The sequence below is a fragment of the Rhinolophus ferrumequinum genome, chromosome 23, assembly GCF_004115265.2.
Source record: "Rhinolophus ferrumequinum isolate MPI-CBG mRhiFer1 chromosome 23, mRhiFer1_v1.p, whole genome shotgun sequence".
Classification (NCBI taxonomy): Eukaryota; Metazoa; Chordata; class Mammalia; order Chiroptera; family Rhinolophidae; genus Rhinolophus; species Rhinolophus ferrumequinum.
This window is the reverse complement of record NC_046306.1, coordinates 18,665,937-18,791,985: the sequence shown is the minus strand read 5'-3', so window position 1 is coordinate 18,791,985 and position 126,049 is coordinate 18,665,937. Positions and strand designations below refer to the sequence as shown.

General features: G+C 42.1%; 3 protein-coding genes across 5 annotated transcripts; 1 reads left to right on the top strand and 2 right to left on the bottom strand.

Annotated features, from left to right (window-relative positions):
* Positions 1 to 7,792: 7,792 nt before the first annotated feature.
* Positions 7,793 to 56,710, bottom strand: MROH8 (maestro heat like repeat family member 8). Its single transcript, XM_033094924.1, has 24 exons — positions 56,355 to 56,710; positions 52,888 to 53,009; positions 50,640 to 50,791; positions 48,287 to 48,409; positions 41,031 to 41,110; positions 40,169 to 40,313; positions 39,175 to 39,270; positions 37,461 to 37,565; positions 33,717 to 33,852; positions 31,419 to 31,534; positions 30,311 to 30,463; positions 28,338 to 28,498; positions 24,847 to 24,982; positions 22,280 to 22,470; positions 20,882 to 21,019; positions 20,485 to 20,599; positions 20,015 to 20,155; positions 18,575 to 18,739; positions 16,850 to 17,005; positions 14,534 to 14,656; positions 13,004 to 13,103; positions 12,685 to 12,750; positions 9,991 to 10,163; positions 7,793 to 7,917 (listed from the first exon to the last, which is right to left on the bottom strand). The coding sequence occupies exons 1-23, from the start codon at positions 56,639 to 56,641 to the stop codon at positions 10,015 to 10,017; spliced, it is 3,156 nt and encodes a 1,051-aa protein (XP_032950815.1). The 5' UTR covers positions 56,642 to 56,710; the 3' UTR covers positions 7,793 to 7,917; positions 9,991 to 10,014.
* RPN2 (ribophorin II) lies at positions 56,178 to 111,713 on the top strand. 2 transcript variants are annotated; one of them, XM_033094922.1, is made up of 18 exons: positions 56,178 to 56,501; positions 59,985 to 60,178; positions 71,741 to 71,836; positions 72,380 to 72,555; positions 76,951 to 77,026; positions 78,041 to 78,175; positions 80,211 to 80,387; positions 81,813 to 81,931; positions 83,653 to 83,758; positions 94,373 to 94,464; positions 96,090 to 96,204; positions 99,251 to 99,445; positions 101,085 to 101,171; positions 103,174 to 103,269; positions 104,640 to 104,715; positions 106,857 to 106,986; positions 108,748 to 108,795; positions 111,402 to 111,713. In XM_033094922.1, the coding sequence occupies exons 1-18, from the start codon at positions 56,489 to 56,491 to the stop codon at positions 111,412 to 111,414; spliced, it is 1,944 nt and encodes a 647-aa protein (XP_032950813.1). In that variant the 5' UTR covers positions 56,178 to 56,488; the 3' UTR covers positions 111,415 to 111,713. The 2 variants fall into 2 exon arrangements, with proteins under 2 accessions (XP_032950813.1, XP_032950814.1); XM_033094923.1 differs by lacking the exon at positions 108,748 to 108,795 and having other exon boundaries at positions 56,205 to 56,501.
* Positions 111,714 to 118,697: 6,984 nt separating this feature from the next.
* GHRH (growth hormone releasing hormone) lies at positions 118,698 to 123,552 on the bottom strand. 2 transcript variants are annotated; one of them, XM_033095423.1, is made up of 4 exons: positions 123,473 to 123,552; positions 123,078 to 123,182; positions 121,538 to 121,657; positions 118,698 to 118,781 (listed from the first exon to the last, which is right to left on the bottom strand). In XM_033095423.1, the coding sequence occupies exons 1-4, from the start codon at positions 123,550 to 123,552 to the stop codon at positions 118,766 to 118,768; spliced, it is 321 nt and encodes a 106-aa protein (XP_032951314.1). In that variant the 3' UTR covers positions 118,698 to 118,765. The 2 variants fall into 2 exon arrangements, with proteins under 2 accessions (XP_032951314.1, XP_032951315.1); XM_033095424.1 differs by having other exon boundaries at positions 118,766 to 118,787; positions 121,541 to 121,657.
* Between the last annotated feature and the right edge of the window lie 2,497 nt (positions 123,553 to 126,049).

Here is a 126,049-nt window from a genome sequence, read left to right as displayed (position 1 = left end):
GACTAAGAGAAATGCAGTAAGGGGGACCTTTCTCAGCTCCCTGGGCCCTGGGAACCGTCCTGGTAAAGACAGTCTTTCCAGTATTAGGAATGGCCTGAGCATAAGCCTGAAGGCGTGGAACTGGTCTTGAAGCTTACCCTCTGCTCCACCAAAACCCCCTCTTCATGAAGAGCCCGAGTGATCTTTTTAAAGGTAAATCAGAGCACGTTAGTCCTTCACTCAAAATTCTTCAATAGGTTTGTCTTGCCTTTAAAATATCCAGGCTCCTTTGTATGGCCACAAGGCCCCATGTGATTTGGCCTCATTCATGTTCTCCGCTCCCTTCCCAGGTATGTAATAAGGTCCAACCTCACTGCTTTGTTTTGGAACCTTGAAAATGCCAAGCTACCAAGCTAAGTTCTTACGTTAAGGCCTTTGTCACACACTGATCAAACAGCCCCAGATACTCTACACCAGATCTTTGCTTGTCTGGCTTCTCCTCATTCAAGTTCAACTATTAATTGTGGCCTTCTCAGGCCATCTCTGAGCACCGTACCTAAAATAGCTGACCCTATCTCCAACCCCATTTGTCTTCATTGTACCTTATCACTATCTGAAATTATCTTGTGTATTCACTGGCTCTTCCTACTCAAATGTGAGTTGCATGAGAGCAGGGGCCTTCCTTTCATATTCACTATATTCCGAAGTTTAGACTAGCGCCTGGCTGGTAGTTGGTACTCAATACTTAGCATGTTGTATTTGAGAAATTACAAAGAGCCCATTGTTGCTTGGATGAGGGAAGAGGTCACCAGAGATGGAAATGGGACAGGGCAAGGTAGGTTGCAAAGCCCCTCATATGCTCCACTAAAAGCCTGGACATTATCAGTGAAGGTTTTAATGAAAGGTGATGATGAATGGTCGGTGTTTTGGACAGGTTCCTCTGGCTGCGGTGTGACACATGGATTGGGTGGGGTAGAGACTAGAGGTATGGAGATGGCAGAGGACTGGTCCAGTATACGCAGGAGCCAACCTGGAGACAGGTCTCTGGCCTAGAACTGAAGGGGGGCACTGCTGAAGAGGAAGGAGCCCCTGTAACACGTTTCCATCTGGGCCAAGAGGGTGAAAGGTGATGCTGTGAACTATAATGAGAGTGTAAGCAGAGGGATCAGACCAATTCTAGAACTGCTGTGTTTATGCTGCGTGCGGGAAGTTTAAGGAGAGACTGTTGGACTCTGGAAGGTGGCCCTTTGGGACTAGGGAACCAGCTGCAAGCTGGGTCTCCAATGAGTAAAAACTCAAACTCCCCCCAAAAACTCAAACTCAAACCCAACCACCCATGTGGCACGTCCAACTCTGCTCCCTTCTAGAAGCTACTGCAGTTGACTGTAGGACCATCTCATATTCTCTTGTCACATAGTGTCTGTAACAGACTCTCCTATGAGTTTTTGCTTAGAGGATTGGTTATGGGCAGTTGTAGGGAGGTCTATCTCCAGTGCCCAGGGGTCTGTAACGGGTTATCAATCCTCCTAACTTCCTTTCCGATCAGCAAAGAGATGTCAGGATTAGTGCAGGTGAGATGGATGCAAGTCCTCCTGCAGTGGTTCATTTGTTTCCTAATAAACCTACTGTACTTATTTAAGAAAGCATTCCAGGAGTGGGGACACAGACTAGACAGGGAGATTTTGGGAATATTCAGGCAGTACATGAAGCGAAGGGAGCAGGTTCGTATGAGGGAGTGTGATGGCATGAGAAAAGACTTAAGGGTGGAATTCAGAGATGGGCAGAATTTGGGGAGAAAATTTAAAAAAACCTGGCCAGAGAGGTATAAAAACAAGAGCAGTATTTCAGAGGTCAGGAAATAAGTCCAACATTGCAGAGAATTCACATAGGATGAGGAATTCAAAGACCTCATATATTATCATTCATATATTTTTAGTGACCTTTGCCAGAGCAGTTTTCTTTAGCCCACTGGGGCTGGAAGCCGTATTACTATCGCCAAGAGGCTAAGGGGAGGAAGGTCAGAAAGTTGAAGCAGGAAGTAAAAACTTCTCTTTAAGAAGTTTGGTGGAGGAGAGGCAAAGGGAAGGGTATTTTCTAGGATGGGGAAACACAAAAAAATGAGTCTTCCGTATGCAATCCTGGCTTTCACAGCGGGTCGTGGACAAGATCACAAGAGTTAAGAAGCCTCAGGTTTTTTTGCCTTTGCCATAACTAATCAATCTCTCTCTCTCTCTTTTTTTTTTTTTTCCAGATTTGAACTGCAGAGGGTGATTCTGGCCTTGAAAAGAAACCAATACAAAAGGAAATAGCTGTCAGGGATTATAAACCAACAAAACCAGGGACTCATCGCCCCATTTTTCATCTCTCTAAAGAGATGGTTTGGATTTCAGTGAGTTGCTGTATATGTATTATAGCCCATTTCTTCTCTGCTATTAGATTTCATCCTCCTGATTCTTTTCCCAGTTCACGCATACTAACTCCTAAAAAACATTTCTTCATTCCACAAATGTTTATTGAGTGCCTCCTGTGTGCAAGATACTGATTCTTCCTTTGCTGTTACTTTCAGATCATCCAGATACAAACTGAGGGGCATGGCTGGCTTGAAAATGATCCAAGAACAAAAGAAACAAACACCTCTCAAAGGTCATCCACCAAACAAACAAAAACTGAGAAACATTAAACATTATTCTTTTTTCTTCTCTTCCGGGCTGAATCTGGACTCTCAACTTGGACTTTGAATAAGTCATATCCTGTCTATGTAAAGTCTTGCATTTTCATCTCCCATCTCTTGATTCACCTGACCTGTTACCCTTTACATCCAATCACTTGCTTCTGTGGTTTTTTCCTTTTGCCATGTCGTCATTCTCAGACTGTCCTGAATTGAATTATTAGAAAGTATAGGCCTTGGAAGTGAAGCCAAAATAAAAGGAAAATACTCCTGAGTTCCCTTATTTCCTTTAAAGCAGAATTAAACAGTACTGGCTTCCTGCCCCCGCCCCCCTTTGGATGCTACCTGAACAATGTCATTAGTTTTCAATAAACAGTACTGCTACACTCACCAAAAAAAAAAAAAAAAACCCAGCCCATGCTGTCCTCTGTGTTATCACTGACACCCCGTTCCTTCATCCTCTACACTAAATCTTGTGGATTCCTCCTCCACCAGGTTTCTAGCTGTCTCAACATTTTATGTTTTCTCTTCCAACCCATTTTATATTTAGTTACTACTCTAGTTTTTCTCAAGCAGCATTTCTAGCATGTCACTTTCTCAAGACTCTTCAGGGGTTCATTATTACCAGTGCAATCAAATTTAGGCAGCTTAGCATTGAGGACACATCTGTCAGAGCCAGCCTCACTTGCATGCTTTCTTGTTTTCCTTTGGCCCTACCTTTTTTATCAGGGTTCACGTTGGTTTTTTTTTTCTTCTTAACATCCAGTGGCATGCCCATTTAGCACTAAGCTGAGCTTTTTTGACTAGAAAATGAAGTATGGGTAGTGAAATAGATTTTACTCTGCCTTCATGTCTGATCTAGATACATCACGAAGGTTGTTTCTATTTTGATCTCATTGTGTGATCCCTTCTATGATTAACCTCCCTATTGTGGTTTACTATTTCAGAGTTCCCCAGGGCCTGTATCCAGAACCTGATTAAGACTTTTTGAGACTCCAAGACTAAAAAGATTATACTGTACACTCTCCCAAATGTAATGCAAAATATAAACAATTCTCAACAAAATAAGTGTAAGAAAGTCCTCAAAATTTTCTCGACATGGCTATTTCATTTTGACATTCGTTCAAAAAGTTTTTTTGCCCCCCAGCTTTGCTATGCCCCTTAAATAGGTACTCGATCAGTACATGCCCCTCTTAGGAAAAAACCCTAACCATCTAACTGTCAAAAAGAAGCAGTTGATAGGGGTGGAGGTGGGGCAAGTCCTGACATCATTCTTACTGTCCTTGATGCTCAAAGGAAAAACTAAAGTAGGGGTCCAATGAAAAGGTTGGTCCCTATGGGGAAAGTAGTGCCAGCCCTCCTCCCAAAGACAAGTGATTTTTATACCTCCTTTCGACTTTGGATAAAGAACTGAAAACCCCAATTTAAACTTAAAAATTTTAATTCTAGGGCTTTTATCCACCAACATCTATACCCAAGTCACTCAACTCGGTCATATTTCAGAAGAGCATTTTCTTTTAGGTTTTCCTCCAACATACTCTCCTGGCACAGACTTCATTCTCCCTAGAACCAACATTTAGGATCACTTTTGTTTCCTGAATCCATATGTTAACTTGGGCTAATCCTACTCCTCTGCAATCCCAGAGAAGCTGGAAAACAACACTATTTAGTGAAAACCCACCCTAGGTATTAGCCCTTTAAGCAGAGGTCATGGTGGAAAAATCAAACCATACGAGAGGTACGTATATAACAGACACCCAAAGATAGCAAACCATCTTGCTGAGATTATCCCTGTTGCTTTTTCCCTCATTTCAATGTCCTTATTCAATTTAGAGAAAATGATGTTTTCCTTTTCTTCTTTGAAACAGCTCAGGCTATGGGGCTACTGAAGAAAGTACAGAGGTTGGAATCAAGAGACGTAAAAGTCCTACCACTGCTATGTACTGATTTCGTGCTTTCTGGCAACTCTGAGCCTGTTTATCTTAGCTGTAAAATGGCGATAACAATATCTAAATTATACAATGAACGCAAGGTACATTCCAACCAACTCCAATCTACTTTATTTCCACACCTTGAAGTGTGTCACCTCAATCAATGTAATTGATTCTTGAATGAATTTAAATTGAGTAGCTGAGATTAGGAATGGGTCCACTTAGAGCAAACAGACTAAAGATTTTATATATATATATATATATAATATATAAAATATATAAAGATTATTTATATATATATATAAAATATCTGTATAAAATATCTCTGGGAAGGATACATAAAAAACCAGGAATTGCAGTTGCCTACAAGAGAAGAGGAATTCAGTAGTGGTGAGGTAAGCATAGGAAAATTACTTTTTACTGTGTATCTTTTTGCATCCTTTGAACCATGTACTTATGCTAAAAATTAACAATAAAATATGCTATAAAATAAAGGAAATAGGTCATCACATTTATATGCTATGATACTTAAGATACTTTTTTTTTACTACCTGTTATTTGTAAGCTCAATTAAAAACTGCACCTAAGAATATCTAAGCATTTTATCATTTAAGAAACTTTTTCTCTGTATATTTAGTTTGAAAAAATAAGACACGGTGAAAAATCATGAATTAAATTGCACATACAATTGCAACGTTATTACTAAGGTCCTAAAGTTTGAAATGCAACAGACAAAAACCCAGGCCTTTAGACCATTTCAGATGTTAACTTAGTTTGCAACTAAAGTAACAGACCAAAGTCTAATTTCCTCAATATATAAAAAGCTCCTATGAATCAACATGAAAAGGGGGAAAGGATTTGAATACAGTCTTAGGAAAAGAAATATAGATGGCATTTAGACATGAAAAGATGCTCAACCTTTCTAATAAAAAAATGAAAATTTAAACCACTGAAAACCGTTTTTTTAACCTACGCAACTGGCAAAAATCCAAAAGTTTGAAAATGCTTCAGTGACTCCCCATTTCTTTGAGAGTTAAGCCAAACTCTTTGTCATGGCCTGCAAGTCACTGAGGATCTGGATCTGGTCCCCTATATAACTTCATTTCCCTCTGCCTTCATTTGCTCCTCTCCTTCCTCACCCCAGCCTGCCTGGTCATACTTGTGGTTCCTTGATAACTAGGCAACACTATGCCTTAGGACTTTTTTTTTTTTTTTAATATTTTATTGGGGAAGGGGAACAGGACCTTATTGGGGAATAGTGTGTACTTCCAGGCCTTTTTTCCAAATCACGTTGTTGTCCTTTCAATCTTAGTTGTGAAAGGTGCAGCTCAGCTCCAGGTCCAGTTGCCGTTGCTAGTTGCAGGGGGCGCTGCCCACCATCCCTTGCGGGACTCGAGGAATTGAACTGGCAACCTTGTGGTTGAGAGGACGTACTCCAGCCATCCATGAGCTCAGCGGCAGCTCAGTTCAAGGTGCCATGTTCAATCTTAGTTGCAGGCGGCGGAGCCCACCATCCCTTGAACAGGCAACCTTGTGGTTGAGAGCCCACTCGCCCATGTGGGAATGGGACCGGCAGCCTTCGGAGTTAGGAGCATGGAGCTCCAACCACCTGAGCCACTGGGCCGGCCCGCCTTAGGTCTTTCGAGATGGCTATTTCCTATACCCAGAATGTTCTCTCCCTAGATCTGCATAGCTAATTCCCTCACTTCTGGCAAGTCTTTGCTCAAATATCACCTTCTTAAGGAAACCTACTGCTAACTATTCTATTTAAAATTGCACCGTCTTCTACCCTAGTCACTACACTCCTGATTCCTCATACTGGGATCTTTTTTCCAGAGCATATTCCAGCTTCTAACACACTATTTTATGTTTACTTATATATTATACATTATATTATTTCTCTCCCTCTGTTGGACTATACACCCCACCAAAGTATGGATTTTGTTGTTTTATTCCTAGATGTTTCCTAATTACCTAGAAAAGTGGCAGGCTAGGAGGTCAGGGATTTCCTTACACGGAAATGTAGAATCCATCACTTTGTGTTCTCCATAACAGAAGGCAGCTGTGAATTATCCTTTCTAATCCCTTTCCTCTGCTGTGTTCTGAAAAGGGTTAAGAAGAGGTAGGGGAAGCAGCTGCTTTTTTCTTTTTATTGGGGAGTATTGGGGGACAGTGTGTTTCTCCAGGGCCCATCAGCTCCAAGTAGTTGTCCTTCAATCTAGTTGTGGAGGGCGCAGCTCAGATCCAATTCCAGTCGCCATTTTCAATCTTTAGTTGCAGGGGGCACAGCCCACCATCCCATGCAGGAATTGAACCGGCAAGCTTGTTGAGAGCCCTCGCTCTAACCAGTTGAGCCATCTGGCCGCCCCAAGCAGCTGCTTTTATGATATGGTTTTGGGGATGACAGGAAAATCTCTATTCCCCACCAACACTTCCAACCCCATCTCCCAATACCTCCTTTCTCCATCCTGCTCAGTAATGCCTAAAATTTCTCAATTAGAGGTTCATACCTTTGGCTTAAAAATTCTACTTTGTTAAAAAGCAAAAATCTCAAAAGAGTATTTGAGATTTTGCTCCCCAGCTTATGTTGTCAATTTTGGCTCAAATAAACTCATAAAAATTCAAAACAAAACAAAACAAAACAAAAATCTCTGGAAGAGTTAACTTTATTAAGTCTAGCATTATTAATCACTTACACTAACAGTGAGTTCACCAGATCCTTTCCTGAGAGGGAGAGCTAGAAAAAGGAGCATGAAGCCTAGAATCTGGGAGAAGGAAGGAGGTCCCCCTGGAACTGGCAGAGAGATTTCACCTATTTTACAATTGTACCTAGTGTACTTTTACTTGCCAGGGCTGATGCCTGAGAGATTCTCCCCTTCCCCAATGCCATCTTTTACATACATGATGGTATAATCTTTCAATAAGAGAAAAAAAAACATTTCTTATAAGATAGGTTTCTCAGTATAAGGAGGGAAAGCAATACTCAAATTTTAAAATGCCAAAAGCTAAAAAAAGACACAGCTGGGCCAGTAATAGATAATAAATAATACATTTTAATAATATATAAGGAAAATAAAGCCAAAATAATACTCAGTTATATCAAACTTTTCTTTCAACACATTATAACAAAATTAAATGTCCAGAAACTTTTGTGAATTTTTGAAATTCCATAAAAACATAAACCTATCTCTGAAGAGAGCTTTCTATAAAAATAATGGAGTTATTTGGAATAAATAGACTTGTTAATATAATCACTATTAAGTACTTCTTCAGCCCTTCCCAAACTGCTGAGGTAGTTCAGTAAAGAGCAGTCTTCTGTCTCTTAATGGATGCTTCTCTCTGTGAATTTTAACATAAAACATAAATAAGATAAAATAAGCATTGTGCTTGCTACTCCCTGTTGGTGGTATTTCTCAAAAAATAAAAGTCTGCCTCGAGGGAAAGGGACTCTAGCATGAATAGGAGTAAAGAGAAAGGATTCATTCATTCAACATTTTATATGTCACTAGAGATTTCAACTGCATCCTAAACCTGGAGGCCTGTTTTCTTCCGTGAGACAGGGATAGTTCATGAAATCAAACCAAGGACTCAAAAAATATTCCTCAAGAAAAACCACCACTTTTTGCTGCGACTCCACTCTCCACAGTGAAGGATGTGCATTGTAATCCCATTAAAAAATAAAGTGAGGTACACTAACTTTTAGGTAAGAAGTGCTCAAACTTTGTATTCATTATTTGAGGTTCAATAACATAACATTTGTTTGAATAGAAGAGTTTGGGGCATGAGTTCAGCAATGCGATTAATAGTAGAATAAATCTGCCTTTTCCACATTACAGGGAAAAGACCAGATTGGAGGAGCAGAGGAGACTGGCCATGTGTGCTTTGGAGCCAGACAAGAGTTTGGCATTTACTGGTTGTGTGACCTCAGGCAAGTCCCTTTCAGGTTCTGTTCCTCATCTGCAAAATGCAGATAAAATACATGGAGCAGTTATGAGGATTGAAAGAGTTAATCATGTAATATCCCTAGAGTCTGGCTCATTGTAAGCATTTGACAAGTGTTAGTCATTTTTATTGGCTAACCCACAAAATGGACAGTGGAGTTGCACGCAGTGGAGTAGAGCTGGACGCACGCTGGGAGACCACAGAGAAAGCAGCGAGGGATGCATGTGACTGAAATATGCAAGCTTAGCATCCACTGGTCACCCTCAAGGTGTACTCTTGGTTCTGCTCGAGGGTGACGATGGAGTCCATCAGGCATCCGGGGCCTACATTTTAGCTCAAACTCCTTATTTAGTTCCAAATACGAAGAGCTCTCTTGGGCAGGGTTCCTCTTGAAGCCACATTTGGCATGCTGTCATATCCCTTAAAACATCCAACTCACCATGAATCATGGAGAAATTTGTTCCTAATAATGTCTTGGCAGAAAGGATGGGGGGACGGGGTGACAAGGATTTACAACAAAAACTTCATGCAGTTCCCACTGGATGTGTCTATCTTTCATATGCCAGTTGCCTCATCTTTCTCCTTTCCCATGCCACCTTCAAGAGGTCTCTCCATTGCCCTGAATAGTTCAGCTCTGGCTCTCTGTTCCTCAACCAAACAAGAGCCTGGGAATTAGACCAATAGTGACCATTTTTAATTAATCTAGCATGCTTCTTGGGGGGTTTTCTACCCTTTTATATGCAGCTTATCAAAGTATTCACCCAGTACAAATTAATCTCTTTTTCAGAAAATTTCTGCTTGTAAGAAAATGCTCTCCAAAAAAGCTTAAAGCAGACAATGGGGGTACTCAACAAATAATAGTTCCCATCCTAGAGCCATTTAAGGAGCAGTTGTAGGAGGGAAGAAGAGGAAATCTCCATATTTTGGGATAGACTTAGCACTACACCACTTCATGGCTACATATTTATAAGTCAAAATATATGTTTTTTTCTTGCTGGAAGGTTTTTAAGGGAAAGGGAAAGAGAGAAAGGTGAAAGGCCGTAAGAAATTTTATAAAAATATATCAATATCAAATTATAAGAACTCGTTGTTACTTTATTATTAAGATCATTGACAAGTAGACTGGGCCTTGAAAAAAGAGCCAACAACACAAACACTGCAACATTAACATTTATTAGCAGTTAAAATCTCTTTTGAAGCTGTCCCAGACATGTTGATCAAACTAGAACTTTATGGGTGTCTGGCATGCCTCAAATACTCAGAAATAGATTTTCACTATTTCTGCCAATTTGAAACAAGAGCTGCTCTCCCCTACATATTCTAATTCCTTAAAGAGTTTGACAGCAAAAAAATAGGTTCTGAGATAACTGAATGGGTGGAGGTAGCTTCATGCTGGCATTGCTTTAAGTCTTAAAAAAAGAAAAAGAAGCACTAGTTGCCTCTCTGGTTTCTGAAAGGATTAGTTTTTACCTGATGTTGCTTGCCTTGCATTTTCTAGGTAGGAAGACAACGCAAGAGCTTCCTCCACCCGCAAACGGTCTGCCCAGGATCTGGGTCAGCCTCCACCTTCTGGACTCGGAACAGAGCCTGGGAGGCGATGATGCGCAGAGAGGGCTCAGGGTCATTCAGCAGATCTCTCAGATCTATGTAAGTGGCAAGAAAACCCAGGTTGGAGGTAAAGATCAATAGAAATGATCACTGGTCCCGACACCAAACAGCCACCATGCTTAACAGCAGCCGAGATGAAGGACTTTTTCCAAGCCTCTGTCTGAAAGTTTGTACATTTGTAGGTCAGTTCCAATTTTGACTTACAAAACTCATTTCTGAGTTGCCGAATGTTTTATTCCTTTATAGTAATCATACTGCCAAGTAGTCTACATAAAGTCAAATTATCTGGACCTGCTAAGTTTTGTCTAATACTGTCAATTTCTAAGTTCCTGTGTTGGTCCAAGAGGTTACTCTTAAATCATTACTCCCCTTTTTCCTACAATATTTTTCATGGCTACATATGATTCTACAATATGTATATGCTATAATTCACTCAACCAATTTCCTTGTTTCTAATCTTAGATGTTGCCCCATTTTTGCTATTTTAAGTAACACTGAAATGAACATTCCTGTAATGGTTTCTGCTTATTTTCATAAGTTAAATTCCTAGAAGTGGGATTTATAAGTCAAAATATATGTTTATTTAAAGGGTTTTGATACATATTGCCAAACTTTTCTATAAAAAAGTTGTGTCAATTTATGCTCGTACCTGCACAGTGTATGATAATGTCAGTTTTCTCTTAACACATCAATGTTGAGTATTAATTAGTAATCTTTGCCATTTGGACTGGAAAACACATACTAATATCTCACCACTGTTTTGCAAACTTTTGATTACTAGTAATACTGAATATTTTTCATATATTTATTGGCCAATTTGTCTCTTATGAATTGCTTGTTCATATTGTTTCCCACTTTTCTTTTGAGAAAGTACCGATTTTTTTAAAGAATATTAACCCTTTATCATGTTACAAATATATCCCCCCTATATTATTGTTTATTTTTCAGTTTTGTGTTTTTTTTCCCAAAGTTGGTTTTTAAAATTTTTACACAGACAAATCTATCATTCTTTTACTTTATGGATCTGTATTTGTATCATATTAGAAAAGGCTCTCTTCTTAATTTCTAATTCTCCAAGGTCTCCAAAATGCTCAGGACCGCTTATTGTTTGGAGCTTTTCATTTCTTCAGTAGCATTTTAGCCTTTAAATTGATCGTGTTTATTTTCAAAATGGAATATTTTATTAGTTTTTAGTTTCTTCCAGTTCATGCATTAAGATCTGTCTACATGTTCTGCAGAGTACGAGGGAGCCGGCATCAATTTTGGAATCCAAAGGAATTGAAATTTACTGTCATGAAATTAATTTAAATTGATATTGTAAATTTTGTTATTTTTGTTTAAATTTGCTTCAAGTTGTGGTAAATGACAAAAACTTGTTCAAAAAAAGAGTGCTAGGGTGTTCTACCCTATTTCTAGAACAGATTATCCACTGTTAAGGAAGGGAGAGGGTGGAATTATTCCATCAGATTGAGGCACATGAGATTGCTCATGTTTGACTGTTTTTGCCCTAAAAAATGGCAGTTTTATATAGTTTATCCTAATATATATGTATATAATTTTTTTTTTTTTTTTTTTTTTGTAAGGAGGGCGCAGCTCACTGTGCCCCATGCGGAGACCGAATGGACAACCTTGGCGTTATTAGCACCATGCTCTAACCAACTGAGCTAACCGGCCGCCCCATATTGTTCATCCTAGTATATATGTATATAATTTATATACATATTCTAGATCTTCTATACAGATAACTTTAGAAAAGGAACTTTGTTTCCCCTGTATTTTGGATAAAAAATAATTTCCTTTTAATTGAATAGAATCAACCATAGGATAGAATCCTATCACATAGAATAAAATAATCTACATGACTTTGCCTATTTTTTTGCCACTGATAGCTGTGGGGAAGCAGGAAATCTTAGAGAAAAGCAGCATGATCTTTCTGAAGTAAGCTTTTGCTTCTGGCTATTTTACATATGTTTATTTTAAAACCAGTGAATTACTCAGGATTTTAATTTAGTTCTCAAAGTACATGCATGGCACTTTTTAATTGTAAGGCTACTTCTTAAGAGGGGATAAATAATTCTTTGAGTGCTAAATCCTCAAAGAAAATTTTCACTCACTGACAATTCAAAAAACCATTTGCATGATTGGTTGCCTATGTGACAAAACATCTTTACTATCAAGTCCTACCACCTTACAGGACAACCGTTTATAGAAAATAGTAGTGCAGTCATCTCTGGTACTTGTGAGGTGTCATCATAATTTACTGAGATAGTCTTTCTAGGTAATATCTTATTTCCTGACAAAGTTCAGGAATGGTCCCTGAGACAATTCATCAAAGGTGGTTTCCAGGCAAATAGGGTGATGTTCTTTCCTAAAGAGGGAATTGGACTAGATTGAGACCATCATTCAGCTGAAGTCTCCAAGGGCTTCCATTTACCACAAAAGTCAGGCTTTCTGTTTTCCCGAGTATCACCTCTGCCACAGAGCCTGCCCGCAGTCACTGCCTCTGATACCTTCCAAAATGTGGGGCACCCCAAACCCAAGTTTGTTACCACTTACCATCCTCTATCCAGTCAGTCCCCTTCATCTTGACCTCATTGTGATCCATGTACTTCGAAAAGAGCCCTAAATGCAGAATAAAGTCAGTGAGTCTGTGATCTGGCTTTGGCTCTGAGCAGCTGGCAAAACTGGCCTTGTGATAATTAGATTCGAAAAACCGGATTTACCAAGTGCCTGACAGTTACCTATGGATACCCTAGCCCCTTCCTCCAAGGAGATATTTTCAAGGTCATCGTCATAAAGAATGGGGATACTCAACAACACAATTTGGGAAAGTAGGATAAAAGTGTCTGTGGAAATGAAAGGATTTTCTTTGTACCTACAAACAAGACTGCTGCTCTTCTGATAGGAAGTTTTGCATTCTTGGAGAACATCAAGGTTTGGGCTAGGATGTTAACTTTCCCCTTGCATTTTTTTCCCTAAGTGGGGAAGAAAAGTCAGACTATAAAGGAATGAAGTAGCAGCACTATCTTTATCAACCTCACTGTAGTTTCCAGACTCAGGGACTCTGTCAGACATACGTATACAGTACAGTGCTTGAAACAATTACAGCTGCTCAATGAATATTATGCCACAATAATCCCCTAGACAAAGTTAAATTCTCTGACTACACCTTGCTCACACATACTCATGCTGCATTCTGTACCTGCAATGCCTCTGAATCTGTCTTCACTTCTCTATGTCTAACTCTTCCCTGTTCTGTAAGCTTCACCTTGAGCTCTGCCTCCCTACGAGCTCTTTCCTGACAGCTCTTGTCTTCCTGACCTAATCCTGCTCTGGGCATTTTGCAGGTACTCCCCTCTCGGCATGTATCACTTTCCACCTTGAGTTTCTATTTACTGTTCCACAGAGGTTTTATCTCCCTTACTAGTTTGCAAGGTCCCCTTAGGAAGTGTTCATCTTTGGCACGTTATTGAGTTCTCCATGGCCTATTGCACATTGGATGTGTTATGCTCATTGGATGAATGAATCCACCTCTCAGTGGATATCTTACAGGGATAGGCACCTCAGGTTTACGAGAACAGGAATTTGTTCTCATAGAATTTACGATTTAACATGGATAATCTGTAGTCTTATCCACCGAGAGCACTGAATTTCCTGCTCTGAATACTGTCATCAGTGCTTCAGTTATAGGTTTGGCTGCAGGTCAGAGAGGGAACCCCTGGTGGAAAGCCTGACACAAGGGTACTGTGGGGCTTCCTAGCCCTCTAAGTCTGATCAGAGGAGCCCATCCTGGGACCTGAACAGGCTACACAGAAGGAAGAGCCCCAGGCAGTGTGAGTCCTAGGGTCTTCACAGTAGGATTCCAGTGCTTCTAGAGTCAGTTGTTTAGAAAACAATGGATGGGCCTCCTGAGGCTGCCCTGGCCCAAGCCTGCCCCTAAGATTGGGCACAGTAGCCGGTGTCAAGTTTCTGAGGTGAAAGGATGCCAGCTGGGTCCTGGCAGAGCCAGTGGCGTGCTACCATCATGCTGCATGGCCTACAACAGCATGGCAGCCCTTGCTTGGGGCTCCCTGAACATGCTCTGATGGAGGGTAAAACAATCCACTAAATCCATGGGAAGCATTAGAGATCATTATAAAGGTAACACGTAACTCCCTTTTACTTCACTCCACAAGTGGTTACTTGTGTATGTACTATCAACTTGACCCTGTAGCCCGACCAAGGATAGTGGGGGTCCTAAGAGTTCACCAGGGTGGTAATAGAAAGTGTATTTGTGACTCAGTTGGGAGGGAACTATAGATTCACAGTACAAGACCGTTCCTCGATATCAACGACTGATTAAAAACTACATCTGAAAAAAAGTCAGCCTATTAAAGAGTTAACAAAGCCATTGTTTCTCACATACAAAGAATTTGCAGATTGTTCCAACTTCACTAGGTTGGATGTACCAGGGGCCTTTGCAGTACACTTCTTGGGGCAGCTTCCACTTCAGGAACTGGGCACAGATAGTTAGGACCCGCCTGCTCTCCTGTAAAAAGGATTATCAGAGATCAGTATTTTCAACCATTTTTTAGCTGAGGTAAACTTCCTTCATATAAAACTAATGCTAAAGTCCAATATGAAAAGCTAATAAACTCAGAATTATTCTGCTTGAAGTGAGGGGAAGAGTGGAAGGGAACCCGAGTTTGCCCTCTATCCACTTTCCCAGACAGTCCCTAAAGGGGACCCGTAAAACCTGTGGGGTCCTGGGGAGGATGTAGAAACCATGGGTCTAGGGCAAAAGTGAGAGCTCTCAGGTATAATACCCACACCACAGACTTGGGCAGGAGTTCCCACTACCCCACGATCTAGCCATAGGGCTCCTATGCCCACTTGTTTTTCCTCTGTCATATTTCTGTCACTCCACACAGGGAAGTATAGTTCCACTTCTCATAGTCCTTGTGGAATCTCTGGCTTGGAAGGATCTCTGGAGAGTATTGATCCTTTCCTAATCCAGATACTTGAGCAAAATTTAGCAAGTGGACCTCTTTTTCGTTATTTTTTAAGTGGGCCTCTTCTCTGTGCATTACTCTCAGAATGCCTCCCATGCACCATATAACAGCTCTGATGAGTCTCCAAGCAAGTATTTTGTCCCAGGTCCACTAGATATTTGGGACATTGAAATTCCTTCGGGCACTAATGAGAATACAAATTAGTTCAGCTACTTATTTTAGTAACTTGTAAATATCTAGAAAAGTTAAAGATATCAGATATTCCACATCTGAGTTTATGCCCTCAAGAAACTCTCACACATGTACACAAAGAAATTTGCACGAGAATGCTCATTGCAGCATTGTAATCATAAAAAACTGAAAACAATCTAAATGTCTAGGAATAGGAAAATGGGAATATTTTCCCATTTGTAGAAAGTTGTAGAATATTCACATGGTAGAATTCTATATAGCAGTAATAAATGAACTAGAGCCATAACACAAATTTTATAAACATAATGTTAAGCCAAAAAGTTGCTGACTTATGAATGATACAACATATAAAGTTATTTTTTTTAACATATTAAGGTTTTAAAACATGAAAAATATTACCACAGAAATGATAAAAACAGAATTCAAGATGATAGTTCTTAGGGGAATTAAACTGGGAATAGGTGCATGATTAATTCTTGTTTCATTTCTTAGAGTGGGTGGTAGATATGTGGGTGTTTATTGTGTTCTGTGTGTCAGTGATTCCTAACCTGTTTTACGTTAGATCTCTCCTCTCTGCTTAGGCAACCCTCTGGGGAGCCTGGAAGAGGTAGCTAGACGTTGTTCAACGTTCAAAGGAAAAAAGCCCAGAGCCTCCCCTGGTCTAGGTCTTGCCTGATTGCCATAGGCTGGTGGGGGCAGGGGTGAGTGGGTATCAATACCTCCACCTATCCGTACCATATGTGGTCAGGAAAGCTCTGCTCTAATACTGTTTTGCGGTCTGAAATATTTCATATTTATGGCTGGAAGGCCATAAAACTTCCCCTATAACAAGGTGCCAAGTATCCACTGTAATTAACCTTCAATCCTCTCTCTGAACCTGCTTTCATTTCGGTAAGAAGGAGCATAGATAGGTGAGAGCTTTAGCATTTTCCCAGACCCCTTGAAGCCTAAATCTACTTCCCTGGTTTGCTGTCACCACTGATCATAGTTAGCACCTTGGAATGGACAGGTTTGGAGGTGTGGGACAGGACTAAAGATGATGACATCCCACCCACAACTCTTAAGACAGAAACTCCTGGAAGATTCAGAAGAGATAAAGCCTTCTTCAAATTGTCAGAGAAGCTACTATTGCTAACTTAGCCTCAATACAAGTCTTTTTGTCTCAAGGCCACGAGACAGTCCGTGAATGAAAAAAGAAAGATAAAAGAATATTATCATTGTCATGAAAAGTAAGAGTTTGTTGAATTGGGTACTGAATCTAGGTTTCTGTGCTAGGCTGAATGTTGGGGTGGGGCTACAAAAAGGTGTAATACATTCGTTCTTACCCACAAAAGGCCACAATTTGCTATACAGAAAGAGTAAGAATTTTTCCCCATAATTCACTTTGGCAAAATAATTGAAAGCTAGCCTGTACCAGAGAAAATGAGGAATAAAGATGATGCCACAAAGTCCCTGCCCTCAAAGACAGGAACTCTTATTTGCAGATCTGGCTCTGGATTTGAAGTAAAATCCAGAAAGAAGTTGATAGTAGGCATTACCTCAGCTATTGCATAATTTTCATCCTGAGTATATAGAAGTAGTGGGACCAAGCTGCCCAGGACTTGGTTCTCTATACTCTTCTTATCTGTGTGTTTTACAGACTTTATGCAGGCTCCAAAGAGGGTCATGGAGAAATGATGAACATCAGGTCTCACCTATGAAGGGAATATTCAAAGGGAAGTAACTCACTGAAAAGTATTCATGCTTAACTTGTAAGAGCTTTAGATTGGTTGAAACGCCAGTCCTAACATGAGGCTATTTAGCTGTAGGTAGCTGAGGGCAAGAAACCAAATATATTTGGAGGTAGCAAGACGTGCTGCTTTGCACGAATTGTTGTCCTCTATCTCCCTACAGGTGTGAGAAAGGGGCACAGTCCCACCTATAGTCATCATACTGTATGCCTAATACTGGTATTAACCATTCACACAGCTGTTTTGCTGAAATTCAAAATCCCAGCCATGCATATTTGACTCTTCCAAGGATGTGGTTCATTGTGCTTCCAAGGATGTGGTTCCAACCTCTGTATGTCCCTATCCCAAATCGCAAAGATTTTTCTCTTTGAAAAATCTTTGTGATTTGGGATAGGGACATACAGAGGTCGGAAAATTAAGTTCGCAAACTCATCCTAGAAAAAGTGCTACATACCTCACTGCTGAATATCACTATGGTCACCTTCGAAGTACTCCCCTTGGGAAGCTATACCCCAACACCAGCACCTAGTGCACCCTTCAAAGCAATTTTGGAATTCTTTTTCTGGAATGGCCATCAGAGCTGTCATTGTATTACCCTTGATGTCCTGAATGTCATCAAAATGTCTTCCTTTCAATATTTCCTTTATCTTCAGGTAAAAAAAGTCATTGGGGTCAGGTCAGGTGAGTAGGGAGGGTGTTTCAATACAGTTATTTGTTTACTGGCTAAAAACTCCTTCACAGACAGCGCCGTGTGAGCTGGTACCTTGTCATGATGCAAGAGCCATGAATTGTTGGCAAAAAGTTCAGGTCGTCTAAATTTTTTATGCAGCCTTTTCAGCACTTCCAAATAGTAAACTTGGTTAACTGTTTGTCCAGTTGGTACAAATTCATAATGAATAATCCCTCTGATATCAAAAAAGGTTAGCCACATTGCTGCAACAAGTTCACGAACCTAATTGTCAGAATGCATATGTATAGTCCATCATCTCGATTTTCCTTGAAAGGACAGATGTCTTTTCTTATAAAACTCCATCCCCATCCTATGAAGCAGAGGACTATCTTGGCAAGTCTCTATGTCTCAGGTTTTTTGTTTTGTTTTTGTTTTTAAAATCTGAAAACACCACACTACCCCTTACTATCATCACGGTTACCTGAAAGGGTCTTAAGAGAGGAGATCTGAAAGTGGTCTGAACATAAAAAGTACTATATAAAATAGTGTATTTATTACTATCCCGACTTTTATCTGCTGTGATGCCAGTTACCCTCCCCTTAGGGAAGTCTCTCCTCTCACTGTCTATTTATTTATTTTTATTTTTTATTTATTTTTTATTTTTATTTTTTAAAATTTATCGGGGTAACAATTGTTAGTAAAATTACATAGATTTCAGGTGTACAATTCTGTATTACATCGTCTATAAATCCCATTGTGTGTTCACCACCCAGAGTCAGTTCTCCTTCCATCACCATATATTTGATCCCCCTTACCCTCATCTCCCACCCCCCACCCCCCTTACCCGCCTCTCACTGTCTTACATCACCAAATAAGGAGAACAGGGTCCTCATCATGGCAGCCAGGGTAGGGAAATCCATGGTCCTAACGAGCTGCAGGAGTATCTGGATGGCCAACAAAACGATCTTCTCGTCGGTTTCACATAAGAGATCTACGATGCACGGCAACAGGCTGTTGATGTCTTCCCTCTGTGTGCCCAAAGGAAAAGCATCACCATCTCTCCTGATAGCACTTCATCTGGTACCAAAGCAGGGCTCCCCACCTTACTCAGTACCTGGTGTTTGTTGAATTTTGGGTAGCACTGGCTAGTCAAGAACACAGAAGTGAAGAGGGTTTGATTGCCCTCTCTCAGTATTGGCAGGGCTGATATGTAGAGAGGGGAGCAGAGTGAGGTTGGGACCAGGTGAGCTTGGTGGATGTGGACTCTGTCTTAAGGTACAGAACTGTTATCTTAACAACGAGAGAGAGTGGAATGGCTAGCTCAGGTCTCAGCGAGTTTCCCAGCATGGAAGGTATTCAAACAGAGGCTTAAAGATTCCTCGCAAGAATTCAAGCAGAAATTGACTACAGACCCTTTAGGGTCCTTCCTATTGGGATTCTGCTCTTCTGAAGCTCCCAAAAGGAAGCAGTCTCAGGGTTTTAAAGTTTAAAACGTACATGTAAAAAAATACATAGAATAAGCCAACCAATATTCATGTATCTAATCACCCAGAATTTGTTTCAGATCTATACAGAGGATGCCAAAGAAAGGTATACACATTTTAAGAAAGAAAAAAACTATTAAAATTATGCTGATGGTAACCACTTTGAGCACCTCTTGTAATTGCTGAAGTCAAACGTGACTTGCATTCATCTTTTGTTATCAGTATATATTGAGTATTACAATTTTAATAGATTTTTCCTTTTCTTAAACTGTGTATACATTTTTTTGGCACCCTCTGTTTGTGTGTGTGTGTGTGTGTGTGTGAGTGTGTGTGTGTGTTGTGTAAATTTTTTTAAAAAATATAGAACTGAAGTGATAAAATTAAAGCCTCAGGGGTTAATCTCTTCTGACCTAGGTTTAGTTTCTAGCGAGGCCCGTGGAAAATGAGCTTTCAACATGAATGTCAGTGATTTTTGTCTTTAGATGATAAGGTAAGATGGTCTGAGGCATAAAAGGACACCCAAATGTTGCCGGGTTGTGATGATAATGAGGGTACCTCCTACACAAACTGCAGGTTTCAAATATTATGAATATCTGTGACTTGGACTTTTTATTTCTTTTAATTTCATTAAATGTTTACTAGTGTGTACTTGCATATTTCCTAGGTATACAATTCAAATGGTGCAAAGGGATGTATTCCCACCCACTCCTGCACCCATGCTACCCAATTTTCCTCCTCCGCTGTTACAGTTTCTTGAGTATCTCTCTGGGATATGTTTTATTTATGACTTAAGAATCAGTGTTCTGCGGACTCTCCTACCATCTCCCGGTGTCTGATGAGATAGCACAGTCCCTTTAGGGCAACAATTTTAAAGAGATTATTTCCATGTTGTAGCCAGTCTTTCAAGCGGGCAACAGAGTATATGCTGGGCAGTCTCCTAGACAATGGACTCTGGAGAAGCTGAAAAAACCCAGAAATCAGCCAAAGAAGTTACCTTTAAGCCGTTTTTCATGAGAGGAGCCACCTTCCCACCAAGTCCAAAATAACTATTTCCCTTTGAAATCTCTACTAGACAGCACATACAATACAAGGTGATCGCTTACACTGTAAGTACATATGGAACAATGAATACGTGGAAAGAAGAATTTCAATAGGCTTGAATCTGAAACTATTTCTATCACATGTCTGAAATGGATCCCAGCCTCTCGCTAAGTCGGACAGGGCCTAGGAAGGCAGGTACTGCTGCTTTGTAGGCTTCCTAAATCCAGCTTCCAAACAGTGAGTCTTACCTCCACAAAAAACGCTGCAGATGTGAGTTTATGTTTATCGTTCCCTCGGTTAAGAAGAGGGACTAACAAGTACATGACCTTATGTGCGAGGAGGTGATTTCTTTCCAGCAATGCACTGTAAAACAGAACACCGACAGAACAACTCTTAGAAATGCTCCTAAACAGACAGCATTTTCCCCAGGGCTGGGAGCCCTCTGATGTGTTTGCCCAGCTTCAGTTGCACAGGAAGGTATGGCAGGGCCAGGACCTCTGAAAAATCTGCCTAGTATTATGGGTCTTTGTCCACCTTGGGACAAGAAGGTTATCCAACCTTGGCTTCTGTGATAACTAAAAGGGAAAAAGACTACCTGAAAACAATGCTGAGTTAGAGCAGGTATGCATGACAAGGAAGCCTTACTTGGCAAGGAGAGATATTCCCTGAAGATGACAATCTTTTCCTGCCAGGAGGGTCCATCCTTTATGCTTTTCCATGATGTTGAATTCCTGCCAGCACTGTGTTCTGAGGAGGAGGGTCTTTGTAGCCTGTATAGCGAAGCTAAATCAAACAAAAACAGTACAAGTGAATAGAAGAGGTCCCTCCAACTTACCAGGACACAATTACCCTGCTCTCACTGAGAAGGGCCATGCATTGATAGCTGCTGGACTGTCATTCTCTTCTTTCTAGATTTCCCAAAAGACTTTGAATACTCTAATAACTTGAAAGGCTCCTCAGGGGTGGCTGGATGGCTCAGTTGGTTGGAGCGCGAGCTCTCAACAACAAGGTTGCCAGTTCAATTCCCACATGGGATGGTAGGCTGTGCCCCCTGCAACTAAAGATTGAAAACGGCAACTGGACTTGGAGCTGAGCTGTGCTCTCCACAGCTAGATTGAAGGACAACGACTGATGGGTCCTGGAAAAAAAACACTGTTCCCCAATAAAAATAAAAAAAATTCTTTAAAAAAAAAAGGCTCCTCAATAAATTATAGGCATAAAGAAATCTAACTAGGTTTTGTTTCCCTGGGATTTAGAAATAAATCTATGATAAAACAAATGACATGGGATACTAAAGCGATATCCACTGCTTTTTTAAAAAGCTTTATTTAGATACCACTTATACTCCATAAAATTTACCTCCATTGCTTTTAAAAACTATTTATTGAACTAGTATCCTGGACACAACATCAGAGTATCTTAAAGCTGGAAGGGTTCTGGGAAAGCACCACGCCTGACCTCATTTATAGATAAGGAAACTGAGGCACAGATAAACAGAAAGATTTGCCCAGGGTACACAGCTAGTTAAAGAATGAGAATTCGAACTCAGTTCTCCTGACTTTTAGGCAGGTGTTCTTAAATATTATACATTATAGCACTTCCTCTGAAAGAAATCCCTGTGCAACAGCAACACTAAGAAATTTCTACTGAGACCCTAACGGGGAACTAAAAATCTCTCTCTCTGGAATAAAGCAGACATGAGGAATTGTTCAATTGTGGATCAGTATGGTTTTTGGAGGCGAGTTTAAGGCTGTTTCATTTGTCTCTGTCTCTACTTGATTTATCTAGAAAGGGCAGGCATGGTGTCACACATTATTCTGCAGGGCACCTGGACCTAGATCGTCTAATTTACCTTGGCACCAATAAAACCAAGGACGACCAATGAGAGCCCAGAATAATTTCTGGGCATGCCATCTTGATGTCTCATGGGGTAGCAGACTGTGAGCCCCACCCACAGTTGGGATCACATCCTGGCCACCCTTGTGTCCACTACAGCTGGTACTGCCCAATGCTTATTGTTAGTGAAATCACAGCGGGCAGTACCACACAGGGGTGACCTCTGAAGACACTTCCTGTTCTGTGTACAGGCCACGTGGGATAGCGACATCAGACATGGTGAGGCCCACGCTGTGATGAACCTGGATGAGCAGGGTCATGAGAAGCTGAGGAAAGAGTCGGAACGTAGCTGCTCGGAGCCTGTTTCCCACAAACACCTCATAAAGGGCATCTGTTGCCTATGGGAGAAAAGACACACAGCAGAGCTGAACGCTAACCCTACTTCTTACTGTCGCTTTATTTCTTGTTGTACCAGAACATGCTTTCTGGTTCCATTATCCCACCGGCAGAACAGTAGGGGTACTCGGTGCAGGGACGTGAAAGTGAGGGGGAAATGGAGGAGGTGTGGAGTGATCATTAAAAGTTACCAAGGAGTGAGGGGGAGTCCTGAAATCCAGAAGGAAACTATAAAGGAAGCTATTATCATATTTGACCACGTACACATATAAAGCCAGGGCAAAAGTGATCATGAACAAAGTTAGATGACAGCCTGGAAAAGTATTTGCATCAATGCAATATTCTTACTATATAAGATGTTCTTACATATCAGTAAGAAAAAAAATGTAAAGGCTTGCCACTCAAAGGATGGGCCACACACCAGTAGCATGTGGGAGCTGGTTAGAAATGAAAAATTGCAAGCCCCACCCCAGACCTTCTGTATCAGAAGCTGGATTTCAGTTAGCTCCCCAGATGATTATGGTTTGCGTGCACATTAAAATTGAGATGCACTGGTGTATAGGACATGATCAGACAAATCACAAAAGAAGAAATGTAAGTGGCCAAGCTCACCAATAACGAAATTATAATTAAAACATGTTACTTTTTTACCTATCAGCTAGGCAACAATGAAAAGACCGGTAATGTGCAGTGTGGTGAGGTTGTGGGTAAATGGGCATTCTCATACATGACTGGTAGACGGGCACCTTCTGGGAACATTATCAAAAGTTTAAATAAGCCCAGCCTTTGACCTAGAAGTTCCCCTTTAATGGACTTTAGCCCAAGAAAATAATTGGGTATGAACAGTATTACAGAATTTATGTCTGCATGGTTGTTTGCTCCAGCATTGTTTCAATGGCAAAAGTCTGAAAACTGTCAAAATGTTCACTAATAGAAAACTTGATAATTAAATAAATGGTTCTGAACCATGTAAATATTACCTATTTTAACAAAGGTAATTAAAAATAAATAAATTACTATGCAGCCATGAAAAGGATAATAGAGAGCCCTATATATTGATATGGAAAATAGTTCGTATATTGTTAAATGAAAAACAGGTCATCAAACAGTATATGTAGTATGATCATACATATATATACAGAGGGTGCCAAAAATATATATACACATTTTAAGAAAGGAAAAAAATGGGGTGACCGGTTAGCTCAGTTGGTTAGAGCACGGTGCTAATAACACCAAGGTTGCCGGTTTGATCCCCACGTGGGCCACTGTGAGCTGTGCCCTCCACAACTAGATTGAAACAACTATTTGATTTGGAAAGGAAAAAACTGTATTAAAATCATGCTGATGGTACCTCTTGTAATTGCAGAAATCAAACGTGACTTGTATTCAACTTTTGTTGTTGGTATATATTGAGTATTACAATTTTAATACAGTTTTTTACTTTCTTAAAATGTGTATACATTTTTTTGGAACCCTCTGAATGTATTATGTGTACACACACACACACACACACACACACACACACGTATACACAATTTTATAGACCAACATAGTTAAATATATACCTTAATCTGCATAACTTTTAAAACTGCACCAAAATGACATTACAGGAATTTTAAAAAAGGCATAAACTCACAAGAACAGAGAGAAAAAGAGAGAAGACAATAGCAGACTAGAGATGTCAAAACAATTTTGGAAGCTAAAAAAAAAATAACAAGTATGATAACAGGCAGAGCAAGTTGACCCCATAAACTAGTAGGGAAGAACATAAAGTAAAAAGCGTATGTTGATGACGGGGGAAGTTGTGCAGTAGGGGACAGGGAATGTATAGGATCTCTGTACTTTTTGCTCAATTTTGCTGTGGACCTTAAACTGCTTTGAAAAAGTCTACTTAAAAGGGGAAAAAGTATACCAAATGCATACACAAGAAGTTCATATATTTATAAACAGTTCTAAAATGTTCACTTTTTGGGAGAGGGTATAGTCATTATTTAAATATTTATTATACTATCTGGTCCTTTACAGAGAAGGTTTGCCAACCTGTGCTTACGGAGGACCTTTGTTTTCTATTTTATACTCTTCTGTATTATTTGAAATTTTTTTTCACGAGTTTGCGTTACTTTTACCTATGATGATACATATTTTTTAAAGGATGAGGGAAGGAATGTTTAAAACATATTAAACTATACTGATTCTTTCATTTTCCCCAGCTCCATGTCAATCCCTTGGTGGAAACACTGCAGGTTTATATTTGGGTGACAGAAGCAAAGTATGAGAGGAACCAAAAGAAACACTCTCTAGATGGGATGTTTGGGCCAGTCATTTCAAGAGGGGAGCATGGCAGGCTGAAGTTAGAGGGACAGAGCTCGATGGCTTACAGCAACAGCCACATAGGCCATCTTCTCCTGGGTGGGCACGTTATGGCATTTCTGAAGCTTCCTCAGAAGCCTCCAGAGAATCCAGGTTGTGCTGGGCAGCTCCACCTCCAGAGTTCTCCAAAACTCAGCCAGATACCTAGAAATCCCGGAGTAAGAGGGTTCATCAGGAGAATGGATTATCCTAGGTCTACCATGACTACAACCCTCTTAGTCTGTTTGGAATCCAGTATATAAGAGGTTTTCCTGTTTAACTTCAGCGTAGCAAAAACTTACAACTATCTGCTTTCATAACAGCAACTCCCAAGGTTTTATAGACTCAAGTTCCCATTACTTCAACGTGAACTTCAAGACCACTCACAAACTGGTTCTAACTTACATTTTCAGTCTCACAACTTCCCTATCACAGACTCTGCTCTAGCTACCCCAGACCATTCACCTTTATCAAACAATGGACTTCGAAAACCCTGTATCTTTGCTTACATCAATTCCTTAAACTGGAAGGCCCTTGCCCAAATGCTTCTTTGCCCATCAAAATCCTTCCAGGTCCAGCTCCCATGTTATTTCTTCTGTGAAGCCTTTGCTGCTTCTTCACCATGTCACTCATGCGAGTTCCCATAACACTTTAGAAACTTCTTCTTTATAGAGGTTGTCTCAATCTTACACATGCTATTGTCAGTTTTCTGTATGTATGTCCATAGCTTCCCTCTGAAGGTAGGGGTTATGTCTAGCTTTTCTTCTATGAATCCCTCAGGGCCTAGCACAACGCCAGGCTCACGGAAGGCATTCAAAGACATACTCATCCAATCTAGTCTACGGTCTTTGAATTTTGGCTAAGGTCGAGCCCTGAAATAAAGCTTTGATCCTCCTTAGGAGATATCTCTTCTTCAAGAAAGACAGCATGTAATAACTTCTCTTCTACCATTGATTCAAAAGTGGGGCCTGAGAGTTATACAAACACTGTGGAGGAACATTAATGGGCGATGGGGGAGAGTGGGGCGAGATCGGGAGTTACTCACGCTTGTAATCCACTCTTTTATTTTCAGAACCTGCCTAGGTATCTTTGTGTGCTAGAGTCAGTGTTTATCTAATGTGTGGCCTTCCAAGTATGTGTGCATCAGAATCACTCTAAAAATTGAGAGGCTTAAAGGCTATTCCAGTATTTCACTCCTTACTCTGGCAATTCTAATCTGTGAATAAAAACAAAGTAAGTTTCTAGAGGACGCCTAAAGGAAAGGCCGGAAAGGCAAAGTGGAGTGCTGAAAAGACTCTTGCCTTGGGAAATAGATTCTAGAATATGAACATTCATTCCTGGGATGAAATCCCAATATTTATTTACCTTTGTGTTTCACTCTGTGTTCCTGAGGGAGTAAATGAAATACTTTGAGAAGCTATGTATTGTGAAAGAAGTGTTTCAAAATGCTTTTTAGTTATGCACATTTGTAAGTGGGCTGGTAGTGAATTTGAATTAGGAAAACACACACATCAGCCAATAAGCCTTCATAAATTTTAGCGTGGAAAAAATCATCTGGAGAGTGTGTTACAAATATGGAACAGGTCTCACTTTTAATGGTAACTGATTCTGTAGATGTGACATGGTTTTTGTTTGCCCCTCATTTGGGAATGGGCATTTATTAAGCTGGTTCATACCTTCCTGGAATTTATTTTTGCTATTCTTTGTCTAGCATGCCTCTTCCACTCCCTCATCCCACACTTTACTTGGCAAATTTACATTAAAAACTCAGCTTGGGGCAGCCCTACTTCCAGAAATCCTTCCCCAGTCCTTCATCTAATTAAGTCTCCTCCTAGGAGCTTCCACAGAACTCTCTTCCACAGAACAGCATGCTCTACTGTTCGTCTCTGTCTGCTACCAGACTGTATGCTGCCTGAGGGCAGGTCCATGCGACCTGTTCGTGATTTTCCCGGTGCCTAACGACACCTGTACATAGTAGATGCTTCGAACAGACTACTAAGAACAATCACCCAGATACGTATATACATAAATGAACAAACAAACTTCAAGTAAATGACCGAAACTACCGTGTTTCCCCCAAAATAAGACCTAGCCGGACAATCAGCTCTCACGCGTCTTTTGGAACAAAAATTAATATGACCCAGTATATATTATATTACATTATATTATACATTATATTACATAAGACCCAGTCTTATATTATAGTAGAATAGCACCGGGTCTTATACTAATTTTTGCTCCAAAAGAAGCATTAGAGCTGATGGTCTGGCTAGATCTTATTTTTGGGGAAACACGGTATGATCAGAATGAAGTTTCCTAGCTCATTTCCATTTCTAACAGATGCCATGTTCTCAGATGATCTAAAGCTGTAGTTCTCAAAGTCCTCCACGAGCTAGAACAAATACCAACAATAGAATAATGCTAAAATTACACTTAAGATAACTAGACATATTTAATATTTTGTACTGAATCATATATTTTATACAAGAATCTAGTGTCGCTAAGCTGAAGCAAGTAGTAAAGATTTTAAAGCAATGTATTCGAGAACTATACAAAAGAGAATATTTTTTCAAAAGATCTACGTTAGCTCATTTTTTAACTCTGGATGGATAAAAGTCCTCCTTTATTTGAGTTAGTGGTAGAATGTGTAAGTTCAGCTTATAGGAAACATCAGCACTACCCCAAGACATTATATGAGAACCATTCACTGAAAGTGGATTTCAAACAGTTTAAAGCTGAGAAATCTTTTCCTCAAATACAGTAATTACCCAGAATCACAATATATAAAGCGGAGAAAAGAGGTGCTTCTCTGGTTAAAGTGGGGGTGGGGGTGGGGGTCTGGAGCCCTCTCCTTAATGCCTCACTGCCTTGCCATGAGGCATAGCCTGGAACTTCCAGGGTGCCTCCAACTCTGAAAACCACTAATCTAAAAAATTTTTTTAAAGCATCTTGTTTGTTTCTCTCTTTGATTCTATTCCTCTTCTATGTATATATTTATTTTTTTGGCTAAATGTTTCTCAAGTACATTTCAGACATCATGTCATTCAGCCCTATATACACGTCAGTACCTATGCACTGAGAATAAGGACAATCTTCTGGATAACCATATTATTATTTCACACCTAAGAACATTAATTTAATAATCTAGCATAGAGTCTATATTTAAATTTTCTCAACATTTTCATTCAGAGCTTTTTTCATCCAGGATCCAATCAAAGTCACCTATTGCATTTCATTACCTCTTTTTATCTAGAACAGTGCCCTATTTTTTCTTCTTGTGACATTAACTTTTTTGAAGCATTCAGCCCAACTATTTTGTAAAATGTTCTTCATTCTGGGTTTGTTGAATTGTTTCCTTATGTTTCTGCATTATGTCTTGATTTGTATTGCACGCATCTGTCTATAGCTTATCTCCTCTATAAGAATATCATTAGATTTTTGACGGCAACCATGTTCCACAATACTCAGAGCTGTGTCACACACCCCAATTTAATCCAGAGGCTGTACCAGGTTCTGTTACCTGTCATATGGTACTGGATGACACAGAAGGTGGTTGATCACTATATCTGTGTACTTGGGCCTGGAGATAAACAAACTCGCGGTAGTTATGACTTGGTGGCGTACTCTAGGCTGGCTGATTAGAGAGAGCTGGGAACAGATAACTCCCATAATTTCTGGCACCTGAAGAGGGAAAAGAAATCACTAAGATCTTAATCATGTGGGACACCGATAGTTACTGAGGACACTGTGGTTATTTCTGAAGAGTTCTGGGGGTGACTTTTAAAACAGAATGTTTATTTAAAAAAAGGTTTATCATCAAAACTACTTAAACTATATCTGTATGTATGTATACGCAGATACAAGGATTTGGAAGAACATGTATACAAAGATGTTAATAAAGTGTCTTTGAGTGATGTGATAATTTTTTTCCTTATATATTTTTTCTAATTTTTCCTCAATGATTATGTATTGATTTTATAAGACAAACTAATAAAATCAGTGTTGCAAGGAAGCTGGGGGGGTTTTCACTCTAACTCTGAGAATGGCAGAGGAGTCATACCTGCTTTCCTCCTAGAGACATCTATCATGCTCAGGTAAAGGAAACAGGGGTCATTGGACCCTAGTCCATTTCTCTCCTTGAACTATTCTTCCGGCTCATACACACGTGGCTTCAGGGATCTGTGGAAATGCCAGCTTCTTCGAGAGGCAGTCCTCAACAACCTTATATAAAATGGCCGTCCTTATCACCAGTTGCCAGAAACTGGTTTAAAGATGGCAGGTGATGCAACTCTGGTCAATGAAAATGAGGGAAAATCTACTGGGGGCTTTTGGGAAAGACTTTTCTCTTTGATGAAAGGGACTAAAGGAAGGCAATGTCTCTCTTCTTCATTGGATAGTCTTTATCTGGTCATAAAGTCTAAAATTATGGTGACTGTCTTTTGACTATATGAACAGGCAAAGTGGAAAGATGCAAAAGCCCCTGTCTCTTTAATAACCTTGTTGAGTCACTAAATCAATCCTAGAAAATATACTCTACTTCTGGATTTATTATTGTATGAGATGATAAAGCCTTTGTTTAAGCTTTTTACAGTTGGCTTTTTTTTTAACTAAAGTTATGTGGGGTGACAATTGTTAGTAAAGTTACAAAGGTTTCAAGTGTACAATTCTGTAATACATCATCTATATATCACATTGTGTGTTCACCACCCAGAGTCAGTTCTCTTTCCATCACTATATTATGTGATACAGTTGGTTTTTTTAAACAGCTGAAAGCACCCAACTGATACAAGTGTCCAGCTCACCATGCTTTCATTATACTGTTCTTTTTGCATCTTTGCTATTTTAATAGGTTAAAAAAAACGGGTTTTCATCATTTAAAAATTACTTTTTATTTTTATGAAAGTGCACACAATTTTAAAAGCCCAGTGGTATTTCAAGGCTCTCTCCTGCCTATTCTCCTGTCTGCTGTCCAGAGACAACTACTTTCATCCCTTTTATCTCTTCCTGTATGTCCTTCCTTATTTCTAAATGACATAATTACATTGTTATTTCTCGATGTATCAATTTTAATACATCACATTTAAATAAATTCTCTTGGTTGTAAACTTACTAAGTTGGCCCCCTTGTAAGATCGATTGCTTGATTTTTAAAAATTTGACACCATTAATTATGGATGAAGATCTAAATTGAAGTTATCATTCTCATATGTGTTAATTATATTGTCCCAGAATAACAATACTCTTCTGGAAAATATGGACCACACCTTAGATTTTAAAAAATTGCTCTCCCTAGTTGCATACACAATGGTTGTTTATTATATGCTTGTTAAACGGATGAATGTTCAACATTGACCAAATGGACTCAGGCTTTGACCCTAGTCTCCTTCAGTAGTTGTTCTCAGCTGAATAGGAGCAGAAGAGACCTCAGCAGCTGCAGGTGGGGAGAGGTCTTGCAGATATTTCAAACCCAGGAAATGGCCACTGAACCCTTTACCTTCTCAAATCGGGACTCCGCATTTTTCACCAATGTTATCAGCAATTCTCCTGCTGACTGCTGGGTGCAGGGATGTTTCAGATTTTTCAGGCCATCCAGTGTAGTCATTACAAACTGGCAGAGTTCATTTGAATTGAGAAACACTTCAAAGACCTGAAATGATTTATAGATAATGAACTTTCAAGATATATCGTATGATAGAGCCCTGAACAAGAAATTCCAAGTTAACAATCAGAAGCATATGTCCAAGTCTGTTTACTTCAGTCTTGTTTACAAAAATGAAAAACTGGAAGCAACCCAAGTGTCATGGCTGTTTACAGCTCTGAGTTTTAGAAAGAAGCTTTATTACTGAAATCCTCAGAAAGAGTCACACTTTTATAGAAATAGAACTAGAGGAAAGACCCCAGTGCTACAGAGCTGACAGGGTCCCAGGCACAGTTAAAATACCTTATCTGGAGACAATCTATTAAAAGAATGTGTCTTCTGCTTTTCATGGCACTTGGCAGTGTATAAAGTCTTTCACACGACTGTAATAGGTATGATTGCCTGGGCTTTTGGGAAAGCACTAAGCAAAGCATTTTCCATATAAGCATCTCATTTAATCCTTACAGCAATTGAGTTATCCCAATTTTTACAGATCCCTTTTGTACAGAGGAGGAAACTGATGCAGAGAGACTTTAAATTACCTGATACCTTGGACCCTACATGAGTAATAAGATATGTAGGTTTTCTTTGTCCCCCTATCCCCTAACATAGTGCCTGGGATATAGTAGATGATTAAATATTAGGTGAATAATTAATAAATACATTAATTAAAAAGTGTATGGCTTGTTGGATCAACTACATTCTCTTGTAGCTCCTTTTTATGACAAGGGTTTACGTTTGCAAGAGGCTGGCTAGGGTTAGGAGAACCATCAGTAGAAGCAGAGCTTGTCTGATGAGATATTCAAACAGTGACATTGGCCCATGTAAGAAATTACTGGAACTTCCCCCAAAGTGTTTTTACCATTTTACATGCCCATGAACAAATGTATGAGCCTTTTGGTTTTTGCCATCCTCTCCAACATTTCAAGTTGTCTGTCATTACAATTTTTGCCATTCTGATTACCTGGGCAATTTTGAAAGGACAACTGTAGAACTGTTTAATATTGTAGAGTTCTAGTTCTTGACAGGTTTTCATTGCTCTTCTCAAACTTCGGTGATTTTTCGTGTCCTGAGTGATATCTGAGAAGAAAATGTGAAATATTGTTACTTCCTGGCTTATTTCTGTTTAATTTTGCAAGTCTGATTGATCTCCAGGTTGAAGTGAATCCAAAATCTCTCGTCTTTTTCACTTAAATAAAAATGCCTGGGGGCAGGAGTTATGTGGTAATCTGAAGGCTGATTTGTTTCCCCTCTGTTGTAGTACAATAAATAAGAAGGGCTGAAAGAAAAAAAGCTTTTTGTAAGAGCAGAGCTTTTGAGTGATTTGGGAGTACAACCAAAACATGCTATACCGTTCCCCATTGGTGAGGACTTTTGAGGGGTCTCCCTATGAAGCTTAGGTCCCCACACACACAAAAAAAACACTGCACAATTTTGTACTGTGTCTGATAATTCTGATCAGAACTCTTGATGTGTCTAGTTTTGCTGATAATTGAGTCTGCCAATATTCCCTCACAGTGCCTTGTTTTTCTCATGTTTTACTGGTTTGACTCGTGTTCACTAGAAATTTATCTATGGGAAGTCTTGGAGCACTTGGTTGAGGACATTGTCTCTCCAATGAGAAAATAAGCTCTTTGGGGGGAAGGAACCTTGTCTGTCTTGTTTGCCAATGTACGCCTAGAACAGTAAGTGCTTCAGAAATATTTGTTGTATGAATCATCGGTTGTATTTCCTTGGCTGTATGTCTTGGTAGATATTCCTCAGACTCAGAGCAGCCCAGAGATGAGACTGCTACTTTGGGAAGCACAAAGCTTCCTTATCTTTGGGATGAGCAAGCCCAGGAAACTACTTGGTGGGGATAGAGGAGGCTGAGACTTAAGCACTGGAGGGGGATACTGGGTTAGGTATCTTCTAACATCTCTTCTAACTGTGGTGGTGGTGGGGTGTCACTGATTCATTCCTTGACCACAATGACCCTCTTTCTATTTTTCAAACTCCTCAAGCTCATACCTGCAAAGGGCCCTTTCTTATGCTGTTCCCTCTGCCTAGTATGCTCTTTTTACATCTTCACCTGGCTAATGTTCTTTATTATGTTCAGATTATCTTCAGAGAGGCTTTTTCTGAACATCATACTAGGCTTAATTCTTACTCATGGACCCAGAAATTTCCCTTCACGGTAGTTATCTTTATATAGAATAACAGTTACTTGTTGGTTCTTTGATTGTCTGACTCACCCACTAGACTATGAGGTGTGATAAAAACACAGTGCACTGTTTAAATAAAAAAAAAGTACAGTAAAAGACACATTGCCAATAATTCCCCTCATTTTGAACACACTTATCCCATCGTTCTTGCCACTTTCTGAAGCAGTTCTGGAAGTCCTCTTTCGTGTCTTTAGTTGTGCTGTCATGGCTGCCTCGATGTCCTGAATTGATTTGAAATGTTTTCCTTTCATGGTCATTTTGACTTTGGGGAAGAGCCAGAAGTCACACGGTGCCAGATCCGGTGAATAAGGTGGATGAGGACACAATGTAATGTTCTTATTTGACAGAAATTGCTGTATGCCAGAAGCGATGTGTGACATGGAGTATTATCATGATGGAGGAGGATTTATGGCACACTTTAAAACACACCTTCTCTCAACTGTAGTTCACACCTGACTGACTGCACTGACCAAGTTGAAACTCGTCATACACTGTTAGTAAGGTTGGACGCACTGCTTCCCGTATTGAAGATCCCTGCCTTTCCATTGGCTGGCACGTGGCAGCAGCATTCATTGTATTTTTTGATCACAAGAGAAGGGAGTGTGTGTGGTATTTCTGAGGAACAAAGTAGGCTAGGTTGGCTGAAGCAAAGGACAAGTACAAGGTTTGGAACACATGTGTTGGGGTTACTGTTGTAATCCAAATTAAGTGCTCAGTAAACATTTATGACAGAACTAAATGAACGAAGGCTCAAATGATGGCAGGAACCCCTTCCACTTCTGACCTAATCACTCCAGTATGTCCAGAGGGCCATGTGTTTAGATACTCTAACTCTATGGCCTTGTCGACGGCTGACACGGATGGCTCTGATCCAGCGTTATGATTCTAATTATTAAATCAGTGTTGCTTCATCTCTGCCTACGGACTATGTACTTTTCTCTTTGTAAACTACCGTAAAAGTCTTGCTAGAGTGTGGGGAGTGAGGGCATAGGAAGACTGGTGCTTGCGTTGTGCTAGAGAATTTATTGAGGGCTTCACTGCCTTCAGCAGTGCCTTACACTTCAGCCTCAGGGTGATATGCAGCAGGTAGTGGGTGCCCTCTGCAGCCTCCTCGGCCACCTCTTTCAGGGGGTCTCCACACAGTAGTGCCATCAGAGCCACTAGGTGTCCAAGTCTTTGGAATTGCAGTGGGAGCTAGTTACGAAGAAAAAGAAAAATGCTATTAGAATACAGGAGCATTTGGTGCCTTAGATTTAAGCTGCTGAGAAGTGATTCCACTTCTGCTCCCTACTCCAGAGAAGTACAAGAACCACATTCAGCCGTTGGATCTCTTTAGGGTTAACATTTAACACGTGTAGATACAATATATCCAGCAAATGATATTAAATATGGCAAATTCTAACCTAAACAAGCAATCTGGAAAATGAAAAAGTTTGTATCTAAAGATGGTCCTTCTAACACTGTTTTTTAAAGACCACATATTGAAAATAATTGCCCCATAGTAAGGAGAACTATGGTTTAGCCACTCCATGAAAATAACCATGAGAAATCAAGTATCCCAGGAATTTATAATAAGGTAGGAAAATGTGCTAGTCTGCCACCTGAAAAAGGTGGATGCAAAGTTGCAAAATATCATTTAATACTATTTAAAAATGTTGCTTATTGATATTTTGCCTTATTATGGAAGAAAAAGTAAAGTAGCTGGCAAAAACCATACCAGAAAAAGAAACGCAATTTAAAATAATTTAAAAATGAAGGTAGAAAAGATAAATGAAGAATTTGGTTAACAGTCAGAATGCATAATCTTCAGTTGCTCGAGCTAGGCCACAGAGCTGGGCTCTGAATTTTCTCAGGGCTAATGCAGAGGTACACACAGTGTCCCAGATGCTAGGATTCACATTGCCCGTAAGGTGAAACAAATAGCCATGCAGAGAAAGCGCAACTGTTTCTGGATTGAGGCAGAAAGAAATCTCTTTTGTAGCTCTTCAGAAAAATATACTGAGATATTGTGAACAACAGCCTCTACAACCTACGTAAACACAGCAACACATACACAAAGCAGTATAACATCTTTCATTCGCTGATATAACCTTCATTCCTTCAGTCAATCCACGAACACTGAGTGTCAGTGAGAAGCCAGGAAGTGGTTATGACTATGGCACTTATGGCTAAAACACTAGGACTGGCACTGGGGATACAAACAGTGTACAAAAGATAATATCCCTGGAGGTGGTATTCTAGTTGGAGGAACATAAAATGACAAAATAAAGTATAAGAATCAAATGGTGATAAATGGGATGATGAAGAAAAATGCAGAGGAAAAGGGTAGGAATTGCTATCTTAGAATGGTCTGGAAAGACCTCACTAATGTTGAAATGAGGGATTGAGCCATGTAGATGTCTGGGAGAAAAGCATTCCAGGCAGAGAGAATAGCAAGTGCAAAGAGAAGGGAGTGTGTGTATTTCTGAGGAACAAGTAGGCTAGGTTGGTGGGAGCAAAGTAAATGAGAGCAAAACAAAATAGGAGGTAGATGAGGATGGGGCCAGATGGTATTGCAGTTTATAGCATATTGCAAGGATTTGGGATTTTATTCTGTGTGGGATGGGAAGCCATTGGAGGGTTTGCCACTGGAGGGTTCTGAGGAGAGGGGGACATGAGCTGACCTGCATCTATTCAACAAAAATTTAACTGAGCATCTACTATGTGGCATATTCTGTGCAAAGCACTGAGGATGCTATGGTGAATACAAGACAAACATAATCGCTATGAAATTTACATTCTTTTAGAGGGAAATAGGCCATAAACCAATAGAAAAAGAAAATCAAACAGGATAACCTCTGATCCTAAGAAGCCCTTCTAAGAAGGAAAGAGAGTGATGAGATAGAGAGCAAGGGTAGACCTATTTGTAAGCAAAAGTCTTTTTTGAGGTGGAAACATTTAAATTGAGCATTAAAGAATGAGGAGGGGTTAGCTATGTGAAGAGCTGGGAAAGGTCATTCCAAGCAGAGGAGATGGTAAGTGCAAAGGACATGAGGCAGGAAGAGCTTTCTATGGTAAGGAATGTAAAAGAGGCTGGAGTAAGTCGGGGTATAGAGGCAGGCAAGAGGTAGATCGTATGTGACCTTACCTTGTATTCTAAGAACAGACTGAACTCCTTGGATCAAAAGAGTGATGTGGGTTTTAAGAAGATGACTCTGGATACAGATAGAGAATGAAGTGGGTGGAACTGAAGTAGAAGCCTCCACCCCAACACACTCCTGCACAAAAAGTACTCAAACGGAATACATAAAAATTTTAATGGTGGCTCTCTCAGGATGACAAGAAGTTTTTCTTCCTTCTACTTTTTAAAAATATTTCAATTTTTTTCTGCTAACGAGCACATCTGTATTCATAACATACAAAAATCCTAAACTTTATTAAGACAAAAAAGGCCACTGGAGAATTATGTTCCTAGTCTGACCACTATGTGGTTCTCTAACTTTCTCCTTTTTAATTCTTTATCTTTTTAGGTTTATTTGAGAATATGAAAAAGTTAGGGACCCAGGGAATACACATTTGTCAAAGCTGTACACTTAAATTGGGTGGATTTCATTGTGTATAAATTATAACTCAATAAAGTTGATTTAAGAAAAGCTATGAACCTTCCTCAGGAAAATCCAGAAGGTTACACCACACAAAATTCAGCATACAACTTCCTGGATGTCCTGCAGACCCCAGTGGCACCTAGATTAAATGCCCTACATTAGCCATCCTCCCTAGGAAGAAAATGCTAAGGAAGATCTTTAGGGCCTAGAGAGATTATGTATGGAAAGGAGCCATTTGAAACTCTTTTTGTCTTTAATTTGCCGGCAAAATTAGAGATTGAGGAATGTAGAAGGAAAAACACGGTGCTATCGTTATTAGAATAACCACAAGGGTAGTCATTGATGGCCAGAAGTTACTGCTTTCCCTGACTAAAGAGAGAAAAAAGGAAGTAGTATAGTTTGAGGGACTGAATTTATTTGAATTAGGAGGTGGAAAGTTTGGATATATTTTTAATGTGAGGAATAAGAACGTGGATACTGTCCTTTTAAGCATAACTGTTAGAATATTTGCATTGAGGACAAATTCTCTAAGGAAAATTCTGGCATATAGACTTCACATTCCTACACCCCCTCCCCCCATTTTCTCTTCCAATTCTGGGGCCTTATTATGCAGATTAGAGAAATGACAGATGGAGAACAGGAGAAGTTCCAGTGCCTAGATTTACCTGGGAAAGAGGACAGATTCACAGATGAAAAAGAAATAGATCTAGAAAGAAGGATCTTTTTGGGGAATTGTTTTATAGGAGTTATGGGAGAGGATTCAGAACTGAGAAGTGAGAGTAAAAGATAGAAATGAGAGGATTTAAAAAGCGGTACCATAGAACCATTCTCTCTGAGATGCTGAGAGATATGTAAATTGATTGACATACTTGCCTGCTGGACTTTATTACTTTAAATACAACACTGTGCAGAGACTAGGCCACTGTAGGCCCACAGATATTTTTAGGTTACATTTACTTAGTCATTCATTCAAAAAAATGTAGTATATTTCTACATCCCAGCTCTTGTGCTAAGCAATTGGGATGCAAGATTAATAAGCAGTACTGGGCCTCAAGCTGCTCGAATCTGAGGGGAGGGGTTCATATGTGAATAATGCCAAGTGCCATGTATGACACAGCACCAAGGAGTCACCAATCTGGGAGTCATAACTAGGAGGGGAAACGGCAGTAATAGGATGGCTTTGGATCCTTCTTCCTCTGCAACCGAAGGGCTGCTTACCTTCAAGTCGAGATGTCTGGATAAGCACTTTAGAACTTGAGTCATGCTGGCTACAGCCCGCTCCCGCTCATGGTCTTTGATCGACTGTAACCACGGGTCCATGTGCTACGGAAAATGAAGAGAGTCTAAATCAGGGGTGTCCAAACTTTTTTCAACGGTTTTCACCAAGGGCCATATGCGGTAAAATACACAAACAGCCGGGCCACTCACTCGAGGTGAAGTACGTATTGCCTCACCTGGTTTATTTAAGTGAGCTAAATATATTTTTGGAATTTGCTGCGGGCCTATTAACAATGGATCGCAGGCCGCAGTTGGCCCGCGGGCCGCAGTTTGGACACTCCTGGTCTAAATGGTTTATCAGGAAGAGCGGGGATAACACCCTTATTCTGTGTGGAAGAAAATGTGGAGAGACAAGTTCCACCTGTTACCACTACGTCTGACAGTATTTTCCTAAGCGATAAACCAGTTTTGGCTGGAAATGAAAGTGGTGGAATGACAAGGCACAAAGACCCAGGGGATCAGATGGTCCACATTCCACAAGGGCTCATTTTTGAGACTTAGTTTCCCTTCCTCCCACTTTCTTCAATTATTTATTCTGTTTTTCTGCATGTTTTTAACTTCCTGAAACCTGCTTTGGAAAGAAAAAAAATTAATGACGTGCTATTAAAGAATGCCGAAGATGGGGAAATTGCATCTGCCTGCAACAGTCATACAAGGATTCATGGAGAAGATAAAATACATGAGTAGGAGTTTCACAAAGAAGGTGACATTTCAGGTAAAAGAAACGGCTTGAATGAAGCGGCCAAGGCAGGAAAGTACAAGGCACAACTGGATAAAGGGGAGAAACCCAATCTGGCTGGAGTGTTGAGATACACATAGAAGAGAAAGGAGACATAATGTTAAGGTCAGTTGTGGTGTCCATTTGTACTCAGGCACAAATGATTAATAACAGTGTAAAGGGTTACCCCTTTCTGGGATATCTGCATCTTAAAAAGGGGCAGGAGAGCGAGATGCTTGAACCACAGTGAATGCAGTCCAATGAATAAATCCCTAATGATGGAATGGCATATGCTAGAACCCGTACAGGTGGGGGCAGGCAGGTATTAACAATCATTAAGGGGCAGCTGGATGGCTCAGTTGGTTAGAGCGCAAGCTGTTAATAAGGTTGCCGGTTCAACTCCTGCATGGGATGGTGGGCTGCACCCCCTGCAATTAAAGATCGAAAACGGTGACTGGACTTGGAGCTGAGCTGCTCCCTGGAGAAACACACTGTTCCCCAATATTCCCCAATAAAAAAAATAAAAAAATAATTGTTAAATCTCACCTGGCAGGCAATTGCCTATTTTACTCATTCTTGAGGCTGACTCTGCTCTCTGGTCACTGATTGAAACCCTTGTATGGTAGTAAGCAATAATTTAAGGAATTAATTACAGGAACTATTTAAACCATTTATCGAATGCCACCTATGCAATACAGTAATTATTATCTCAATTTAAAGTGAAGAAATGAGACTCTGAGATATCACATTTCTTGCTGAATTTATAACCAATGAATGAATGGCAGTCAGAATTTGAACCCAAGTCTGACTCAAAACGGATAGCTGATACTCTTAACTATTATGCTATCTCTTAAAACTTAATCCTGCCACGTTTTCTTCTTCCACTTTCACCAGTCAATAGGAAGTTTCCCATTCTCTCCTGATAATCCTGTTTACCGTAAAAATGTTGTCAAGATTTTCCAAATGTGGGTCTTTTACCACCAAACTCTGGAGCATCTCTGAGAACGCCTGAAACGTCTGCCTGTAGAGACACTGAAAAGGCACAGGGTCAGTGATGCGACCTGTACGAAGTTCCCCAATGCTGTCCACTGCTAAGGTTCTCCTCATTATCTTAGACTTTGCTCAGAGGTGCAGAACCAGTGTAAAGAACTGGTAGGCAGTTTGTGACCTAAGGTGAAACAATTTATATTCATATTACATGGACATCTCGACATTACTGGGAACACAGTTAACTGATTCTAACTAGTTTGGGGAATTAGTTAGGGCCACCGAGGCACTTTTAAAGTTTGACTTGTGACTCTGACATCTTGAAACAAAGGGGAACAAAGTCTCCTTTGGCAACTGCTTTACCAACCAGTTTACTAGGGGCAGAAAGAAATCAAGGCCTTCGCACTTCCTTTTCTCTCTGCTTGAAAGTTTCTTCTCCAGAGACATCCACACTCTCACTCTTCAACTGTCACTTCACCAGAAGAGCTTTCCCTGCCCACCGTATGTAAAAAAGCCCTCGTGCCTCCCAACCACAGTACTCTTTATCCTCTTCTTTCCCTGTTGTTTTTTTCACAGCACTTACTATCACCTGGTATTCTATTTACCAGCGGTTTGTATCTCTGCACTACCTGTGAGCTCCCCGCTGTATTTCTGTTGCCTATCATGATGCTTAGCACATGGTAACCCTAAATATCTGCTAAATATATGAACACTCCACCTTATTTTAAAGCCAAAAGCAAGGAAAGAAGGCATGAAGGGGAAAAAAGAAAACAAAATAAAGAGGGGTAAAAAAAGCTATTTAATTTAACCACCCATTTTATTCACCAGACTTGGTTTAAATAGTTTTTGGCTACTTCCAAAAAATCAAATGCACTCTCAAAAGGCCAAGATCAACTAACTCTGATCTTGGGATGGCAAGTTATTAAAGCAAAGTGTGAGTTACCTCTGAATTGTAGGACCCACTGGGCATGATTTCCTGCAGATGGGTCAGAGTCTTTACCGAGGGCAGAGTGATTATACTTTTGGTGATGAGACTGAACAAGTCAACTCGATCTTCAGAGCCAAACAGCAAATGGACATCTTGGTAACTAAGAAAAGACAGTTTGGGAATAGTAAGCTGGGAGGAGTTTGATTTGACATTGACAAGCAGGGATCAGAGTAACCCAAAGGGAAAGGGTAGACTCTTGGGTGTATCATTCTGATGAAAGCCAATCTGTTTAGATACACCTCACAAAAGGTTAGAGGAAGAGTTTCAGCCTCCATTCTTCTCCCCTTTCCCTCCCCACGTCCCAAGATCACTGGAGTGACATCTTTTCAGGCTTTCTTCTAGTTCAACCATGGAGAGAAGCCTGCTACAGTCTAATATAGTAAACCACGATATTCCAAAGTGTGTTCTGGTGAACTTTTGTTAGTGTGGGTTAAACCAAGTTAAAGAACTTTTTAACTATAGGACTCCTTGGGACTTTTAAACAGTTAATGTGTGGTATAAATCTCCAAGAAAGGTTAACCAGCAGGCAGCCCTTCCAAGTTTCTCGGACTGTGGAATTCTACCGTTACGAAGCATATATGGGAGTAACTTCCCACTGAATACTCAACAAAACTGAACTCCCAAGAGGTTCCAATAGGTCTTTCAGATACGGATGGTAGCATACATGAAATCAAAGTTCTTACACAAAAACATGGACTTGGCTTCCCCTTCTCTAAATAGTTTTGAGAAGTCAAAATCATGGAACATGTCAGTTGGCTCTGGTATTGGCCCTGAATGAGGAACCAGGGTGTGTGTGTAAGGGGCATGTGGGTGTCACCTGAGGTCAGCGATGGTGACAAAGACCTCCTGGAGCACAGGGCTGAAGAGAAAACGCTGGGGCTCCTCTTGGACCAGCATCTGCAATGAGAAAGAACTCTGGAGAGTCGCGAATATGCCAAGTCATTAGGCCAAACAATCAGGAAGAACACTGGCAGGTCCTTTAGTGGGCTCTGCTCCTTGGTTCCACAGGACTGGCAGCAGGACGGGAGCCAGGCTAGGAGTTTCTTCGCTGGGGCCAGACCCTGAGGCCTGACTCTGCCTCTTACTAGCTGTTTGAGCTGATGCAAGTTAGTTAACCTCCCTGTACCTCAGTTTCCTCATATGTAAAATGAGGTAACAGTGCCACTCACCTTCATGGGGTGGTTGTGAGTACTAAATGAGCTAATTCTTTTTTTTTTTTAAATAAATTTTATTGGGGAACAGTGTGTTTCTCCAGGGCTCATCAGCTCCAAGTCGTTGTCCTTTAATCTAGTTGTGGAGGGCACAGCTCAGCTCCAACTCCAGTTGCCGTTTTCAATCTTTAGTTGCAGGGGGCGCAGCCCACTATCCCATGTGGGAATTGAAAGGCAACCTTGTTAAGAACTCGCGCTCTAACCAACTGAGCCATCTGGCCGCCCCTCCAGAAGCTCAGTGGCAGCTCCTTGTCTTCAATCTAGTTGTGGAGGCCGCAGCTTACTGGGCCATGTGGGAATTGAACCGGCAACCCTGTTGCTCAGAGCTGGCGTAAATGAGCTAATTCTTAATACCAAGCAGCCCTCAATAACTTAGGTATCGTCTGTTACTCATTATTTTTATTATTAGTGATTATTTCCAGTTTAGGCGTCTGAACTCCTGTTTCTACATTATTCTAAGTTCTCGTCCTAGAAAAGGAATAACTTTCCAAATTCCTGATTGGCAGAGGAAAAAGCTGCCTTGTTCTGCTGGAAAAATCTGCAGAGTGATAAGAGACAAAAAAACAGGGGCTTTGGAGCTGGATAGCACCTGAGAGTGAGAAGTGGCTCTGCCACTCACTGTGTCACACTGAATGCATTACCTCCCCTACGCTTGAGTTTCCTTGTCTGTGTGGAGATGAGAATATATCTCGGGAGTTGATGTAAAGAGCAATCAATGTTAAAATGGTTGTAGTGTATTGGACTGACTACCCAGCCTTTCTGGAAACTGCTTCAGGCCTATAGGAAAGAGTACCTTGCAGTCATGTTTCTGCTAAGTCATTCTAGAATGTCTCACTAACCACAACTCATCTGTCTAGGAGTAGACACCAAGGTCAATTAGATTCTGTTTCTCTGGAAAAGAGCTTTAATCTGTCTGGCTGATCTACCAAAAGGAGAAAATTTCAAGTAGTGTGGGAGCACTGGGCCCTATGGACAAAGTAACAGAAAGCCAATTTTGGGAAGAGAAGGGGAGAAAGGAAGGAGGGAGAAAAGAGAGAGAAAAATGGAAATGCACACAAAGGAGCAAAGATAAAAGATGGAAAGTTCTCTCTGAGTATGTGAAAGGTGTTTGTTTTGTTTTGTTTTGTTGCTGCTGTTGTTGTTTCCTGGTTTCATTCCCTTCCTGGAGCAGGCTGCCTTCTCTTCCTGTCACAGGACTCTGGGAACATTCAGTTATCCTAAGAACAAATCTCCCCTTTTGTGTTTCAGCTACTCGTAGTGGAGTTCTCTTACTTGCCATCAAAATACCTCACTAGGAACTTAGGCAGTGCCCAGGAGGCAGTAAATACTACTGAGTTCACACTGTTGCCCCTTTCTGAGTTTTCATACTTTCCAACTCTGGTCTGATCATTTTTTTTTTTAATTAAAATTTATTGGGGTGACAATTGTTAGTCAAGTTACATATATTTCAGACGTACAATTCTGTAATACATCATCTATATCTCACATTGTGTATTCACCACCCAGAGTCAGTTCTCCTTCCATCATTATGTATTTGACCCCACTTAACCCTCATCTAGAACCTCCCTTCTTTATCTGGTCAGATCTTGCTGGTGGCCTGCTGCTCTTCTTCTTTATTCCCTTAAGGAACTTAGTTATTTTTATGGCTTTATAATCTGGAAGGGACAAAGCATAAGGCTCTGCCTTCCGCCTCCCAGGGCGCTACTCACCCAAATCTAGTTTTCTGCTGAGCATCACCACTAAGATCACAGCGATAACCTGGCAATTTGGTGTTAAAAAGTGAGTTCATTATTTACCTCCCTTCTCAGTCTTCAATTGTTGTCAATGGTTCCTTTTCCCCGGGCTCACAAAAAAGATTATTTATGACTTTTTTCTCCTTTATTTACTTCCCACATCCAATCAATCACAGCAATAGCCACTCCCTGCTCTACAGTTTCTGACTCTCCATCCCTGCAGCCATACACCCTACAGGTGCATGAAGGCTAAACCACCAGGCCTGCACTCCCTGCTGACTTCAATCTACTTGACCGCTTCTGCCAGAATAACCTTCTTTTCTTCTTTTTAAAAAAACCAGGTCTGAAAGGCTTATTATTTGTTTACAATTATGCTAACCACCACGGGGAATTCAGAAGTGAGAGGCTATTTATTTTTTAATTTTAATTATTTTTTTACAGGACTTTATTGGGGAACAGTATGTACTTCCAGGACTTTTTCCAAGTTAAGTTGTTGTCAAGTTGTTGTCTTTTCAATCTTGGTTGTGGAGGGCGCAGCTCAGCTCCAGGTACAGTTGCTGTTGCTAGTTGCAGGGGGCGCAGCCCACCATCCCTTGAGGGAATCAAACCGGCAACCTTGTGGTTGAGAGCCCACTGGCCCATGTGGAAATCGAACCAGCAGCCTTCGGCATTAGGAGCACGGAGCTCCAACCGCCTGAGCCACCAGGCCAGCCCGAGAGGGTATTTTTTGTTTGCAAAGTATTTGTGTAGCAGGAACCATGTGGGGTACCTCCACAGATCACAGCAATCACCCCTTCTCTGGGTACTGCCTCCAATACACAGAGAGGGATGTCCAGAAGTCCTGTTATTACCATATGATGCTGCTCCAAGACACACCTGATTAATGCAGGAATGGAGAACAGACCCCTCTGGGCCAATCAGATTCTCTCTCCCAGAATCTGGAATTTTAGTGACGGACACAGACTGGGAGCTGCTAGAGGTTTGCTCTTGCCTTTGGGACCCCCCGGAGCTGTCCTGGAACTTGCTCTTATGTAGGCTTCACTGTTAAACCTCTTCCTTATATTCTAAGAGAGCTATTCCAGCATCCTTTTTGTTTTTAACTTAAGTGAGCCACAGTTGATTTCTGTTGCTTGCCCCAAGAAGAATCTTAGCCAGTCAACAAAACGAGACATTCTGTCTCAAAGTTCTTAATGAAAACCAGAACGATAGTAGTACCTCCATTTTCCGGACGGAGCTAGAGGTTTACCAAAGCTAAGTGATTTGGCTAAGACCACACAGGTCATGCTGGACAGAACTGGAACTAGAAATTGTGTCTTCCGATTCCTAAAATAGCTCCCTTTCCTCTTCACCCTTCTGCTTCAGGGAGCTCAAACTCTCACTAGGACAACGGGACAGTCTTTTCTATATTAGTTCAGTCCACTGTGAAACGTCCTTGGCACTCCTTCCACATTTATTAATATTATCCACACCACTGAGGTCTTCCTGAAACATCAGTTTTATCTGCTTCCTGCCTCGGTGCTCAAGTTGTATATCCTCACAATGCGTCCTCAATGCTGAGTGCACTCCAACTATTTACCAAATGACACAGTAGCAGGGTTTTGTGGAGGACCACAGAGGCAGAATTAGGGTGGAGTTCCAGGCTAGCAGAGGAGAACTGAGGCACTAAGGACAAGTCTGGCTACATTAAAATTCTATTCCAGTAGGTCTTGGTGCCTGTGTCTGCTGTTGGGTATCTAAAAACCATCCCACTGGCCCTTCTACCATATTGCCAGATGCAGAACCCTGTTCCTGGCATAGCCTGGCATACTCAGAGCCCCTACTCACTGGTCCCTTCTCTCAATACTATCCATCACATTCTTTGAGGCTTAGGGAGATCTATCTGAGTTAATTTCACCCCAATCTTATCATTACCAATCCCAGTTGTCACTGCATTTTTTTTTCAAGTTCTCAACAGACTTTGGTAGCTCTTTTGTTTTAATTTTTAAACTTTTTTAAATGGGGAGTTTTGGGTAACAGTGTGTTTTTCCAGGGCCCATCAGCTCCAAGTCAAGTCGTTATCCTTCAATCTAGTTGTGGAGGGCGCAGCTCACTGGCCCATGTGGGAATCGAACTGGCAACCATGTCATTCAGAGCTTGCGCTCTAACCAACTGAGCCATCTGGCCACTCTTTTGGTAGCTTTTTTGATTTCTGAGGTAACAGACGCACAATAAACTGTACATATGTAAAGTGTATAGGTTTATTTTTGACATATGTATACATCTATGAGACCATCGCCACAATGAAGATAATGAACAAACAAATTACTCCCAATTTTTCCCATGCTACTTTGTAATTTCTCCCTCCTGCCTCTCCCTACTCTCTTCTATATCCAGGAAACCATTGATGTAATGTCACTATAGGTAAGTTTGCACTTTCTAGAATTTTATATAAATAGAATCACACAGTATATCTTTTTTTTTTTTTTTGGTCTGGCTGGCTTCTTTCTCTCAGCATAATTATTTTGAGAGTCATTAAAATTGTAGTGAGTATCAATAGTTCATTCCTTTTCATTGCTGAGTAGTATTCCATTGTATGGATATACCAAATTTGTTTATCCATTCATCTGCTGATGGACATTTGGGCTGTTTCCAGTATTTAGCTATTACAAATAGAGCTGCTATGAACATTTGTGTACATGTCTTTGTGTGGACATGCACTTCACGTTACCCAGGAGTGGAATTGCTGGGTCATATGGTAAGTGTATATTTAATTTTTAAGGAACTGTCAAACTGTTTTCCAAATTGGTTGTGCCATTTTACATTCCCACCAGGAGTACATAAGAGTTCCAGTTGTAACATATCTCACCAACATTTGGCATTACCTTTCTTCATTTTAGCCATTCTAATGGGTATAGAGTTGAATCTCACTGTGGTTTTAATTTGCATTTCCCTTATCACAATGAGGGAATACCTTTTCATGTGCTTATTTATACATCTTCTTTGATAGTCTTTTGTTTCATTTTTTATTGGGGAATATTGGGGAACAGTGTGTTTCTCCAGGGCCCATCAGCTACAAGTCGTTGTCTATCAATCTAGTTGTGGAGGGCGCAGTTCAGCTCCAAGTCCAGTCGCCGTTTTCAATCTTTAGTTGCAGGGGGTGCAGCTCACCATCCCATCCGAGAATTGAATCAGCAAGTTTGTTGTTGAGAGCTCATGCTCTAAGCAACTGAGCTGTCCGGCCGGCCCCTTTGGTAAAGTTTTATAATAGATTTTTCTCCCTTCCTTTCCATTTTCTGTTCTTAGCCTCCTGGGCTCTTTTTATTTGGACACTGAAGAGACACGCGTTGGCATGGGTCATGAGAAGACTGGCAATGCCTTAAAATTTTTCTTTCTTTATAGTGACCCTGGCTTTGTCTTCCTGTGGTTTCTTCAGCAGAACTGCCTCTCCTCTTGGTTATTGAAAGCTGCACTCTTTTAGCACCTGCATGTGGGCTTATAGAGACTTTGCAGACTTTCTTTTTATGGAGGGCGCAGCTCACAGTGGCCCCTGGGGGATTGAACCGGCAACCTTGGTGCTATCAGCACCACATTCTAAGCAACTGAGCTAACTAGCCACCACATAGATTTTGCAGACTTGTGCAATGATACAGTGATCCCTGCCACTCTCTCATCAATACCAGCTACCCTTAATTCTAGACTGAACCCCCCCTTGCCAGCTAGTGTATATTTTACTACTGGTTGGACAGATTCAGGTAGAGAGTATAGGGAAATTCAGTGTGCTTCTGCTGTGCACCAGTGAGACTTGCATTCGTAGATCTTCTGAGCTGATGGTTAAACCATGTGGCAACCCACCGCTGCCAATGCTTGTGAAGTGGGACTTTGGAATCATGCCATTTTGGCTGGGCCCTATGGCTGCCTATAAGCCTAAGCCTCTTTCCATGGAGTATATATAGCCAAGTAGAAAGCTATATGCATTCTTAAATCTGCATTATATCATTCTGTTCTTTTTGATGTATTATTTGGCAGAGTTTTCAACCTATTTATGAGGTGTGGTCATTTCCATGAGGATTGTAAACTCTTGGGAGGCAAGGATTAACACTTCCAGGAAATGTGTATCCTTCAGCAAAGCACCAGAGTGTTCTAGATACACAAGATCCTTTGTAACTGTCTACTACTGAACAAACCTGTTAACTGGCTAGCCTTCAATTCTGAAAACCAATCAATCTAATCAGCCTTATAGATCTGTGAGTTGAAAAGCTCATTTTCCTGGAGTGTATAAGAGATGTCAGATTCAGAATTTTAGAGCTTTAGAGAAACTGAAGGGGACATTTCACAGATGAGCAAACTAAAGCATCAAACAGTTACATGCTTAAGTGTGTCAGCTCCTCTGAAAAGCACTCTGGATCACCTGATGTGGAACTGACCACTCACTCACTCCTCTGTGCCCTCACTATTCCTATTTAAACCTTTGCCACAGTCCCTGTGATAGTTGATTACATTTGTCGTGGCTGCAGGACTAGGCCTTATGTTTTCTTTGTCTTTGTAGCCCCAATTCCCAGGACACTGCCTGGAACTGTTAGGCACTTAAGGTAATGAATGAATGAGTTAGTGGCAGAATGTGGCTGGAGTTGGTTACAAATAGGACAAAAAAACAATAAAAATAATACAATTGTATTATTGCAAAATATGTGATAGGTACCATGCTACCTGGCTTACATTTATTTCTTATTTAATACTCTCAATAGCTCTGTGAAGTATATACAGTTATTCTTATTTTATGGATGAGGAAACTGAGGCACCGAGAAGTCAGTAGTTTCCCAAAGTCACATAACTAGAAAGAAGCAGAGCATGTACTCGAACCGAGGCATTTGATTGTAAAGTCTACCTCAAACCTCCTCCTTCATGAATGAGAATGCAGCATTGTTTTTACTGAGAAATTTAAATGCTGTTCTCCTTTCTACTCCTCTTTCAAATAGTTTTCTAGGGTGATCACTGCGTGGAGTAGCCCTGAGTATTTCTCCTCCACGCAAAGATGCTGATATGTGAAGATAAGGGAAGCGCTAATATAGGTGAAGCCACTAAAAAACTTGTTAGCCAGGTCATTGAATTTGCATGGTCTGAATAATATGTGATAAGGTCACAATACTTACATTTAGGGTATGCACAATGTCTGCTGTGTGGCTGTGAATGAATGATTCTGTGGTTTCATCATAAGGTAAAGTTCGGCTGAGAGAAGACAAAGATCTCAGGAATGTCAGCTTCTCAAGTTCACTCTGAATTTGTGGAAAAATTATAAAAACACAGTTATACATTATAATCTCATTTGATAATTGTAGATGGTTTTTGAAAAGTTTCTTGGAATGTTTTAATCCAGTAGCAGTCTTTTATTTAAGGAATGAATAAATTACAGAGGAATGAAATTCCTTCTCCACTGGCCCTGCCTGGGTGTGGGACCCCGTTTTCTCTCTCAGTGAGATTACCGAATGCTCCATGATGGCTCTTTCCACCTTTAGTCTTTGCTTCCCCACCTACCCACCCTGTAGACTACTGTCTAAGCTTCTTAAAGGTAACCTCTAATGCTGTTACTTCTGCCTTTCTTGATGTCATTAAAGATTGATTATTTTGAGTCTTTAAGGTTTCCTATTAAAATGCAAGTTTTGATTTGAAGAATAAAATCTCTTTTGTATTATTCCCTTTTTCTAAATATAAAAGCACTATCTATTTATCATAGAAACTTGGAAAAGATAAAGTATAAGAAGAAAATAAAAGACACCAATAATTCCACAATCTTGAGAAAATTTCTTCCAGTCTGTCTGTCCCCACCTGCATATAGATGGTGTAAACTGGTATACGCTCTCTGGAGAGCAAATAGCAACACATAGCAAGAAGCTGACTTCATGGCCTGCCCAATTCTCTCTCACCTGGATTAGTATAAGAATCCAACACTGGGTTTTTCTGCCCCTCCCCAATCTATTCCTCCAGCTCTCACCAGATTCCTCGTTTAAAAAGTCCAAATTTGATTCGGTAACTCCCTATCAAAAAACTTTCACTAGCACCCCTGGAGGTCAAGGCCCATCCCAACATGACCCCAGCTAATCTCTTCAAATTTCTCTCTGGCCGTACCTGACAGCATTCTGAGCTTTAGCCAAATTAACTTTATGCTGCCCTTTCTTACTTCTGCGCCTTTGTACCTTCTGAATTCTTTTTGTTTACGTTTCTTTTGTTGACTAATCTATATATCCTTTACTTTAAGACCTGGATCATGTATTTCTTTTCTCCTGAAGGGTCAGGTGCTCTTCCTAAGGGTATCCATAAAGTACATGTGTATATTGCTGCCATGGCATTTGTAATACTCTGACAAAACTAACTCCTCATGCATCTATTTCCCTGACTGGCTGTGGATCCAGGCCAATGCAGGGAATGGATGTCCCCCACTCCAATTCACTGTAGCAACCCAAGGCCTTTATTAATTGCAAAGAAAGCCTTTATGACAGGAAGCATAAAGCATAGTGTGAGTCAAAAGTGAAGACCAACATTCTGGCTTTAAGGATTTTTAAAAAATTTATTGGCATTATTCATAGAGAAAATGTAAAGTTTGGCGATCACAAACCAAAAATATCTGTGTATATCCAAAGGAAATAAAATTCGGATCTCAAAGATATACCTGCATTCCCATGTTCATTGCACCATCATTCGTAATAGCCAAATTATGAAAACAACCTAAGTGTCTGTTGACAAATGACAGATAACTTTGACACTATAATTTAAATACACCAGGTTTCTTTGAGTTCATCAGACATGCTCTGTTCTTTTGTGCCACAAGGTTGCAAACACACCATTTCCTATTTCTGGAATATTCCCTCCAATTCTAACTTTTCCTAGTTTCATTCCTTACATCTGTTCATTCCTTACATCTGAGCTCAAGAGTTACTTCCTCAGAAATGCCTTTCTTCACCCCCAGATCAATTCTTCTGTTATGTACACTCCTAGAATGAATAACTGAATGAATGAACGTTTCACCTAAGCAATGGAATATTGTATGAAGTAGGATAATATAGATTTATAGTTATTGACCTAGAAAATTTTTTCTCCCACCATCTCTGATGTTTATTTTTCTATACACACATTTGTGTGAACAGAAAAAACGTCTGAAAATATATATACGTATGTATACAACAGTAGTCATTTTAGGAAAGTGAGATTAGAGAAGATTAACTTTTAATTTTTATTATGGTTTTCTTTGTTTTTATAGGAATTTTATAATTTTTATAAATATAAATACAATTTATCAATGTACATAGACACATATTATAAATATAAAAGTATAAATACAAATAAGTTTTATAGCTTATAAATTATTTGTATAATAAAGAAAGAACAAATGTTTAAAATATGTGTTAAAATGGAAGAATAAATTGGACGACTCGTAAAGACTGCTTGTCTTTACGACTGCATACCTTTAGCTCACCGTTAAATAGACTGCTTGTCTTTATAACTGCATACCTTTAGCTCACCATTAAAAAACTCCTGGATAAATTCAATCAGCTTCTCAACAGTGGTTTGGCCGAGGGGGCCCTGGTGGGTCAGGTGTCTGAAGCTATCTGTGCGGGATTCCCGAGGGAGTCCAAAGATATCAGAGATGTCTGAGTCTAATACTGAAAGAAAAACAATGCCTCTGTACTATGTAAAGTTATAGGGTTTAATGGGGAGGACCGCTGGATATCAGGGAAAAAAGGGCCTGTTCTCACATTCACTGTTCACTCTGCCACCTTGATCAAGTCCCTTCTCCTCTCTGAGTCTGTTTTCTCAATCACAAATTCAGTGTCCTCTAAGAGCCTTGTAAGCTACAAAACCATTAAGACTGAGCTCTCGTAGAGTGGTGAAGAGCATGGATTTTACATCTCAGTTTCAGAGGAGCTGGAATCCTGGCTCTCCCACTTAGTTGTATGACGGTTATCAAGTTAGTTTGCGTCTTGGAACCTTAGTTCCCTCACCTGTAAAACAGGGTTATTGTGAGGATTCAGTGAGGAAATACATACAAGTGACTTCCCCCAGCATGTGGCCCATAGTAAGCACTTCGATGGTAGGCATTATTCGAATTCAAGTCCATGACTCTGGTGACAAGAGTCTGGTGACAAGCTTATGTTAGCAGCCCCTCGTGGATCTCTTCCCATTGGACCAGGCTGCAGTAAGTACCTGAGGATCTCCTTCCCAACGTGGGGTTTACTCTAAGAGCACAGGCTCGAGTCGGGCTGCCTAAGCTCGGATCCGAGCTCTGCCTTTTTCTAGCACTCTGACCTTAGGCAATCTTACTTTCTCTGAGCCTATTTCTCCATTTCCAAAATGGGGTGACAATAGAACCTATCTCATTTGGCTGATACAGAGCTAGCAGCAAAGAAGTGTTGGCAAATATTATTCCTTTTGCTCACTGACAATGATTCGGGTGGCATTATTTTCCTCTTCCTGTAGCTTCACATCCTTACCTCTATTTTCCAATACCAAACCTCTATTCCGATCAGGCCAATAGTCTTATTACTCTCCCAGTAACACACCATCTGAAGGTTTCTGCCACTCCACTTTTGTACTCTTTTTGTTCTCCTGAATTACAGCCTCGTCTGCAAATTCCTCCCACTCCCTGTCGCCTTCTTGTCATCCACTAGAAGCCCTGTTCTCATTCACCGGTTGTCTGCACAGGCTGTCATTCTGTTTGCATGTTTCTCCTTCCTCTCCCCCACCTTCCCTTACCTCTTGTTGCTGATCTAACTCCTACTCATCCTTCAGGGCTCAGCTCTAGGATGCCTTTCCTAAGTCCCCTCTTTGCCCATTTTGGTGAAGTATCCTCCTCACTGCTAACAAACCTCTCTATACTCGTATTTGCTCCTTACCCCCATCCCACGCCCAGTTACACATATTATACTGTATAATCACTTGTTTATTTATGAGTGCATTGTGTCTGTTCTGCTCACTGCTATATATGCAGTAGCCAGATCAGTGTTTAGAGCACAGTGGGGCTTCAATAAATATTTGCTGAATGAATATACAAATGAATGGATGTAGTTCCTCAAACACAGCATGGTGTTTCCTGTCTTATGCACATGCTATTCCACCTACCTGGAATGCTTCTGCTTCTCACATAGGTTGCTCTTTCATGTCCTTGATGCCTCCTTTAGCTTTCAACAGCACTGTCTCAGACAGCTGTTCTCTGACAAACATGGTTTAAAGTAGGTTCCCATGCCCTTATTTTTAGTCTTGGATCCTTGCTTAATTCTTTCATGGTGTTTACTACAATTTATACTTGTAATTACTTTATTTACTGTCTGTTAACTTCTTTTGGTCCTTTTCAGAACTATAACGTAATATCTGGGAGGGCAGGGACCATGTTGGTCTTGTTCATTTCTGTATGCCCAGCAAGTGATAATTAATAATATGTTTGTAGGATAAATCAAAGGGTTATTCTGTAGCCCCATCCAGGTTCCACCCACCCCTACCTTTCCCTTCTCAGAATCCTTCTAGCACTTACGACTCTGTGCAAGTCAGCAGGATTATTTGTCTCAGGATCAAGTTTACTTTCCTGTACGTCTAGAATAATGTGTCTTATCTCATTTTGCCAACCGTATTCCAAGGTCTTAAAGTCAGAGACCAAATTCATTGTCAAAGTCTAGTCAAGGTGTATCACCCAAAGGCTGGTCTCCCAGCCACATGACTTGAAAAGAGATTCCTCCCCCTTTTCTTTATCCTTTCCTCTTTTCACCTGTAAGTTCAAGGCAACTTGGGCATTTTTCAGTATCCTCTAAGTTGCTCAGCTGCAAATCCACACTTCCTGAATCACTGCCAGAAGCACACGGGATCACTACTTCTACCCGATTACAGATCCTAGGAATAAAGAGGGGATTAGAAGAATTAGTTTTTCAGGACTGCTTCTGGTTCATCACTCAAGTAGAAGCTTAAATGTCACCTTCTCAGAGGCATTTATTGATCGCCAATCTAGGTTAAGTAGCCTCTCTCCACCCCAGTCTCATACGTGTAGTTATTTTCTTATCCTTTTCATAAAACAAGGTCAGAAAATTAAGTTCACGAACTCATCCTAGAAAAAGGGCTACAATACCTCATTGCTGAATATCACTATGGTCACCTTTGAAGTACTCCCCTTGGGAAGCTATGCACCGACACCAGTGCCTAGTCCATCCCTCAAAGCAATTTTGGAACTCTTTTTCTGGAATGGCCATCAGAGCTGCTATCGTATTATCCTTGATGTCCTGAATGTCATCAAAATGTCTTCAAGATTTCCTTTATCTTCGGGTAAAGAAAGAAGTCATTGGGGGCCAAGTCAGGTGAGTAGGGAGGGGGTTCCAATACAGTTATTTGTTTACTGGCTCAAAACTCCCTCACAGACAGTGCCCTGTGAGCTGGTGCCTTGTCGTGATGTAAGAGCCACGAATTGTTGGCGAAAAATTCAGGTTGTTTTTGTCTAACTTTTTCATGCAGCCTTTTCAGCACTTCCAAATAGCAAACTTGGTTAACTGTTTCTCCAGTTGGTACAAATTCATAATGAATAATCCCTCTGATACCAAAAGAGTTTAGCAACATCGGTGCAACAAGTTCTCGAACTTAATTGTCAGACCTCGTATTTAATCATTACCTATAATTATCAAGTTCATTTGTGTTTGTTAATTGACTGTCTCCCATTAGACTCTAAGCTCCATGAGGGGAGAAATCTTGTCTACACAGTCGTAGTTGTATCCCCAGCATTTAGCATATTGTCAGCCTCATGGGGAGTGAGTGAATGGATAGGTAAGAAATGCCACTGTTAAAAAGAGACTGAGGTAGAACACCCCACTCCACCTCCCTCACCCTCTCCTTACCCTTTTTATTCCCTATAGCACACAGCACTTCCTAATATATCATTCCCTTATTTATAACATTGTTTATTGGAAAATAGTTTTCAAATAGTAGAAAAATACTTCCTCAAGTTTTTGTGCTATTCACAATATAAAGGCTACAGACATGACACATTTTAAAGTTTAACCTTTATTAACATTTTATCCACCATTAGGTTTAGACAATAACCAAGAAATAAACTGTTAACCTAAAAATAAAAAGCATTTTTCAAAGTGAAAGGCAACCAAGCATTTATTTGAGATCAATAAGAATAGCTGTTTGGGAATCATTAATTCAGACAGAAGCCCAAATAATATACCGATTACCGTGTTCCCCGAAAATAAGACCTAGCCGGATGGACCATCAGCTCTAATGCGTCTTTTGGAGCAAAAATTAATAAGACCTGGTATTATATTATATTACACTACATTATATTAGACCCTGTCTTATATTATATTAAAATAAGACTGGGTCTTCTATTAATTTTTGCTCCAAAAGATGCATTAGAGCTGATGGCCTGGCTAGGTCTTATTTTCGGGGAAACACGGTAGGAGACAAAGGCAATGAGTATGGCAAAGGGAAGCGGAACAACTACTCCAAAAGAAGGAAGGCATTTCTATTGGTGAAGAAAAAATATAGCGACATTAATTCTAAACAATACTTTTAATTTTTAGTCGGTAGTCATCAATCCAGTAGTCATAATATCTGCTATCTTGTTATCTTTGCAAATAGCTCTTTGGGGCACAGTGTTGCCCTAGGCCCAGTCCAAAGGTTATTTTGCCCTGTTTAACCTTCCAAAGGTTTGTGACATAAGACATTCAAGGCATTTCCTCAGGCATGGTAGCTCCAGGTCCATTTTTAAAGTGGCTCTGCTTATATTGTTTACAAAATCAAGCCCTGATTTTAGCATTTGCCAATTCTATGATGTAAATATTCCCATTGTGGCCAAAATCAAGCTTTCAATGTCACTTTGGGAGGAAATGTGTAGTACTACACCATCATATAATAATATTTCCACTATACAGATACAATAGAGATAAGCAACCACAGAAACAGAGACAATGGTAAAATGCAGTAAAATATTAGGAAATGCTGAGTTTTGTTTTCAATAGACTGTATTGTAAGTTTGTATGATTTAATTTTTCTAAATAGCTGCATTTAACAACCAATTTGCAAAATTCCTGATAAATTCAAGAACTGACTCTTGCAAACCAGTATGAGACGGCTCTAGCATACTATTGGTTGTTTTATTGAGTTGCAAGACTTCTTTATACACTCTAGATCAGCACTGTGCAATAGCAGTTTCTGTGACAGTGGAAATGTTCTATAATTCTGCACTGTCTGATACGATATCCACTAGCCACACATGGCTATTGAGCACTTAAAATATGGCTAGTACAACTGAGGAACTGAATTTTTATTTTTGGTTAATTTAAATTGAAATTAAATTAATTCCACCCACAGTTAGTATCTACCATACTGAACAGCACAGCACCAGACAGAGCAAGAACTGACTCTCTATATCTGGGATAATAATATATGGTAATAAGAGTTACCATAATTTGCATACTTCATATGTTCATAACACTTACGTAAAAGCACAGATTATGGAGTCAAACTGCCTGTGTTTGAATCTTTTCATTTCCTTCTCAATAAAATGGGAATCACAGCACATACCTCACAGAATGGTGATTAAGGAGTAAATTAAATAGTGTATTGTACCTAGAACGCTTAGTACACTATAGGGGTATCCTGTCACTCAATAAGTGTAGTTAGTTATTATTTAGTTCTTAATGAGTCACTTTTCACTTTTGAGCCTGTTACTTGGTAATCCTATAAACTTTGGCTAATACGCTCCTCAAAGAGTTACTGTGAGAAGTCACTGAGTCCAGACAAACGCTTTGCAAATCAAATAAAACATCACTCATAGGTTAGTTATTAACAACCGAAACAATCTCTGGAGGAAACTGACATAATATTCTACACAACACAACAAAATCGCCCTGGAATACTGCTCGCCTCTCCCCACGGGACCCTTCCCTTGGCTTTAAAATTGACCGGGCCACAGAGAGACGACTGAGCGACAGTGCGATCGGCCAATCAACGCAACCGGCCAATCAGAGGCAGCCTCGTCTCAGGCCACCGACGAAGCCTCACCCAATCGCGTAGCGGTGGCGCCCGGAATAGGACCGTTGCGAGGCGGTCGGTTCCAACTCGGCCTGAGCGCCGGGGGGAAGCGGGCCTGCACGCGAGGCCTGGGGGGCCCTTTGGGTGCAAGCACTGGAATTCCGGTCGCGGCTACTGGGAGCGGCCGGGCCCAACGGGACGGCGCAGACTAACCTGTGCTTAGAGCCCATTTCAGCACGTGGAGTCAGCCGCGAGTCTCCGGCGTCCCCACCAGCGTGCTCCTGGAGCCAGTTTCCCGAGCGGAAGTCAGCCTGCGACTCGGGCCCTGGTAGGACCTGCTCGGAGGAATGGCGCTGCCGGGTGAGGCGTTGCGCATGGCTCGACCAAGGGGCCCCGCGGCCGGCACGCCTCGGCAAGTCGGCCGTCGCTCGCGAGAAACTAGTGCTCGCCACTCGGGAGCCGGCCGGGCGGGATCCCCGTCCCCTGTAGGGCAGGGGCATTTCCTGGGGTCGGGCTTTCCTGGGGTCGAGGGTCTGAAGGAGGGCGGGCGATCGGGATGGGACTGTCGGGGTCTGGGGGAAGGGTGGGGGTGGGGTGGGTGCGGCGCCGAACTACGGGTCCCCCAGAGGCCCAGCCGGGGTCCGGCGGCTGCGGTTAACCCAAGATCTGGCTTCACTCATTCATTTGATTCTCGCGGGCTCCCGGACCAGGCGGGCTAAGAGTGAGCTTTTGTCCAAGTCGTTCTTCTTTGGACCATAGTTTTCTTTTTAGTGAACGGGCAAAAAAAATCACCTCTCTGGGAGCTTAGAGCATCAGTTCTGAAGTTACATTCAGTGGGTGCAAATTTGCAGTCTGCCACGTATCCGTTATGTGACCCCAGCGCAAGTTACTTAACCACCCTGCACCTCAATTTCTCTCCTATAAAAGGGGTTAGTCACATTGTCTGCCTCGTAAATTGCTGTGAGTAGTAAATGAAATAATCTCCGTGCATAACTTAGAACAGTGCCTGACACTAAGTAAGCCCTCAGAAAGTTAACTGCATTGCTAGTTAACGTGTCGACGCTGTGCGCGATGCAGTTGGAAAACGTGTACTATTGTTATTTCTACTTGACAGACTGGAGGGCAGAAGGAATCCCAAGAAAGGAAGTAAGTTGCCCACGGTAACAATCAGTTAGTGGCTCACTGCTCCATTAGTTAAGAAATGGAGGGTAATAAGAGTTGTTGAAAACAAACTTTGGATTCAAACTGCCTGTAGTTTGATTCTCGGCCAGTTATGTGTCTTTTAGGACAGGTAACTACTACTGAGTCTCAATTTCTTGGTCTATGAACCGCACGCGCTTGGATGTTGAGGATTTCATGACTCATGCATGCAAAATACTTAGCATGGTATGGGCATACCTGACACATGTGAAGTGTGCAAATTTTCGCCAAAAAAGTTATTATTAATGTGAGGTGGGAAGATTAGATGCTGTGTTAGGGAAATTTGCAGTCTAGCTGGGAAAATGCCAGTTACAGTCATTCACGAGATCTTAATATATTGAGTTACTTGCCTGTACCAAGGCACTGGGGATGCAGCATTAGTATCTTGACTTCTCATTCTCAAATCTTTCTATCCATTAGGAATTCTGGCTCTTAACTATGAATTCTAGTTAGATTCTGACCACCTTTACTGCTGCCACCTGGCTCGGACCATCATCTTTTTACTTGGATTATGGCAATAGTCTCCTAACTGGTGTCCCTCTTTCGGTCCTTGCTCCTGTGTAGCCAACACAGTGATCCCGTTAAAATGTAAATCAAATCACTCATCTGCTCAAAACTTTCTAGTGGCGCCCATCTTGCTCAGTAAAAGCCAAAATTCCTACAATGTCTTACAAGGTCCTTGCATTTGGCCTCTGCTACCTCTGTCACCTTGTTCCTGCATCTCACCTTTTGCTTACTCCTCTCTAACCATATTGTTCTCCTTGCTAATGGAAAAAAAACACTCCTGATTCAGGGTTTTGGCATTGGCTTTTCTTCTTGGGTTTGTTTCCCTCCAAATAGCTTCATGATTTGCTCCTTTTCCTTCAGGGCTACCACAGTATCTTTATTTCTTAGTTAGGCTTACTGTATTTAAAATTGCAGCTCCTCTCAGATATCCCTTCTATATTTTATTTTTCTCTCTAGCACGTTTCACCTTCTAACATGATAAATAATGCTTCTTCATTATTTTGTGTGATATTTTTCTTTTCCCACTAGAAGGTAAGCTCCATGGGGTTGGGGGGTTTTGTTTGTTCTGTTTCCTGCTGTATCTTTAACACTCAATGTTTGATGCATAGTAGACATTCAATAAATATTTGATGAATGAAATGCTCCATATTATAGGTTTCTTTCTAGTCTTTTTTTTTTTACAAGAGCTTTCACATTTTTTAGATTATTTAACACACACAAGGACTTAAATACAACTAATGTTCATGCCCCAAGGTAAGCATCCCTTCTACAACATTCTCTGAAAAATAGTGGAATCTGAACACTATTGTTAGATCTGGTTTGAGTCCAAGACTGGCTATGAGCGAACTACTCTGGTTCTCAGTTTTATTTGTAAAATGGATATAATAATGCCTTTCTTCAAAGTGTTGTAGTTCAAACTAAGTTTTACACTATACGCATAGGATTTAGGACCATTAACGTTAGCCCGGTGATTACTGTTAAATAGCAGACAGTTCATCACACAACCCATTCTAAAGTGTGTGTGTGTGTGTGTGTGTGTGTGTGTGTGTGTGTGTTTAATGAGAAGTGGAACCTACCACTCCTATAACTTCTTTATGTCCCCTGAGCATAATAGATGAGGATTAATTTTACTTCCATTTATTCAGCAAATACTAATTTATAATTTAGTACTACTTCGTGCCAGGCAGTGTGCAAAACATGGAAATACTAGGATGAACCAGAGAAACAGTCTCTATCCTCATGGAGCTTGTTGTTTAGCAGAGGCATCAGACATTCCACTATTACAGTTGTGAAAAATACTGTCTAGAAGTATAGTATTTGCTATGAATGGACATAGCAACAACAAAAATAACAATGGTAATAGAAGTAGCAGGTAAGATTAGATAGCCCTTGTTGAATGCCAGTCATATTTTAAGATCTTTGTATATTAACTCGTATAATGTTCTTAATAACCCTGAGGTAGGTAGTATTATCCTATTTTACACTTGAGGAAACTGAGGCACAGGCTGGCAACATTGTAACTGCCACAATCACATTGCTAATAAATGGCAGAGCTAGGATTTTAACTTGGCCCCAGAGGCCACGTTCTTCACTGCTTTATGGTACTGAGGACCTCACCTAAGGGAGGGCTGTTGGGGGCTTCTTAAGGAAGAGATACTTGAACTGGAATCTGAAAATAAAAATTAAGCAAAGTTTAAGTAGGGGGAAGCATGAAAGTGCTGGGTAGAAAGGACATGGCTCCTTAGAGCAATAGATGGGGGGCCAGAGAGCCGCCGATGAGGGAAGAGTAACAGAAGAGATCTGGTTCAGAGTTGGGCAAGGTCATGATGAAGATTCTGGCTTGAACCTGCCCTGAGAGGCACAGGAGTTAGTAATGTGCTCGGAACGGGAATGGTGTGACGAGTCCTGTGCTTTAGACGCAGCGGCTGCTGGGAGGACGACCCTTCAGGTAGGAGAAGGCAGCTCCCACCACATCCCTAAGCCTTCTCTAGGTGAGCCTTTCTGGTTCCCTCCCCTGCCTTACGTGATTTAGTTCTGAGACCTAGTTCTGAGACCGTGGTTTGTGTCACCATTGCAACTATGTATATAGACCTCGGGAACAGTGTGGCGTGTGTTTAATAGTCATTTCCCCCCAAGGTTCAAGCACTGTCTTCCTGTTGGCCCTGACAATCATAGCCAGCGCCCAGGCTCTGACGCCCACTCACTACCTCACCAAGCATGACGTGGAGAGACTGAAAGCCTCACTGGACCGCCCTTTCACCAGTTTGGAATCTGCTTTCTACTCCATCGTGGGACTCAGCAGCCTTGGTGCCCAGGTGTCAGATGTAAAGGTAAGGCCGCTTTTGTCTAGCTGGTTTCCTCCCTTCACTGTGTTCCTTTTGTGTACGTCATAACTAGCTCTTGCTCATTTGAGGATAACCAAGGTTAATACGATATAATAAATACTTCTATCAATCTGACAATTTTTATTTATTTAATGCCTAATGTATGTTGAGGCCCATGCCAGGGGTTTTAGCAGACTATAAAGAAGAGCAAGTCATAGATCCTCCAGAAACGTGTACTGCAGCTCTGAGTGAGACTGTACAATACCACACGTACTTGTTAAGTGCCGAGTGTGTATGGCTAGGAAATAATAAAGGGATTCAAGATGGGGGCGCATTCAGATTTATTAAACAGTCACTATCCCTGTATCAGGCAGTTTTTATATGCTTCTTGGACCTTTGATGAAGAAAATGCATCATGATGAAGAGCTTTCCTGATTTAGGAACCGTCTTAAGTAAATTTACATTTTATTCATTACAGTAGCATGGATAGCAAGGGTAAGAAATTAGGGCCAGGTTTCTCATATATAAGCCTTGTGTGTTAATTTTCTATGGCTGCCCAACAAATTACCATACACTTAACAATTTAAAACAATCCTCATTAACTGATAGTTCTGTAGGTCAGAAGTCCATGCATGCTTGGCTGGCCTGTCTGGTTAGTGTCTCAAAGTCAAATTGAAGGTGTTGGACAGGCTGGGCTTCTATCTGTAGCCTAATGTATGTTGAGGCCCATGCCAGGGGTTTGGGGAAGAATCTGCGTCAAGTTCCTTTAGGTTATTGGCAGAATCCACTGTATTATGGTTGTAGGTCTGAGGTCCCTCTTTTCTTGCTGGCTCTCAGCTAAGGGCTGCTCCCTATTTCTCAGTGCCACCCATATTTCTTCTTATGTGACCTCCTCCCCATTTAAATCAGTAATGGTATGTTGAGTCCTTCTTACTCTTCACATTTCTCAAACTCTTCTGCTACCAGCTGTAGAAACATTTTGGATTGTTTCCAACCAGCTATTGGATTACTTACCTGGTTAGGTCAGGACTGCCAGGATAATCTCTGAAATTTAAGGTTAGCTGACTTGGGGCTTTAATTACATCTGCAGAATCCCTTCATAGTAGTTCCTAGATTGGAGTTTAAATGAATAATCAGTGGAAGGAAATCTAAAGAGGGCATTTTTAGAATTCTGCCTTCCCCTTCTTGTATTGACATAGTAACGACCCCAAATCTCAGGGGCTTATGACAGAAGTTTATTTTCTGCTCATACTGTGTGGCCATCATGGGTCAGCTGGGGCTTTGTTCATGTTTCTTCAGTCTGGGATTGAGCCTGATGGAATAGTCTCTGTCTGGAGCTTGTGCAGTGGGCAAATGAAAGCATGGCTCTTAAAACTTCTGTTCAGAAGAGATGTATGGCACTTCTTTTTATCTTTCTCATTTCATTGCTTAAAGCAAGTCACGTGGCCGTACCTGGGTTGACAGGTCAGAGAAGTAGAATCCTTCAGAGAAGGAATGTATTTTAGTGGCTGGTAACTCCTGAGCCCGTTTTGGCTCAGTGTTGCCCTGTGATCCTCTCTGGCTCTGGTTTGCCTTTACTTCCTTCAAGGTTCCTTTTCTGAGCAGAGTAGAGAGTATCCTGAGCCACTGGATTGACAAGTAATCCCACTTTAGTATGAACTCCTCATTCATGGATCAGTTGTTTACAGAACACCTGCGCTAGGCCCTGGGCATACAGTGGTGAACCAGTCATAATCTCTGCCTTCAGAAAGCTTACAAGTCTAGTGGAAGTTAAAAGAACAGCAACTCTTTTATTTCAACCTTTCATTATGGAAGTTTTCAAACATTCACGAAAGTGGTGAAAACATATAATGACCCTCCTTGTACCATATGCCAGCTTGAACATCACATTTTGCCGTTTTTATTGCATTTACTCTACCCCTGCTTATGTTTTTATGCAGGAGTGTTTTAAAGCAAATACTAAGCATACCATTTTACTTGTATCTCTAATGGGAACTTCTTTAACATAATGACGATTCTTTTGTTTCACCTAGTAATAGTAACAATATTTTCTTTTTTAAAATTTTTATTGGGGAATATTGGGGAACAGTGTGTTTCTCCAGGGCCCATCAGCTCCAAGTCGTTGTCCTTCAGTCTAGTTGTGGAGGGCGCAGCTCAGCTCCAAGTTCAGTTGCCGTTTTCAACCTTTAGTGATAGGGGGCGCAGCCCACTATCCCATGTGGGAATTGAACCAGCAACCTTGCTGTTGAAAGCTTGTGCTGTAACAAACTGAGCCATCTGGCCACCCCTCCAGAAGCTCAGCAGCAGCTCGTTGTCTTCAATCTAGTTGTGGAGGCTGCAGCTCACTGGCCCATGTGGGAATCAAATCGGCAACCCTGTTCAAAGCTCGCGCGCTCTAATCAACTGAGCCATCTGGCCGCCCCAACAATGATCTTTAATGTAGTTTAATTCCTGGTCTGCATTCAGCTATCTAGAGTTACCTCAAAAAAGTTTTGTTTGTTAGTTCATTTGAATCAGAGTCTAAACAAGGCTCATAAAAACAGGTCACTGTCCCAGAGAATTTTCCACCATCTGCCTTTGATTGATTGTATCCTCATGCTGTTTTTGAACATATTTCCCTGTCTCTTGTATTCCTGTAAACTGATAGTCAGCTTTTGAAGCTTAATTATATTTCAGGGTCAGTTTTCTTGACAGAAATATTTCACAGGTGGTACTGTACACTTCCTATCAGTGGATACATAATATCTAGTTGTTTCACTTTTAAGTTATGATAAAGTTGGGTCAGTGAATTCAGGTGTCAGACTAATCTATTTCTTGTAAACAGTATATAGTAGGGATTTATTTTTCAATCTAGTCTGACAGTCTATTTTTTTAATTGGGGAGTTTAATCCATTTATATTTAATTTAACTGTATTGTTGGGGTTAAGCCTGCTATCTTGTTATTTGTCTTCTATTTATATTTTTTCTTTCTCCTTAGATTGAGTATTTTTTTAATATTTCATTTTGTCTCTTCATATTGGCTTTTTAGCTCTACTTATTTTTTTTTAGTGGTTCCTCTATTGTAATATACGTTTTAACTTATCAGTATACTTTGAATTATTATTTTGCATTGTCATTTGTAATGAAAGAACCTTATAACAATATATTTTTATACTTAAACTCCCCTTATTTTTGCTGTCATTGTCATACTTTTTACTTTCTTTCAAGGGTCATAGCCTTGTTATCCAGTGTCTCAACTTTATATATTTTGTTTGGTTTTATAGTTATTTATGGCAGGAGGTATTGAATTAAAGTTCAATACCTTTAATTTTGTCATGGCCAGAGCTGGCAGTCCCAATTGATGTCTTTCAATCCATTGCAGCCTGTTATTATTTTTGATGCTTAAAATGTCTAATTTTTGCCAGTGGGCCAAAATGTCTGTGTGTGTTTTATTTGTTTTTAGGTGATCCAGTAGTCTTTGACAGTTTCTTCTATCCTAGGTTTATCTTTTATATTTCCTGTCCCAGACTAGACTCAACCAGTGCTATTATTTATTGAATGCCTCATATGTGCCGGCTCACTGGATATGTTATTTTGAGTTCATTGTCTTAATTCTATATGGTTAGAGATATTATGTTGTAATAGAGGATGAAATGGAAGCTCAAAGAGGTTAAGTTAATTGCCCAATGTCTGCCAACCATCATCAGAATAGCACATGGCAGAGAGGTTAACAGACTGGCCCCCAGGGTCAAATCCAACTTGAAGCCTGTTTTTGTGAATAATGTTTTACTGAAACATAGTCATGCCCATTCATTTACATATCGTCTATGGCTCCTTTTACATTTTTAACAGTAGAGTTGAATAATTACTAAAGACACCGTGTGCCCAGCAAGCCTAAAATATTTACTCTCTGGCCCTTTACAGAAAGTTTGCTAATCCCTGATCTATGGGATCCACACTTACTCATATTTCTTCCTGACAGCTGTGTCTTACTCCTGCCCGTTTCCTTCCTGTGCATGACTGTATTAAGGAAGCAGACTTTTACTCATAATCATATTGTTGTAAACCCTCTAGGTGAATGTACCTCCGAATAAAATTAGTTTAGCTCAAAAGAAAGAGCACAGGCATCAGAGTTAGTTAGCCCAAGTATTTAATTCTGGTGTCATCTCTCTCTAAAAGAGGAGTTATGATGACTTCCTCACTGGATCATTATAAAGATAAAGTGAAATCGTATCATGCCCAGTAGGTGATTGGCTCACAAAAGGCCCTTCAAATGGTAGCTATCTCATCATTATTAATATTGAAACATGTTCGCTTCTATTTATAACTTATTCAGGTGAATTCAGACACTGTCTGGTGTAGATACTATACTATGCTGTACAGAAGGCCTACAGTTTCTGTAGACAGCCTGGGGCAGAGAGAACAAATTGGGAGAGTAGCAGAGTAGTCTCGACTAGTAGAGGTTTTGCATTGGAAGGTGTAGGAGATGAAATTGGAATATTAGGTTACTGTTAAATTTTGATGGGTTTGAATGCTGGACGAGAATTCTACTGGTGATTTTCAAACTTCTGTGGAACCGGAGGATTCAGTCGAAGGAGATGATGGAGGAGTGAGGTACCCTCACTTTAACCAGAGTCATAGCTTTGTATCTGTCTCAGGACTTGGAGTTCCACGTGGATTTAGGTTGATCACATACCCGTAAAGGTGTTCTCTGCTGACGTGATGAGTTTGAGGGTACATTAGTCAGGGCTGAAGGTATAAGATTGGAGCCATCCAGACAGCTGCAGTCCAGTGTGATTCGGGATAATTACATGGTTAGGCAGCTGTGGCTTCATGTTTATAATCCAGACTCTAAACTCAAATGGCTTGGCTTCAAGATATTGACTTCACAGCTGCGCAACTGTGACCTGTGCAGCTTACTGAACCTTTGTTTTCTCATCTGTGAGAGGGAGATAATAACAGTACTCGGCTGATATATGTAGGTGGTAAATGGAGGGTAGTTAGCATGGTGATGGCATGTGGTAAGTATATAATCATTAGCTCTTATTAGTAATACTGTTATATAGAGTAGCAGTTAACGTACATCACTTTTATTTTTTTTTTACAAACTTTCATCCCCTTTGTTTAATGCCTGACGAACAGAGGATGTTCAACAAAAATATATTTTTTAAATTTATTGGGGTGACAATTGTTAGTAAAATTACATAGATTTCAGGTGTACAATTCTGTATTATATCATCTATAAATCCCATTGTGTATTCACCACCCAGAGTCAGTTCTCCTTCCGTCACCATATATTTGATCTCAACAAATATTTATTGACTGAATGAATTGTAAACTTGAGCTTAATAGAAATGAAAGCTCTCTAACTGTGCCTCTTAATCAGAAAATAAATGGGTGAATCACACACTTCATTCTTCTAATCGTTTGTGAAATGTGCCATGGTGATTCTGCAGTGTGTGCATTGTAAGTAATAGAAGGAAGAGAGTTGCATGGAGGTTTCAGAGCTGTTGCATTTCCTTACTGGATGAGCACACGAAGTCCGTCCATTGAGAGAAAGTCTCCCTTACTGCCACTTCCATGGAGTGGTGTGTGCCCAGCTTAACTGTTACTTTCAGCTGAGTAGAAAGAACTTCCTCAGCCCTGTTAGATGCCTGAGTTGGCTGCTCTCACAGATAGGTCCTTAGATGAGATTTTGGTTATTTTTGTCACAAGAGATTTTAGCAGCAAAACTGGGAGGAATGGGGTTTAATAAGAAAATGAGAATAGAAAGCAGCTCCGGGAGTAGCAGAGTGAGGAAAGACAGTTGATTTTAAGTTGATTTTAGAGGGTTTGACAAACTGGCCTTCAGGGTCAAATCCAACTAGAAGCCTAAAGAGTGAAGAGTTATGAAAAGTGAACATTTTTCATTTTCTTAGTCAGTTACTATATATGTATATTTAGAAAACATAAGCACATGAGAATGGTGATTTTATGGATATGACTTAGCTTTTTATAAGACAAGAATAATGGGGGTTTTGTATTCATTTTAATGAAAATAGGTAAATGGGATACATACTATGGTAAAAGTTGTGGTGGTCCTACTTGTTCCTGACTGAAATCAGGAAACATTAGACAGTGTTCACGGGTTGTTTGTCAATCAAGCACTTTCCCTATCTGTAAACTGGTGATCCCTTAGAGGGTTGTGAAGCTTAAATGAGATAAGATAAAGTTCTTAGCTCAGTGTCTGTCACATGGTGACGGCATATAAAGGTGAGTATATTTGTTTCCAATTCAACAAGTACTGTGTGCTTGTTAAGGGCCTGTCCCTCAGCTGGCCGCTGGGATAGCAGAGAATCAAACATTCTCTCAGGTTGTAATCATTTATGGAGCATCTGTTATGTGCCGGCATTGTGCTAAGTGTAGAGAAGACAACAGAGCTCATTATCTGGTGAGAGACAAGTACCAATATAGTGAAACCAGGTGCTGAGTACAAAGAGATACACGTGGGATGTGGAAAGTCCCATGGGAGTCCAGCAGTGGGAGCGGCTCACTCATCCTGCCTGCCGAGAAGACTTAGGTAAGCCCCAACCTTGTCCAGGGGAGTTGCCATCTGTCCTGGCTGCTGCACAATTTGCTTAGTGAATTTCTGCTGTGTACTAGGCATGGTGCTAGGCGCTGGATTCATTGTTGAACAGAAAAGAGAGCCTCTGTCCTCTTGGAATGTGTCCTCTAGTAGTGGAGACAGGCATTAGTCATGTAATCAAATATATACATGAATATCTGTAACCATGGTAAGTTTTATGGAGGTGAGATAACCGGCGTTATAAGTAGAGGAGTTCTATAGGTGGAAAATGGGGGAGTTCGACCTGGTCAGAGAATGCTTTCCCGAGGAAGTTCTGAACTTAAATTTTACTCTACGTCCCCCTAAATTACAGCTCCTTGACGGCAGGAACTTTGTTCACTGCATCGATTGTGTATCTCCAGTGCCTAGAATAGCGGCTGGCATGTGGTAGGCACTCAGTAGCTGTTTGTTGAATGAGGGAAGGTATGATTGATCTGAATTCTAAAGGGAAAGTAGGAGTTACCCGAGAGACAGAGGAGGAAGGGACTTGAGGCAGAAGGAGTAGCATGTGCAAAGGACCTGTGCAGGCAGGGAGTAGGTGACATTTGAGAGACTGAAAGGAGTTCTGTGTGTCTAACAGAGGCGGGGAGAGAGGAGTAAAGCTACACAGGAAGGCTGGGGCCACGCCTCGGTGCTTTGCTGGCCATCGGAAAGATTTTGCTCTTTTAAAAAGCAGTCGATTTTAAGCAGCAAGGATCAGGATCCCATTTTTAATTTTGAAAAGATTTCTCTCCTGTTTTGTGGAAGACAGACTATGGCAGGGGGTACAGAGCACGATTGAATGCAGAAGGGGTACAAAGGATAGCACCCTGAATTCTGACTTGTTGCATGGATGGAAGGTTGGGCATAAGATGTGAAGGAACAGAGGAAGAGAATTAGGATTGTGTGGGAAAGATCATGAATTTGGTCTTCAACATGTTGAGCTTGAAATGCCTTTGAGTTATGTAAGTAGCGATTGAGAGAAGTCTGGGCTGGGGGTACAAATCTGAGAATTACCTGGATAGAGTTTCTGGATGAAGCTGCCGTGTTGCCCCGAAAATAAGACCTAGCCGGACAATCAGCTGTAATGCGTCTTTTGGAGCAAAAACTAACACAAGACCGGGTCTTATTTTACTATAATATAAGACCGGCTAGGTCTTATTTTCAGGGATACACGGTATGGGCCTGAATGAGATTGCCTATGGGGAGAGAGAGGATGCATGAGGAGTGGGCCTAAGAATTCAAAAACTCTGCTGTTGAATGGCCGGGCAGAAGAGGATGAAACTGAGGAACTACCAGAGAAGTAGCAGAGAGCCGGGAGAGTGTGGGGGAATCTCGGAAGTGAAGGGAACGAGGAAGTAATCATCTGTCAGGTGTTGAGGGAATGAGCATTGGGAAGTGTCCTTTGGCTTTTTCAGTTTGGAGGTCACTGGTGGCGTGATGGGGCAGAACCACGTTGGAGCGAGCGGATGTGAGGAAATGAAAACCTAGGCGTTAGGCAGCTCCCTAGAGAAGTTTAGCTGTGTGAGAAGAGAAAGAAGGTAGCAGCTGGAGGGGAGAGATGCGTCAAGGGAAGTTTTATTTTTAAAATAAGTCTTGAGTTAATACAGTTTAGGGGTTGCCAAGTGGGAGGGAGAGGAGGAATTAATTACATGAATGGGCCTCCAGGTGGAGAAAACAACCTGTACTAACCCTGGGCCGCAAAAGTGCTCGTTGTATTCTAGGGGCAGTGAGTTGATTGTGCAGGACAGCTAGCGCAGAGGTGTGTGGTAAGAAGTGCACCTGGGATCCTAAAACTATAGGTCTCCATAAAAGTGACTCTTACCTAGGGATCTAGGAGCCTCAAAAACAAATACTGCCCAGTTAGTTCTAGGGAGCCCAGTTCCAAAGGATGTGGTGGGGGGGGCTCCCGCCAGGATCCTCGGTAACATGACACAATAACAGGTCTGGCAAGGTTACAAAGCATGGTCTGAGAGGAAACGAGTAGTGGGGAGCTGTTAATGGAGGAAATAGGGAGAGGAGGGGCAGCTGAGAGTGAGTTGATTGTCTTTTCTGTAGCATTTGGTTCCCTCTTCAGTTCAGGGAGTTGTAGGGAAGGGTGGGTAGAGGAAAGCACTGTTTTTCGCTCAGGAGGATGTTTAGATAATAGTATTAACACGGCACAGAAAGTTGGAGGGGTGCAGATAAGGAATGGGCATTTAGGGGGTGATTTTCAGCCTTTAATTGGGAAAATGAGTCTGGAACATGGGAGGGCAGCTGGAGTTGGAGTTACAAATGCCCTGAAAGTCGCCAACTGAAACCTCAGCAGTGGGTGGGCTTCCTGAGTCCAGAGCGTGTTTCATGAGGTCTCCCACTTCTGCTGCTTTAAAACCATGCTGTCGACATTCTGAGCTTTGAAGCCACTGACCGCTGGTACTGTTTACGTTGCTTTTTCTGTGCATAGAATTAGAGTAGGCATGATGCTGGTTTTCCTGCAGATCAGATCAGTTTTAGTGGTCCCTTAAGAGGTGGAGGTTGTCTAGCTTAAGACTCTGGAGCCAGGCTGCCTGAGTTTAATTTCAGCTCCTCCGTGAAGAGCTGAGTGGCCGTGGACAAGTTACTTTGCCTCTCTGATGCCTGTTTTGTTTTCTTTAAACTTAAGATAATAAGAGGACCTAATGCATAGGTCCCCTTATTGAGTGAGAAATGCACATAAAGAACTTGGAACAGTGCTTGACACATTTTCAGTGCTTGAAAAGTGGTACGTCGTGACCGTAATCATTGTTTGGGGCCTCGTGTGCTGTCGTTCCACTGTTAAACACCAGATGGCAACAAAGCATAGCTTACCCACATTCTAAGGCAAGGACTTTTTGAATAGATTTTCTTCCCAGCCCTAATTTGTGCAGTGTGAGTTTTCTGGTTGAAGTAGCGCATGCACATATAAGACATCAGATAATACAGAACAGCTATTAGTGAAAAGCAGCAGTCGATTGCATGGCCCACCTTGCCTTACTGCCTGGCCTACTCCCCAGGAGCACCCACTTTTACCTATTTTTGTTACCATTTCATTTTGAATAGCGGAATTTTATGTTGCCTCAATCAAAATATTTAGCACCAGAACTAATTATTAAATTATATTGCTTGGAGTTTGACCTAGTAGAAGTAGCGTGGGTTTTATTATGTGCCTACCCTGGGCCAGGCACTGTGATGGGGGTTCATCAAGGTTCTTCTCTCAGGTAACTCATCACTGTGGGAGGGAGGTAGTACAGTCTGGTAAGTGCTTTGGGGGAGCACTCGGGAGGGAGGGCGACGGGCCTGTCCTGGCATGAATGTCACCGAAGGCTTTCTGGAATCACTGGAAGAAGTGATGTCTGAGCAGAGAAGGAGATAAGACTGTGTTTGGCAGACAAGAAGCACGAGAGAGAAGTGCTCCTGGCAGGGGGAGTAGTAGGGTCAAAAATCATAAAGGGCGAGAGCATAGCATATCTGGGGAGCTGCAGTGGGCTGCAGGGTAAGATTTTGGAGGTGGGGCTGTGACGAAGCTGGCACAGAGTGAGGATCAGTCATGAGGACATGTTATGCTGTATCAGGAACTTTGGATCGTGTTGAATATAATAAGGAACCACCCAAGGGTTTTAAAAGCAAAGTAAGATGGTCACATTTGTATTTTGTAAAGACCACTCTTGAAGCAGCATGGCTTGGGACCAGTTAGGAGATCATTTTGACAGTCTAGGTGAGAAACGGCAAAGACCTGAAATAAGGCAATGAGAGAACCAGAAGGTGGGGATTGGGTTTGAGAAATGAAAGGGAAATAGACTCGATAAGCTTGGAGGGTCAAGAAGGAGTCCCAGGTTTCTGCTTTAGGTAATTGAGTGCTTGGTGATGCCCGTACATGAGCTAGAAAGTCCAGGTGAAAAAGTAGAAGGTTTCAAGCTTATTTTAGATGTGTTCAACCTGGCTTAGCTTTGCAGACATCAAAGCGGAGATTCCAGTACAGTTGGAATCAAAGGAACCACTCTGCGACTTAATTAGCTTTGTCACCTTCATCGGGTTATTTACCAACTCCAAGCCTGAGTTTCTTTTTCTGTTAAATGGGTATGATACTGTCTACCACAGGGTCCTTATGTCCATGAAATGGAAGAGCTTCATAAACACCCTGCACAGGCCATAACCAGAGCAGGTGACCAGTGGCAGTGGTTACTTTCCTTCCTTTCTAGGATTCAGAAGGACTAGAGTCCTCAGGTTTGTTGCTCCTTCTTTGAAATCAGCAATTTTGTGTCCTATGGAAATGAATTGCTTAAAAAATGAAATCTTGGGGCGGCCCGGTGGCTCAGGCAGTTGGAGCTCCATACTCCTAACTCCGAAGGCTACCGGTTCGCTTCCCACATGGGCCAGTGGGCTCTCAACCACAAGGTTGCTGGTTCAACTCCATGAGTCCCGCAAGGGATGGTGGGCTCTGCCCTCTACAACTAAGATTGAACACGGCACCTTGAGCTGAGCTGCCTCCCGGATGGCTCAGTTGGTTGGAGCCTGTCCTCTCAACCACAAGATTGCTGGTTCGACGCCTGCAAGGGATGATGGGCTCCGCCCCCTGCAACTAAGATTGAGCACGGCACCTTGAGCTGAGCTGCCAATGAGCTCCCGGATGGCTCAGTTGGTTGGAGCGCGTCCTCTCAACCACAAGGTTGCCGGTTTGACTCCCCATCCAAGGGATGGTGGGCTGTGCCCCCTGCAACTAGCAACGGCAACTGGACCTGGAACTGAGCTGCGCCCTCCACAACTATGAATGAAAGAACAACAACTTGACTTGGACAAAATCCTGGAAGTACACACTGTTCCCCAATAAAGTCCTGTTCCCCTTCCCCAATAAAATCTTTAAAAAAAAAAAAAAATGAAACCTTGTACAGCTCATACTTTAAGCCATCATAGATCATAGATTGCTTAGAATTTTACTTGTCATCCAATGGATACTTTTCCTTATCCCTGTACATGTCACCACTCATCATTGACTTTTTTTCCTCATTTAGAAAGCATGCACCTTCATTAAATCAAACCTTGATCCCAGCAACGTGGATTCCCTTTTCTACGCTGCCCAGTCCAGCCAGGCCCTCTCAGGGTGTGAGGTGAGTCCAGCTTCCTACATATATATTTACATTAAACTGTATAGTTTTAAAAAGGGAGGCTCATGTCAGATTTTTTTTTTTTAACAGTAAAAATCCATTAGTGATGGTGGGAATTCCATTCTTGATATTTTTTTTTTAAGGAAGGATAGTTTATTTTTCCCCTGAATTTTCACTTTCCATGTATTTAAATAACTTTTTCCTATAGTTGCCTCTCTTCTGGGAAGTCTTGATTTTTCTTTCCATCTCTCTCTAACATTTAAAAATGTTCAAAGAAAGAATATCCCATACCAGATTTCTGGAAATTCATTTTATTGAACGTAGGAGAACCATGTAAGTAGACAAGTGACTTGCCAGAATCTTTTCAAGTGTTGAGTTAAGGTTTTGAAAACATTTACTTCTGGTGTCTGAGAAGTCAAGGGGGAGCGATCAGATGCCAGGCAGGTAGTGTGACTCTGGCACTTGCTTGGCATGCCATCTTTGGGATGCCTGCCACAAATTGCCAGCACCTGTTCTAAAACTCTGTGTCTGCCGATTCTTTCTTAGATCTCTATTTCAAATGAGACCAAAGATCTGCTTCTGGCAGCTGTCAGTGAAGATTCGTCTGTTACGCAGATCTACCACGCTGTGGCAGCCCTGAGCGGCCTTGGCCTTCCCTTGGCTTCCCAAGAAGCACTCAGCGCCCTTACCTCTCGCCTCAGCAAGGAAGAGACTGTGCTAGCGTGAGTCATCAGTACTTCTCAGGTTTCGTTTGTGTCTGGTACTGTCCTGAGAGGGTTCATCCATGGGTTCAGCAAATATTTTCAGGGCACCTACTATGTGCCAGTGCTCTGCTAGGGAGGGTCCCTGTCCTCGGGCTGCTCACCTAGACACAGTCTTCCCCGAGCTGCCCAGGCAGAAGGAAAATACTGAGTCGGAGCATAAACACACTGCCACGTGGAGACATAGTTGCCATTTGAGGTCAGAGGCTGAAGCAAAGGTAGGCGATGTCTAAGGGAGACAGTGGACGCTCTGCACTGAAGGAGGGCTTATGTGTTCCTTCATAGTTGTGAGAGACGGCACCTGCGGGGAGAGGTGGGTGGGTGCTCAGAGGGGAGAGTATTCTCAGACCGAGATTCTACTGCTCTGCAAAAGGCTTAGCTGAAGCACAAGCACCCGACAGGAAAGAAACTGAGAGCAACTTCCCTGTTTCTTACAAGTTTCAATGTTGTAACAGACCTAAGGACATTTCCTAAACTTAAAAGCGATAGTATAATAGGCGTAGTTTTTTTAAAAACTCCTCATTTAAAACTGTATATGTACTTTTTATTTTCTATGTGTCCCCCTAATTGCAACCCTTGAAAGAGAGTAGAGCACCTGGACTCCTGTTAATTGTTTAGCAAGCAGTTGGTGACACAAATTCCCTATTGCAGAATAGTTCAGTTGTTTCCCATGGTTTTTTGGGTTTTTTTGGGGGTTTTTTTTGCAAGAACCAAAATGTTTCTAAATTTGAAGCTTTGTTAAGGCCAGCGTTCACAGTCAGTGGTGACGTTCTCTTTGTCACTCTCACACCGACTCGTTCACAAGGCCAGTAATCAGTGACTTGGAGGCTGATTCTTTGCCCAGGGCTGACATTTTGTGCACACTTTCCCCAGGGCTTGGCCCTCATGGTCCTTTGGTTTCAGGTTACGTTATTTTGATCTCTTCTCAGAATCCCTTGGGGAATGCCACCTCAATCATCACCATCTCATGTCGTGATATCATTGTCAATGCCTCACTCTGATGCCACCTTCTATAGAGAAATCTTTCCATTTCCCTCCGAGCAAAAAGGGAAATCTCCCTCCTCAAAACTCCAGAACAGGAAAAAGTACAAAGAAAGTACCTCCATGTTGGAGTCAGTTAGGCTTGGGTTTGAACACCAGTTCAGTTCCTTCCTTGCTTTGTGACTTTGGGCAAGTTACTAACCTCTCTGAGCCTCATTTAAAATGAGACCAATAATCCTTGCATCCTAGGACAGATGTCAAGATTAGGTGAGATAATATATGTGAAGAGCCCAGTGCAGAGCCTGGCTTTAAGTGGGCATGCCACAAATGGAGTTCCTTCTCTTCTAGCGTACTTCCTTCTTAGGTCCATTTCTTAGAGAGCTGGTTGCTTCCTTGGTTGTATTGTAGTTATTTCTATGTTAGATTGTAAACATCTTTATTTGCAGAGCTCTTAAAGCCTGGCACGTGGTAAGTGTCCAACAAAGAGTTAATAAAGGCTGAAACTATCTATACTTTTGTGTTTCTGTTCTCTTGTAGAAAGTTTACAGGTAGAAAGAGAACACCCTTGGGATCAGATAGCACTGTGTTCATATCCAGACTCTTCTACTTAATACCTTTGATCATGGGCAGGCTGTTTAACCTCCCTCACCTTCAGTGTTTTCATATGTAAAACAGAGAGAATGATATCTGTCTCTCAGGATTATTGCGAAGATCAAACTGGCAGGACGCCTTATGTATTACTACTAATTTGCCCCGCTTAAGGAAATGTGATAGAAATTAGAACTCTTCTAAGTGGACCTGGTACATTTAAGTGGGCAGATTCTAGGAAATGAATGTTCATAAACTTGTCTAGAACGGGAAAAAATTATTTGTAGGTTTGAATGAAGCATCTGAAAAAGTGCCATTTTGTTCTCTTCATAATCCAATTTCTTTGAATCATCTGCTGTATTTTAGCAAGAAAGGATCTGCTTTCTTAGTGTTTGAATATAGTACTCCAGAGGGAAAGAAATTGCTGGCTGGGGAATAAGGAATTAAAGCTGGTGGCAAAACTTTTCAAACGCTAAGGGGATTAATTTCATTCTAGAAACTTCTGAGGTTGTTACCAACATGACACACACTTGTTCCAAAACAAGAGAAAAACGATATCTTAATTGAAAAGTTCTTTCTAGGGTATCCTAGCAGCCTTATCTGGGCTCAGCATTTATCATGGGCAGATGTGGGATTTTTATCTTGTTTGGAAATGCAGGGTTCATTTTCTCAAGTGCATTATAACAACAAGCATCCCATAGGAGTCATTGAATACTCTGGGTCTTCTCTGTCCGTGGATTGTGACTCCTCTGTTTTCCAACTTGTCATCTTAATGGAATCAGTTTTCCATGGAGGGAATCCAAATTGTTATGATCTCAATAAAAGCAGACAGATTCTCACTCTGCATTCCCCAACACTGACTTACTAAATGGCGGTTTGATGTAAAGGCCCAGTCCTCTCTTGGGAATTAGGAAACCATTCTGGGGTTGAGCAGCCGTTGGTGCTACCACCAGGGGTCCTCAGCTTTCTCCATTCCACCCAGAAAAGCATTGTTTACATTTTCCAAGTTACTTGCATTAAGAGAATAGAATCTAATAAAAAATCTTATGTGCACATACCTACCACATTCTACCTTAAATAGTTTATCTTACAGAAATACACTCATAAGTGGGTAAAAATATATGAATTAGCCATGAAAAATAATGAAGTACTAATAACTGCTTCAATCTGGATGAGCCTTGAAAACATGCTAAGTGAAAGAAGCTAGACACAAACAGTCACATATTGTATGAGTCCATTTATATGAAATACCCAGAACAGGTAAATCTGTAGACACAGAATGTAGATTGGTGCTTGCTAGGGACGCGGGAAGGGAGAATTGGGAAGAAAACTGCTTTAATGGGTATAGGGTTTTATTTTGGACTGATGGGAATATTTGGGAACTAGATAGAAGTAATTGCACATTGTGAAATATACTAAAGGCCACTGAATTGTTCACTTTCAAATAGATAATTTGTTCTGGGGATTTAATTTCAATAAATCAAAAAAATACATATATGTAAAAAGTATATATATATATATATATATATATATATAAAATCAGTTACAGCGTTGTATGCCGTAGTAAACACTTAATGTCTATCAATTGGAGATTGAGTAAATTATGGTACATCTAAGCAGTGCAGTACTATGTCATTATTAATAGAATGGAAAGATTTATAGATTAAGTTAAAATAAATTGGGTAGGTTACCTTTTAGGGATAGGGTTATAGGAATTTCTTGCTTAGAATGTTGTTTTTTCCTTTTTTGACACTACGTTTTTTTTTTCTTTTTTCCCGATTGTTTTGGGGGGGCAACGGACCTTTATTGGGGAACAGTGTGTCTTCCCGGCCTTTTTTTTCCCGTCCAGTTTCAGCTTCAAGTTGTTGTCCTTTCAGTCTTAGTTGTGGCGGGCGCAGCTCCCTCCCGGTCCAGTTGCCATTATTCTAGTTGCAGGGGCACAGCCCCCATCCCTTGAGGGACTTCGAGGAATTGCTGACCACCTTGTGTTTGAGAGCCCACTGGCCCATGTGGGAATCGAACCAGCAGCCTTCGGAGTTAGGAGCATGGAGCTCCAACCGCCTGAGCCACCGGGCTGGCCCCAAATGTGTACTTTTATAATCAGAAATAAGTAGGAAAAAAAAGAGAGACTACTCTGGTTTGGAAACCAAATCTTTTATTCCTTTCATCTTATTTAGCCTGAAAGAAGATGACTCAGTTCTCGCAGCAGGATGATGGTAGCACCAGCCTTGGCCATTTAGCTCGTGATTACTGAACACTTCCTGTTCCTATTGCATTAATCTGATTTCAGAAAGTTGCTTCAAATTCTACCCAGCAATCTACATATGTAGATTCTACAATATTTCTTTGGTCTTGGAGTAAGAAAATGAACAGGCAGTCAAGTCAACTTCAAATAGACATTAGTCAAATGAAATCCTGTTCTCCCTATGAGTTTTACCTCTTTCAAACCTAATTTAGTCTCAGTATTCTATATGAGATGCCATTAGGAACAAAACCCATTTTCCGAGGGGGGTGTACCTGTGCTCCCTCCCTATTCTGTGCCCACAGTACTTCCTAAGAGTCCTGTTGCCCAGGTTGCCGTCTCTCTAACAGTAATGACCTGCGTAATGTAATGGTCTTTGTCGCATCTTTCCCGACGAGGTTGTAAATAAGCTCCTTAAAGGTTGAGACTGTTTTATACTTGGAAAGAGTAAGAGTGGGATATTTGTGAAGGTGTCCCAATACAGGCGGGGGCAAGTAGATGAAAGGAGGCTTGTCATTCATTAGGGTCTACTTTTTACCTTCCAGCACGATCCAGGCTCTGCAGACAGCATCCCACCTGTCCCAGCAGGCTGACCTGAGGAGCATTGTGGAGGAGATTGAGGTGGGAATTTATTTTGCCAAAGGAATTTCCCAGCTCCCGTCTTTGAAACCCTTTAGAAGAGCCTTGCCCACAGACAGGCATGATTTGTTACAGCCAGTTCCATTTCTTTTCATATCTGTGGCACACTTAGGTTGTTTGTATCACAGTAGTATGTCCTGTTAGGAGTAGTAGTTAGGCCAGGGTAGTTACACCATCAGTCAGGCAACAAACTATTTTTCCAGGCTTTGGTAGGTACAGTCTCATAGTCTACAGATTTCAGAGCCCAAAAAACTTGAAATTTAAACATTTTTTTCTGCCACTTACTACTTAATAATCTCAGGCAAATGATTCAACGTCTGAGACTCAATTTCCTTTCATGGTGGTTGTAGGAACAAGTGAGGTTCTAACTGCCTAGTACATAAGGTGCTCTGCAGGTGGTCACTGGGGTTTTATTATTACTCCGTCCTGTCCTTTGCCCTGGACCTCCTTCCCGTCAGTCTCCTCTCATGGACGGCATAGCCAGTGATGACAGGTAGTCCTAACAGTGCCATCACTGGATGTCCCACGGACACATTAGCTGCCTCACCCTGTTGCCCAGGAGAGCAGGATGACTCTTTCCATCCTTAGGTCATTGAGTAAGAAAGAGAAATGCTCTGCTCTGGAGGTTGTATCCAAGTGGATGGCTGTGGAATCCATCTGTGCCACGCCGCTTCCTGGGCGCTCTGCAGCCTGGCCCACTGGCCTTCTGCCCAGAGCAGCTGCTGCCTTCAGTGTCATGACTCCTGGGCTTGGGCTTGCGTACAGGGGGTCAGGGAAGGAGCACTCGCAGCGCTGCAGAAGTTACCTTTCTCTTCAAATGCCTGTACGATACACTCTCTCTGCCTAAGTACCTTTTTTTGAGAAATGCTAAGTGAGGTGCTCTCCAGATTGAGAGTGAGATTTCTCAAAACCATCTGCACGTGGGTGACAGTGGTTTGTGCATCTCCTTTCTGTTTTCACCTGACCTCCAACATGCTTCCACTTTGTTTGTGATAGGACCTTGTGGCTCGCCTGGATGAACTGGGAGGTGTGTACCTCCAGTTTGAAGAAGGACTGGAAACAACAGCGTTATTTGTGGCTGCCACCTACAAGCTCATGGACCACGTGGGGACTGAGCCATCCATTAAGGAGGTGCCTGTCTTATAATTCTCAGGCGTGATTCCCAAAGGGGTTGTTGGCTTTATCTGCTAAGGACAGCTTTTATCAGAGAAGGCTGCTTAGTTAGCCTTGGGTATAGTCACTTAGTGCTTCGGGTTAGGCATTGAGAATGAGAGAGAGAAAGCTGGAATGCTTGTCCTCAAGGAACTGGTTGCCAGTGGGATAGACATATAAACAAATTGTTACACTTGCTTTAAATGGGGTACGAACATGTCACGAGGTAGTGGCAAGAAGGCCAAGTGCGTTCCCCTTATGTCTCCTCCCTTTTCTGATACTCCTTACTGCTTGTCTCATGAATGCTTCCCACTCTGGTGGCCTGTGCATATCCTCTTTCTCTCGAGAAGTGCCCTCTCCTATAAACTTGCCTGTCCTCTTCCCTCCCCACTCAAACGCGGCAAGGGCTAAATCTTAGCTAATCTTTACTGATTGACATAGGTCACTGAGAGGCGTGTGTGTCTACCAGACATCCACCAAGAGTTAATTTTTTTCCTTTTTCTTTTTCAAGAGGAGCTTGTTAACCTGAAAGAACCTTTAGTTGGAATGTGTGTGGGAAGTCTTTTGAGTAGGACCCTCTTTGTACCCCTTGTTTGTGAGAAGGTTACCAACCCTTAATCTAAAGGACTTAAAATACAAGCCCCTGTTGTTTTGATTTTAAGAGGAGAGACTTGGGTTCCAATTAGAACTTTCATTTCTTTTCTACATTATGAGTTCTGTGCCGAGTTTCTTCAAGTAAAGCTTAAATAATTATCTGTCTGGATAATTTGAATGAATTTCATATTTCTACAGAGGATATGATCTAATAATTTTTTCATGTATTGACATGCTAATATAGTCTTTTCCTTCAGCCTAAGGGTAGGAGGTCTACAGAGACACTCTTTTAACTTCTGTTTTGGATTAAAGTGCAGGAATGTGGGTCTCAGGATACAAGTCATTTAGGGACTCTTTTATACACAGTACAGTGGATAAATTGGCCATATTCTTCATATACAACTTAAACTTTTTCTTACTTTATTCCCAAACTTGTACTAAACAGGTATTTGGCAGGAGTAATTTTGCTGTCCACTGCTTTTGACATAACCATTCTGGTGTCAACAGCCTAGTGATGGAAAAATGTAATTGGTACAATTAAAGAAAATTATTTCATGTCGACTGTGAATAACACTGTCGGGAACAAGGGAGCTTTTTTGTTAGATGGTAGATTTTAAAAAACAAAACTGATTGGAGTGGAAAATGTTTCCTCCTAAGCAAACAACCTCCAGAATTTTAATATTGCCTTTTCGGTTCTACTTTTTTAAAAAAATTGCTTTCTGTTTTCTCCTTTAAGCAGCCCATTAGTTCTTAATGGAGAGTTACTTTAGTTTCTTTCTAATGTACATTTTGGCTCTAAGGTTTTGTCCTGTAAATACAGACTTGCTTAGACGTGGGCTGGGAGGGAAGGTAGCTTAACTGGGAGGGGGAAGAGAATCTGGAAAGAACCCATTTTATTGTGGAAGTACTTTGGAGACAGACTTATGTGTGAATTTTGGTCTGGTTCCCCCCCCCATTGTAACTAGTAGAAGTTACTTCATGTTCTTTAGCCTCAGTTTCTTCATTTGAAAAACATGGATAATATCAGTCTTCTCAGGGTTTTTATCAAGATTTGTATTAATATACATAAAGCACCTACGTATCAGTGCCTGGCATGTATATTGAACAAATGGTTCCTGGTATATGTATTTTATAATATACTTTCATATCTCAGTTATCTAGAAGTACCTTGCGTTTGTATAGTTAGCATTCAATAAATAAATGGTTGACAAATAAATGCATGAATTTCAGTGTGTACTGGAAGATGGAAGAAAAAACAAATCCCAGTTTTAAGCTTAAATGCAGAATGTTTCCTTTTTACCTCCTCTATTAACTTGGATTAATGGCTACAAGGCCTTCGGTTTGAGCACCTAGAAACAGAAGGAATGACTTGAGCCAGGTAGGTGGGGACGATCTCCAGCTGTGTTTGCCTGTCTTTCAGGACCAGGTCATCCAGCTCACAAATGCGATCTTCAGCAAGAAGAACTTGGACTCACTCTCAGAAGCTTTCAGCGTGGCCTCTGCTGCCGCTGCGCTCTCCCAGAATCGCTACCACGTGCCAGTTGTGGTTGTGTCCGAGGGCTCACCTTCCGACACGCATGAACAGGCCATTCTGCGGGTATGACCTCTGTGCCCCAGTGTGCCGCCCTGGTTGTCGTTTTCAGTGTAGGGCTTTCAGAAATCACAGACTGCTCTACAGCCATTTGTCGCCCATGAGTATAGAACAAGGCTCATTTCCTGTAGCCTAGAAATGGGGACATGACCACCGGGTGAACTAGTCACAGAACCCTTCACAATCTCAAAAACAGCATTTTTTTTTTTTTTCGCCTAGAGAATTTTAAATAGGCTTTCAACAAATGAAGTGCAAGAAAATTGCATTACTGGGTTTGTAACTCCAGATGTATAGAGAAATCTTGCTTCTAAAATGCATTTTTCAGTACCAAAACTTTCTAAATACGTATTAAGACAGCTTTTTAAATTCCCAAGTGATTTTGGTGCTTATAGTTGTTAGAATAAATACCAGGTCTCTTCTTCTCTGGTGTTAACAGTGTAAACAGTGTATCTTTCTGCCTCTTCATAGGGTAGCTCTCCCTCTCACTCAGCAGTAAGCATAGACTTGTCTTTTGTGTTAACTTTTTGAACAGAGCAAAGGCACAGTTTGAGAGATTTCATCTCAAATGAGGCTTTTGATGCTGTTATTTGGAAACCACTGATAAATTAAGACCTTCATAAGAAATTAAACATTTTATGTCTAAACCTTGGGGTTCCACTTAGAACAGTTCCATCTGTCCCATCAGTTCTTCTACTTTGGTGGCCCTTGCAGATATTCTCCTGAGCAGGTGCCCTCTACTTCAAAATTGCCTCTCTTCCCCCTGCTTACAACCTACATCTCCTCAGCAAAGACTGTGGTGAGCAAAAACATAATTAACATAATTCACCTTGAGTCGGGGTGCTGAGAGAGCAAAGTAGAAAATATTGTTGGCTTTGAAGCTAGGTAGGCTGGAGTATCTATCTCAAACGATTGATGGGAAGGTATATGTAAAGGGCCTAGCCTGGTATCTGGTAAATAGTTGACTTTCAACAAATGACAGTTATTAATGTTATCCACATTTCTTCAGTTTTCCCATTACCCATATCTTCTTGAAGTATTTCTCTAGCTAACATTTTTCTTTTTTTAAGATAACTTCAGTAGAATGGAAGTTATCCATTAGGGATTAGAAAGAAGGAAACATAACTGTGTGGTCTGGGGCCAGTCATTCTCTTCCCCTGGGCTCTTGTTTCCTTGTCTGAAAAGTAAGGTCATTGGACAAGATCATCTGGAAGATCCTCCCCACCTGGAACATTCTATCATCGATCCCATTCCCAGTCTGTTTTCCTATTTTTGATCTCTGATAGGCAATAAGCCAAAGGTCAGTGAAGATTTCCTAAAATGAGGTGTTGCTTCTCCTGCAGAGCTCACTCCCTATGGATAAAGCACCCTAGAACAAAATTCTGTACTCCCTCAGTCTTTGTGGCTACAGATAATTTTTAAATCTATCTCCAGTTGCAGGTCACCAATATTCTGTCCCAGCCTCTGACTCAGGCCACTGTCAAACTAGAACATGCGAAATCTGTTGCTTCCAGAGCCACGGTTCTCCAGAAGACCCCTTTCACCCTTGTAGGGTAAGTCCTGAGTTTCTTCTGATCAGGCGCCAATGTATTATACTTCTTTTGGAAAGTTAGCTTGCAGCCAGTATAACCCAGCTTAATGTGGATCACAAAACCAAATTTACCTACCCTTTGGTTAGGTAAACTTGACTTACTGGTATCAAAATCTTATCGTTGTCGCTGTCTTGTCATTGTTATATAAGTAGCCAGTTTTAAATTTAATATTTATTGGGTTTTTTTTGATGTATGAATAATACGTGTTTATTGTAGGAAAAACACCGAAAAGCACAAGAAAGAAAATACAAACACCTATAATTCCACCACTCAACGAGATAACTGCTGTTAACGTTTTGCTATATTTTTTAAGTTGAATTAAGATTATGCTTTAGCTATAACAATGTGTCGTGAACATTTTCCCCATAGGATTAAGTATTCTTCTACAGTCTTTTTTTTTTTTAATTTATTGGGGTGACAATTGTTAGTAAAATTACATAGATTTCAGGTGTACAATTCTGTATCACATCATCTATAAATTACATTGTGTGTTCACCACCCAGAGTCAGTTCTCCTTCCATCACCATATATTTGATCCCCCTTACCCTCATCTCCCACCCCCCAACCCCCTTACCCTCTGGTAACCACTAAATTACGTTCCCCAGATTAATTTTCAAAACCCCGTGGCCATCTTGTGGTTACTGACTGTTTTCTAATCCCCTCTCCTTCACCTTTACCCCCACCCACCCCCACCCATCTAGCAACCCTCAGTTTTTCTTCTCTGTCTCCAAAACTGTTTCTGATTAGTTCATTCACTTATTCTTTTCTTTAGATTCCGCATATAAGTGAGATCATATGGTACTTATCTTTCTCTGTCTGACTTATTTCACTTAACATAATGTTCTCTAGGTCCATCCATGTTGTTGCAAATGGTAAGATTTCTTTCTTCTTTATGGCTGCATAATACTCCATTGTATAAATGTACCACAGTTTCTTAATCCAGTCATCTACCAATGGGCATTTCGGTTGTTTCCATGTCTTAGCTATTGTGTATAGTGCTGCAATAAACATAGGGGTGCATAAAGATTTTTGAATTGGAGTTTTGGATTTCTCCGGATAGATACCTAGGAGTGGAATTACTGGATCATAGGGTAGTTCCATTTTCAGATTTTTGTACAGTCTTATTTTTAATGGCTGCAAATTATTGTTTTGTAAATTCTTTAAAAATTAGAGGTCAATTTTATGTGAAACATTGTTAAATGTATAAATTAGTAAGTTAACAAGATCAGGAACTTCGAGTTTTAGAAAATGTATTTCTTAAACAGTCAAAGATATATAGGCAATATGTGAAATTAAAAAGCAAAATCATTTTTAGGAATGATCAGTGGAGTGGTAAAAGACATTGGGGATTTTACGATGTAGTTCGAGTTAAGAATTCACTTCTTTTTTTTCTTAACGTAATCGAGATCATACTGTAGACTCACCTGATTCACATTTAATTGTGGGAGGCTACCCCAGGGAGGTGGGATTTTAGGGGCTGAGAGGGGAAACAAAGGGAAAAGAAGACCTTGTAGCCTTGAAAGAAGTCATTTTAGATGATTTTGAAGTTTTTCCCACATTATCATCAAAAGTGAAGAGGTGTATGCCTGGCCTGTTTTAAGGAGTGTCTCCCTTTGCAGCCCGTTTGTTATAGTCATGACTTTCCCATATGAGTGCTTGCTAACCCTGCTCATTATTCACAGGGATATTTTTGAACTGAACTTCATGAATGCAAAGTTTTCCAGTGGTTATTACGACTTCTCTGTCAAAGTTGAGGGTGACAACCGTTACATTGCAAATAACGTAGAGGTAAGTGCTTTTCTTGTCATCCCTGTTGCCATGTTACTATATCCAAGGAAATGACCACATAGATCACATGGCATTAATTGTCTGGTGTTTTGACTTCACTTTACAACCGAGTTAATGTGAATATGTTAAAAGAGAGATAGGTTCAAAATATGCTGTTTGACATAGTCAAGAATTGACCATAGCGAGTTTATAAATTACTCATTTCCATTGTAAGTTAGCATTACTATTCTACATAAAGTCTAAGAAGTAGAAAAGATAAAAATCACCCACAATTCCACTGAGGCATACATAGTCTTAAAATGTTTTCTGTGCTGGGCCTTGATAGGTTTAGAAAGGTGCTTGATGCTAAGTGGGCAAGGAAAAGCATCAAATGACAGCGCTGTAGTTAGGCTCTCTGGGTAAAGAACAAAAGAAAATTGGTACTCTTTCGTCATGAACTGTGTTTCAGATGTTTAACTGACGCTAGTGGTGTTGAAGATGCAAGTCGTTTTAAGCATGGAAAGCTATGCCTCCTTTATCTGATGCTTTGTGGGAATGAGGTATTTCACATGCGTGGTTTTCTCAGCTAATTGAAGTTTACCCTTTCAGGCACTGTGGCTTTCATTTTAATCTTTTTGGATAGACATTTAAGGTGAATTACACCTTTTCCTACTTTCTTAAACTATGGGGTATAGTTTAGCCTTTTCTTATTCTGAATTAGGATCACGAGTGTGAACCTTTTCGTGAATGCCTATGACATGAGAAGCACAAGTCTGTGTGCTTCTGCGTACATTATTTTGTTTTTACAACATCTCTAAGAGATAGGTGGAGTCACTTCATCTCATAGATGAGGCTCAGAGGGGTAGAGGAGCTTGTCCACAGTCATCCAGCCTGTGCTTGGGTGGATCCCTGCACTATACGTTTAGTTAGGGTTCCCTGGTGAACAGAGAGCTAGTAGCCTAAGGCTGCAGAGCTGTGTGCAGCTCCAATAGCCGGCCTTTTTACAGCATTACTTTCTTTTTTCAGCTGTCATTTCTCAGTGTTTCTGCCTCTGTGTCTTTGCTCCATCTGTCTACTTGACAACATTGTCATGCACACTGTTGGGTCAGGAGAACTTGGAGGAGTACTGTACGTTTCCTGAATAATTAAATATATGCTGTTTTTGAGAACTCTTTTCTTCACTATCAAATGTCATTTTCTACTCCTTTTTTTTAATCAAATGTTTTCATTTTGAAATCATTTCTATCTTAAGTTGCAACAATAGTCTGAAGAAATCCCATATACGCTTTACCTAGCTTCCCCTAGTGTTAACATCTTATGTAATAAATCTATTTATCAATACCAGGAAATTAATACTGATACAGTATTTCTAACTAGCCCATACGTAGACTTTAATTCAAATTCCACTAGTTATCCTACTAATGTCCCTTTTCTGGCCCAGGATTCAACCTAGGACACATAGTCCTTTAGCTGGCATGTCCCTTTAGCCTCCTCCAATTGAGGATAGTTTCTCTTTCATGACCTCAACACTTTTGAAGGATACTGGCCAGTCCTTTGTAGAATGTTCCCCCTCAACTTTGGGTTTGTCTGAAGTTTCCTCATGTCATGCATGTTTTGCAAAAATCCTCCAAAAGCGACGCTCGGCCCTTGTCAGTGCATCCTGTTGGGAAGTATATGATGTTGGTACGTCTCCGTGCTGGTGGTGTTAACCTTGGTCACTGGGTTAAGGCGGTGTCTGCTAGGTTTCTCCACTGGCAAGTTGCTGTTTCCCTGCTTTGTAATTAAGTGTCTGGTGGAGGAATACTTTTGAGGCTCTGCAAGTATCCTGATGCTCTTGCTTGCAACAGTTATTAATATGGTATCTGTTAAAAGATGATTTTCTCTTTTGTTCATTCCTTCTACATTCATTAATTGGAATTCTACTGTAAGAAAAAGCTGTCCCTTTGTCCCCCCTCCATTTATTCAATTATTTATTACACGTTAGACTCACAGGTATTCATTTTATCCTGTAGGTTATGATCCATTACGATCATTTACTTTGTTGCTCATCCTATCGCAGATTTAGCCTTTGGAGAGCTCCTCAAGTTGGCTCCTGGGACACTCACTTTTTTTAATGAAAGGACAAGGCAGCTGGAAAGTGTGACTTTTTCAAAAGTGGGACATTACTTAACATAGGTAGATTACACACTTATATTTAAAGTTGGGCAGAAAGGAAGATAATGTTCTGCCATTCTAGTTTCTGCCTTTTCTCTACCTTATGGCTGACCGTTTTGGGCATGAGACATCTGATCCTAGTACATTCCCTAACACAAAATGTGGGTAGGAACTATTGTGTGTACCTTTAAAATCTAGATTCTTTTGATTTTAGTTTCCTTCCTGAGGGGTCCTTATTTGCAACTGAACACATTTAAAAGGCAAACTTTTTTTTTTCCGCCAGAAACCTCTTCTTCCTTCTACGTTTACAATCTTGGTAACAACATACCCAGTTTAAGTGCCTTAACCATGTGTCACAATCATTCTTAACCTCTTCCTTTCCATGTCTGACTTCTGGTCAGTCCCCAAGTCCTTTGAATGTCTTTCACATGAGCCCTTCGTTCTTCAGTCTCAGTGTCCCTACTCAGGTAGAGCCCTATGTTCTTTAGATTAATAAGGTAGTTTCTAACTAGTTTCACTGTCTTCAATCTCTGCCCCTTTTATTTTCATTTTCTATAAGTGCCACTAGAATGGTAAAATCACATTATTCCTCTGCTTAAACATTTCTTTGGTTCCCTACGGTCCTCCCCAAGGCACAAACACATGCTTCGTTGTGGGTGCATCCCCATCTCCTTAGCTCTAACTGCTCTTGACTGAATGCTGGTGCTCATTCTTTTTTTATTTTCCCCCCCTTTCTTCTGCCTCCACCCCCCCTCCCCACTCCAGTTCAAGCTGTTGTTTCTCAGTCTAATTGTAGGACACAGCTCCCTGGCCCATGCTGGTATTATGAGCCTTGCACTCCCACCGGCTGAGGCAGTCAGTTGCCAGTCGGCTGCTCACAGCAGCTCATGGCAGCCGGCTGCTAGCTGCTCACAATGGCTGCTGGTCATAATGACTGCTGGCCACTCATGGCAGCACATGGTAGCCCACGGCAGCACTCAGCAGCCCAGCTCCTGGGAGAGCTGTTGTTCACAGTCTTAGCTGTAGAGGGCACAGCTCACTGGCCCATGTGGGAATCGAACCGGCGACCTCGGTGTTAAGAGCACAGTGCTCCAACCACCTGAGCCACCAGGCCAGCCCCCGGCCCCCAAATGTTCTTTTCCTGTGCGTGCCTTTGGACTTCTCCTCTCGTTTCCTCCACCAAATGCTCCTCCTCTCACTTGCTCATATGTCGAAGTACTAATCCATAAGGTCTTGTTCAAGTGTTGCCCCTACATCTGTGCTTCCATAGAACTTTATTTTTTTAGTATGGACTATTTCAAATATATAGAAAAGAACAGAGAATAATATAATGAATCCTCGTAAACCTACTGGTCACTCATCTCCTTCAAACCCTAATGTTTTGCTGTATTTGCTTTTTGGGGGTAAGAAGTAAAACCCCTATGGATTGAATTTAAGCTTTCTGTAGTCCTTGAACACTTTTTCTTTCTTTCTCCAGATTTGGGGTTTATTGTTCCAATGCCAGTTTTATATTTCTGCTATACATATAGTATGGATTTTTAAACAATATATTGCATTGATTTGCATCTTCTCAAAATTTATATATTACATCATACTGTATGTATCCTTTTGCAATTTGCTTGTTTTCACTCAAATTAATTTTTTGACAATTAGCCATATTTATACATGCAGAACTAGAGCTATATGCATACATATGGATAATTATAAAGGCAATTATCTTTTACGAATAAATCCAATTTTATTAATTTATTTTCCTATTGTTGGACATGTAGATTTTCACGATTATAAACATTGCTGCTGTGAACATTTTAGTACATTTCCTTATGTGTGTTTTGTTTATCTAGAGTGAAGGTGTGGGATCCTAGGGTGTGCTCATCTTCCAGCTCTATTAGGTATTGCCAAATTGCTCTTTTCTTCATAATTTCACCAATATTTGGTATTACTAGTTTTTAATAATCTGATGGATATGAAATGGTATCTTGTTTTAATGTTTTTCCGTGGTTACTAGTGAGATTGAGCATCTTTTCTTGTGTTTATTGGCCATTTAAATTTCCTCTTCTGTGAATTGTCATATATCTTTTGTCTGTTTTTCTTTTATTGGTGTTTTTATTATTGATATCGATATTTTAGGAGCTACACATATTCTGGATACTAATCCTTAGTTATAAGCATCAAGTATCTTCCCCCAGTGTTGCGTTATGGCATCTTTGATGCATAAAAGTTAATTTCAATGAAGCCTAATTTCCAAGTCTTTTTTCCTAGATTATTTGTGCTTTTTGTGTCTTCTTTTAAACATCCTATGCTGCTCCAGTCTCCAATATCTTCTTCTAACAGTTTTTAAGGGTTTTTTTGCCTTATATTTAGGGCTTCAGTCTACTTAAAGTTTATTTTTTTGCCATAGTATTTTACACCTGTCTATAATTGTTTTTATTGCGTTATATTACCATTGTTGGCTTATGTATTGCTCTTTCATTAGGTTGGGAACTCTCTGTAGGTGGAGACCAAATTTATTTTTCAGTGCTTAGTTTCCATCTCAGACCACTAAGAAGAAAAAAAGGATGGAATGGGCTAAAGATGTTTTCTCACATTCCCTTATAACTATGGTAATTCATCATCCAAGGTTGAGCCTTTTACCTTACACAAAGTAGATTGACTTTTTAAAAATAGCTTTATTGAGTATATAATTCACATACCATAATATTTACCCATTAAAAATAAACAAGTCAGCAGTTTTAGTATATTTACAGAGTTGTGCAGCCATCACTATTATTTTATTCCAGAACGTGTTTATCACCCCAAAAAGCAACCTCAGGTCTACTAATAGATACTCCTAATTCTATATGGATATATCCTTCTCCCATTTCTGGCAACTACTAATCTACTTTTTGTCTCCATAATTTGCCTGGGATCATTTCATTTGCCCATATGAAATGTTTGGAACGTTTCATATAAATGGAATCATGCAATATGTAGCCTTTTGTGTCTGGCCTTTTTTACTTATTTTTAAGGTTTATGTTATAGCATGTGTCAGTACTTTGTTCCTTTTTATGGCTGAATAACATTCCATTGTATGGATACATCACATTTTAGTCATTCATCAGTTGATGGGCGTTGGGGAATTTCCACTATTTGGCTATTACAAATAATACTGCTATGAACATTCATGTACACGTTTTTGTTTAAACATCTGTTTTCAATGTTTTCAGGTATGGAATTGCTGGGTCATATGATAACTCGATGTTTAACTTTTTGAAGAACTGACAAACTGTTTTTCAAAGAAGCTGCATCATTTTATATCCCCTCTAGCAATGTATGAAGGTTCCAATTTCTCTACAGCCTTACCAGTACTCATTCTTATCTTTCTTTTTCATTCTTCCCATCCTGAGTATGAAGTGGTATCTCACTGTGATTTTTGTTTGCATTCCCCTGATGGCTAATGATACGGAGCATCTTTTCATGTGCTACCTGGTCATTTGTGTATCTTCTTTGAGGGAATGTCTATTTAGATCTTTTTCCATTAAATTTTTTGGTCTTTTTATTTTTTCCCAATATGTATACCTCTTATATTCTTTTCTAATTACATTTTTTGTTTTTTTTATGTTCTTGAGTTATAAGAGTTCTTTATATAATCTGGGTACAAGTTCCATATGAGATACATGATTTGCAAATATTTTCTCACAGTCCGTAGGTTCTTTTTTGTCCCTTTCTTGTTTTCTTTTGAAGCACGAAGGGTTTTAATTTTGATGAAGTTCAATTTCTTTATTTTTCTTTCATTGCTTATGCTTTGTTATATCTAAGTAACCACTACATAATCCAAGGGTATGAAGATTTCCTCCTATGTTTTCTTATAAGGAACTTATAGTTTTAGGTCTTAGATTTAGGTTTCTGACCCATTTTGAGTTAGTTTTGTATACAGTGTGAGGTAGGGATCTAGCATCCTTCTTTTGCGTGTGGATAGCTGGTTGTCCCAGCACCAGTTGTTGAAAAGGCTGTTCTTTCCCTATTGAATTGTCTTGGCATCCTTGCCAAAAATCAGTTGATCATAAATGTAAGGGTTAATTTCTAGACTTGCAATTCTTTCATTTGTTTGTATTTTTATCTTTATACCAGTACTATGCTGTCTTGATTACTGTAACAACTTGGCTTTCTGTGCAAACATCAAATCTGGTGTTTGTCCAAGTGTTTCTGTGGTTGTTGGAAAAATTAGCCGTTTCTGCTATTTTGTACTTAATAGTTGTTATTTGTGCAATGGTAATAAGCCCCCATTGAGGCCATTGCCGTCCTTTTTCTTCCCAGTGATGGGAGTAAACATTGTAAAATCTCCTCTCTCCATTATATTAGAGCTTTATGTGTGCGTGTTTACACAAATTGTAGAATCGGGATACATTGAGGAGCCTTACACAGTGCATGCGTCCCCTGACCTCTGTCACATATGCAACTTCACTTTGTAATTTCAGTAATAGTCACACTTAGAACTTCAGAGCGGGTCAGCAGGCCCTGTTTACTCTCCTGAGAGATGTTTGACATTGGTCAGAGTGCATTCACAGTGGTTTGATGTGGAAGGCCTGTAATAGCACTCGTTGACATTGGACTTGCTGTCAGGGGAAGCATGGGTTTTAGAAGCTGTCTTTAGCATTAATTGCCCTTAATGTACCATCATTTTTGGCAGTAATGAGCTAAACAGAGGGGTTATTACTCAGCCGAAAGACTGCATTTCCTGGTGTTAAAACATTTTTTGAGGTGTACGTGGCATGCAGCACAGGCCAAAAAAGGACTAGCACGATTCACTGTAAAACAGGCTTAGCTGCATTTAAAGTGGCTAAACAAGTCCCTTCTCTACTATAAAAACTAATCCTGCAGTGTTTTTTTAAAGGAAGATGCTGCTAACCAACGGGATCCTATTTGGAACTCTTTACAGCAGGGTTTTGAAAAAAATTACAATGATTTTTATTTCTCAATTTGCTTTAAAAGAGTAGCATAAAAATGCTTTTCTTTTAAATGTTTACAGAGGCTCATTTGTAGTAAGATTTTCGGAGCAGAAGGACTTGTTTTAAACTGTTCCCTATTTAAGAACAGCCCTATAGTGTTTCCCAGCTTAGGGGGCCCTTTAAAATTAGGGCTGAGAGCAAACTCAAAAGGACGTGAGTTCACTGCAGTTTGCCCTTTTGTCATTCCATGTGTCTGTATTGTCTGGGAATGCTTATGGTGTTTTTAGAACAAACGCACAATTGAATCTTGATTAGCAGGCCTTATTATTGTGACCATGTTATTGTTGCAAGTTTATAGTCAAGATTCTAAGTAAAAACCCGAAAGTTGATGGCTTCCTTATCACTATAATCAGGATACAATGAGGAGCCTTACATAAATCTTTAAAACATCTGTTTGTATATATCCATCTGCTGAAATGGAAAGTAATTATTTTGAAAATCATTTATTGGGTGGTACTTTTTAATACAAAAATATTTATAAAGAAGGAAGTATATGGCACACAGTCTCATTGCTCAGATAATACCTATTTTGAAAAAAAATAGGAGTAAAATTATAGTTAAAAAAGAAATGCAAGATATAAAAAGATGTGTAATGAAATATAAAAGCCTTCTCTCTGCATCCTTCGATTCAGTTCCTTTCCTCAGAGGGAATCCATCATTAACAATTAACTGTCTGCACTTTAAGAAAAAAGAAGGATGCATAATATCAATGAATGTATGCATAGCCTTATTTAGACAAAGGGGGTCAGTCTATAAGCAGTTGTATTCTTTGCTTCCTTTGCTTTTGTCACAAAAAAGAGGCTTCTAGATTTCCCCTTGGGGGTCTATTCAACTTGGTGGACTTCTTGAGCGCGCGCGCGCACACACACACACACACACACACACACAGTTGACAGGCAGTGATATTAAATATTCATGGCTGTGTATTCAAAAGTAGGAGGGAAAGTCTCCATATCTGTCTGCAGACACCTACTTTGTTCTTTTTAATTGCTCCATAGTAATTCATGGTGCACATGTACCATTATTTATTTAACTAGCCTCCTGTTTGGATATTTAGATGGGGCGATGATTTCCAGATCACATTTACAAATTAAATGAATCTTTAAGAGAATGAGTTACAGAAGTAAAGAGGGAAATTAAAATTATCTGGTTAATGTTGATGAAGATTGCAGAAGAATGAACTATGAAGACAGATGTTTCTTATATTATGGAATATTGCTAAACTGCTACCCCTCCCCAAACTGGAGGACTGCCTAAGCCTTCCGGCTACACATTTTCCACTCCTCAACCAAGGGATCCCCGCAGGTCAAGTTGGGTCACAACCCCCTTGTGCTTTTGTAGCACATTGTACATCCCTCCTTTAAAGCAGCAGCCTGGTTTCTTATCATTTAACTTTGCATATATGCTTCCCTTTAGGACAGGAAGTACATCTTGCCATCTCTGTATATTCCCTGTACGTAGGTGTTCCAGGTGCTCCAGTGGGTGTAGGGAAAGTCGTCTCAGTGGGGTGTCTTGCCAAAAGTCAGTAGCCTGACCAAAGCTCTTTAGCTATTTCTTTGCTTGAACCTTCCATTTGAGTTTTTCTTCATATTGAAGTGGTGTCAGTGCCTCTCTGGGTTGAGCTTTATATGTAGCAAAGCTTGCTCTGGTTCTAAGCCCTGTATGAGCTGTGAAGCTGTTTGCTCAGCAGGGAGCCCAAAGAGCGAAAGGAGAGGCTCTCAGCTCTGTCCTTGGGAGTTTATTCAACTTGAAGGCTGACTTCCCCCCTCCCGACCACCATAATTCAGCCAGTTGCCTAAACTCAATGACAAGCAATGGTACTAAATATAATTCTGCCAATATTCTTATTTTTGTATTCAAAAATAAGAGAGAATCGTATCCTTACAGCTTCTGGTTATAAATCTTGTATATTCAAGTTGTTTTGTTTTTAAGCAAAGCAGGACACCCCTATTCAACCTGATAATTGAGGCTGTTGTCACAAAATAGTTATTTTGGAGACAGAAGAGAAGGCTGTTAAGAGAAATTACTTGATAGCTATCTTTATCCCTTTTTAATTTTTCTTCTTTGCCCTTGAATTGAGGCTGTCATACCTTGATAGTGCATTTTAGAAAAATGCCAAAGCTGTCCTTCAGTGATTTGCCCAGCCCTCTATCTCTATTCCTTGATCCTAACTTAGACTATAAACCAGTGGATTTAGCAAGGATTTCCTTAAATATTACCTTCAAGCTTATCAAATATTTGCAAGTCTCACAGATGTTTGCACATAAAAAGTGCCTTGGGTTTGCATAATCTGCACATTCAAACTTAGATTTTAAGTAAAAAATTTCCCATTAATAGACTTGTAGCATGTTTTCTGCTCTTTGGGAATTTTACACTTATTTTAATCTAATTTTTTAAAATGTGCTTACTGGCAATGACTAGCTCCTCTTTGTGAAAATGTTTATAAGGAACGTATGGAATTCAAACACTGTAAGAGTCAAGTTTGGACTGATTTATACTTATAAAAACTCCAAATCTCAGTGGCTTAAAACGAGTTTCTTTTCTGCCCTCACTGGGTATCTTTAGTGTGTCACCTGGAGGCTGTGCTTCAGGTTGTCTGTCCTTACTCAGGACCCATGCCTCTCTCTGCACATTGACTGTGTCCGTGTCAAAGGAAAAAGAATCACACTCTGACTCTTAAAAGCTTCCTTCCACTTGGAAGTGATATCCTTCACGTCTGCTCTCATTTCATTGGCCACACCTGACTCCAGGTGGGCAGGCAAGTACAGTTCTAGCACATCCTCAGACGGAGAACCAGAAGTACTTGGTGAACGGTACAGATGACTGCCATAGCTTCTTAGGTCTTCGTGAGCAGACTTAGTCAGCTTGGCACAAAGGAGGTGTCGCTGGGCAGCTGGAGAGCAAGCTGCCTAAAGACGTGGACTCTGAGTCAGAATGTCTGAGCTGGAGTCCTGGCTCCGGAACTTACTAGCTATCTAAACTTGAGCCACTGGCTTCATCTCTGTAATCTTTCATTTCCTCATCCTAAATAGTACTGCCTTACAGAGTTCTAGTGGGAATTAAATGAGATAGTCTTTATAAAGTCTGTCTTTCACATAGTAAACACTCAAAAAAAAACATTAGCTGTCATTAGAATTTAGTTCTTGTGGATTTAAATTATTTGAAGGTTACTGCATACGGATTTTTTCCACTTATTTATTTTAAAGGATACATGAAAAGATCCACTTTTTTTTTTCTTTTTTCTTTTTAAATATGTACCATCCAACCAAAACCGAAGAAGGAATAAGAAATACAGAGTTACTTTTAGTTTTCGGGAGGGGAGAGGTGACAAAACTGACCTGGCTGGGTCAGTTTTACTAAAATCATTGAAGACTCCTTCCTGGCCTAGATGTTTTCATGCCTTGACTCAACCTTTAAGAGAAAAATTTGGATGTGCATATTAATTCCCGGCATACCCACCACTTGCCTTGGTGGTTTTCTTGTGTGTTTCTAGCTCAGAGTTAAGATCTCCACTGAAGTTGGCATCACAAATGTCGATCTCTCTACTGTGGACAAGGATCAGAGCATTGCACCCAAAACCACCCGGTAGGTGGGATGATGCTTCCTGGGCCCGGGGCCGCCAGCCTTGAGCTGAGCCCCTACCAGTGTCATTTCTGTGTCAGCAGTGATCCAGCTTGCACTCGGAATTAAAGAGGCTGTAGTTCCACTGGCATGGCAGAGGGGATGCTGCTTAGCATCAAGGCAGATTCGGGGGTTGTCTATACCAGTGGTCAGTCCTTGAGCAAACTGTGTTACCAGGTGAGATAAATACTGCCTGCAGGTCAGTCAGCTATGTCACCAAGCACCTTATCAAAACTTTCTCAATGAGGAAGCAGTGTAGTAATTTATATTCTGGTGTAATCTCTCTGTCTTCACAGTCCTGAATTTGCTTTGAGCGGCCTCGTGGCAATTCTTTTTGGCCCACAGTGGGTCTGAAAAAAGTTGGAAGCCTCATAGGTCCTTAGAACGGAGATAGCAGACCTAGCATTAGGCTACGAGTCCCTTTCTCAAGGCCGTGGAAGGCATCACTGATCAGTCACAGCAGTTTTCCTGCTGACCTCAGAATTTTTTTTTTTAACACGACCTTCTAAGTAACCATTAGCAATTGATCAGAGTTGGGCCAGAACACTATATGAAGCCCACTTGTCAGCCGGCTCCCAAATTCTTATTTTTGGGGGCCCACCTATACTTCTGGATATCGTCATACCCCAACTTTACTCAACTGGGGTTGCTATAGATACCAAAGAAAGTAAATGAACCCTCTTTGGTCTATTTGAAGACGGGATGTTATCCAGAGCCTAGAAGTGAAACATTCACTCCTTTTAAGTCCTGTGAAAAGGGTGGCCCTTCTGCCCCTGGCTTGGATATTTTCATAGTGACTGGAGATGAGCGCACTGTTGGGAATCCAGTGAAATAATGTCTGTGAGAGTGCTTTGCAAAGTTTACTGTTCTGTATCGATGAAGTGTTGGTGTTACTCATAAGTAAATATAAAGCCTAAGTATAAAATATATCCAAGTATGAGCTCTATAACCATTTAGTTTGTTTACCCCTGGGCCATCTTAACCTAAAATCCCAGGAAATAGCTGTGAAAAGAACAGTTCTCTCATCAAGTCTGCCTTTTGAGAAAATGACTTTTTAAAACCCAATTTCAGGCAGAAAAATAAATTGAAAGAGTCCAGGAAAAAAATACAGCATTAAAAAAGAAAAAAAACTGTAAGTCCCCTTGTTTCCTTTGCATCTCCTACCCCCTTGTCTCCCAACCTTGCTCACATATGCTGCGGACATCAATCCTCTAGTTATTTCTCCTTGTGGTTTTGCCAGCCCAGCTCTCCCGTCCTCCTGTCTGCAGTGGGACACGTGAACCCCACTGGTGCCTGGCTTGGTCGAGTTGATATTCTTAAGTCCTTGAAGTGAGAGCCTGGAGTATCTGCGCTAAGATTTTCCCCAGACCCTGGTAAAAATGTATTCTGTGCTTTTCTTAATCCTGGCTTCATCAGTCCAGTTTGCCCTCAGGCCACAGACAATTAATTCTCTGCATCTGTCCAGAACAGAAAAGTGTTACTACGGGAGAGGGAGGATTTAGCAGTGAGACGAAGTTTGTATTCTTCACTCCGTGCTTAGATATTTGCAGATCCTCTCTGCAGGTTCACTGTATAAATGTCTCTTTCAGGGTGACCTACCCAGCCAAGGCCAAGGGCACGTTCATCGCAGACAGCCACCAGAACTTTGCGTTGTTCTTCCAGCTGGTAGATGTGAACACTGGTGCTGAACTCACCCCTCACCAGGTCAGTACAAAGCCCAGACAGTTCTCTTGGCCTGAAACATTAATGTACATGAGAGTTGTTATGTGTGTCTAACACTGACTACAGAACATTGTGAATTCCTGCTTTCAGATCTTCACTCTGAACCCTGATTTTCCCCCTCACACAGGACACTCTGCTCTCTCTCACAGTGGTTGTAACCCTAAACCTGGAATACATTTTTTTTTTTAAAGATTAGCTGGTATTGAGAAGATATATTTAAGGCAGATTAGCACTTAATTGAGGACTTTTTTCCTTGTGACAAATAACATGTATATTAAAATAATTTCAAAAAAAGGAAAACCTAGGCAGTGGGCCCCAAAGCATGTTTTCCTTCTGGCCAAAGCAGAATTTCTGTATGTGGGAATCTGAAAAATAGCCCTTTTTAACTTGTGCCTACTTCGTATTATGGTGTCAGTAGGCTTCCCCCCCCCCCATATATAGAGTATTGATAATTATTATTTAAAAGATTTTCACACCAGGGCCTGCCCGGTGGCTCAGGCGGTTAGAGCTCTGCGCTCCTAACTCCGAAGGCTGCCAGTTCGATTCCCACATGGGCCAGTGGGCTCTCAGCCACAAGGTTGCCAGTTCAATCCCTCGAGTCCCGCAAAGGATGGTGGGCTCCGCCCCCTGCAACTAAGATTGACCAAGGCACCTTGAGCTGAGCTGCTGCTGAGCTCCCGGATGGCTCAGTTGGTTGGAGCGCGTCCTCTCAACCACAAGGTTGCCAGTTCGAGTCCCGCAAGGGATGGTGGGCTGTGCCCCCTGCAACTAGCAACGGCAACTGGACCTGGAGCTGACCTGCGCCCTCCACAACTAAGACTGAAAGGACAACAACTTGAAGCTGAACGGCACCCTCCACAACTAAGATTGAAAGGACAACAACTTGACTTGGAAAAAAGGAAGTACACACTGTTCCCCCAATAAAGTCCTGTTCCTCTTCCCCAATAAAATCTTTAAAAAAAAAAAAAAAAAAGATTTTCACACCAGAACCTGGTGTGGTCCCTTGTCATCTCAGTCACCTCCTCCACCTCTGTCATCCCCCTTGATGGAAAAAAACTGCTCACAGCCCTGCCCCGCCCCGGTTATACTGTAAAGGGAAATTCAGATGAATACTTTGAATGCTTAAAGACAGGAAAGAATGTGGGCCCTCTTGGCCTCGGTTTAGGTGTTTTGTAGTGATGCTTTAGCAAGAACTAACATACTCTGTCCATGGCAAGGGGCAGCTTCAGAGCAGACCACTAAGGCGAGTGAATTTGCTTGGAAACCTTTTGCTTCCTGTTTCCTGTTGCTTCAGGTGCTGCACTTGTGCCCAGGCCCAGAGCAGCTGCCCAGGGCCACCTTCCCACCACTTCTCCAATGCTCTTTCTCCTACATCCCCAAATTCCAGGGAGCTGGGCCAGTGCACTTGGTCAAGGCCAAGGCTAACCACCTTTAAGCCCTTCAGCCTCTTAGCACGTCCCAGCTCATACTTAGAAGGCCATTCGCCAACCATACAGCCCAAAGGAAGAAAGACTACAAAGAAAAGAAATTATGAGTCTAAACTGGAGAGATTAAGGTTAGGGCAGGGAGAGTTAGAGAGGAAATGCAACTTTCACTGGCTACTTGTGTCCTCCAGGATTCTGTTTTGGAAACTATGGCTTAGAGACCTCCCACGTAGAGATGGCATTTTGCAGATGAGCAGGCTGCTGCCTATGCTTGGCTGTGACCAAAGGAAGATCACGCACCCGGGCTCCAAATCTCATTCGTGGCCTTGACTGCTATGGTCGGGATGCTTCTCATCCCCGGGCCCTTGTCCCTAAATACTTGGATCGTGGTTCTTGGTTGCCCAGGTGTAGAGTAACAAATGAGATTTGTATTTTTTCTGTGGATTCAGTACTAGCTGTGTGACCATGTGACTCATTTAATCCACATGCCTTCTGATCTGTAAAATGGAACCAATCTACCTGCCTTCGTGAATTCTTTATTTTGAAAGAGAAGCTCTAAGTGGATATTATGTTTTGCTGCGGTTCTAATGTGCATAGAAACCTTAGGTTGTTTTTTAATTATTTTTTATTTTTCAATTACAGTTGGCATGCAATATTATATTAGCTTCACATGTATAACATAGTGATTAGACATATATATAACTTACGAAGTGATCACCCTGATAAATCTAGTATCCATCTGACACCATACATAGTTATTACAATATTATTGATTATATTCCGCGTGCTGTACTTTACATCCCTATGACTGTGTAGTAACTACCAATTTCAATTGACTTAGTTGCTTATACCATTGAGCGGATAAGATAATTAGATTGGTTTCATATTAATAATAATATCAGCTACTGTTTGTTGACTAACATATACCAGGTCCTGCACTAAATGCTTTGCATACATTATCGGGAATCTTCACACAGAGGCACCACATGTAGACGTTAATCTTTTTATCTTAAAGATCAAGAAGTCAAGGCACAAGGAGGTTAAATAACCTGCTCTGCTCAGCTAATAAGTAGTGAAACCAAAACTGTCTCTAGAGCCTGGGCTCTCTCGGTGACACCAAGCTGCTCTGCTCGATTAGAACGCTGCTTTGCTATCAATCCCCAAGCCTCCTCTACTAAATCTTTAGCTGGAGGCACTAGGAAATTGAAAATGGACCTTTTACAGTTCCACCTCATTTCCCTTCTTTTCACCCTCTAGTGAAGAAGTTAATTGGGCAGCGAAGTGGCCAAAAGGCTGGCAGGAAGAAGAAATTGCAGCAACAGCAAGGGCTTAAATCATCCACAAACTGGGCATTCAGCCTCCAAGTAGTCGAGAATTGGCTGGATCCCTATGTTAAATTTCTTATGGTAGCAAAAGGTTCTCTCTGTTCTCTGAGCTAGCAACCCGAGTGGAATGGCCACTCCTGCTCTCGGGCAGGTCGGGCACATCCCAGATCTCCCATTGTGCCAGAAGAGCCAATAGTCGGCTGCCTCATTGATTCAATATTGGGCCCAGAGGGAGTTTTGAAATTATCAGCTGAAAGGTTGTGTTATTGTCCCATCCAGACATTTGTCCGACTCCATAATCAGAAGACTGGCCAAGAAGTGGTGTTTGTTGCTGAGCCTGACAGCAAGAACGTGTACAAGTTTGAACTGGATACTTCCGAGAGAAAGATCGAATTTGACTCTGCGTCCGGCACCTACACTCTTTACTTGATCATTGGAGATGCCACTTTGAAGAACCCGATTCTTTGGAATGTGGTATGTGCCTAAATGTTCCTTGACCCAGGCCAGAGTGGCTGTGCCACAGTCAGCCACAGTCAGCTCCTTTGCAGGGGCCGGGGCTCTTTAGCCTAGCCTTGCCTGTGCCACCCACAGGGCAGTAAGTACACACTGAGGCGAGGGCCTGTGTGCTGTCGCATTAGTGGTCTCAGGGGTATGCACATGGCTTGGCACGTAGTAGGTGCTGAATAAATAGTGATCGAGTAAATGAATGAAGTATACATTTGCCCTCGTGTGTTCTAGCAAATTTGTGTAACGGTACAGTGGAAGGAGGTTATGATGTTACACCAAAACACTGTGGGGGGGAGGGGTACAGAGGTGTAAGAGATTAAAGCCCTGGTCTCTGAGATATGGTGTGGGATTGGGGTGAGCGCAAGATTTGAATTCCAGTAACATTTCTGGATGGTGTGGGACAGTGAGTTGTAGAATATGCAAAATGTTAATAAACTAATAACCAGCAATTTCATAGCATGTTAGTTTCCATAGTACTTTTCTCCTACCGTGTTTCCCCGAAAATAAGAGCTGTACATTCAGCTCTATTGCATCTTTTGGAGCAAAAATTAATATAAGATCCGGTCTTATAATCTAAGACCGGGTCTTATATGATAATAATATAATTAATATAATATAATTGATATAATACCAGGTCTTATATACTATACTATACTATACTATACTATACTATACTATACGACCGGGTCTTACATTAATTTCTGCTCCAAAAGACGCATTAGAACTGATTGTCCAGCTAGGTCTTATTATCAGGGAAACACGGTATGTAGCTCACTTTTGATTGGTGTGATGAGAGAAAACTTCGTAAAAGACATAGCATTTGAGCTAGGGGCTGAAGAATTGCAAGGGTTTTTCAGAATAGTGTGTGGAGCTGTGGGATGATCACTGGGGAACAGCCTACAGAAAAGCTCGAGGTGCTTTCCGTGCGATGTGAGTGGATCCATTTTGCTGGAGCACCTGAAGCTGGTCAGGAACAGTAGGCAATGAGGTTGGAAAGGTAGCAGAGGCCAAATTGCAGGCCTTGAATGGTGGTTGGCCCCCTTTGGAAGACAAAGGAGCAGCTGCATTTCTTGTGTTGTATTCAAAGCTCCTTTTCTTCTCCTGGACTTAGGGCTGCTTTTTGTATGAGAGCACATTTTCATTTCCTTTTTTCTGTTGACTAAATCACACTTCCCAGGGACACCGAGCATTTTCTGATTGCAGCTGTAACAGCCTGAGTTCCCGCTGAGGTTTTTGTATTAAGCAGCTCTGTGGGGCTTACCAGACCAGTAGAGAATTGTAACTCTTGCTCTAAAAATCATTTTCAACAAATACTTATTTTGTTCTTGAAATTTTTACTGCCTGAATTTGTCAACTAATGGATCAGAAGTGATTGGACTGCTTGGAGCTTTTTTCAGTGATAGTCCTGGATGTGAGTCAGGGAGTACGATCCTGCTGATGAGTCTCACCCCCTTCTCTGCCCCTGTGCCTTTAAAAACTGCCCCTATGTGGGTAGTTGGTTAGAGTGTGATGCTAATAACACCAAGGTTGCAGGTTTGATCCCCATATGGGCCACTGCGAGCTGCGCCCTCCTTAAAAAAACAAAAACCTGTCCTTATTTTTTCAGGCTGATGTGGTCATCAAGTTTCCTGAAGAAGATGTTCCATCAACTGTCCTGTCCAAGAACCTTTTCACCCCCAAACAGGAAATTCAGGTATATTTCAAGGGGCTTCTCCACTAAACCCCGAGGAGAACTGTGAAATGGGGCAGCAGTGAGAGAGGGCAGCAGACCCCTGTACGGTGGCTCTGGTTCCTGCTGTAACTTGTTTAAATGATGTTTTAAAGTTTGGTCCTTACCACCCTGTGAATTAGGCAGAGCAAATATCAATCCTATCCTACAGCTGAATAAAACAGCCCCAAAGAGCCCAGTGGCCAGCTCCCAGAAAGCAGATAATTGGAGATAGTATCAGAGCCTGAGTCTGTTTTTCCTAAACATCCAGGGGATTCAGCGCTGAGATCACTGCTTGACAGCTACAGCAAAGCTGGGTTGGGCATTCTTCCTCTCTGCTCCTGCATAAGTCAGGGCTGATGGGGCCGACAGGTGGAAAACTCAAGTGGGAGACCTGGGCTTTCCTCCCCAAGGCAAGTCCTTTCTCTCTCCTGGGATTCACCTTCCCTGCACACAGATACTAGCCATCCCTGTCTAGCCAAGCCCACAGGACTGTGGTGAGGCTTAAAATAGATCATGGATAAGGAAAGAAAGGCTTTGAAAAGTTTCTAAAGCACTTTACAAAATAAGCACAATCATTGTCAAACAGTTTGAGCACTGGTTAAGCAAACTGAGGAGGATCCACTCAGTGAACTATTGTGCGATCGTGAGAGATGATCATACTGTAATCACGTGAAATCCTACGGATGCCTTAATGTTGTAAAGTGTTCCAAGCAGACTCCTTACTCAAATTTCACCACTGAAAAAAGGACGAGGGCCCAGAGGGTGGAGCAGTAGGATTCTGTTTTGTAACTCCTCCTAATGTTGATAGAACATTAAGAATGTAAAATGGTTATATAGGAGAGGCGATAAACCATGATGATGAAGGGTGTTGGCTGATTCGTAGGGTGGAGTCGGTGGCAGCAGTTGCCACGATGTTAGAAATCGTTTAATGGCAGTGTCAGCAAAGAGGAGCTGAGGTGAAAATTTGAGGAAAAGAAGTCACATGTGGGGCATTCCTCGTCATGGAGCTGGGTTGGCTGGACATTGCGAGCAGGAGAGACAGCCACAAGTTTATACCTTGGAGGAAAGTGAAAAATGTTACATTTGCATGTGTTACAGCTTACAAAGTGTAGTCAAGTACCCTGTTTCATTTGGTCCTTAAAATAACCTCACAAGCCTATTAGGGCGGTCATCGCTGTCCCACCCCCAATTTTCCAGCAAGAACTAAGGCAGAGTTGCTAAAGCAACTTGCCCCTGGACGCACAGCCAATATATATCAGTTTGGGCCCAAATAGAGATCTCCCAACTCCCAGTCCATCACTGCTCTGCTAGGTGACACCATCTAGATGAGCTTCCCAAAGATCGTCATGTAGAATTGTTCAGCAGAAAAAAAAAACAAAGAAATAGCAACAAAATGCTTGCCCAGCTTTCTGGTTCAGTTCTGGAAATCAGGCAGAGCAAGTAAGGGAGAAAGTTTATTTAGGGCTTCCTTCCTTCCTGGAGGCGGGGGGAAGTGGGGGGCAGTGAGTTATGGGTAAAACTGTCCCATACTGTGAGACTATGTTAAATTTTAAAAGAGGGTGAGGATAGCACCAATTAGCTAACTTAAGTGCAGATAGCAACCTGCAATAGTGCCACCCTGGAAACCCAGAAGCATTATGAAATCCAGAGACCTGCCTTGGATGTGTCACCCAAGCCATCCGTATACCTGGGCACCCTCTTTGCTACTAGGCAAATTCCACTTGATGGGTTGCATTCTCCAGGACAAAGAGGGCTGGCCAGGTGGTGAGCTGGCACCGGTGTAGCGTCTTTGGAAGGAGACCTCGGGGATCAGAAATCAGCATGAGAAGAGGCAAAAGGCCATAGGGCCACTCATTGCCAGGGGGTTTTAGCCTCTGGGAGTCGTTTCTCTTGACTGTCATTGGCATTTTGGTCCCCGGTATACATGGCAGTCCCTGCTGGGAAGGGCAGGTTCTTAAATATTCCTGGTGACTTCCTTTGGCAGCACCTGTTCCGGGAGCCTGAGAAGAGGCCCCCCACCGTGGTGTCCAATACATTCACCGCCCTGATCCTCTCGCCCCTGCTCCTGCTCTTTGCTCTGGTGAGTAGCTGTAATTAGCATGGGCAGCGTGTGGCTGGCGCCAGACTCAGCAGATGTAGCCATTCCAAAGGAGGCTTTGTGCTCTGGCCTCAGCACAGCTCCAAAGGGGTCCAGCAGCTGTGACCTGAACCAGTGGTCACAAACTTGTAGGACAACTAGAATTCCCCACTAAGAGGGAGCAGCTGAATCACCGCTCCGTTAACAAGGGGCATGAGAAAGGACCTGATAGCCATTAAAAATGATGCAAGTGTATGGACTGGACGCTCTGCGAGCGTTCAGATGAGGTCAAGTGTGAAAAACACAAGACCTACTGCTGCCAGCAACGTGGGCACAGAGGCCCTGCACTCAGCCCTGTCGCAGCATAAAACCGTGAACAACGTCAAGTCCTCTAAAGCAAGTGCTACATAAGTTATGGTACATCCACGCCATGGAATAATAGGCAGCTTATTAAAGGAATGGATAGATTTATGTGCTGAAATGACAAGATTACCAAGATGTCTTATTGAGTGAAGAAGGCCAGGGGTAGGATAGTATATTTAGTATGATCACCTTTGTGTAAAAACCTTAAAAAGACGTTCTCCTTTAGTGTCTGTCACCTCTAAGGAGAGGACTTTTTATGGAGTACAGAGGAAGGAAATTTTTACCTTTTATACTTTAAAGTACGATTTGAAATACTTTTTTATCAACTCATTTTTTTCTTTGTCTCTTAAAAAATTATAAACAGATGCATATCCTCAAACTTGAGAGGATTTTGAGAACTGTATGGAAATTCATTAGATCTTACTTTTGGAAAGTTGCCTGTGTTCCTAATTCATTCATTCATTTTAATAAAGGAATTATGGGTGAATCTAAATCTGAAAAGCATGCCACAAGCTTTCAGAAACCAGACCCTAGGGTATGGGCATCTGTTATCGTATCTGAGTGACCAGAATTTCCAAAGGCATGGAACCCACAGCAAGAGCATTCATCCAACCAGCTGCCGGGAGGTTTATTTTACCAATACTTAGAGAAACTTGCAAGGGTGCCTGTTACTTCATCATAAATGCAATTTCTGACCTTTCAGCTTCATGGGTTCACCTGTTTCAAAATAGAAAAGTGTGTTGTCATTAAAAATGATGTTCCAAGTTTGAGTTACCCAAGCACATTGGAGAGCAGGTGTTGGAAGGAATGCCTTTCTAAAGAAAAAAAGGGAACAGTTTTTCCCGAGGACTTAAATAGGGTAGTTGTCACTTGGAAAAATTCCCTGTCCTTCAAGTATGCTTGAACTTCTAAGCCCTTAGGGCTCTTCATTGGATTAGCATTGACATGCCATGTGTTGCCTCCCTTTCAAGTTCTAATGTCTTTTTAATTTATTTCTCCCCGTCGTTTAGTGGATTCGGATTGGTGCCAATGTCTCCAACTTCACTTTTGCTCCTAGCACGATTATCTTTCACCTGGGACATGCGGGTAAGCGCCCCAGGCTGCTAATTCCACTTAACCTCCTCTGACATTTAGCCTGCCCACGCCAAGGCCCTGTTAAGTAGACCCACAACCTATTAACTGTAATGACTTAATAGTATAACATTTCCCTCTTCCTCCTGGCCTTGTAGGACAGTTAATATGATGATAAACCTGTTTGGGCCATCAGCTTAGAACAGCTGTCATTATATTGGGTTTCATTGTACTAGGCCGCTGTTGGCACGCCATTTACCCTCATTTAATAGCCCTGTTCGTTTCCAGAGATTACTCACTTATCGTATCTTTACATTGCACCATCTTCCTGGATGGAAGAGCATTAGTGCAGCTTCCAAAGGTTATCTTTCCCCACTGTATCGATCTTCACATACGTTGGCGGCTGTGTCTGGACGGTAATAGAGAACCGTCCCTTCCATAGTCAGACATGCTGTCCTGTTATGTTTAGGACCTAAACGTAACAAGACAGTACATTCACAAGTCAGCATTCCAGAGACTTCCGACACTATTGGATCAGTCCGTGGTGCCTTACATTTCACTAAGACTTCAAAATTCTTTTCTAATTTCTTTGACTCTTTCAGAAGTCACCCTCTTGTGTCTAGAGTGTGTGGCTCCTGGAGGGGTCCACAGATGAATCCGTTGAAATTCTAGGCAAGTGTGTATCTGTATTTTCCTGGGCAAAGAGAGAGTCCATAACTTGGATCCGATTCCCACAGTGGTCCATGACCTCAAAAATGGTTAAGAACCCCCGCTGTAGTTCATTCGTCATCCTTCTGGGCAAAATTGACAGGATGACCTTTCTCTCCAGCCCAGTTACTGGATTTGAGTGATAGCCCTCCTGAGTCAGGCTGAGAACAAAACCTGAATATAAATTTGTTTAGAGCCATGACTTTTCTTGGCAGAGTGCTTTTCGTGCACATTCTCTCATTTGATTCTCATCGCAACCCTGATGGGGGTGGTGATCAGGGCAGGAATTATGATCCATGTTTGACAGGTGAGAGAATTTAGGCTCAGAGAAATTAAGTGGCTGGAAGGGCAGAGCCTTTCCAGAAAGCCTCTCCCTGACTGGAGACCAGAACCTCGGGCTCTCAGTACCCACGCCTGAGCCCTTTTCATTAAGCTTTCTTCCTCGGTCCTCCTTACTTCCTTCCGAGTCACAGTGGCAAATTATTCGTAACATTTTTTTAATAAAAAAGAAATTATTTATTTAATCCTATGTGCTTTCATTCAGAATTTGAAAAATAAAATGAGTCCCAAATACAATATGACAGTAATGTTTAAAAACAAAAACTACTGGGATGGCCGGTTAGGTCAGTAGGTTAGAACGTGGTGCTGGTAGCACTAACATGGCCGGTTCAATTCCCGCATGGGCCACTGTGAGCTGTGCCCCTCTTAAAAAACAAAAACAAAAAACAAAAAAAGCCCCACTACATTAAAGAAAATAGTTGTAGGCCCAGAACGTGGAAGATAGAATAGTTGAGGTCTGATTTTTACCTCTGGATTTCTTTGTACCAAGGCTGAGAGGCAAGTATATTGAGTTATCTCTTTTTCTAGTATCCAACAAAAGGAATAAAACAAGCTAGTCTAGGGCGTCCAGATGGCTCAGTTGGTTAGAGCGTGAGCTCTGAACAACAGGGTGGCCAGCTTGATTCCCACACGGGCCAGTGAGCTGCGCCCTCCACAACTAGATTGAAGACACCAAGCTGCCGCTGAGCTTCAGGAAGGGCGTCTGTATGGCTCAGTTGGTTAGAGAGTGAGCTCTCAACAAGGTTGCCAGTTCAATTCCTGCATAGGATGGTGGGCTGCGCCCCCGACAACTAAGATTGAAAACGGCGACTGGACTTGGAGATGAGTTGTGCCCTCCACAACTAGACTGAAGGACAATGACTTGGGGCTGGTGGACCCTGGAGAAACACACTGTTCCCCAATATTCCCCAATATAAAATAATTGCTATGGAGAAAATAATTGCATAGGAGAAAATAATTGCTTTGTGAAAAAAAACAAAAACAAAAACAAGCTAGTCTAGACACACAGACCTTTTTAGGATCTAGCAGTTCCCGCTCCAAACTGTGCTTTGCTCCCGTGCATTGTCACTGTTTCATGTAATTGGCTGTCATAACGCCTGTGTTTGCAGCTATGCTGGGGCTCATGTATATCTACTGGACTCAACTCAACATGTTCCAGACCCTAAAGTACCTGGCCATCTTGGGCAGTGTGACGTTTCTGGCTGGCAATCGGATGCTGGCCCAGCAGGCAATCAAAAGGTAAGGCTGGGCGTGGGCCACGGTCCCAGAGTGGGAATAGAAATACTTTGTCAGCTCTTCTCCCCCAACTCTCTGAACAACGGTATGTGGCAAGATGGTTTCATACCCTCACGGGCAAATGTGACAGTAATCCAGCCCAATACAGAAGCCTTTTAAATCAGAAAAGGGCCTTGGTGGTCCAATTTGAATGTATTAAAATCACAGCCCTTTATGCCCCGACACATTAGAACAAGAGGAGAAAATAATTGCTTTGTGAAAATTAAAATGGATTAATCAGAATACGTGGCAGACGACAGTTGTGAATGTGCTGCCTGTATAAAAATGTGCTCCTCTGCCACAGAGAATCCTGCTCTGCCCTCCTCCCCTGCCGCAGACAGTGACTCCTCTGTAACCCCCACCGGCACCCAGAGTTATCCTCCTGAGCATGAGGTCCATGCTCTTCCCCCCAGAAACTGCCACAGGTTTTAGAGGGGTCCCCAGCAGGGAGTACTGCTCAGTAGCCCACACCACGTCCCCAAGAACCAGACAATCTTAGGTTTACACATTGGTCATATCTCAACATGATGGCAACTTGACTTTTGAGCCTGGATTAAAGGCAAATATAATGTCGCATAGGTGTTTCTCATTGACTTGACTTTATTAGAACTTGGGTGATTTTCAGTCACAGAAAGGTCAATAAGAAAAGGTCAGAACTGCTTTCACCTTTGGAAGTTAGCATTTTCAGATGTGCCCTGCTGTCTCCTCTCCAGGACTTTTGCTGGAAGAATGTAACTCAGTAGTGTGGCCTCCAACGTGGCTGCCAATTAAGTGGGTCAGATCAGAGAGAGGCTTTCTCAGAGACCATTCATTAGCGGGTGGGAGAGCCACACGTCTCAGCCCTGTTCAAGTCTCCATCGTGAGCTTTCTGTCTTCCTCACCATGGAGACCTGGCCCCACCGTGCTCTTGGATGTCCCTGTAGTAATCCAGATGCCACCAGAGCTTCTCTTAGCACTAGCAGTGGCAGTTGGTTCCTTTTCCTGCCCCTCCAGCAGCCTTAACTTGGCAACTGTGCATTGCATCTGAGAAAGCACCAGGGACTCAGCTGTTTTTTCTAAGCGGAACCCTATTCCCTCAGAGCAGCCAGTCCAGGCCCCAGGGAGCCAAAAGGCTGTGCTCTGCTGAGTTCTTTCTTTTCTGGAAGTTGCCCACACAAGACAAACAATCAAGGGGAAATGGGTGTGGAAACCACCTGATTTATCGTGTTTTCCCTAAAATAAGACCTAGCCGGATGGACCATCAGCTCTAATGCGTCTTTTGGAGCAAAAATTAATATAAGACCTGGTGTTATATTATATTACATTATATTACATTACATTATATTAGACCCAGTCTTATATTAAAATGGGTCTTCTATTAATTTTTGCTCCAAAAGATGCATTAGAGCTGATGGTCCATCCGGCTAGGTCTTATTTTAGGGGAAACACGGTAGATTCTGCTTCGCAGGACTTCCTAATCTGGAATCTGAAAATTGTGTACATTTTCTGGGGAAAGACCATGATTCTCACCTCCTCTTCCCCCCGTCACACATCCCGTACAGAAAGTTAAAGCCCGCGCAGTGTTGCCGCCTAGAATGTCTAACGTGAGACCTAGAACGAACTCTGCCACTGGGAAAATCAGTGACCCTAACGGAAGCTCTGGTTGTGTGTTTGCCATTTCTTTCCTCAGCTTATTTCTCTTCTCACTGTCTTTTCTTGATTCTCAACCCCTCTTTCCTTTGGCAGGATCGCTGCAGAGCAGAGCAGTAGATTGGCAAAATATAGGACATTACGGTAAAGATGAAGGGCGGACTGGTCCCAGAAGCAGGGCGCCTTTTCCATCTTGCCCGCCTCCTGCATGTCAGTTATTTATCTAGTTCCTCCCCACCCCTCCCTAAGCCAAAGCTGAATTCTGAGGCCATTTTCCCACTTCCTGGACCAGATGTGACTGCACCAGGGCAAAAGCCAAAGCCCCCTGAGTTAGCCCAGCTGATGGGTAACTGCAGCAGAGCAACTTTGGCCTGGCTTTGAATGGGTGACTTCATCCTCCCTCTGTCCCATGGGTATTTTCTAGACAGCAACTCCTTTCTGTTTATAGGAGAACGGAGTTGAGGACAAGTCAGATCCAACCTTGGACTTAAAAGGGGATCCCATTCAGGACATCTACATTCATTACATTATGGTCCCATGGCAAATCCTGGCACACCTTGTCACTGTTTCTGGGACATTTGTAACACTAACCTCTAGTTGGGCCAAACAGTGTGGTTTGGTGAGACTTCTGGCCACAGATCAAAGCCAGCATCAGAACCCAGGTCCTGGAGCGCAGGGTATGGGTTCAGGGCTGCTCCCTGTGTGACTAAAATGTCATGTGAAATGTCACCCATTCTCCATTCAGGTATTAATCCTAGTGCAAGGATGGAGACGGAAGCAAGGTGAAGGAAGGGAAGGAGAGAGTGTCCAGTCACCTTCAGTGATCAGCCCCTCTAGACAGCGATCAGCAAACATTTTCTGGAAAAAGCCAGATAGTATTTTAGGCTTCGCAGGCCATACGGTCTCTGTTCTAACTACTCAACTCTGCCACTCTAATGTGACTATGGGAACACATGAGCATGGCTGTGTTCCAATAAAACTTTATTTACAAAAACAGGTGGTGGGCTGGATTTGGTGCTGACCCCTGTGATAAACCAACAAACAGGAGGGAGGCATTTGAATTTTCTAGTCATATCCCCTCTCGTCCCTTGCTGTGGAGATGGCTTTCCCTGCCAGAACAACAGTGCCATCTAATTTTAAATCCTCTGAAAACAGGAGAAATCAACAACAGCACAATGTAGAGCCTTTTCACTAATGTGTGAGCAGAGGCTGGAACATCTAGTCCTCAACACAGAAAGAAACTACATTTGTTTTGGTTCTGTTTTTCTTCAGGTTTAATCTGTATACAGTAAAATTCCCCCTTTTTTAGTACAGTTCTGTGAATTTTGACAGACTTATACAGTCATATGAGCAGCAGCTGAGTCAAGATACGACTGTTTCCATAGTCCACAAAGTGCCCCCGGGTGCCCTCTCTCCCGACCATGGTGGTTCCATTAGTTTTGTCCTGTATTATACTTGTCCTGTCTGAGATTTGCTTTCGGAACTAGTCCTTTCTGCTAAATATTGAGCTCTTTAATTCTTGAAAGTAACTCTGGATTGATTTTGTTTTTCTTGATTTTTGAATAGTCTGCCCCCACCCTGCTACCCCCTAATCATACCCTTGAAAGAGAGGAAGGTCACCTGATCATTTGGATGCTTGGGACTTCTGAGGTTGGGACCTTGTATTTTAAAGGGAAGTCCCTGGTCGCTAAGTGCTTTGGATCTGAGGACAGGCGTTCATTTGATCCGGCATAATTTAGCCAAGATAGAGGCTTGTGCGCCACTGTCCTTCCAGCTGTTCTTTCATACTCGTGCTGCCCTGTCCGCGTGAACATTTTGGAACACACACATGTTAAAGTACCTGGGAACCTGGGAATGTTGGCAGGGAATTAGGGGTACTCACTCTGGCCCCCAGGATGAGTTCTGTGCCTGTGCGTGCCTCTTGGAACTGTTGAGTAATTGGTTTGGAGCCTGCCATTCTGGAAGATGGCGTCATGACATCAGCCCTCATCACTGGATATAGCTGCCTACTCAGGACTGCGTGTGTGTCAGCACCCTGCCTCTGCTTCCCAGAGCCGCCCGAATCACTTACCTGCTTCTGGCCCCCTCCTGGTGGCACAGAGTCTGTCTAGATTGTCATTTCCATTGTCGTGTTTCCCCATCACTTCTTGGAGTCTAGGGAAAGGCAGTCTGGGGGAAAGAAGGAATAAACAGAGTGAGTGTTTTTATCCCCTCTTGGAATTTCTCTGTGAGCTGGGTCCCAGTTTTGAGAATCATTCTTTCTTAGGATTAGACACCGATTCTGACCTTTGGCAAGAACACAACCTCATGGCAGGCATATGGTGCAGGTCTCTGTACTGAGCGCTCACAGTGTTATCTTCCAAGTTAGGTAAGGTTGGCGGACCTGGAGTCTGGGAAATTGAAGATGAGGATCCTCTCTGTTCATCTAGTCGAAATTTACACTATCTTTTTGGCCTTGCACTGTGAGAGGTGTGCCTGGAATTACCTGATCTCCTCAGATTTTTACACACTACTTTCTTAGTTATCGTCAGGTTTGTTTCATTGTTTTTATTTAAGTTGTCGTCAGCTTTAGTTTGAACTAGCTGTCTTACCTTCTTTTCTGAAATGAGATGGGGCATAAATAAATAGAATAGAAAAACAATTATTCCCTTACTAATGGGACCTTGGTCTCTCTGTTGTCACCAGTTAGGAACTGTAACAGTGAATTTGAAACCTTCAGTAATTTTGTATTTGTCTCCATTTTCTTTCAGAACAGCACATTAGTTCCAGAAAAAGGAAGGAAATTCTGAAACCTGAAATGAATGTCAAGAACAATTCACAGTTTGAAAAGAGGAATGAGAAAAAAAACCTTTATTTAAAAAGAAAGTTGAAATTGTGGTTATACTTTCGCTTGTTTTTCTGTCGCCCCAACGCAGAGCTGACACCTGCGAACCCAGATACTCTGTTTCTTTGGCATGGTGCCCTAGCAGGACACTGTGAATATTTGTAACTTACCCAGATGTTGCCTTTGACAAGTTGAAGTCTGTAATGAATCTGTTTGGGAATAAAGAGGATAACACGAACAAAGGCTTGACTGAGAGTTTATTCTCGCACTTTTGGACTGATGGGACCCCTACATACACAAGGACTTAGCTGGGAAGTACTGTTGACACAATGGCCCGGGTGTTTCTCATTGGTCTTTCCCACCTCATTCTTACCAGACATGAGCATTGCCTAGAAAAGCCAGTGTCCTTTCTTCTTCCCCAGCTGTCTGCATAGGAGCCCAGTTAGTATCTGAAGCCTGTGCTTTTGCCTGGAAAGTTTGGTCTCTGTATGCGGTGGGTAAGGGAAGGGATTGTCTTAAAAGAAGGCTAACCACGTGGGTCGTCTCAGGCTCTCAGGATCACACACATCTCAAGAATGCGCCTTTTGTAGTTGTGCCCAGGACCACCGTCACAGGGAGGTTATCTAATGCCTCAGAGGAGTAATACCGAATAGTGTGGGTCCGTACGTAGACGTCAGTGGCAGGCCAACTTGTGGTTCTCACTTACTAGGATGAGGGATTGTAGGCGAGTGGCTTCACTCCTGCGAGCCTCCTTTTTTTCTTCTGTAAAAAGAGAGATAATAACAGTACCCAGCTCATCTGACTGAAGGAGTTTCATGCATCCAAAGGCTCGTCTCAGTGCTTGGCATCTTTCCTAACTGGCCCAGAGTCATGTTCTTTGGCTCATGGCCCGTCCTCCTATTAATCGAAACCTAACAAATACATTTAGACAACCTAAAATGCGGGTAATCTTAACAGTATTGAATTTGGGGGAGTAGAAATTTTGTTCAGATGCCTTTCCCATTTAGCTGGATTTCACTGCAGTGAAAATTGGGATTTGGAGGAAAAGGAAAAGGAGATTCTGGAACTCTGCGCTACTTCTGAGTGGGATTGTGCAGGCAAGAGGGCGACCTGGGCAGTTACAGAGGTGCCTCTAAAATGGGAAAGGGGCCTCACCTTTTCCAGAAGTTGCAAACTGGTGGCCCATGGATACATTTTATTTGATTTATAGTGTTTTTTTAAGTTGAATTGGTTGCTAACATTTACAACTTGAGAAAGCTCATACAATACTCTAGGTTTGGGGTTTTGGATTCTCTTGAAAAAATCAGAGTTGGCAGCGTGGGGCCTGCTTCCTGCCTGGGAACAATCAGCTGGAGCTGAACTGCAGGTGCTCCCTTTGGATGGGGCCTGCACTTGTGTGCCATAGCCCCACCCCTCACAGGTGTCAGTTCTACGTATCACACGTACTGTTCACCTGCCGACTTCGCTCGGTTGATACCTGCCTGGCTCCTGTGGACATCTAGGACGGGAGCCTTGCTTTTTTTCAACTGTTAGTTTATTCCACCCTGAGAGGAAAGGGTGATATTGGTCCCCCATTGCTGTTGGGTGGCTCCTTGTCTCCCCTTAGGTATGCTGGGACCTCAGCAGCTCAGAGGAGTGGGGAAGGGATGAGAGCATGAGGAGCCCACCCTGCTGGGTCTTTCACACCTGTAAGCAGACCTGTACACTTGTGGAAAGCAGACCGGATGAGGCCGGATGGGCAGTGGTGTAGAGCTGGGGAACTAGGGCCTGAGAATACAAGTATAGTGCCTAGAGGAAAGGAGGCCAGAAAATAGCTTCCTGGAGAAAGGGCTGGCAAGGCTGGGGTACACCAAGGCTGGTTCAGGGCTGGCCTGCAGACCCAGAGGGAACTGGAGAATAAAGCAACAGCAAGACATTTGTTACGTGCCAGGCTCTGTGCTGTGTCTAGAGCTACAACAGTGACCAAGACATACATTTCCTGCCCTGGGTCCATTTACAACCTGGAGGGGACAGGGCAAAGGGACCAGAGAGATTACAAATGTGAGAAGGGCTTCAAAGGAAGCAATTTTTATCTCGGGTGTTGGGAAGGCTAAGCTGACACCTGAAGGACAAAAACGAGCCTTCGCAGAGCTGGGGAAGAGCATTTCGGGCAGAGCAACATAGGCAAAGGCTCTGAGGCAAGATCTTGGCATATTTGAGCTGAAAGTAGGCCAGTGCAATAGGCTATAGTTAGCAAGGAGGAGAGTATCCTCGGAAACCTGAACAAATAGCTCTGTGGCAAAGGGAATAGATTTTATTTTAGGACCAATGACAAATTTTAGGGAACTTGAAATTTATGCTGGGACATAGCGGAGGTAGAAACACCTCACGTGCTCTCTGTCTGGCCCTCCCACCGGGTAGAGCTTCTTGAAGGGCTCTCAGCTCTTAGCTCCAGAGCAAGTCTGCAGGGGAGAATCTGCTTGCGTGGAACCTAATAGTGGGTCTGGGAAGGCTGGAGCCAACAGCAAGTCTGACTCATAACTTATGAAATCCCCTGGATTCGTTGCTCAAAGTATTCGCTACTGACAAAGATTCTTTGCTTGATCAAACTTGAGTCAGGCTCCTGAACGAAGCCTGTAGGCCCATCTGTGAACTTCCTTGTAAAATCTAGCTTTAGCAAGAACCCTGCGAAGTCAGTTTAACCAGAACCCCCACCCTTGGTATCTGATCACCTTGATATCTGATACGGTTTCTCACCCTCTACCATTCTTCAGGTGATGTCTGATCACCCTGGCCTGTTTTCAGCAAGAATCCTGTTAGGTCGGTTTAGCCAGAATCCCCCTTACTCCTGATGTTTCTTATTATAGTAATTTTCCATTCACTGATTCCCACCCTGCTTCTTGGCTATAAGGTCCCACTTGCCTATGCTGTATTTTGGAATCGAGCCCAGTTCTGTACTGAGGTCTCTTTTCCCCTGTTGCCATAGTCCAGAATAAAATCAGTTTTAACCACTTTAACTTTTGAGCATCTCTGGTTTTTCTTTGACACCACAGTAGTGCAGGACCTTCTTGAAGGAGTAGGAAGCACAGCAGTTTAAAGTCCAATTGACCTGCTCTGAATGCCCTGATTCACTGTGTGTCCTTAGGCACCTTTCTTTACCTCTCTGGGCCTCCGTTTCCCATCAGTAAAAACAGGGATGATACCTCTGAGGTATCCTGAATCCATTTTCAGGATTAAATGAGGTCACACCCAAACCACAGTGCCTGGCACTTATCGTTGACTCTGGTTGCTCTGATTAGTGTAGATATTATCGTCGTTATTTTCTGTGTGTTGTTATCAGGAGCCCAGTAAACAGTTTGTACCAGGTCCACATTTGTCTGTTTGTTCTCTCTCTTTTTTTAACTTTTATGTATTTTAAGTGTGTTTTTCCAGGACCCATCAGCTCCAAGTCAAGTAGTTGTTTCAATCTAGTTGTAGAGGGCATAGCTCACAGTGAATTCGGCAACCTTGTTGTTGAGAGCACCACGCTCTGACCAACTGAGCTAACCTGCTGCCCCAATTTGTCCTCTTAGATTCACTTGATTTCCCCAGCTCACATTTCCTGAGGGGCCTGGAGTCTTGAAACCACACAAGAGCGCTGCCCTGGAATCAGGAATCAGTCCCCGGCTTTGCCCCCTCCTGGCTGAGTCACCTGACCTCTCACCTGTCTGTGAGGCTGGCGCTCTGCTCTCCCTTTCTCCAGAGGGCTGCGGTAGGGAGCAAATAAAGTAATGCGTGGGAAACCGCTTTGTGAACTTTATGTTAATACAAACATCAGCTGTTATCATTAAAAGTGATGAGTCCCCCATTGATTAGAGCATTTCTTTAGGGGGAAAAAAATAGCAGTTGGTCTTAAGTAGGAACCCCACGGGAATGAAGCTCCCAGAACCTCTACTGAGAGGGGTTAAGTCTTTTAAGACGCCATTAGCGTCATCATTAATGGTGATAAAGCACCGGAATCGTTGCCATCATGGTTTCTGCCTTTATAATTGCATTCACCTCGAAAACCACAAGTAGCTACGGGTCCCGGTGGCTATTATTTCATTTGAAAAACTAATTGGAAGTTGAGAGAGCCCTCAGTGTTTGCTTTTGTCGGGACAGGCAGAGGAAAGAGATGAGCAGGTGGGTCTGGGGGAAAGAGGGGCTCCAGGCTGGCCCTATTCAGCAGTCTCCTCCTTTGTTCTCCTTCCTTGGCAGGTCCTCGGCCTGCCCGCCTTTCTTGGTTGAAGTGGACTGCCGGCCCTCAATAGCCAGCCTTCTCCTCCGGAGGGGGCTTTTGTTTCCCCATTGTTGGTATTGTCTCCTCGGCAGAGCCGCCGGCGGCCCCCTGCTGAGACTTTCCCACGCTTTACATTCTTTCTTGGAGGATAAACTGGGGGCTCCCAGGGAGAGCAGGTGGTCTAAACCCGTGAAGAACCGAGTTGGCTGTACGGTTCTGTTCTGGTGCCGGGAGGAGGCACTGCGTGTCCTCAGCTGGAAAATGATGGGGGTGGCACTGCTTGTTTCTTGAGTCCCCATCATCTGTAAAGTGATGCGATTCTTGTATTTTTAATCAGAACAGACTTCACCATCATCCAGACTTGTCATTTTTTTTAGACTTAATTTACTTCCAGTAAAATGTACAGATCTTATGAGATCAATGAGTTTTTACATCTAACTACACGAGCGTAACCGTTTCCTAAATCAAAATATAGAACATTTGGATCCACCTAGAAAGTTCCCAGATTCTAGTAAGAGTCGTGCATAGGGTTGGTGATCTGGGGAAATATCTGGCCTAGGTGAAATGGTTCATGAATAGAAAACATTGAGTGATCACTGACATAGATACTTCTGCTCAGGGGCTTCCAGTTCTTGGCTTTTACAGCAAAACTTCTCAAAAGAATGATCTCTACCAGCGCTGGCCGATAGAAATATAATACACGCCACATACCCTGTTTCCCCGAAAATAAGACCTAGCTGGACAATCAGCTCTAATGTGTCTTTTGGAGCAAAAATTAATATAAGACCTGGTATATTATATTATATTATATTATATTATATTATATTATATTATATTATATTTATTGTATTATACCCGGTCTTATAGTAAAATAAGACAGGGTCTTATATTAATTTTTGCTCCAAAAGATGCATTAGAGCTGATTGTCCGTCTCAGTCTTATTTTCGGGGAAACACAGTAGGTGATTTTAAATTTTCTAGTAACCTCAATAAAAAAGGTGAAAAACAGGTGAAATTAATGTTAATATGTTATTTAACCCAGTATGTCCAAATTATTTAACATATAATCAATATTAAAATTTTTGAGCTATTTTGTATTGTTTTTTCATATTGTCATTGAAATCCAGTGTCTATTTTACACTTACGGCACATCTCAGTTTGTACTAGCCACATTTCAAGTGTTCAGGTGTGGCACCTGTGGCAGGTGGCCATCATATTAGACAGTTAGGTCTGTGATCACCAGCTCTGATTCTTCTCCTACCATTTGCTCTTGAACCCACTCGAGTTAGACTTTTGCCTCCATCACTCCACCCCATTTGTTCTTGCCAAGGTCATCAGTGGCTTTTATGGTCACTTCCATGCTCAGCTCTCAAGCGACTTGGCCCATCAGCAGCATTTGGTGCAGTAGATCGCTCCGTTCTTGAAAGACTTTTTCTAGTCAGCTTCTGGAATTTCTCTCTCTTCTGGTTTCCCTACTAGCTCACTGCCTGCTCCTTCTCAGTCTCCTTTGCTGGCTCTTCACCTTTCCTCCAGACTTTAAATGCAGGAGTGCTTCTGGGTCAGTCCTTAGACCTCGTCTCTACTCTTTCTGTACTTCTTCCTTGGTGATCTAACCCACTTTCCTGATTTAAAAAAATCATCTAAATGATGACAGTTTCCAAACGAAACTGGCTGCCCAGACCTCTCTTCACTCCAGACTTGTAAATACAGGTGCCTACTGGACATCCACATTTGGACCTTTAATAACAGCTCAGAACTCCCCATGTCTAAACCCATCTCCTGATTCTTCCCCCACCCCGAAAACTCCTAAATGACAACTCCATCCTTCCAGTGGCTCAGGCCAAAAACTTTGGTTCATTCTTGACTCGTCTCTAATCCCCACACTCTATCCATCAGCCAATGAGTTCTATCTACCCTAAGAATGTATCCAGAATTTGACCCTGTCCCAAAGTGACTTTAAATGCAAGTCAGATCGTGTCGTTGGGCTTAAACCCTGTGATGGCTTCTGTCTCACCAAGGCTGAGATCCAAAGCCCTTACCGTGGCCTCAAGGGTCCTCCTGAGCTGGCTTCCTGCTCCGTCTCGGCTTCCTTCCCTTCTTCTCATACCCTTGCTCTCTTCTAGCCACACTGACCTCCTTGCTCTCCCTCCTTCCCCTCTCTTGCCTCAGGGCCTTTGTGTTGGGTTTTCACTCTGCATGGATGTTCTTTACCCAAATATTCATCAGGCCAATGCCTTCTCTTCCTTCAGGCCTTTCCTCAAATGTTACCTCATCCGCCAGGTCTTCCCTGAACACTACACAGCCCATCTATGCATTGTAGATAAAACAGTGCCCTCCAGTACTCCCTACCCCCTTACATTTTTATCGTTTGCAATTGCCACCATCTGACATGTTCTGTATTTATCTGTTTTCATTATTCTTCCCCTAATTAAAATAGAAGCTCTGTGAGGTCAAAGGCTTTGTCTATTTACCCATGACTGTGTCCCCAGTGCCTAGAACAGTGCCTGGCACACAGTGGGTCCTCTCAGAATATTTGCTGAATGAATAAATGGTACTGCTCACAGATTAACAAGTCACCAGTGGATGAAGGAAGACTTTGGCCCAGAGTAGACAAATACAGCTAAGAGCCTGGTTCTGGGTTGGACTGCCTGGGTTTGAATCCCAGCTCTCTCCCTGTTGGCCGTGACCGTGGCAATTCAGTTAAGCTTCCTGCACCTCAGTTCCTTGTCTGTGAAACGAGAAGGGTGCCAATGTGTGAGGAACACACGAGATTCTAGGCATGGAGCTGCCCCCAGCTGGTACTCGCAGTGCGAGGTAAATGTTTGCTGTTTTTTTTTTTTTATTATTATTATACCATGTGATACCATTTTGGGAAATGTAACTATGTAAAACGCATAAAAAAATTAGGCTGAAGATAAAAGCAAATTGAAATGCAGACCATGATGGGGGAATTTTATTGTATTTATAAAGGAAAAAGTAGGTCAAAAATTAAATAGGATTAACTGGATGCAGTTGTACTTTGGCTGCAGGCAGCATAAAACACAGGCAGAATCTTCATCCTTGGGAATTCCTGTTGCAGAAAGAAAGAAAAACTCAATTGGAAGGACTGAAGAAAGGGCAGGACACCTGAAACAAAGGTGATAGATGGATGCTCCAGTGGCAAGACTGTCTGGGTTCCAAAAGAACCTCATTCTTGAAAAGGGAACCCCGTGCACTGTGGCTGAGGTTGCAAGTTGGTGCAGCCACTATGGAAAACAGTGTGGCGGTTCCTCAAAAAATTAAAAATAGAACTACCGTATGACTCTGCAGTTCCACTTCTGGGTATTTACCTGAATAAATCCAACACACGAATTCGAAAAGATATATGCATCCCTAGTTCAGTGCAACATTATTTACAATAAGATAAATAATGGAAGCCAAGATATGGAAGCAACCTAAGTGCCCATTGATACATGAATGGATAAAGATGTACATATATATATACACACACACAATGAAATATTACTCGCCATAAAAAAAATGAAATCTTACCATTTGCAACAACATGGATGGCCTAGAGGGTATTATGCTAAATGAAATAAGTCAGGCAGAAAAAGACAAATACCCTATGATTTTGTTTATGTATGAAATCTAAAAACCAAAATAAACAAATAAAGCAGAAACAAACTCCTAGATACAGAGAGCAAACTGATGGCCACAGGATGTGAGGTTGGGTGAAAAGGTGAAGGGATTAAGAAGTACAAATTGCCAGTTATAAAAATAGTCACAGGAATGTAAAGTACAGCATAGGGAAGACAGTCAATAATATAGTAATAAACGTATGGTGTCAGATGGGTACTAGACTTCTCAGCATGGTCACTTTGTAAATTACACAAACATCTAATCACTACATTGTACACCTGAAATGAATATAATATTGTGTGGCAACTGTAGTTGAAAAAAATTAATAAAGTACATTTTTAAAAGAACCTCATTCTTAGCCCCAGTTCTGCTAAGCCGCTCCCACTGAGATCCCTCGCAGGCCAGTCACTTCCCCTTGAAGAAGTCACCTGTCTCCAATCCCCAGTCAGGGTTAGATGAAGTTCCTCCTTCTGGCACACACACTCCTTACATCGTTTAGCATTTATCACAAATTAAACAATCCACTATAGCAGTACTTGTTTAGTTTCTGTCTGCCTCAGAGCATTATGGGTGCCAGGAGAGCAGGGACCACTGCTGTCCTATCACCGCTGTTCCCCCAGCCCAGAGCATGGCCCGGGAAAGTCATTGGATGGTTTTCAAGGGATGGGAGGATGGATAAGTCTGAACCTGTTACCTCACAGGGCTGTTAGGCGGACATGAAGAATGGCGAGTGCAGAAGTGTGCCACCTGCCAAATCATTCTACTCCGTACTACCAAGGTAGAAGGACTCTCTCTTATTTTATGTTTTCTCAGGCCCCCCCAGTGATTTCCTGGTATTTGCAGCAGTGAGCGGGAGGGGGAACAATGGCTGTAGCAGCCTCCAGGCCCCTTCCTGCAGCTCTGTGACTTGGAGCTCTGTGAAGCCTCTGGCTTTTAGTTTGCAGCAACAAAGCCTGCATTCATAGGACGCAGCCCTCCTTGGGACCCCTCCACCCTGCTGAGGCCTGGTGGGAGCCATAAAGCAGGTAAATGATGACTTCAGCCCAGCATGAGAGGCGCAGGGTAGGGATTATTCTTAGAGGCATTATTTTTATAATTCTAGCCTTAGGGACCTTAGAGGTGGTCGGAGCTAACCCCCTCCTTTCACAGAGGAGAAAACTAGGAAGCCAGCTTGCGGTGTACAGCGAGTTGGCTGCAGAACCAGACCTGGAGCCCAGGTGTGCATTCTGCCTCCCTTGCAGCCTGGTTCTCACCCCTCCTGCAGCCTGCCTGTCGCCTGCCACTGCTTGTATCTCCACAGGACTGTAGTTGGGGAGAGATCTCTGAGCTCTTGGTGTCTAATTAGGTTGGGAAGAGGGTGAGGGAGCACACGGAGAGAGCTCTGTTGGGAAGTGGATTTGCTTAATAGGTCCAGAAATGCCTGGCAGAGTCAAGCTGGGACATGTTTGTACTCACAGTTGAAAATTGGCCTCAAAAATATAGCAGAGTTTCACCAAACAGTCGTGTCATTTTGGGGAAACTTTGTCTGTGAAGCAGGGCTTTCTGGGCAGGCGCTCCAGGGAAGCAGAGCAGGTCTTGGGCCTGCCAGTCCCTGACTTAGGGGCAACTGCTGCCCCTTCTTTGCCTCAGTTTTCCTCCTCTGTAAGATGGGAAAACTCATTCCTGATCTTCCATGACTTCCAGTGGGAAAGTGAGGGGCAGAAAGATGGGGAATGACTGTCATTCTCATCTCTCCCCCTCATGAGTGCTCCACACACATCTTTCTGAGGGTGTTGGGTGGGGCTGGTCTTTGGTTTTATAGTTTCGTGAACTTGGCAAGGGATCCAGGGCATGCTTCTCAGATCATTCATCCCCTGGGATATGTGTTAAAATTCAGGTTCCTGGGTCCTCTCCCAGAACTATTGAGTCAGTCATGTTTTTGGACACAGACGCTGAGCCTGGCCTCTTGCAACACACTGGAGATACAGTAATGGATAAGATACAATTGTTATCACACGTTTTCTCCTCTTCCTCCAGTTCTTGATGTGTGTAAGGACGAACTTCGTTTCCAGTTTGCTTGGCAGAGCCCCACGCCTTTGGAGGGGAGAGTCTTTCCTTTTCCTGCTGACCCTCGTGGGAGGAAACCTCTGAGCTCCCTAGGTGCACACCCATGCACACGTGTACACACATACACATATGTATACACACACATGCACGTATTCCTACCTCTGCTTCTGTGGCAGGGCCACCAGGATGCTCTCCAATGCCATCTGCTTTTGGTCTGCCCACATGCTCTCCGCCTGACGGCCAGCCCTTACCTTTGCTCTTTGCTCCTGGTTTCTTTCTCTATTTGATTAGAAAAAGAGAAACAGCTGAGGCTCGTATTTGGGTAGCTGAGGTGGAGAGGCCTGGGAAAGACCAAGACAAAGTGAGCAGAGCAGGGTGTGTCCGTACACCGATTCCAGGATCTGGTATGAATGCTGCCAGCCAACTGAATCAGATTTGGCAGCAATTTAGGAAGGCAGTCTATATAGCAGTGAAGAGCATGGGCTATGAAACACACGTTTACTTATTCATTACAAAGGGAAACATATTAACTTTATAGAGGAGAAAACTAGCAGACACTGTGTCAACCAAATGATCAAAGTTACCATCACCAATAATGGGACAAATTGACATCATGTGCCTGCTGATACGAGACACTGAGAGGGACACAACGTCACTCCTGTGGCATAACCTGAATCTAGCCATGAGGAAGCATCAGGCAAATCCAACATGAGGGGCGTTCCATAAACAATTGGCCTTCACTAAACAAAAATGTCAGTGGCCTGGAAGATGAAGGCACTGTTCCAGAGGAAAGGAAACTAAGGAGACATGACAGCGAAATGCCACTCAGGATCCTGGATTGGATCCTGGGTCAGGAAAAGAAATAATCGTTATAGAGGATATTTTAGGTCAACTGGTAAATTTTGAGTGTGGACTCTAAAGGATAATTGTACTGTGATTAAGTAAGAGAATGTCCTTTCATTGGGTATTAGGAGACACCCACAGAAGAAGGGTAAGGGGTCACGAGGACTGCAATTTACTCTCAAGTGGTTCAGCAAAATAATATCAATGTTAATAATAACCGTAGTAATACAGGTGTACATGTGTTTGTGTATGTGTAGATATACATCTAAGTTATAGAGCAAGCAAATACGATAAAAATGTTAGGAATTACTGAATATAGGGAAGGGTACATAGAAGTCCTTTGTACTATTGCTGCAATTTCTCTATCAATTTGGAATTTTTTCAAAATAAAACCTGAAAAATGTGGAGTCAGGCTGTTTGGATCCCGGCGCTGCCACTCTTTGGTGTGTGTCCTTTAGAAGCTATTAATGGCTCTGGACGAAGTGGGTAAGAGTTCCTACTTTGGAAGGTGGTTAGAAAGAGCAAACAAGAAATGAAGGACAACGGCTAATACTAACAAGGCCTTACTGGGTGCTCAGCGCTGTGCCAAGTGTATGTAAATGGCTCAGTGCAGAGCCTTTGTTTCTGAGTTGTGACCCAGTACTAACTACCATTGGCATGGTTCCCACTGGAGCCCAGAATAGAGAGAAGCACATAGTAGGTGTTCAATGGCCATTGAATAGTGAGAGGTAAGCTAAAGTTTGACATTGGGGCCCTTCTGCTATGGCAAGCCCAGAAATGACAGGTGCTGTGCAAGGGAAGAGATAAAACTTGGTGCACGTGGGGTATGGAAGGAATCACAGGAACTCCTGCTTACCCCTGCTGCCTGCTCATGAGGTCCTGGAGCAGCTTGCGGGCAGACAGCTGGCCCAGCACCTTCCGGTAGCCATTGGTGAAGATGGCATCGGCATACCGGGGCATCCTACGTGGGAGGAGTCAGAAGTCAACGGGCAGCATGGCACACTCGGGCAAGGGAACAGACAGGCTGCAGTCACCAGTCACCTGTTGCCCTTTACCCTGTTCATCCCCAGAGGGGGTGGGACCCAAGGGTGACCTCTCTGGAGCTCAGAGTGCCCCCCTCCCAGAGATGGGCAGTACGGGCTGCCTGAGGGGATGGCTGGGGCCAGCTGATGGCTCAGTTCTGCACCCGCCCACCAGCAGGGATGGCTTTGGGGTGGCAGGAATCCAGGTCTTGTTGGCAGGACTGCTTACCTGAGGGGCAAGGAGGGTGGGGAGCAGTGGGAGCCGCTGCTGAGGGTGAGGATCATGAGCAAGAACACCCAGAGCAGCATTTTTCACCCCTGTGGTGGCACCTGGAAAATGACAGGAGGGAAGGTCAGATGTAGCCATAGCCACGGGGATGTCCTTTGCTGGCTGTGCCCAGCCCTGGGCTTGGCTCCAAGCAAGCCTTGGTCCTTGTCTTTTGGAAGCTGTAGGTTAGGAAAAAGAACCCAGACTCTGGAAGTCAGACAGACCTGAGTTCAAGTTTAGCCTCTGCCAGTCATGAGTTCTGACCTCATTTTCTCCATCTGTAAAATGGGCATGATAAAGCTCCCTTGCTGACCTGATAGGGTTGAAGAGAAAATTAAAGATAATGGTGAAACTGCCCCTTCCTTTAAGGCATTAAATATGGAATTCAGGCCTCAGCAAGGGATAAAGCAGATGCAAGCACCTTCCTTTAGTCCCCTACGTCACCCCCCACCCCACAGTGTGACATTGACATAGCGATCGGGACTGACAGCTCAGGCTCCAAGTCAGACTAATCTGAGTTCATATCCGAGCTCTGCCATCATTAGCTGTGTATCCCAGGACAAGTGGCTTCTCCTTCCTGGGCCTCAGTTTCCCTATTCACAAAATGGAGTCGATAACTATACCTACTGCATAGGGTCCTTGTAAGCATGCGATGAAATGAGGCACCTGAAGTGAGTAGCCTGGCCCATGGGAATTTCTCCATAAACTTTTGCTGTGATGATTTAATATTAAACCTGCTCAGATAGTAATATCGGCATGTGCTGTTTTGGTTTTGGGTGGAGTTGGAGGGAAGCGAAGGCTATAAATCTTGCTCCAGACGCTTAGATTTCACCAAACAATCTGAGCCCTGGAAGAGACCCAGGAGCCTGGGGAGCCACGCAAAATTATCTCATAGATCACGTAATTACCCTTAATTGGGGCCTGCTGACACCGTGCTCTGCAATTAGAGGAAGAACAGGCAACAGGGAGGGGAAGAACCCACCTCAGCTGGAGTGGTGCCTCCACTGTCAACCCAGACTTGCCCTAGTGTGACTCAGCTACCCAGGAATTGGGTCTTCCCATCTCCCATGGTACCCCCTCTCTCAGCAGGTTATCCACGCCACGGGGATAAAGACCATCCAGAGGCCCAGGCAGCCCCTTTCCCCTGATCACCCCACCATGGCTCCGTTTCCTCCCTGGTCCTGCTGAGCAGTGGTTTCTGGCAGGCAGGGCCCGCACTGGAAGAAACCCGTTTTCCTTCCTGGGCTCACCTGCCTTCTCACAGCATCATTCCCCTTCGCCCAGACACCAGGTCCTGACTAACCCAGGGATACCTTGAGACTCAAGGGAATATCCACGGGGACGGCTCGATGTGGCCTGAGACCACGGCACCTCCAGAGCTGGAGGGAGCAGCTGTTTAGGCCTCCACCATCAGCCTTTTCTTGATGAGCCCCACTCCCCACCCCCACCCCAACCTAATCCTCCAGTTCCTGCTCAAGTATTTGCTGCCAGTGAGTGAGAGGGAATTCACTATCTCCGAGCCAGTCTGTCCTACTTCCAGCCATCTCTTCTTGTTAGGAGGTTTTTCTCATCGTGTCAAGTCCATGTCCCCTTATCCTGCAAATACTTGTTAAGTTTTCACTCTTCTGGTAAGGACTGGGGCTAGACAAAAGATGAGAACGTGGCATCTGCCCCTGAGGGCTGCCCCTTTGACATCCATCCAGAGCTTCTGCACTTTCATCCACATGACACGCCCTTTAGATGTGTTTTGCCTCAGACTTAGGCCTTTGGTCCCCAGACCAAGGATCTGTAGCCTTCGGTGCTCATCATACCATAACACGTGTGGCTCCCCCTTTCCTGATCTGGTCCAAGGCCAGAGTTTCCTAAGCAGGGAGATCTTTGGAGGCAAGTAGGGCCCCTTGACACAACCACTGCTTTTTCAGTCTCCCAGCTGCAGCCTGGGCTTTCTCGCCTTCTTGGAGGCTGATCTTTTAGAGACCTGGGCATATCCAGGCCCCTACTCACCCCACTCTTCTGCTCAGAAGCCCTTGCCCCACCCCCTCACTTTCTCCAGAGCGAAGCCCACACCCCTGCTCTTGGCCTAAGCCCTCCCTCAGCCTCCCCACCTCCTGCCCCTGTCCCAGGGCTGGCAGAATCGATTCCCAGCCCCTGTGCCCTCCTGGCCCACACAGCCCACCCTCACACTCACATTCCAGAGCAGGCATCACCATCTTCATTTTATAGCTGAGGAAACAAGCCCAGAGAGGAAAAGGGCCTTTTTCCATAGTCCTCCATCAAATTAGTTTCAGAAAGGGCCCTTCAGAATGGGCCTCAAAATCCCCAGGCCAGCAGACCTCCTGTTCTCCGCAGCAGCCTTCCTGATACAATACCCTATTCATAGTGCTCCTCGTTCATGGGGCCCTTCAGAACTCATCACCTACACGTGGGAAATGGGCCCGATAAAACTGAACGCTTTTGTGTTTTGTCATTGGGTCTCTGAAGAAGGAAAAAGGGGGACAAACAGGAACACCTGCTTGGTGGGTGCACCCCTGTGCACAC

What these genes read in the sequence shown, in the direction of transcription:
- RPN2 (XM_033094922.1), top strand. An exon ending in GCATTGTGGAGGAGATTGAG is followed by an intron (nt 77,027 to 78,040) that starts GTGGGAATTTAT and finishes TGTTTGTGATAG; the next exon opens with GACCTTGTGGCTCGCCTGGA. An exon ending in ATGAACAGGCCATTCTGCGG is followed by an intron (nt 80,388 to 81,812) that starts GTATGACCTCTG and finishes ATCTATCTCCAG; the next exon opens with TTGCAGGTCACCAATATTCT.
- MROH8 (XM_033094924.1), bottom strand. Translation starts at nt 56,641, where the DNA reads ATGCCCCTGCCCTACAGGGGACGGGGATCCCGCCCGGCCGGCTCCCGA. An exon ending in GTCACCATCGCTGACCTCAG is followed by an intron (nt 40,314 to 41,030) that starts GTGACACCCACA and finishes GTCTTTTCTTAG; the next exon opens with TTACCAAGATGTCCATTTGC. An exon ending in AAAATTATGCAATAGCTGAG is followed by an intron (nt 14,657 to 16,849) that starts GTAATGCCTACT and finishes TCCTTTTTACAG; the next exon opens with GAGAGCAGGCGGGTCCTAAC.
- GHRH (XM_033095424.1), bottom strand. Translation starts at nt 123,552, where the DNA reads ATGCTGCTCTGGGTGTTCTTGCTCATGATCCTCACCCTCAGCAGCGGC. An exon ending in CTCATGAGCAGGCAGCAGGG is followed by an intron (nt 121,658 to 123,077) that starts GTAAGCAGGAGT and finishes CTAATCAAATAG; the next exon opens with AGAAAGAAACCAGGAGCAAA. An exon ending in GTGGCCCTGCCACAGAAGCA is followed by an intron (nt 118,788 to 121,540) that starts GAGGTAGGAATA and finishes TCTTTCTTTCTG; the next exon opens with CAACAGGAATTCCCAAGGAT.